Source organism: Ipomoea nil, unplaced genomic scaffold (genome assembly GCF_001879475.1).
Source record: "Ipomoea nil cultivar Tokyo-kokei standard unplaced genomic scaffold, Asagao_1.1 scaffold3069, whole genome shotgun sequence".
In the NCBI taxonomy this organism is placed as follows: domain Eukaryota; kingdom Viridiplantae; phylum Streptophyta; class Magnoliopsida; order Solanales; family Convolvulaceae; genus Ipomoea; species Ipomoea nil.
The window spans coordinates 7,024,227-7,161,685 of NW_017619497.1; the positions used below are offsets into that span (position 1 = coordinate 7,024,227).

At 37.1% G+C, this 137,459-nt stretch overlaps 21 protein-coding genes, 4 long non-coding RNA genes, 1 other non-coding gene and 1 pseudogene across 37 annotated transcripts in view; 11 read left to right on the forward strand and 16 right to left on the reverse strand.

Annotated features, from left to right (window-relative positions):
• Positions 1-1,642: 1,642 nt before the first annotated feature.
• LOC109164567 (GDSL esterase/lipase At1g28590-like) lies at positions 1,643-6,482 on the reverse strand. The gene is made up of 5 exons (XM_019313071.1): positions 6,165-6,482; positions 5,821-6,048; positions 4,424-4,572; positions 4,067-4,340; positions 1,643-2,465 (listed from the first exon to the last, which is right to left on the reverse strand). Exons 1-5 carry the CDS (start codon positions 6,406-6,408, stop codon positions 2,203-2,205), a joined length of 1,158 nt encoding a protein of 385 aa, XP_019168616.1. The 5' UTR covers positions 6,409-6,482; the 3' UTR covers positions 1,643-2,202.
• Positions 6,483-14,601: 8,119 nt separating this feature from the next.
• LOC109164665 lies at positions 14,602-15,281 on the reverse strand. Its single transcript, XR_002051436.1, has 2 exons — positions 15,066-15,281; positions 14,602-14,903 (listed from the first exon to the last, which is right to left on the reverse strand). It is a non-coding gene; the product is annotated as an uncharacterized LOC109164665 (long non-coding RNA).
• A 302-nt stretch (positions 15,282-15,583) lies between these two features.
• On the forward strand, positions 15,584-16,045 carry LOC109164803 (putative expansin-B14). The gene has a single exon (XM_019313350.1). It carries the CDS (start codon positions 15,584-15,586, stop codon positions 16,043-16,045), a length of 462 nt encoding a protein of 153 aa, XP_019168895.1.
• An 843-nt stretch (positions 16,046-16,888) lies between these two features.
• On the forward strand, positions 16,889-20,742 carry LOC109165626 (GDSL esterase/lipase At5g45920). Of its 2 annotated transcripts, XR_002051571.1 has the most exons (7): positions 16,889-17,067; positions 17,152-17,373; positions 19,352-19,419; positions 19,594-19,758; positions 19,868-20,075; positions 20,485-20,508; positions 20,548-20,742. XR_002051571.1 is itself a non-coding variant. In XM_019314474.1 (5 exons), exons 1-5 carry the CDS (start codon positions 16,963-16,965, stop codon positions 20,034-20,036), a joined length of 729 nt encoding a protein of 242 aa, XP_019170019.1. In that variant the 5' UTR covers positions 16,889-16,962; the 3' UTR covers positions 20,037-20,223. The 2 variants fall into 2 exon arrangements, 1 of the variants encoding a protein (XP_019170019.1); XM_019314474.1 differs by lacking the exons at positions 20,485-20,508; positions 20,548-20,742 and having other exon boundaries at positions 19,868-20,223.
• Positions 20,743-22,877: 2,135 nt separating this feature from the next.
• On the reverse strand, positions 22,878-23,691 carry LOC109165627. Its single transcript, XR_002051572.1, has 2 exons — positions 23,649-23,691; positions 22,878-23,241 (listed from the first exon to the last, which is right to left on the reverse strand). It is a non-coding gene; the product is annotated as an uncharacterized LOC109165627 (long non-coding RNA).
• Positions 23,692-24,180: 489 nt separating this feature from the next.
• On the reverse strand, positions 24,181-26,112 carry LOC109165625 (nudix hydrolase 15, mitochondrial-like). 2 transcript variants are annotated; one of them, XM_019314473.1, is made up of 5 exons: positions 25,918-26,051; positions 25,734-25,866; positions 25,508-25,650; positions 24,689-24,808; positions 24,181-24,608 (listed from the first exon to the last, which is right to left on the reverse strand). In XM_019314473.1, exons 1-5 carry the CDS (start codon positions 26,026-26,028, stop codon positions 24,405-24,407), a joined length of 711 nt encoding a protein of 236 aa, XP_019170018.1. In that variant the 5' UTR covers positions 26,029-26,051; the 3' UTR covers positions 24,181-24,404. The 2 variants fall into 2 exon arrangements, with proteins under 2 accessions (XP_019170018.1, XP_019170017.1); XM_019314472.1 differs by having other exon boundaries at positions 25,734-26,112.
• Positions 26,113-26,742: 630 nt separating this feature from the next.
• LOC109165623 (4-hydroxybenzoate polyprenyltransferase, mitochondrial) lies at positions 26,743-32,204 on the reverse strand. Of its 2 annotated transcripts, XM_019314469.1 has the most exons (15): positions 31,973-32,204; positions 31,628-31,671; positions 31,438-31,524; positions 30,726-30,839; positions 30,557-30,642; positions 30,274-30,437; positions 30,053-30,188; positions 29,548-29,669; positions 28,859-28,928; positions 28,566-28,715; positions 27,790-27,925; positions 27,547-27,643; positions 27,282-27,353; positions 27,122-27,130; positions 26,743-27,056 (listed from the first exon to the last, which is right to left on the reverse strand). In XM_019314469.1, exons 1-13 carry the CDS (start codon positions 32,077-32,079, stop codon positions 27,284-27,286), a joined length of 1,383 nt encoding a protein of 460 aa, XP_019170014.1. In that variant the 5' UTR covers positions 32,080-32,204; the 3' UTR covers positions 26,743-27,056; positions 27,122-27,130; positions 27,282-27,283. The 2 variants fall into 2 exon arrangements, with proteins under 2 accessions (XP_019170014.1, XP_019170012.1); XM_019314467.1 differs by having other exon boundaries at positions 26,743-27,130.
• A 327-nt stretch (positions 32,205-32,531) lies between these two features.
• On the reverse strand, positions 32,532-36,749 carry LOC109165624 (protein IQ-DOMAIN 1-like). Of its 2 annotated transcripts, XM_019314471.1 has the most exons (7): positions 36,272-36,749; positions 34,571-34,673; positions 34,192-34,350; positions 33,458-33,685; positions 33,246-33,359; positions 32,959-33,161; positions 32,532-32,925 (listed from the first exon to the last, which is right to left on the reverse strand). In XM_019314471.1, exons 2-7 carry the CDS (start codon positions 34,643-34,645, stop codon positions 32,850-32,852), a joined length of 855 nt encoding a protein of 284 aa, XP_019170016.1. In that variant the 5' UTR covers positions 34,646-34,673; positions 36,272-36,749; the 3' UTR covers positions 32,532-32,849. The 2 variants fall into 2 exon arrangements, with proteins under 2 accessions (XP_019170016.1, XP_019170015.1); XM_019314470.1 differs by having other exon boundaries at positions 32,532-33,161.
• A 2,986-nt stretch (positions 36,750-39,735) lies between these two features.
• LOC109164804 lies at positions 39,736-44,424 on the reverse strand. The gene is made up of 3 exons (XM_019313351.1): positions 44,354-44,424; positions 42,082-44,245; positions 39,736-41,826 (listed from the first exon to the last, which is right to left on the reverse strand). The coding sequence occupies exons 1-3, from the start codon at positions 44,422-44,424 to the stop codon at positions 39,736-39,738; spliced, it is 4,326 nt and encodes a 1,441-aa protein (XP_019168896.1).
• A 2,555-nt stretch (positions 44,425-46,979) lies between these two features.
• Positions 46,980-47,053, reverse strand: TRNAI-UAU. The gene has a single exon. It is a non-coding gene; the product is annotated as a tRNA-Ile (tRNA).
• A 1,111-nt stretch (positions 47,054-48,164) lies between these two features.
• On the forward strand, positions 48,165-51,876 carry LOC109164615 (glutamate receptor 2.7-like). Its single transcript, XM_019313135.1, has 5 exons — positions 48,165-48,484; positions 48,773-50,055; positions 50,447-50,759; positions 50,843-51,231; positions 51,307-51,876. Exons 1-5 carry the CDS (start codon positions 48,202-48,204, stop codon positions 51,754-51,756), a joined length of 2,718 nt encoding a protein of 905 aa, XP_019168680.1. The 5' UTR covers positions 48,165-48,201; the 3' UTR covers positions 51,757-51,876.
• A 94-nt stretch (positions 51,877-51,970) lies between these two features.
• On the forward strand, positions 51,971-52,237 carry LOC109164616. The gene is made up of 2 exons (XR_002051430.1): positions 51,971-52,116; positions 52,192-52,237. It is a non-coding gene; the product is annotated as an uncharacterized LOC109164616 (long non-coding RNA).
• Positions 52,238-52,911: 674 nt separating this feature from the next.
• Positions 52,912-56,577, forward strand: LOC109164675 (peroxidase 19). The gene is made up of 3 exons (XM_019313207.1): positions 52,912-53,310; positions 53,444-53,644; positions 55,804-56,577. The coding sequence occupies exons 1-3, from the start codon at positions 53,065-53,067 to the stop codon at positions 56,386-56,388; spliced, it is 1,032 nt and encodes a 343-aa protein (XP_019168752.1). The 5' UTR covers positions 52,912-53,064; the 3' UTR covers positions 56,389-56,577.
• LOC109164674 (GDSL esterase/lipase At5g45960-like) lies at positions 56,547-58,713 on the reverse strand. Of its 2 annotated transcripts, none has more exons than XM_019313205.1 (5): positions 58,403-58,713; positions 58,189-58,319; positions 57,845-58,078; positions 57,493-57,763; positions 56,547-56,856 (listed from the first exon to the last, which is right to left on the reverse strand). In XM_019313205.1, exons 1-5 carry the CDS (start codon positions 58,695-58,697, stop codon positions 56,657-56,659), a joined length of 1,131 nt encoding a protein of 376 aa, XP_019168750.1. In that variant the 5' UTR covers positions 58,698-58,713; the 3' UTR covers positions 56,547-56,656. The 2 variants fall into 2 exon arrangements, with proteins under 2 accessions (XP_019168750.1, XP_019168751.1); XM_019313206.1 differs by having other exon boundaries at positions 56,746-56,856; positions 57,498-57,763.
• Positions 58,714-59,919: 1,206 nt separating this feature from the next.
• On the reverse strand, positions 59,920-62,403 carry LOC109164947 (GDSL esterase/lipase At5g45960-like). 2 transcript variants are annotated; one of them, XM_019313512.1, is made up of 6 exons: positions 62,119-62,403; positions 61,767-61,897; positions 60,937-61,170; positions 60,483-60,744; positions 60,114-60,340; positions 59,920-60,076 (listed from the first exon to the last, which is right to left on the reverse strand). In XM_019313512.1, exons 1-5 carry the CDS (start codon positions 62,393-62,395, stop codon positions 60,144-60,146), a joined length of 1,101 nt encoding a protein of 366 aa, XP_019169057.1. In that variant the 5' UTR covers positions 62,396-62,403; the 3' UTR covers positions 59,920-60,076; positions 60,114-60,143. The 2 variants fall into 2 exon arrangements, with proteins under 2 accessions (XP_019169057.1, XP_019169056.1); XM_019313511.1 differs by having other exon boundaries at positions 59,920-60,340.
• Positions 62,404-66,498: 4,095 nt separating this feature from the next.
• Positions 66,499-67,239, forward strand: LOC109164805 (ethylene-responsive transcription factor ERF091-like). The gene has a single exon (XM_019313352.1). The coding sequence runs from the start codon at positions 66,499-66,501 to the stop codon at positions 67,165-67,167; it is 669 nt and encodes a 222-aa protein (XP_019168897.1). The 3' UTR covers positions 67,168-67,239.
• Positions 67,240-70,914: 3,675 nt separating this feature from the next.
• LOC109164806 (LOB domain-containing protein 30-like) lies at positions 70,915-71,787 on the reverse strand. Its single transcript, XM_019313354.1, has one exon. The coding sequence runs from the start codon at positions 71,785-71,787 to the stop codon at positions 70,915-70,917; it is 873 nt and encodes a 290-aa protein (XP_019168899.1).
• A 3,922-nt stretch (positions 71,788-75,709) lies between these two features.
• On the forward strand, positions 75,710-77,092 carry LOC109164981 (WUSCHEL-related homeobox 9-like). Its single transcript, XM_019313554.1, has 4 exons — positions 75,710-75,844; positions 75,929-76,513; positions 76,594-76,842; positions 76,930-77,092. The coding sequence occupies exons 1-3, from the start codon at positions 75,718-75,720 to the stop codon at positions 76,803-76,805; spliced, it is 924 nt and encodes a 307-aa protein (XP_019169099.1). The 5' UTR covers positions 75,710-75,717; the 3' UTR covers positions 76,806-76,842; positions 76,930-77,092.
• Positions 77,093-79,686: 2,594 nt separating this feature from the next.
• Positions 79,687-83,584, reverse strand: LOC109164807 (annotated as a pseudogene).
• Positions 83,585-85,326: 1,742 nt separating this feature from the next.
• Positions 85,327-86,545, forward strand: LOC109164586 (ras-related protein RABA1f-like). The gene is made up of 2 exons (XM_019313097.1): positions 85,327-85,699; positions 85,808-86,545. The coding sequence occupies exons 1-2, from the start codon at positions 85,482-85,484 to the stop codon at positions 86,226-86,228; spliced, it is 639 nt and encodes a 212-aa protein (XP_019168642.1). The 5' UTR covers positions 85,327-85,481; the 3' UTR covers positions 86,229-86,545.
• LOC109164587 lies at positions 86,487-88,220 on the reverse strand. Its single transcript, XR_002051426.1, has 2 exons — positions 87,758-88,220; positions 86,487-86,788 (listed from the first exon to the last, which is right to left on the reverse strand). It is a non-coding gene; the product is annotated as an uncharacterized LOC109164587 (long non-coding RNA).
• A 501-nt stretch (positions 88,221-88,721) lies between these two features.
• On the reverse strand, positions 88,722-91,414 carry LOC109164568 (28 kDa heat- and acid-stable phosphoprotein-like). Its single transcript, XM_019313072.1, has 8 exons — positions 91,224-91,414; positions 90,112-90,152; positions 89,764-89,841; positions 89,570-89,653; positions 89,459-89,493; positions 89,278-89,363; positions 89,118-89,183; positions 88,722-89,014 (listed from the first exon to the last, which is right to left on the reverse strand). The coding sequence occupies exons 1-8, from the start codon at positions 91,288-91,290 to the stop codon at positions 88,980-88,982; spliced, it is 492 nt and encodes a 163-aa protein (XP_019168617.1). The 5' UTR covers positions 91,291-91,414; the 3' UTR covers positions 88,722-88,979.
• A 7,687-nt stretch (positions 91,415-99,101) lies between these two features.
• On the reverse strand, positions 99,102-101,336 carry LOC109164808. The gene is made up of 3 exons (XM_019313355.1): positions 100,877-101,336; positions 99,729-100,141; positions 99,102-99,653 (listed from the first exon to the last, which is right to left on the reverse strand). The coding sequence occupies exons 1-3, from the start codon at positions 101,334-101,336 to the stop codon at positions 99,102-99,104; spliced, it is 1,425 nt and encodes a 474-aa protein (XP_019168900.1).
• Positions 101,337-104,372: 3,036 nt separating this feature from the next.
• Positions 104,373-106,600, forward strand: LOC109164645 (transcription elongation factor 1 homolog). Of its 4 annotated transcripts, none has more exons than XM_019313168.1 (5): positions 104,373-104,478; positions 105,549-105,672; positions 105,863-105,933; positions 106,162-106,183; positions 106,267-106,600. In XM_019313168.1, the coding sequence occupies exons 2-5, from the start codon at positions 105,560-105,562 to the stop codon at positions 106,322-106,324; spliced, it is 264 nt and encodes an 87-aa protein (XP_019168713.1). In that variant the 5' UTR covers positions 104,373-104,478; positions 105,549-105,559; the 3' UTR covers positions 106,325-106,600. The 4 variants fall into 4 exon arrangements, with proteins under 4 accessions (XP_019168713.1, XP_019168715.1, XP_019168714.1 ...); XM_019313170.1 differs by having other exon boundaries at positions 104,430-104,485; XM_019313169.1 differs by having other exon boundaries at positions 104,430-104,482.
• A 943-nt stretch (positions 106,601-107,543) lies between these two features.
• LOC109165753 (transcription factor VOZ1-like) lies at positions 107,544-110,737 on the reverse strand. The gene is made up of 5 exons (XM_019314669.1): positions 110,555-110,737; positions 109,938-110,199; positions 109,622-109,765; positions 108,514-109,042; positions 107,544-108,397 (listed from the first exon to the last, which is right to left on the reverse strand). The coding sequence occupies exons 1-5, from the start codon at positions 110,686-110,688 to the stop codon at positions 107,841-107,843; spliced, it is 1,626 nt and encodes a 541-aa protein (XP_019170214.1). The 5' UTR covers positions 110,689-110,737; the 3' UTR covers positions 107,544-107,840.
• A 10,848-nt stretch (positions 110,738-121,585) lies between these two features.
• Positions 121,586-122,236, forward strand: LOC109164583 (histone H3.2). The gene has a single exon (XM_019313089.1). The coding sequence runs from the start codon at positions 121,648-121,650 to the stop codon at positions 122,056-122,058; it is 411 nt and encodes a 136-aa protein (XP_019168634.1). The 5' UTR covers positions 121,586-121,647; the 3' UTR covers positions 122,059-122,236.
• Positions 122,237-133,252: 11,016 nt separating this feature from the next.
• The window catches only part of LOC109165772 (trans-resveratrol di-O-methyltransferase-like), a 5,718-nt gene continuing 1,511 nt past the window's right edge, over positions 133,253-137,459 (forward strand). Inside the window, exons 1-2 of one of the 3 annotated variants that reach the window (XM_019314698.1) lie at positions 133,253-134,128; positions 134,220-134,724. In XM_019314698.1, the coding sequence (XP_019170243.1) occupies positions 133,343-134,128; positions 134,220-134,540 (1,107 nt within the window). In that variant the 5' untranslated portion in view covers positions 133,253-133,342 and the 3' untranslated portion in view covers positions 134,541-134,724. Of the gene's footprint in view, positions 134,129-134,219; positions 134,725-137,459 lie in introns of those variants that run through there. The other 2 variants (XM_019314697.1, XM_019314696.1) reach the window with 2 other exon arrangements.

The following is a 137,459-nucleotide window of genomic DNA, read 5'->3' on the forward strand; positions in this document are numbered from 1 at the left end:
GATATTTATTAACAAGTTGATAGGTCCATGCCACTTAATGTCGCTCAAATTGGTGGGAAACAAAGTTTAATTAAATGCGCAAAAGCATATATACATATAGAACCAGAGCACATGCACTATTAGATATTAACTATGAATTTTTCCCTAAATCAAAATAAAAAAATCTGATACGCAAAGGACACTTGAATTTCACCACCGTAAAAGTGAAAAACAATGGTAATATATATTAGCAACTATGATCGACTATAACATTATAATTATTATTCTCATTACGGATATCACTCTCTCAACCTTCTAAGTTTACATTGCATGCATTAAGATATTGATTTTGTAATCAATTATTAAAAAGGGTTTCACCTAGAGATGTAAATAGGTCGGGCCTCGTTGGACTTTAAAAAGTTAGGCTTGAACTTCCTATAGAAATTTAATGTAAATTATTCTGTGAATCCGATCTAAATGTTCACAATTTACCTTTTAAAAACTCACAATTTATATACTATGAACACACAATGTTAATATTTATGTAACTGATTACTTTGTTTTGTATTCACAAATTCCTTTCAAATACTGCAGTCACACAATATTAACAGATTAAGATTTGATGACCATGTATTGTATTCACAAATTTCCTTCTACAGTTGTTATGTGTTTTGACATAGAAACACAATTTATATTCTATAAGTTCACAATTCCAATACTAAAAACACACAATTTATACGTCGTTTAGAACTAGGGTCCACTATTTATATTTAACACTTCTCATGATTATTTATAAATGCACATTATATTGTTAAATGTGCACTCTATAGTATTCAAAATTACACTTTAATTTGCACAATGTGAAAGTGCAATGCACTTTAGAGTTTGGATTTTAGAGTTTATGACTTAACTTTTTGGTTTAAGGATTTATTTTTTACTGTGTAGGGTTTAGTATTTACGATTTAGATTTAAAATTTATTTTTTTTCATTGATATTTTTAAAAGTTATCTAAAAATACACATTTTTTATTGTTAAAAAGTACATTGTATAGTGTTAAAAGTTGCACGGATTGACAATAATTACAATAATGTCACATTATTTTTTTTAAAATTCTTAATTTTCTCCAAAAGACATTATCACATGAAGCTAGTCCTATATATATAATTTTTTAAAGAAATGATTAGTTGTAATTTGAAAACTTGTATTGATTTCTATTTTGAGATGTCTAAAGAGAATTGGGTTAGGTCACGCTAATGGTATAAAAATGTTAGTTGGGCTGAACCGATGCGGCCTGCTACAGTGCTGAGCCCATGTAGGTTAAACGTGGGCCGTCCCACTTCACTGGAAGGTGTCAAAAGTCAAAAGTGTTCTTCAACTAAAGTTTATAAACGATGATCAATTGGGAATGTAAGTTGCAAATTTTCAAGATTGAATTAGTAAATTATTTTGGTTTGACCTAAAGTTCCCTAACCAGAGTATACTAGAACTCTGTGCACCAAGATTAATCTTATTTTTGTTGGGTTATTGTTAATTAAATTGGAAGAGACCCACGTCATCTTATCAACCTCCATGCACTAGTAAAATGAAATTACATAAAAAAAAAAAAAAAAAAACATGCTCTCTTAGCTTTCTTTAGATAAACAAACAAAAACAAGAGAAAGTCTCATTTAACTTCAAATCTAAATTTTAATTTGTAGAGGATACATAGTACAAAGTACAAACCCAATCCAATGTACACAACATTTCAAAAGCCCAAGCCCAAACCCACTTTCTAAAAATTAAAATAAAAAAGACATGCACTTCCTTGCACAAATACTACCTTGTAATAAAATTAATAATACTTAAAAAAAAATTTGTACCATACTTATCAAAATGCGGACAGGACTTCCCGTGTGACCCGTGCAGATTGCACCATTAAGTATGCATAAATGCACTACAATGTTCGGAAATGCACCAGATTGAAATGCAAAAATGCACCACACCTAACGGTGCATTTCTTAACACTTTGTAGTACATTTTGGCGTACCTAATGATGAGTGACCGGTCGCATAAGAATCCCTGTACCTTACCCTATATTACATCCTTTTGCCACGTCATAGAGCAATTAAGGAGGAAGCTGATAGTAACGTATACAAACACGAATTTCATCTATGCATCTCATCTAACAATGAATCGTTAATCTGGTTTGTAAAAAATGGGTTTATTTTATGAATGTGGTATGAATTAAATCTGGGCAAGTGGGGATGTTTGCAGACGAGAATCGAAGGGAGACAAATTGTTCATACGAGGATAGGTGTACGGACCCTCTAACAAAGCGGTGGTAATGAATTGATAGGCAGCCTCCGTTAAGTGATAGCCGTCCCAGTTAACGTAGAAGGAAGGGTTGTCACAGCTTCTTGCTCCCTCGTTACCGCACTGTGCGGAGGGGTTGAAGTTGTACGGACCTCCGCCGCCGCAGCACGCTCTCAGAGCTCCGCCTGAAAACCCTGCATGCATGCAAACCCAATCCATGCATAAAATGCAATCACCCAATGTTTTTGTATCTATATATTCATATTCTATATACTTATTGACACTGACCATTCTAATGGACATGCATTTAGGCCCTCTTTGGTAAATGGTTGTTAGCTGATTGTGTTAATTAGAGGGTATAATTAGTTGATAACATTAGCTGTGGTAGAAAAGTGTTTCGTAAATTAACTGTTAGCTAATAGCTGTCTGGTATAATTTCTTTTTAAAAAAAGTTAATTGAAAAAGTTGTTTGGAGTAACTTTTTGAATTTGAACATTTTGAAGTTGCAAAAAGCTAATTAACTAGACACTTATATTGATATTTTAACTAAATCAAACAATTAATAGTGATCAAAAAAGCCAAAATTGGCCTATAAGTCAGGCCTTAATCATATTTGTCCAAATACCCTTTGTTTCAACTTATCATGTATGTAGTACCAAAAATATCAGAATTTAAAGAAAAAAAAAAAAACTCCTTAAAAAATAGTGATCTGATCCAAATAACTTGTTTTAATGATAAATATTAAATATAACTATCAACATCTCAAGAATAATAAATATATGCCACTGCCCACTGCTCACGAGTCACGATCTTATCAAGATTGGGTATAATAAATAATAATAGATGATAGACACCCAGGAGATCTGACCAACCCATTTTTGTCCCACTAAATACCATCCAAATTTTATGCCGCGCAAGATTAACAACATCACAAAATTTAATATTTACACTGTTTATACTTATTTAAAATAAAAATCATATATTTTAGAGTATTAATTTTAAATATTGCACTTATACTTTTAGAATGACCTCATTTATTTATAAAAATGAGAAAAAAAAAAAAAAAAGAAAAAAAAAGACCCTGCTAAGTGCTAACTACTATTGGACTGTCCACCCAATTAAATTCACAACGGAATACCTGTAACCTTGCCCTCATGTGCATAAATGCTCGTGCCATGAATGCGACCCAAATGTTTGGTTTCCATTAACGTCTTGTGACGAATGATTATTGTTACTTAAATTCTTTAGGAATAAGAGTCAAATAGGCATCAAACTCCACACAGTAGAGTAATTAGGCTACCGAACTTTAAAAAAAAAAAAAAAAACAATTCGATTCCTACTATTTCATGCAATTAAGTCAATTTACAGGTTTTGTAAGTTAATAATAAGTCACTCAAAATTTAAAATATTTTTTTAAATATATTATTTAAAAATAATAATTTAAAATAATAAAAAGAAAAGGATTCCCCGAGTTTCTTCGTCTCTGGCTGAGACGGGAAACAATTTTTTTTAATTATTATTTTTAAATAATAATTAAAATATATATATATTTTTTAAATTTTGGGTGACCTGTTATTAACCTACAAAACCTGTAAATTAGATTAATTGAATAAAATTGATTAGTTTAGAGATCTAATTGTTATTTTTTTTAGATTTAGTGGTGTAATTGTATTATTTCAATGGCCTATGCCCTTATTCCAATTCTTTATATAATTATATCATATCCACACGAGAAATAATTCTAAGAGGAACAAAAATATATTATTTTTTGCTTAGAGGGAGGATAGAAATATACCGAAAGTACCAGGACCCTGGTAAAGCTCCATAGCAGCATTGTAAATATCGGCAAAGACGATATTGGCATAGGGATGAAGTTCTCTTACGTGGGCGAGTTGTTGCTGGAGGAGTTGGTTATGGTAAGAAGCCATTTGGTTAACCCAAATGAGACAACCTAATTCATCGTAATCATCTGGGTTAGGACTTGGGTAATATGTCAAGTACGAGGCTGCACATCCAAGTGGTAACACGCTAGGGATCATTATTGTCCTCGCACCTAGCTCCACTAGTTCCTGAACGAAGAAAATTTACAGTCACTATCGAAGAATATAATAAATTAGAACAAATAAATTTATGGCATTTGATTGATACTCACATGGACAGCCTGAGCAATTGCGCGGGTGACGATTGGAATGAACGGTCGGATGACATTAATACCTTTTCCGGATAGAAGCGAGTGCGTGTAATCGTTGCCTCCAAATTCTCCCAGTACAAATAATGACCCATCCAATAGCTCCTTGCAATCTGTATATATATACATATATTTTTTAAAGTATTAATAAATAAATAAATAAATAAGACATCGTTGGTTACTTGGTTTAAACTATAAAGCATTATTTAGAAAAATAAAAAAAAATATTAAATAAGAGAAGAAAATTGTGATGAAGCACCACGTAGCATCATCATCCAGAAAGTGGAGTCTTTGATTGGGTGAAGACAAGCTTTAAGATGGAGGGTGTTGACACGTAACTACGAGTTTAGGTATGCAACCATCCAATAAAATACAATATAATAACTCAAGGACAATTTGTTTCCAAAAAAAAAAAAAAAAACTCAAGGACAATTTACTTTCTGATAGCGACCGTGATAAAAAGACAAGTATTTTGACAGTAAAATATTTTTTAGCAATGTGAGAAATCCGTAATTTACGGGCTAGTATTTGAAACATTGAAATTTAAAGTTGCCCTGAATTAGAGGTGGCCAAATTCCGGGTCTGAGCCAATGTTAGCACAGGATCGGATCATGATGGCAAGTTATGCTGTGCATTCGTATGCACTATGCATGGTGTATACAAATGCAAAAACAACGTCGTTTTAGTAAAAACGTACGTTCCACTTTAAAAAAAAATCAGTTTTGATTCCCAGCAATAACATTATTTTTTTGTTTAATAATACTAATCGAAATATCATCACACTACATGATATTTTCTCTATCTCATTTTATATGTCCTACTTACTATTCATTGGTCAAAACTGTCAACCCAACTCTTACTTCTTTGTTTATTTTTTTTAGTATTTTTATTTATTTTTAAATTTGAATTTTTTTGTTTGATAATACTTTTTAGTGTAATGCCTAAATACATGGATTTAATATTATAAAAATTTAGATTAAAAATAAATTCAATCAAGTCCCATTAATCGAATCAAGAGACATAAAGTGAAACGAATCAGAGACATAATATGGAATAGAGAGAGTAATTGGTAATTAATTAGTTATTTAGTCACATATATTGATGATATTGCAATTTGACCATTAGTCATTTATATAACATTCATTCTTTTATTAAATATTGCTTACTAAATCATTAAACTAAATAGTTGCGGGCATTTATATAATCTTTCTTCTCCCAAATTTATATAATCTTTCTTAAAAAGGCTGAATCTCCAATCCTGAGGTCCCCCATATTACGACCCGACAGAGTATGTGGGAGGATGTAAATCACGGTGACTATAATCTTCTTAAAAGTAGGGATGGAGGAGCGAAATGACGTACCGTGAGGTGATGAGCACAGAGATGGGAGCATTTCCTTGAACCAATTCAATTGATCTGTCATGGAAACGTTGGTGACAGTGTCGAAAATGTCTCTCTGCTCATAGAATTGCGCGTCGAGCGCACGTGATCCGACCACCCCGAAGTTGACTCCGGCACGGAGCCTGTTTTTGTCGCCTTCCAAACTGGCGGGGATCGAAGGCGGCGGAAGCGGAAGCCCGTAATGCTGAGCTGTAATTTCAAAATACTATACGAGATTAGAAGGGTAATCATGACGACTGAGAATTAGAGACCGTTAATTACACGGGGAAAACAAAAGGTGGCAATGGCAAAACAACAGTACGAACCGATTAAATCGACGATGAGGCGGCCGTCGGAGCAGCGTCCGGTGGGTCGGTCGAAGTAGGTTTCGCCGTACGGCGGGAAGTACATGTGGGGGACGGTGCCGTCAGGCTCAAGGCGGATTAGGTTTCCGGCATCCGTGAGGGAATCGCCGAAGCCGAAAACGGCCGAATAGCAAGCGGCGGCGTAGCCAATGGAAGCTATGAGTATCAGGACACCAAGAAACGAGGAAGAAGGGGCAACGGCCATCGGAGAAGCGGCGCAGTGTTAATAATGAAAGAGCATAAGAAAGAGAAAATCTCTACCAAAAAAAACTAAGAAAGAGAAAACGCAGGCTGGCTAGCTTATTGGCTTATTACCGGTTTGAACAAAAGACCATTTTATAGTAATGGCAAATTATTATGTGGACCCGGTCCACCTTGCAAAGTCACCTTAGTTTAAAAATACACAATTTATATATTGATTTTTCACAATTTACGTACCGAATGTTCACAATTTAATGATTTACCTATTAAATGTTCACAATTTTATATACTAAATGTTCACAAATTACATATTGAATGAAATTGTGAATATTCAATATATAAATGATGTATTTTGAACTAGGGTCCACATTATAAGGTTGACCCGAATCCATGACATAACGGTTATTATGTGAATCTGAGTTCACTTTGCAAGGTAGACCTGAGTCCAAAAATACATAATTTAAATACTGAACTTTCACAATTTACCTATTGAATGTCTAAATATTCACAATTTACATATTGAATATTCACAATTCAAATTGTGAACATTCAGTATATAAATTGTGTATTTTGAATCTGAGTCCACCTTGCAAAAGTGGACTCGGGTACATGGCATAACTGTTGAGTACACAACACGTGGGCTTAGTGGTCTATAGTATATATGTAACATGCTAGCCAACCTATTGTCACATGTCTTACATGGATTCACCCAATATTTTGTTGGTGTTTTGTTGAATATTATTGCACATTTGCACTCTACTGGTCAACGGTCTCTTTAATTTTCTCATTTAACGACCCAAATTTGCCTTCCGAGTTCCGACACGGTACGTGTAACTATGCAACAACCTTAAAAAAAAAAAAAAAAAAAAAAAAAAAAAAAAAAAACTTGGTAGCCCCTCTCAAAAATCCCCTCACATCCTCAAAGCCTACTATAATACTAATTGTTAATAACAAACGCTTAAAGAAAACTTAATTTTATTTATTTATATTTATGTAGCAGTGTCACGTTTTGATGATAACATGATGGACCCAACTCTTCGAGCCGCTACCCAATAGTAACTATTGGTGGTTGGTTGAATTTTAGATATAAGGATATTAGTTTAGGATGTTGGAATACAAAATTATAGCATTAGATTAGTGGTTGATGAAATAACAAATATAACAAGAAAATTTATTTGTGTTGCTAGCTAAGAGTAAATCGAGAATTGTAATTTATGGAAGCCATGTCATAATTTGTTTCCTTCTTCGTCCACAAAATTAATGTTTGAAGCAAAGATTATCATGGAATTGAAGCCATGAAGATTAGTCAACAAAATTATATTTTTATTCTATCTAAACCAACTCTTGAAACATTATTTTTTTCTAAGCAAGCCAGGGAAGAAATGGTGCATTTGTATTGAGAAAGCTTTGACTAGCTACCCACCACCTATATTATATCATCAATCTTTTCTCAAATTTAACCTTTCTTTGTTTCAATTTTAAAACAAAGCGATCTTTTATAATAAAAACTCACCATCAACAAATTAAGCTGCTTCAACTTTCAATAATTTTTATTTATAATAATATATAGTTTATTTATACTAAAGCATATATGTATGTGTGTGTGTGTATGTATGTGTGTGTGTGTGTATATATATATATATATAATGGGGTAGGTGAGGGGGCAACTGCTCCATTGTCCCTTGGTGGAAGTATGCTCTTGATAGAGTCCGAGAGAGCGATGAAAAGACGTGACATTGCATGACATTAAAAGAATTTAAAATTCTCTTATTAAATGATGAGAAAATTTATTTATATACGTTATTTTATCTTATTAGAGTATCATGACATTCAATAAAAATATAATAAGTTGTCTCATCATAATCATGACATTCATTATTAGCCTAGCTTGCTGTGTGGACAGATTGAATTTTAATTTATACAATTTCATTATTAGCCTAGCTTGCTTGTGTGGACAAATTAAACTACTTTTGTAGTGTTTATAAGCATTATTCTTATTGATTATAATTGTGTAGCCCATGTGCGAGCACACAACTTTTGACATGATCTTATCTGTATATTATTGAACAATATTTTCATATTCCACACGCGCGATTTCTTATTCACACGTGCTGCTGATCAAATTGGAGTTTAATTTAGATGTAAATTTTGGGCAGTATTCATCTTAATCATTTATTTTTACTTTTTCAAGTTTTTCATTCTATATTTTTAAATTTTATTTTCTAAATGTACAAGGAGACATATTACCTTTTTCTAAAAAAAAATTATTATTTTTTAAATAGATAATTTTACTGATTAATAAACATATTCATAGAGTTGACAACAATAGTCAACTGACAAAGACTTTTAGAATATGATGGATTGAAATGGTGTTCCATAAATGCTAATGTCCGTACATTATATTACTCCAATTGTCACATTCTACTTGTTATATTTACTATTCATTGATCAAAATAAATTTTTATTTTCATTTATTTTTTTGTATTTGTTTAAAATAATTTTTAAATTTATTTTTTAATATTTAATAATACTTTTAATGTATTTTCTAAATATATAAATTTTATATACTACGGAGTAATATAATACTAAATTAACTATTACGAAAAGTTGAATTATAAATAACGACTCAATTCTCGATAATCAAACTAGACATATAAAATAAGGTGAATGAACTACATGATATATGAATCAAATAATCTACCTAATATATTTCATATAATACTAAAAATATGTTCCATATAAATCTTTTTTTTTTCTTTTTCTTTATATCTTTATGTGGTTATATATATATATATAAACAAATTCCCCATATGTTCGTGATTGTTTTGAATTGTCCAAGTCCAGTTGAGAATTATTTATTTATTTATTTATTTATTTATTATTTGTAACTCCAATCCACTTGCGATCCAATGAGAATGGTGGCTAATAATTAAAAAATAAAAATGGGGTCGGCATTATTATTGGCAATTTAGGTTTTAGAAATCGATCTCCACCTAACACTCTACATACGCTATTCACCAACTTACCTACTTAAATTGGTTGCTAAAATATTGGCAGAGGTAGAAATTTTGCTGATGGAATCCCTTCTATTGCGTATATCTCATATTTTACTAAACTAGTATGATACCTGTGCGATGCGCAGGATGAATATTGTTCATCTTATTGTGTAACTGTGTGAAAAATTTAAGAGATGATGTAATATATAAAAAGTTGGATCAGGAATATAAAATGGAAAATAGAAATAATAAAGAAATTACTTTAACATACAATATAGAAAAATAAGAGTGACAAAATTATAAATTATTGAAAACTTCGTGGTATATCACGTTGGTTGTTGATGTAATAGAGGAATTTGAGTTCTTGGCAATTAATATTTTAAGACCACCTGGGTTGTTTACTCGAGAATACATAATAGTAACTTACTCTTGTACATTTTTGCACGACAAAACTGAATGAGTAGAACAACTGGATTAGGGTTGTCATAGTTGACATGCTGTAATAGTTGATCAACATATTGCTCCCAAAATGTGCAAGGTAAACGTCTCTATCTAAGAAGAGAAAAAAAAAAAAAGATTGTTATAAGGCGTACACACATTATAAAACACATATGATCCATGATTAAGTGTAAAGTTGATTAATATAACATGACTTACTCATGATCTTGAAGAATAAAGTGGATGAACTTGGTGTCCCGTCCATTAATTATGGTTGTACGTGGAGATTCAATCGAGACAATAGAACCAACCAAATCTATAGAGATTTATCATCATAACAATAACAACTACATTTTATATATATATATATATATATATATATATATATATATATATATATATATATATAAAATACTTGAAATGGTAAACGAAATGAGGACCGTAAATAAGTATTACCAAATAGTTCGGAAACATTAATTTGGGTAGGACCAAGTTGATCGAAAGCTTTCAACATGTATGTCATGTTTGGAAAGTCGTTATTGTTATACTCAAAGACTTTTGTAGAATGAATGAACATGATCTTGTATTTGTGGTGCGTAGTTTTGTATCGCATGTCATTTGTTGCAACGATAAAGTTTTTAATGGAGTACAAATGACCCTCAAAAAAGATTTTTTTAAATTCATCAACTTAAGCCTTTTTTATTGTTGCATGTATACGCGCACCCTAAATTAGGAAAATGTAAAAATTTGATGAAAATGGACATTATAATAGAATATGAAATACATAAATATGTGTTATATAACAAACATATTAGCATGTGAATTATAAAAGTAAAATTAAGAATATATATATATATATATATATATATATATATATATATATACACACTAAAAGTGACGAATATACCTCAGAATCATGAAACACACACTCCAAAGTATGAGAATTGTAGGTGTTATTGTTGAATGTTGACTCGTACATTCGGATTAGACGAACTTGTATCGATTTATTGAACTAGACATAGAATCTAATGATAATTCCCCAACACAAATAAAAGACAAACAAGATTCATTGCACCTGTCTGTAGTAAGAGAATCCAATATCAATGGTTGTTAGGGATTTGAAGTTTCAACCTTTGACATACAAAACTAAATTAAAATTAGGGCTGCGTTGATTTTCTCGAGGGAATTTTTTGTCCACGTACAGATACACTGCATGTATGATATATGCATCTTGAACGGATGTGTAAGGCTATGTGGCATAAAAATGCTAGTTTTTACTCTTCTTTTTTTTTTTTTTTTTTTTAAAGTATTTTTTTGAAAATAATTGTTAGCACAAAAATTTAAAATATTAATTAGTTTCATAAAATTAACTTTTAAAACCAATACTGTACAATATATGATTTTTATTTCAAATAAGTAAAAACGGTGTAACACCATCTGAAACACAAAAAATCACAATTTTTATTATAAAATATATGATTTTTATTATTTCAAATAAGTATGAACAGTGTAAATATTAGGTCCTCTAAAGTTGAAGCCCTATGCTGTTGTCCATCTTGCACGCCCCCAAAATCTGGCCATGATGGTGTAGCGGCTATGTCGTACAAGATGATTAGAAACGGAATTAATTTTGATATAGTTTCGCACCTGCTCTAATTTATAAGTATTTGTAAAGTAATATTTGAAGTTGTAAGTGAGAGCCGTCCATTCAATTGTTTAGACTGGCAACTTATTTGCCTATTACTTTAATTAATTGTCCAAAGAAGAAAGTGGTTACGATGACCAATTGGTGGCTATGTTGTATGAGATGATTAGAAATAAGATTAATTTTGATACGATTTTATATCGACTCTAATCTATTATGGAGCAAATAATTATAAAGGATACTCAAAGTTAAAAGTGAGAGTCATCCACTCCACTGTTTAGGCCGGAAATAACACTGAAGGAGGAAGAGGAAGGTGATGCTTAGGGATGATAATTTGTCCCATTTCTAACAAGGATTCTTAATCTCCGTTCCGAAAAAGACAGGGATGGAGAAAATTGTTGAAGACCAGGAACGAAAAATGTATGTAATTCCCTGTTGGGGACGAGGATACCCCTTCTTGCCCTGTCCCCGAATAATTATTATTATAATTATAATAATAATAAAAAAATGTGTGTGTGTGTAATATATATATATATATATATATATATATATATATATATATATATATATATATATAAAATCCTAATCATATGAAAATCACTCCCTAAGTGAGAACTTGTAGACAAATCCAAACAATTGATCTGCAAGATCTGATGGATAAGAAATCAAGTAAAAATGAACGAAGACGTTCTCATAAATATTACAAAGTTTTGTTTATTTTCAACCGTTAAATCTACTAAATTAATAATTTAGATTTGTCTATATATATTCGCCTAATTCTCCCCAAAGATGAGGATGGTAACTATTTTCAATTCCTGTCAAAAATGGGGATGGGGTCGAGGTTTCAACGACGAAGACAGGGAGCATACTCCCTGCCCCTGGCCCGACCCTGTTGCCATCCCCATATGCTTGTGATGATGGAAGAAAGAAGGGTTGGAGATTGCTTTTGAAATGATTCCAACAAGAGAGATCATTGCATTCATTTATCTACAATCTACAAATTAAGTCCTTCCAAAAACTAAAAAATGTTAGTATAATTATTTGTTATAATGAATGATTCATATTATTTTAATTTTAATATTTTTTTATTTTTATTATTTTACCCTCTATTATATCATTTACTTTTCTTAAATACACATGCATTCCATCCATGTAAATTTTAGTAAAGAAATATTCCATTAACTATTTATTGTTCTTAACTTACTCATTAATCTACACAAGATCGAACCACATCCCAATTAAAATTGACATAATTATTAAACATATACTATGAATATGTTAAGTGTGTTAAAAAATTACAATATAACATGCAATGTGATTGCTCACTCTCTAGCCAGAGTTTCTTGCTCATATATTGGTCGAGAGGTGTGGGACGCAGATATCCCTCATTATATTCGTGATATGATTTCGCAATATCCCTCATTATATTCGTGATATGATTTCGCAATAATAGTTCGCTTTGATGATTGTTTTCAAAAAAAATAAAATAAAATTTAAACTTTGGTCAATTAAATAAAATCATGCATTTGGCAATATATAACATTCAACACAAATGAGAAACTATGCCTATTATTATTGTCTTTTTGGGAAATGAGGACTAGGTTCTGCTTTTAAATGTGTACTGCGCCAAGGCATTAAAATTGCAGTGAAGTGCACCAAGAGATTAGATCAAATCAAGAATTCATTTCTGGCGAAAGTGACAACAAGATGAAGCATGAATCAAGCCAATTAATAAGATTTTGTGTTGCAAAAACTAGGCTTACAGTACTATCCAGTGATGGTGCTTTCCTCTAAAACTATTATTGCACCAGTTAATCCAACATTTTTGCCACAGGTCATAGTTATGCATTCTTGAAATGTACTATCAGGTATTAAGACATGTCCATCGTTCCAAACACATCATGATCACCTTCCTTAGGCTTTTAATATTTATAGATATTGTTGAAATTGTTTGATCCATATTCTTGTAATATATACCTTTATATTATTGCTTCTCACTCCCCCCTCCCTCGTATTGGGAAAAAAAAAAAAAAAAAAAAAAAAAAAAAAAAAAAAAAAAACTCTAGCATTATTTCCAAATATCAAGCAAATAAAGAGAGAAAAAAATAACACCAAACAAGGGCAATGAAGTCCTAAATTCATAATAATCCACTAAATAACAACGTTAGGTAGGAAGATAACACATCAATCATACTATGTTAGAGACTTAGAGTTATTACATATTTACATATGCTTTATTGAATTTGGCCTAATAAGGTCTTAGATATCAAGTCACTTTCACATGGCCTAAGCATTTTCCATTCGCGAGTCATTTAGCGTGTACAAATCATTTGGCTCATCACATGATGGATCACCTTTAGTCACTCGACAATGCTAACTAAAGTCATATGGATCCAAGCACATGGTTGAATCACTATAAAAGATAGACTTAAGCGATTATTACCAACCTAGTGCAATATGTTATAACTTCTCTTAGCTTCTGCTTCATGGCCACAACCATCCGCGTTTTTAGATTATATTGACTTGATCATAACTATTAGATTCTCCTTCTATACATAAATACTTCCTCAGAGAGTGGATTCTTAATTCATCAATCCACAAAGTACCAAGACGGGATCTTTATTCAAATTTCAAACACGTCCCAATTTTCTTCGTAAGCTATAATTCACACCCAAAATCATTTAATAATTTATGTTAAGATAACCAGACATATAAACACTAGCCTAACAAAATAGTCTAGTTCTCACTTTTACTCAAATAAACAACTCAACACCAAACACTCAAACCACAGACATCTTAACTTAAAGAAAGCAGTACAATTCAACCCGGAACTAGCCTAGATGAATTCACAAGTCTTATACAATCCATATATCTTGTTGTGGTAAGTACTCTACAATAACCATTTCATGATCAATTATATGTTGTTTATATCAAATCACAGCTTAATCAGCTTAGTTTACAATAGCATTAGCTAATTTATAAGTAAACACCAAATATGAACTATCAAATGTTTCAATATCATATTCATCACAAAAATAAATAAATAAATAAAATATGAAAAACATTTTGATCAGCTAACTCAAATTCTTTAATTTATTTTGATACGATGGCGCAAACAAATCAAAAATAAACTAAATATTAATCATCATCCATAATAAACCTGTAAGAATGATTATTTAAGCCGTGATGTTAACGATCCACAAAAAGATCAAAGTGAGGAAGAAGACTGTGGTGTAAATTATTATACAGGGCAGCAGTAAGGAAAAAAAAAAAGGATGATACAGAGTGCACCTTGATTAACAAGGGATTTGTTCAGTGAACCATTTGATCACCGAAAATGGAGCCTTGATCAGCGACACGGCCAACTCTACGATCCACGTTATACAAAAGCAGCACGGGCACACGCAACTCACCAAACTCCTGCAATCACCCGATCAAATTCATTTCCCAATTAAAAAATAATTCAAAACCATAAAACCTGTCTCTTTCCCTGGCCAGAATTAATTAATTCTATAATTGAAAAAAAAAAATAGAATAACGCGATTTTTATGGTTGCAGTGATATGTGGAGAGAACGGAGTACCCGACGATCCAGATGGCGGCGCCGACGACGGAGAGGATGAGGGCGACGAAGGCGAAAGGGAGGCCTAACAGAAACCCCAACGGCCGGCATTCACCGTCTTCTCCACAACACATCGTTGACTGACTTCGCGATTCCCCTTTTTCTTCTCCGCTCTGCCCACGCAATCTCTAGGGTTGTGACTTGTATGAGACCCGACAGAATGGAAGATTGGAAGCCCAATTAGATTTAGACATTGAGTTATGGATTTTCACTTTGACCTCTTATGTTTTACAAAGTTTCATTTTAACCCTCAGGTTTATAAACACACACCAAGTACCCATATTGTGTATGCCGAAAAAAGAAATAATTGCATGTGTTTAGTTTTTAACGTCTCTACAAAGCATTAATTAAAAGAAATAAATAAAAGCTTTAAAGAAAATACGTTACAAATTCAAGGTAAATAAATTCCAATACATTATAAATTGAAAGAAGATAAAAGATTCTCCAATGCAATTGAAGTAAAACTACAGTAACTAGCTATGGCTTCTTCACACTGTATAATGTTTATTGTGTTCTTATTTCTTATTAATTGTTGCCATTGTAGAAATCAATTAAATGGGACTTTTGCTAGGTTTGCACCTGCTATTGCAACATGGTACGGTCCACCAAATGGACATGGAACTGATACTGGAGCATGTGGATTTGGAAATGTAGGCAGACATCCTTACAATTCCTTTATATCTGCAGGAAATCAAGCTCTATTTAAGAGAGGCAAAGGGTGTGGACAATGTTACCTAGTAAAATGCATTTCAAATCCATCATGTTCAAGAAAGCCTATAAAAGTCCATATAACAGATGAATGTCCTGGTGCTTGTAACGATCTGCCGGTTTGGTTTGACTTGGGTGGAATCGCTTTCGGTGCCATGGCAAAACCGGGTCAAGCTAACGCCATGCGCAATGCAGGAAGGGTTCAAATCTTATACCGACATGTGAGATGCTAGGATAGATACAAATCAACAACAATCACTTATGATATAATTTCAAATGGCAATGATTTGTCACATAGATCAATGTAGTTATCAAATTTAAGCCCTCAAATTCTATATTTTGTTGGTTTGAGATTTTATATGAAAAAGATGTAGATTTGATCTTTGAAATAAAATGCGTTATAAAGCAAACATAATTTTTTTGTTTGAGGGTAAATCAAACATAATTTAATTTATACATAAAACGTATGACAAATTCAAGTAATACTAAAGTTTTTGTTATAAGATTTTATATGAAAAGATGTAGATTTGATCTTTGAATAAAATACGTTACAAATCAAACAATATTTAATATATACATAAAACATTAAAACGTATGACAAATCAAGTAATACTATAATTTTTGTTGTAAAATTGATAATTGATAATAATGTTAAATAACTGATAACTCACCGTAGTCAATTAATACGCGGACTACTTTATTATAAAATAGAATATGAATATTTTTGCCCGTACTATCAATGTTCGAACCTCAACAACACAATGTGAAAATTATGTCTAAAGTTGCACATCTCTCGTACGCACCGATAATTTACTATGTTTGCTGAACTATTGAGTCACTGTAATTTACATCTTTTAAATATTCTGTGGGGTCATCGGAGTTGAGGATTTTGGGAGAAGAATAATATGGAGTAATATTTTTCTAAAAATTAAAATGTTATTCGTACGTAATTCCGAAATGATTATGTGGGCAACCAAAAGCAAGACCAATGGTCTTCAACGTTGGCATATGCTAAAGAGTCAAAAGTCAAAAGCACGTTTTTGATGAGGGTGACACTTAGTACATAAACACAGTGCTATGAACTCTGCTTTTGTTGGTGGATCAGATTAGTGTAAGAGAAAATAGTGGGAGTGATCATCCATAGACCATAATGAGGCCAAAGATTTATCTTTTTGGGGACTCCATCACCGAGATGTCCTTCGAGGTCGAGGATGGTGGCTGGGGCGTTTCCCTCGCCGATCACTTCCGTCGAACGGTCATCAAATCATCTCTCTGCTCTTCAATTCTTTCTTCTTCTTTTGTGTGTGTGTGTGTAATTTTGTGTGTGCATTTGGTTCAGGCCGATGTGGTGTTGAGAGGGTTCAGCGGTTACAACACCAGGTGGGCTTTGAGGATAATAGACAAGGCGTTCCCGGCGGAGCAGGGCGGAGGTGCGCCGCTGGCGGTTACGGTGTTCTTCGGAGCAAACGATGCCTGTGTTCCCGATAGATGTTCTTCCTTCCAGCACGTGCCTGTCGATGAGTATAAGCAGAATCTGTGTTCTATTGTCTCCTTCTTCAAGGTATTCCACACTCCAAAGCCCCAGCCATTGGGATTTGGAGTTTGTTGAGAACTCTCCAAAACCTCATTTTTGGACATATTATACTTCCTGTGTTTATTTTTCCTAGAAACATGTTAACGTTGTCCGGTGTTATGACTCAGTCTGCAGCTGTGTCTTGTTGTGTTCCACACTTCCACGTAGGGAGTAGAAAAATATTTTGAGATCTAATATGTAAAATGCCACCAATTTTCCCACTAAAAAAATCTTTAACTTTCAAGTCACAAGTTTGAATCTTTATGTTGTTATGTATTTGTGAGCATTTCTTATCAATGATAGTTAAAACTGTTTTTAAGTATCTTTAAAAATAATCTTTAACATAAAATGGACATTTCTGTATTAAGTGACCAACGAAATTAGTTGATTTCTTAACTATGTATGTAATAATGTTGGAAATGGCATGAATAGGTTGGCATGTAGGTTCTAAGTACTCGGTGTTAATGATGCAAATCTTTGTACAAGGTGAAGCATAATGTATTAACCAAGATAGCATGTTTCTTGCCCACAAAAGGCGAAATCCCTCACCCCTGGCCCCCACACCTCGGGCCGACAGGATTTGTGGAGGTGGTAAATCACGGTGACTCAGCGGCCCATTAGATGGGAAGCTAGTATATTTCTTGTAACTACTAGGTATTAGTACTACCCACTTTGCCTTTAGTGTGAATGGAGATGATGCAAGAAATTACTTCAGTTTCGGTATGATTGAATGTGTAATGAAAATTACTCTTAGTAAGGGTGGAAGGAACATGGTATACTTTCCTTTATTCAGCTGGGGAGAAGAGTATAAGTGCAGGTACCTTGAGATGAAGAACATAAATAACCTTGATGGGGGTTAAGTCAGAGGTTGAGGCCTTCAGGGTGGGCATAAAAAGTTTGGGTCGAGTTTACAATATGAGTTTACTAAAAGAGAAAAGTTATGGAATATTGATTTGGTGAACTTTTTTGAAGTGCTCAAGTGAAGAATCAATCGAAAGTATCTGCCTTTTGGGTCTTCCTTCTGTCTTTGATTGTTTGTTTGACTGTACACATCATTCTGAGAAGTCTATATCAATTATATTAACTTTAGTCCAGCAAAAAACATATTAAAGCTATCACAGTGGTCCATCTATGGACAATCTCCAAATCCCGTTTTGCTTCTTGAAGTCTTTGAATTGGTGGGCCGGGAAGGGCCACTTGAAAGTAAATTAGCAAAAAGTATATACCCAGGAGGCCCAGTAGTTGCTATTAGTGTTTGCCACTTGACCATTTTTACTAGGCTTTTGCTTCTAAATTATTTAATACATTGCATGGAGTGCCCTGTCATTTTCACTCACCCCTATAACTTTGTTTATTCACAAAGGTTATAAGGCAGTACAATGCTCGCATAGCTTTACAAAGAATGTACCCTCTTTTTCTTATAAAATATCGGCTACTGGGGTGATTTGGTTGGTTGTTCATCGTTTTATTCTACCCAGAAAGATCTGTTCACCAATTTAAGTGTACATTTGATGATTTGAATATTGCATGACTTTGAATAGGGAGTGGTCCTCATGCAACTGATAAAGAAACTTTAAGTAAAGCAAGAACTATTGCCCTCAAGATAAACAATCTTCATATCTTCATGCTTGTTTTTTACGTGAGTTTGTGAACCAGGATTCATTCTTTTTTTTTTTTTGGGGTATGGCTCTATAGTTAATTGTCTTGTTAATACAAGGCCAAAAAAGAAAAAAGGTTTAAACTCCCTGTGTTACATTCTACATTGTTAAGCTGATGGTTTTATATCAAAGGTTTATTATGTGGTATTAGACATAAAGTAATTAGTTATTTCAGCATGAAGAGAAAAACAATCTTAATGTAAGTTGTTTTCCCCCATAGTTTCTGCAGGTGTAAATTCTTGCTTTTATTTTAATGTTGATGTTGGTTATTAAAAACTATGCTAAAATGCAAGTTTTTTATTTTTCAGAAACAATGGCCAACAGTGCATGTCATCCTCATTACACCGCCTCCAATTTATGAACCAGCACGCCTTCTGTAAAGTTCTTCTCCACACATTCATTTCACGTGTATATGCAGAGTGTAGTATTTTTTTATTTTTTTATTTTTTGTTATTTTTTTTTTAATGGACATCTCTACTGTTACTTACAATTCGTGTGGATGACTGTTATGAGAAACTATGATATGATGTTACTTAAAAACCATGTGCAGATATCCATTTACTGAAAACAAATCGGGCCTTCCAGAAAGGACATATGAAGCTGCTGGAACCTATGCCAAAGCGTGTCTTGCTGTTGCAGCAGAACTTGGAATTCCATCTGTGGATCTATGGATAAAAGTTCAGGAAGTTCCAGACTGGCAAACTGCTTGTCTGAGGTAATCTTAACTATATGGACACCAGACAGTCTAACTTCATATGAAAACGAATACATGTTTGATTCTATGTCATATAATCTGCTCGATTCATCCTAGTCTTGAAATGCAGTGATGGTTTGCACCTCAGTCGTGCTGGGAATGCTATCGTGTTTAAAGAGGTGGTTGATGTGCTGAAGAAACTAGGCTCCAGTGTGGAAACTCTAATGGTTGATTTCCCACTCATAGATGACATTGATCCAAATGATCCCCTCAAATCCTTTGAAAACTTGAAGAACTAAATCGGCATATGCTGTTCTTGATTCTGATCCTTAAATCGGGTCTGTCTACAAACAATATCTCGATATCAACTTGTTCAATTTCCATGCCAACTTTTTGTACTTTTTAATACATAAACATTGTACTATGTAGCACTTTTGTTGGTCCTGTTCTTCTGTTATAAATTACAAACCAGATGATGTGGTTTATCTGATGCCCCTCTTTTGCAACCTTGTAATCAATTTGCTGTGAAAAGTTCGGACTGTTAGTATAGAAGTATAAATGTTCGTGCCAAAATTTTAACAGTTGAAGAAATGAGATGACTAAGAACAACTTCTAGAGACATTTTATTGATAAGGTAATGATAGATTCATACAAAGTCTTGCATACAAACTTTATACTCTCTGACATGACTTCATTTGATTAACTTTGTCAGTTGAAACATGTAAAAGACTATATATTTGTGTGCAGATCGATGATGTTTTCTTTAGTGATATATAAAATATAATCATGCAAGCAGTTCCTTCGGGGGATGGCATTCTGGGCAAGCTAGCTGAAGATTGCTAATGATGTTCGGGATCAGGTCCCTCAGGTGCCAATCTGTCTTTACCCCCTCCCACCTTGTTATTGTTTCTGATTGTTTTCGGCAAATTGGAGCCTAAATCTCGTAAAACTTGCCTGCTATTCACCCTTTTCTGCATATTCACTAATCCACGATATCTTGTTGCATTTGAACTGCTGACATTCAAGGAAAGAATCAAGAAAATGAACACTAGACTTAGCATGCATCTTAAACTTGCCATTTCTCGGTGCAAAAGTGCAGTAATGCAGAGCTTCCCAGTAGAGATTATATTTGATAGCAATAATGTAGTGATGCATCAAATAACGTTACGTGAATATATATATATATAAGAACCGTAAGTATAGTATCCAAGACTATGTGCATTCCGAGAGGATTTTTGGCCTTCACTCTAATGGAATTGCTTTCACTGGATGACTACTCATCTTGCCACTTTAATGATATGTGCATTCTTGGATAGATTTGAAACATATCATTTTTGAGAATAAACATATCATTTGTCTCATACTCTCATGCAATCATTCGAATAAAAAACACTAATAAGACAAAGGTTACTTTAGAACATAAGACAACAGAGTCGCATCAGCCTAAAAGGTTTCCCTGTCATTCTCCTAACTGTGTGATGAAGCCACTGCCTTTATATTCAAATCGCCGCGTGGGAATTCAACATTATATTGGTCAAGATTCAAGAATATAGTGCTGCTGATTCTTTTATGTTGTCTGTTTATGAAAAAGGAGTTGCACTTTTAGGTCCTAAAAGGACAAGTTGCATATCAGATCAGATAATCATTTTCTTGAGAATGTGGTTATCCAACTTCAACTTTTTTGGTTCTGCCTGAAGAGAGGAGAATTAAAAACATTGAGTGGAGATGGTGGCCAAATGATCATATTTCCCTTATTGAATTTCCTGGTTTTTTAATCTTTCGCAAGTCAACATTGGAACCATAAAACCTAAAGTATCTCCTAATATGGATGGAGAAAGGGGCAATTAGTGCAGAGTTTGTGTTTATGTAAAGTGTCTTTGCTTTTTTTTTTTTTTTTCCTAATACTTGGTCAGGACTAAAAGACAACAGCACTTTGGTGTAGGGGTAGGCAATTCGATTCGATTTTTTCAAACCGAACTAGTTCGGTTCGATAATATACCGAACAATTAAATGGTAATGGATCCTTGTATACCGAACGGTTTGGTAAAAAATCGAACCGAACTGAATTGACCATCGTTTGTTTGTTTTTTTTTTTTTAAAAATAATAATAATGATAAAAAAGGAAGTAAATCCAAGTTTCTTGTTGCTTACTTCGCCGTTCAGCTCATAATCTCAATGGTATCTCTCTTAAATGTTTTATTTGATTTTTTTAATGGCTTGTTCTCTACTTTGTAGTCACAATTGTTCTTTCTCTAACTTGAGTTATTCTTACAATATTCAATATTTTTTTTTAGTTTCTGTTTCTATGAAATTAATTAATAATGTGCTTCAACATCATTATAATTTTGATTTCTAGTGCTTGGAAATATTTTTCCCGTGCTTGGAACCACTGTAAATATTTCTAGTGCATTGGAATATTATTTTCCAGTACTAGAATATATTTCTAGTGCACAGGAAAATAATATTCTAGTGCACCAAAAAAATAATATTTCAGTGCAGTATTTGATACTTGTTCTCCAAATATTAACTATACAGATGGATGATTCTTCATCTTGTCAACAAAACATTCCAAGTAAGCCAATTGAAGAGTCGGTTGGGCAAAAAGGTCAACTGATGTTTGGTAATAAGTACTTAGTAGTGTGTTTGAACTTTAGATTGTTATTTTGTTATATAATGTTTAGACTTTGGATTTGGACTATGTGAATATGTATTGTCTAGAAAATTAGAAAATGTTAAAAATTGAAGTTCTTAAATTAAACTAATTCCGAACCGAAATCGAATTTTTCAAACCGAACTGAATTATAATGTTAAAATGAATGATATCATTTTTTTAATACCAAAATACTAATACCAAAACTGAAATAAAAAAAAAATTGAACCAAATTCCGAAACGCCCACCCCTACTCTGGTGGCTAACAAATCAAGATTTCCTTGTTTGTATTCCATTAGTGCACAAAGTAATCCTTGTCTGTTTATACATGATGGGATTATAGGGTAGCCTAATAACCCAAATAGTGGAATATTGGAATTCGCTATGAATACCGATTTTGCTTTGCTATCTAAACATTTTGAAGATTTCGGTTGAGATTTGAAGGCATAAAAACATCATAAAAGTACCATTTATAATAAGAGGCAACAGGTGAATAATAAGGCATTTTATTCTTCAACAGTTACATTTATTGAACAATCAAAATGAAAACTCACAAACAATCATTTTTGGACCATTTCCAACTCTCCTTCATCAGATAGTGCAGACAGAGCTAACATAGACAATGGAAAATTACAAATAGCACAGCAAGCTTTAGCACACACAAAATGTTTTCTCTGTGAGTTCCATTGATCATAATAAGCATTGAGAGACTAGAAATGTTCAAAAGTGATGATGAGGATCAGGTCCCCCAGGGCTGACGCGTTCAGGTCTGCCCGGACTCATACTCTCAAATTCTGCCTCGAATGCTTCCTTCGACATCTTAATAATATGCCTGAGAGCCCGGGCTTCGGTTACTGGTGGTGAAAGCAAAAGCAAGAGCAATAATATAAGGCTCATTGAAAACTTCAACCAACTCATCATTCCAGTAATCCTCTAGAGATTGACAGGTATGAACTTTGAAGTAGTAGGTGTAAGAGTATGTAAATCAAAGTAGAGGGATCTATATATATATATATATACACATTTGTTCTTGAACAAGAATTTATCTTTTTCTTTAATCTATGAGGACAATGATGCAAGAAGCACAAATAGTTTGGCAGTTGTGGTGGATGCCCTGATTCGCAGATGTATCGAGAAAATATTGAGTGTCCAGTTATGTTCAAGAATGAGGTGTGTGCAGTCCACTATATAAATGGCCATGTGTGGAGAAGAACACAGTGGAGAGGCATGAAGAAGATGGAGATTATGGAAGATGACTTACCCAAAAGTGAATTTACAGCAAGGATGATAGAGTTATTGCATAGATGCTGACACAGATTTGGAACTCAGAGGCTAATTCCTTAGTAGTCCATAAATGGGTGCTCACAAGGGACAATAAGTCAACTTTATTGTTTTGTCACTTTCTATGATCCTCTCGGTAACACCAGCCAAGTTGGTCAGACTATTGACTTGGTAACCATAAGGTTACAAGTTTGACTGTTATGGGCAAATTAGGCTGGTTTACCTCCTTGTGGTTCTTTGCCAGCAAGGGCCACAAGGTAGGGTTTACCCAGTCTACACCCTTGGATAGTGGCTACGAGTTTCCCTTGTCAGTCAAAAAGTCGAAACTTTGGACTTCTTAATTATTCATTTGAAACAGGCCCAGGCATAACTTTATTTGAAGCTCAAAGCTTAAGTCCTTAGAAGTTTATCACCCTATTTATATTGATTCACATTATAAACATTACAAACTCATCACTGCTTTTTCCATACTATCATCACCACAATCTCAGTAGCTTCTGAGCCTGTTAATGTATTGTAAATAACATGGTATATATCAGTGTAGTAATATAAATTTGGTTGTCCTATAGTTTTGCGAATTCTCAGAACGAACAGATGGAAGTAAAAGCTCATATCTTCCAAAGAATGGAAATAATAGAAATACAAATGGCTTCATATTAGAGTTTCTTTCAGACAAATTTGACACTGCAAAGACTATATATTTTTCTGTTTAAAACTTTCTTAGACAATACAATCTTCATTGGCGGCTTCTGCTCCAAAATTTAGGCCGTAGTTCTTGAAAGTCAGGTGGTCTCTGATATATGATGGAGGCAGCATTGATTAAAATCCCAGCAGTTAGAGCCCAAATAATATAAACTTCATTCTCTGCCTGATGATCGAAGAAATGGAGCAGATACTTATTTCCCATCCATTCGCGCTCCTGTTGTCTTCTATTTTCGTCCTGAATTCATCGAGTATATAGTTACTCGCTACAGATATGAGGTATAATCATAAGAATTTCAAGAATCTGGACTCGAATACCTTCAGAAACATCTCTAAAGGAGCATCAAATATGGCGTCTACTTCATCAGCATTTGCAATGAGATTCATCAAATTCTTGTCCCAAACTATGCCAACCACTGGAACTACTGTCATACCACGCTGCATGACAGACAGAACAATTGGCAAACTGGTTGAGGTTGGTGAAATACTTGCTCAAAGTTCTTATGTCATTATAAGGAAACTAGAATTGGGGCATTTTAAGGAATATAGCTGACTTTTGAGTGACGAGAGAAACCTGCAGACACTATCCGAGACCGGGAGTGTGTACTGGGTAAAACTCGCCTTGTAACCCTAGCCGGCCCAAAGGACCACAAGGAGGTAAGCCAGTCTAGGTTGTCCATAGCTGATCGGCTTAAACCAAAAAGGCCAATAGGCCACTCCCATTGAGTGTTGAACTTGTAACTTCGTGATTACCAAGTCAATAGTCTGACCAACTTGACTGGGGTTGACCCGAATATACCAGACTTTTCACATGAATGTAGTGTCACTGAGGAGTAATTTATTAATCCGGGAGAATGGCTCTTAACAAAACAGTTTGGAACATAAACAATTACAATTTGTCCAGTTATTAATGAATATTTGATAATCTTCATGCCAAAGGCTAAAGAGAACATGTTCTTCTAGGAAGTTAATAATGTCATTTGTAGTCCTCATAACTAGTGAAAAAGCACCATAGATTTAGGCCTGAATTTAAAGCTGCAAGCAAGCTTCACCTTACTTGTAAAGGATTCAAGAACAGTGAGAACTAGTTAAAAAGCACCATAAAATTGAGGCCTCCATTAAAGCTACAAACTTTACCTTATTTGTGAAAGATTCAAGAACAGTGACAACATCCACAAGTGAAGGGTCTAATCCTATCTCCTCCTTAGCCTCCCTCAAAGCTGTTTCAATATCATTGGCATCTCCTTCTTCTACTTTCCCTCCAGGCAATGCAACTTCACCTACCAAAACAAAACACTCCAAATTTGTTAACAACCCAATAGAATTCATATCTGGTTTCAGATTCCCAAACTTGAATACACACCAGAATGGGTAGAAAGTTTCGAAGATCTTTTGGTGAGAATAACACGGAGTTCAGCGTTTTCGCCTTGGAACAAACAGATCAAAACCGCAGCCCTTTTAGATCTCAGTTCTTGGGGGTGAATGGTGGTTGGGTTCGCCTGTTTGGGAGGTTTCTCCTCTGCAGAGACTCCTTGAATCCTCAGGTTTTCAGATGAACTGCTGGTGGGTTGAGTCGGAGTGTGATCGGGTTTATATAAACGAAGCCTTTGAGCCAAGCTGATGAGCATTTCTGATCTACCAACACCGGTAGAATCCATTGAAGAAGCAAGAAAAAGAAAGGGACAATGGTTGTAGTATAGGTGGGCGGAGTTCCAACTTCTAAAGCAGAGTAAAATGGTAGTTATTTTGGTGGCAACTCCGTTTCCAGCAGGTATTTTTTGACTCAATTTTTGGCATTCTTTGTTTCACAACTATTATGCTCGTCCCAAGACACGGACGGATTTAGTGGATAAGTAGTTACACTTCAAATTCTCTTTCAATCGTTACATTACCTCTAAAAGTAGGGTTTTTTCTAAGTTTTTGTAGGCCAACAAGGTCGGTTAATTGTTAAGAATTTTAATTAACAATTAATTCAATTCGAAAGTGTCAGTTAACCAAATTAACTAAAATCAGTTACAGACTATTTTGTAGTGCAAAATTATGAATTTACAACTAATTCTAAAATTTTTAAAATTGAGCTAAAATATTTAGTTTCACAATTCATTTAATTTCAGAAATAGAAATTTTAGTTCGATTAACAACAATGAAGAAAGGTGACATAACAAACTTAAAATCCCCTCATTTCTCGTTGTCTTATCACTCACACACTGCATATATATTTTCCAGCATGAAAGGCCATTTTGGCTCTTTCTAAGGGATTGTTGGCCATATTGCAAAGGACTTTGGCTAACTTTTATTCTTCACCTCAATAACATGATAACAATAAATAATTTCATTCACAACAAATAACTTCAAATAAACTCCAAACATATGTATAATACACCAACTGTAATTTCAGTAGAATATGAATTTTTGTGGGTTCTTTTTGGATGTAAAAGGGAATGAGTATCATACAGACGAGACCGAAGAACTTCAAGAACATACACAAGTGTTTCTTGGCAGTAGTCACAGCAAAGGTATTCAAAATGAGATGCAAGTTTGGTGCCAAGCTATATAGAAGAAGGCCAAGTGTCCCGTGAAGCAAAAAGGGCGAGTGCAAGGAGGATTCGATCAAGAATCATCATGAACTGAATTCACTGAGTGTCCAAAATCCTGTTGGAGAAGGCTACTGCAACACTGCAATGAGTTCACCAAGCTGTCCAATAATTTGCTATCTTTTGAAAAATCGGGGTTCCCACAGGCAAAGGAGAGATCACGGTCCTGCAAGAAATTGTGTTTGTTAATATGATCATCAGTGAACCCAAACACAAAATTTACATTTGATTGCTTGTTGGAGTGATTATGTCAAGATTCCGTATGCAAAACTCTGTCCATTTATTTAGGAGTAAATTGGGCTATGAATGTTACATACCATTATGAGAGAATTCTTCCAAATAATATCCCGCTGAAAATGAGAGCACCAAACCATTTGTTGGATACAAATCTACAAGTACAATGACAAAAAGGGTATCAGGTAATAGTTTACAAATCATTCAAGGAAAAAAGTAGTGTAGAACTTAATCAACTTGTGAAGCATCAAACAAGTGTTTCATATCAAGTTAGCAAGTGCAGTTCACAAAATGCCATCCAAACTCTGAAATGTTAAACATCAGGCAGAACTCTTTAAAAATACTTGCTTTTTGTTGCAATCTGCACGAGATGATAGGTCTACTGTCCAAATCTGCCATGCTAATTGGGCACTTGCAGCTGACAAAAAGGCATAATATGGCCATCCTGATCCAAATATCCAACCAAGAAAAAGAATTAAGGAGCAATTTTATTTTTTTTTTGTAAAGAAGGTTATTAAGCATTAATTTTTTTTCCTTAAAAAGTTTCATGACCTAATTGGGCTGAATAAAGGTGCAAAAAGGGATAAATACCAATATCAGCATTGTATCCACATAGAGCTAGACTACTAGTGCAAGCTATTCCAAATCCAGCAATCCACTCCTTTGTTGAATCCCCAAATCTTAAGGCTGTGGATTTAACACCCACTTTAAGGTCATCATCTTTGTCCTGGATCAACATGTACCAAAGTATTTTAGTGCCAATTAAAACAAATGTCTTGTATGCATTATATTTTCCTAACACTAACATCAGTTTAAGAACATTGGAACATATTTCTAGAAGATGGCAAAATAAGCTTGAAAAAAAGAGCATGTGAACCAGAGATGCAGATATGATGAAAAAAAAAGCTCACACATTTGCATGAATTGTGAACCACAATCATTAGATTGAGTGGTTGACTACATGTATGGCCAAGAATAACATGAAGCAAAGATCATGCAAATGTACTAGTTTTTAGATTAATATTGCATTAAGACGTGTTTCTTTTCATAACATGATTTCGTAAGGAAGGATTTAGCTTTAAAAAACACACACAAATCTTACACAAAACTTCCTCCAATCCAATACCCTCTCCCCGAATATAGAAGGGTAACCCATGCAGTGTGCTAGAATACTTTCACAGTAAGAGAGTATAATGAATCTTTTATTATTTCAGCAGAATATTTCCTAGTGCATGGGTATTAGCTAAATGTAATAAGAAACAAGTCTGCAGGCATAAGAAACGTTACAAACTTAAGTAAATTTATGTTTCCAATATTTATATAAATATTTCATATGCAAAACCCGATTCCCAATGATTATTCTTTACCTGATGAGCATATATAGTGTCATAAACAAGTGTCCAAGACACACCAGATAGATAAAGAGGCAGCACAACAGCAGGGTCAAGATTGCCTTTAATAGCAGCCCAACCTAATAATGCTCCCCAATTAAAAGTTAGACCTAGAAAAGCTTGAGGCTGCACCAAAAGTTATAGAGATCAGAGAAGAATCACCAAACTGTTCATAACAAACAGGGAGACAGAGAAAGCAGGAGAAAGGATTCCTGCTGTGCAGGTACAGGGAGGTTCAGGAATAAGGAGAGTTAGTTTAGATCTCTTACCCAAAATGTCAGCCTCTTCATGAGGGGATAGGAGAAAACCAGTAGCAAAGAAGAAGCTCCTAAAACACGGCTGTATAAAAACAGTTTCACTCCATTAAATGAGTAAGATGATTGCCATCCAAACTAATGGGATTTTTTAGACTCTAGAACAGTGACAAGATAACATCAACACTGGTAACTCAAACAATCTGACAAGTCATAAATATAACCCACTTTACCTTTACAAAAACATGAGAACATTGGAAGACTACAACTAACTTTAGAATGGTTTGAGTCTTAGAAGAGAGTCATCAAATAAGAATATTTATCTTAGAAGGTGAATATTTTATAATAAACGGCTAAACCCGACTCATGAAGGAAAAGGGCCTGATATCAATTATCATCAGATTAAAGGGCTTCTATCACTTACAAAAGAAATCCAATCATATGGCTTGTGTTGAACACGAAAAACACTCATTTTAATTGGAGTTCAAAGGTGACATCCCAAGAATGAAAAAACTCCAATAATTATTTAAATTTCTGGTATAAATATCCTTGATGTTACTCATTAAAATGCTTGAGATAGCAAATAAATTTCAAGGAGCGTCTCTAAAGAAATGGAAGTCACAGCTGAATAAATCCAATGCATCATAATCTGTTTAGATTTTATCTACATGTTCGGTATGAAGGTAACATAATTAACCACTAACCTAAAATTGTTTAATTGCAAAAGGATCCCAAGACCCAAAAGCAATTGAAACCCAAGAAAACAAATCCCTTGAAATGGTGTCAGAATCCCACTGGCAATTGGTCTCAACCGTGTTCTCTCTACCTGCACAGTAAAGCTATCAGATATGCCAAAAAAGCATTCAAAATAGTATCACCTAAGGAATAGAACTATCCAGATAACAGTAATCGCTGGAGTTTAGAGGTAAAACAATTATCAAACTACATGTACAAAAAAGGAGTTTTGCCCATTATTAGTGTGAGAAAGCATTGTAAAATACTAACAATCTAAATTGTAAATTGGTTAACAATTCTTCTATCATATTACTACATTTTTGTAGCAGTTAATGAATGCATGTATTGGAGAGAAGCAAATGAAAAGATATCAACCAAAAAGTATATTAAAAAGTCAATTGGCAAGACGAGTATGAATATTTTTTGAAGTAAAAGGCGCTTTGCTATTAGTATATATATGGAAACCTTGATTACCTTTGTGTCAATATCACGATCTAGCAGATCATTAATGGTACATCCGGCACCTCGCAGAAGCAAAGCCCCGCAACCAAACAGAGCCATCATCTTCACATCAGGTATACTCCCTGGTGCTGCTGCCAAAGAAATTGACCTAAATAAAAGCTGAAAAAATAATTAAGTACATAACAGAAACACAATTTTTATTTTGTAAAGACACAGAATGAGTATTGACTTACCACATGCAAGGCCAAGCAAGTAACCAGGTCCCAATGGGTTTATCGAGTCGAGCCAGATGCGCATAGGGCCTGATTTTTTGGGGCAAATACAAATCAATCCAAGAAGACTTTTGCTCATTCTTATGTTCTTCTGAGTTGGCTAACGTAGAGAAATGAAAAGATTGCTGGAGGCCCAAAGGTCAAATTTAAGTCACAATTGGTAAGAAAAACGCAGTGCAGATAATTGCAAGGTTTCTTCATTTGAGTTTTAATATGTGGGTATTGGGTGAACTGAAAGTACAACCTGAGTATAGTTCAGAGGATTCTTCTGCAGGTCAGTCATAATCAACTGAGCATTTGCCTTCACATATTTGTTTTCCTTCCCAGGACCTAGTAATCATACAATAAATACTGATTAACTTAATTTCCATTGGGAGTAAGCATACTTATGAAAGAGAAACTTTGCAGTTTACCAGAACTCAACTTGTGACTATTCCAGGTTGTCTTGAAAGCTGTAGAATTGATTCCATCACAAAGACCTTTGTCTGAATAAATAGTATTGATGGCGTTCTTCTTCACATCAATAACTATTGTAACAAGAATTTAGAAGGTCAACAACAGAGGCAATCAGAAGATGATCAAGCATTTAATAAATAGGCACTTGGTAAAGATTCTGGAAACATGTAAACATCTTCAAAATGAAGGAAACATACAAGTAAACATTTCACTGAATAAGTACATACCATAACACTGCAAAAGGGGGGGGGGGGGGGGGGGGGGGGTACAGTTTGCATTTGTATTGAAATCCATTAATCAATAGCCTATCAAGGTATTTGATTATATTAAGATTTGAAAAAAAAAAAAATTTAAAAAAAAAATGAACAGGTGCATGGTTGCATCAGTTTCACAGAGGTCATTTAGTATTTTAGTCTACTTTGAAGCTATCAAGCTAAACTAGTAACATAAATCTCTTGCCACAAATACATTATTTGGTGTCTGTCCCAAGATATCATAATTAAATTACATATTAAATAGTGCCAAGGTTCTATATTCTAAAGGAATCAGATAGGAATAGAATACAGAAGTGACCTCAACAAAAATAAAGCCCCCTTCCAAAATCCACCTCCTTCAGAAAATAGATTCATAAAATAAGCAAAATGCTGAAAATTAAATCCACACACTTACTTGGAGTGTCACCAAGGAGAGCAATGAAAGGCTGCCAGAGGCCACGTGAATTTTCAGCTCTAGTCTGAATAGCTCGAAGCTTAGAAGCTGCAACATAAATGCTTCTTCCATGAAAAGGGCACTTCAATGAAGGCAGACCAAGCATAGAGAACCAGAAAATGGACCAATAGAAAATAAAGATCAATCTTACCAACTTGAGTAGAAATGGAGTGGAATCCAGACAAGCCTATCTCCCTGCATATAGCAGACAACTTCATTGAAAAGGGCATAACACAATTTAGCAAATTACAAATCCAACTAATTTTTTTTTGGTCAAATGGGATAAAAGAGCATTGCATTGGAACACAAAATCATAATTATCTGCAATTTCATTTCTGATTTTTAAACATTACAACTCGGCAACAGAAACGCTAAAGATCACAACTTTCCATGCTCCTTAAAAACGACAATCAAACCATAAGTTCTCAACAAATTAATCAATTCAAATTGTTAAAAGGAGAAAGACAAAATAGAAGAATTGGGGGACGAATCGTACTCGGAAGGAGAGACAAGAGAGGAGCGGAGCGCAATGGGAGGGTTGGGAGAAGTGAACGGTGCGGCAGCCAAACGCCTCCCTTCGCGTCTCAAAGCAGCCATCGCCATTTTAATATGATCGCTCCTTCTTCTTCTCGTGGATCAGTAAGAAACTCCCTACTAGGGTTTTGCATTAACGGCTTGGTAGAAGCTGTATACCAGACTTACCAGTGTGTTTGCTGACTTGCTCGTCATTTAGCGCGGAAACTTATAAAGGACCTTTTTTTTTTTTAATATAAAGAAACCCGCAATCATCATTACTTAAAAATACGTAGTATTTACATTATAATTTCAAATGTAACGATAACAGATCTGTCATCACACAATACAGTAATTGACTCCGTAGTTCATAAATAGGTAAGTGTACTTTTGATCCAACATTTAAGCTTTCTAAATATTTCCAGAGCTACAATTTTTAATCGAGGATGTGCACTGATTACCAAACTAACCATCCAACCAACTTCACTGATGGCTACAATTGTAATCTTAAAATTTAAGAAGGAAAATAATCTAAAAACAACTTCAAGAAATACATATATTCATTAAACAAGATGGAGAGTGTTGAATGCTCAAAAAAGTATATAAATATTCTCAAAAGAAAATATTTTAGATATTTATTTACATTATAATTTAGTACTCCATAGTAGCTTAGGAGCACTCCAATATACACATCAATTTGAAAAAAAAAAAAATGGCAAACTTACATAAATCACAACACTGAACACTCCACATGCACCAACTCACAAGATGAACCAGGGATCAATGGAAACATTCATCACTTCTTTGCTGATAATTCATGACAGCAGAGGGGCTTGTTCAGAACAACAAAACACAACTTCTCATGTCTGCTCTTCTTCAGATGCTGCCTGCTGTTTCTTAGTGCTTGCCTCCTTGGTTTTCTCATTCCCTTTTACACCTGATTCATAAGATAGTCTGCGGGGTTTTGTAGGTACTTTCTCTTTAGCAGGAACCGTGATTTTGCTTGTTTTGCTAGCTTGCTTATTCTGCGATTTCTTTGGACTTGGTTTAGCCGGGGTTCGGCTTTCCCAAGGCCTGGCAGCGATCCAGCGCTCTGTCCAGCTCCAGCCCCAGTTTGCTTTTCCCAGTTCGAGGTTACTTGATCCATATATCGGGTTGGAGTTGGCCCTCCACTGTAACAAAAATGCTCGTTAAAACGTTCTTTTAACCTTTTTGAAATGATGAAAGAGGAACCTGTTAAATCTTAGTAAACATACTTGATGAGAAAATGCATAGGCCATAGTTCGCTCTCGCTTCTCTGCCGCTTCTTCTCTTTGATGTATCCTTGCAAGAGCTTCCTCCATTGTCTCAGGGCCACCGCTCCACTCTACCTGCCAAAGACTTGTTTTTATTGGTCTTTAGTAAAAGCACAAATGCAGCGATAGACACGTATAAAGATACAGACACGGATGAGAGTTATAATGCAGACCTCTAAATTCTGAAGCTTGGCTTCGAGCTTTGACTGATTATCTAGCTTCCTTTGCCGGAGATGACCTTTTGCTACCATCTGGGCACGTCGTGCTCTAATCTCTGCTTGTATCCGAGTCCAAGAATGGAGATAGCTCAAAGTCGTTGGAGTTTGTCTTTTGACTGAATTGCCTTCCGTCAGGATTTGTAGTTTAGCAATTCCTTTTAAATGGCGTAAAGTTTTCCTCGCCTGCAAGAGGGCAAAAGGACATTTGACTTCAAGTTGCATGTTGTTGGGCGTCAGCCGAATTGGCTGAGTTCAGTCCCTACTCGATTCGAGACGTGGCGTTGTGGCTTACCATGAAGGAATGTGGTTAAATGGTTAATGTCCACCTACTAATCACCAATTAGTTTTAAATAGGATATGTCAACCAGATAGCCAAAGAACTCTATGGTTAAGCGTGCTTAACTTACAACAGTCACAGGATCAGTGACCCACTGGAAGTAAGCATAGTACGGGTTATGGTAGACCTGTCCAATGTTCAGTTTGAACTGGAACCAAAGCCACACTTGAAAGGTTTGGTTATTGTTCCAAATATTAAAAGAATCGAAACAAAACAAACAGCTTAGTCGTAAAAAATGGCAACAAGTAGGATTGTAGGAACAGGTTAACGTTTAACAAACACTTGCACAAACAAGGCAACTCAACAATATTGTCAAAATGAGAACAGCGGTGATGGTTTTAACGTGTCATACCATGTATGCTCGGAATGCTTTCTGAATCTGTATTGCTGCTATCTGCTCTATAGGCATACTAAGAACCGTGTGGTTTCCATCTGAAACGCCATTTCCTATTATAGGAGGCTCCTTCAGAGAAAGGTTGTTCCCTTGGCTATTAATCGTCTCTTTATATCCCTATCTCGTGGCAAAAAGTAAGAATTAGTATTCTTCTCCCCCTCCCCAGGCAAGCCATGGTGAGAAAAAGACGATAAGCAATACAATAAACTATCCGATAAGCGTATGCTCATCTAAACAAGCTCGGAGAAACGAAGTGTCATATATGTCACGATCAAATCTTTACTATTAGAGAATAAATTTATAAATTACATGCAATAAGAAACTAATTGTAGTGTACCTTTAACTTCTTAGATCTCCCATCTTTTGATTTTTTCAAACTGATTATATTCTTAAACCAGTCTCCGGAAACCATTGCTGATATAACTGTTATGTATATTGCTCTGCATAAAAATTTATTAAGAAGAGAAAACAGAATTAGCAATGTAGATATCCAGCTACAATTGATGCAAACTTGGCACACCTATAATTTCATCCTCTAAACTCACGATGGCTTTTCCGAAATCCTTACTTTCAGAGAGATTATAAAAACACAGTTGAGACAAAGCAAACCCACAAAGAACGCCGACTTATATATGGCTATCATCACAACATTATTTAATTTCACATTTGCAATTAGTTTTAATGAAGCCGGCCTCATCCTAGAGGCTAAAACCGTTAGCTTCGCTATCATGTTAGAGAACTATTACTGTCAAGGAAGATTAACTTCTAGAAACGTTGTAGACTCAATTATAATACATGCCCTATTTGCAATACATCAAAACACCGAAATCTGGCCAAATTGCTGTACCCTTCTCCTTAATGCAATCCATAGTTAAACACTTAAACACCATAGTCCTAGTCAAACAGTGAATTTTCTTGAAATCATTAATCTCTAACATGCTAATAAGCCTCAGAGTCATTTACAATTGTAGTGGGAATATGAAGCATGTATCAACTAAAAGGAGGTTATCTAGTGTCTACTTCAAACTCATTATTCTTGCCCACAAAAGGCGAAATCCCTCGCCCCAAGGCCAAATCATGGTGACTCAGCAGCCCATTAGGTGGGAGGACCAGTGTTGCCAGGTGCTCGCAAGGTACCACCCCAGAAGAGGGTGAAACTCCTATGCTGTGACTGTCGGGGCTCAACCCTATGTCCTAGCCTACAATCCGTGCCAGGAACCAACTGAACTACTCGTACGGGCTTCAAACTTATTATTAACTTAGAGTTAATACCATCTGAAGTCCTCCGAGTATAGTGGTTTTGCCACGTTTAGTCCTAAACTTTCAAATTGACCATTTGTAGTCCTCCGACTTTCAAATTTAACCGTTCGTGGTCCAAGTTAACCACCCATGGTCCTTCTAGTTTTGAAATTTAACCAGTCGTGGTCCTCTTGAAAGGACCATGGTTGGTTAAAATTTAATAGTTGAAGGACCATAGGTGGTAAACTTAGACCACGGATGGTTAAATTTGAAAGTCGAAGGACCACAGATGGCTAATTTGAAAGTTTAGGACTAAACTTGGCAAAACCACTATACTCGGAGGACCTCGGATGCTAATAACTCTATTAACTTATTATTCTTATTCCATTAAAGGTCAACACATGAAGCAATACTATATTTATATATTACTATTCCCTGCAGATATGAAGTGCTGAATTCCAGTGATATACCATTCAAACATCAATCAGAAAAACAAAGAAGACAAACAGTTAAAGAAACAAACAGAATATTTTATTGACCTGAATTCAACCAAAACATTTAGAACTTAAAAGGAAAGTCTCAAAGTTTGGATTTACACTCCATATCACAAACCATCTTTCCCTCCATTCCGGACAATGTCAAAAGTCAAAACAACAAAGCATTCAAACTAGCCACAATGTTAAATTCTCTCCCACATCAACACACAGATCTTCAGTTCTTCCAAATTTAGGCAACAGGAAACTAAGAACAACACATAAAGATGCAATCTTTAAACAGAAAACAGCAGGAATTGACATACCAGAGAAGATAGGTGCAGTGTGCTCCCCCTTCTGGAGAATGGGTATCACCAAACTGTGAAGAAAACTATGGAATGAAAGAAGATAAGCAAAGTGAAGGGGGAATAATGACAGAGGAATAGTATGAGTGAAAGAGAAGAAACACTTGAAGAAGAAGAATATGAGAGAGAGAGAGAGAGAGAGAGAGAGAGAGAGAGAGAGAGAAGGATGAATATTAAAGGGTTGGTGTGGCCTGTCGGTCTGTGTGCTTGGCAGCTTGGGTATAATTTGCCATGGCCCATGGTTGAATCACTATACTAACATGTTTTCTCAGAGGAGTTGAACTACAAAACATCATGGGAATATAAAAATCAGTTTCCCTCTCTAGAATTTTTGATTAAAATAAGATTTTGATTTTCTCCTCAATCAAAGCACTACCCACTGACAATCAAGATTCAAGATGTGCTTTTTTGTGCTCAGGGAGAAAAAGAAAAAAAAAGATTGTTTACATTCACAGCAAAACCAACATTGACAATTTGACATTCTTTTGCTTGGGGAAATGGTGGCGTGGGGCCCCTGGTGGGGTCCATTTTATCTCCTGATGAAATTATTGCTATAGTCACCTACCCGATCTACACGGACTACGGTGTTTTCGAGTCCGTATCAAATTAATTGCTTTAAAACCAAATTTCAACCAATGTGTCTACCCGTTGAACGAGTCAAATGTTATAAATATTTTATTTATTATGTACATTATTATTAGTTTTGTAATGTTTGTATCGTTTGTAGTGGTTATATCATTAATTCACTATTTAATTATGTTGTATATATATTTTGTATTGAAATAAAAAGAGTAGGTGACTTACATGACTTATTTTATTCCTTATATTTCTTCTACCACTCTTTATCCATATTTCTTTTTGATCTATATATTTAAGCTAACGGATTAACCACAACATCAACAACTATTTTTAATATGATATATTGATATATAATTTATATATCACACTTGTGTAAGAGTGTGAGATTGTCACGGATCCTAATTTACGAAAAAAAATTGTTACTTATGATATAAATCATAATACTTATTACATAAAATTGAATACTCAAGTTGAATTTTTTTTAATGTTATTTATTATAATATTTATATATGAAATTGTGATATTATTTAGAGTAAAATGATTATTACTAATAATGCATATTATAATACTTATATCTGAAATTGTGATACTTACAAAGTGTAATTCTAATGTGAATATTGTAATATTTATATGTAAAGTGTTACTTATGAAAAAAATTGTAATACTTATTGTAAAAAGTTTAATACCAATTTTAATTAAATATAAGTCATTACTTATGATAGATATTATAATACTTATATGTGAAATTGTGACACTGTGTTGGATAAAAATTTATTTTTATTAATGATAAATATTGTAATACTTATAACTGAAATTGTGATACTTACACACCTAGTTGTTTACAACTCGACATGTGACAAGGATCTGTGAGGTAGTCTCACACAAGTTTTTGCCATAATTTATTTGATTTACAGGGAAGTTTGCAATCGTTATTTGTTGGCGCATTGTCTGCTTGTAACTTAGTCAATAAAGGATCAAAGGATGTAAACCAGTTTTGTTTACTCATAGCCGATTAGCTTAAATAAAAAATGCTAATTAATTGGTTCAACCGCCACCACCGCCACCATCATCGCCGCGTCGCAACCAGAACCACCACCCAGTAGCACCACCACCACCACCACCACCATCACATATTTTTATAAGGGTATTTATGTCTTTTAAAATATATTTCATTTCTATTCCTTAAAATCAACCAAACACTGTAATATAATTCCTAAAGCCTATTCCTTCCGCGAACCAAACAATAGAATACAATTCCTATTCTATTCATTGTCTATTCCATTCCTTATGGAATAGCATTCCTATTACCTCAAAATTCATTCCGTGAACCAAACGTGTTGTAATAAGTCAAACTCATTGACGGTAATAACGTTACCGGTAAATAATAATAACGATAATCTAATAGCGATGTGTCAGAGAGACAATAGTGGTATTGCTCTAGTTCTTAGTATAGAAAGTCCCCCCTTTTTGCTAGCTGAGGAGATCCCTATTTATACTTAGAGTCCCAACGGTAACAACACGGACATAAATGAGGAGCCTGGTCTTTAAGTCTCTCTCATCAATGGGGGCTTCAATGCTGTCTTCAATGTCAGTAAAGGTGGCACCTGTTGGAATTCCTGACCGTTGGAGTTTCTATCCGTTGGGTTCCCATGTGACGCTGAGTCAAGAGTCCATGCCCATTTGTGATCCGGGTCGGGTGCCAGCCTATTATCCTGTCACCAGTCCCCCCTACTCCTGAGTCAACGGATGTGTTTGGGTTGACTTGGGAGTAAAGTTGATTTTATTCGATCCTGCATAGAATTCTGCTTGATTTAGAATATGTGATTTTATTTTCCAAATCCCTAATTTGCATTCCAAATCACTGATTTAAGCTTTCCAAATCCTTTCCTGCTTCACTTTACTTTTTTATCTCCACCACCTCTTCAATATAAAGCCCTGCCTGCGAGTAGTTTGAGAGCACTTTCGCAACAACTTCTTGCCACAGCTCTGTAAGTCTTTGCTGTCGTTATTATCTCGTATTTTATTTAATATATATAAATATATATATATTTATTTATTTATTTATTATTATTTATTATTATTATTTTTTTTTTTTTTATTTTTTTTTTGCCTAGGCGCAGGGCCTTGGGTTGTGGCCGAGGCGTGGCCTCGGCCTGTGGCCGGGGCGCGGCCTCGGCCTGTGGCCGAGGCGCGGCCTCGACCAGGCGGCCGAGGCATGCTCCTCGGCCTCGACCAGGCGGCCGAGGCGTGCCTCGGCCTTAGCAATTTTTTTTTTTTTTTTTTTTTTTTTAAGGCGCAAAGGCGTCGCCTCGGCCACGTTTCACGTTTTTTTTTTTTTTTTTTTTTTTTTTTTTTTTGAGGCGCAGGGCCTTGGGCCGTGGTCGAGGCGTTGCCTCAGCATGTGGCTGAGGCATGGCCTCAGCCATCTGGCCGAGGCGAGTGCCTCGGCTACTTGGCCGAGGCGCGACCTCGACCACCATCTGGCCGAGGCGAGTGCCTCGGCTACTTGGCCGAGGCGTGGCCTCGGCCTGTGGCCGAGGCGCGGCCTCGACCAGGCGGCCGAGTCGCGTTCCTCGGCTGAGGCTGAGGTGCGGCCTCAGCCAAAATTTATTTTATTTTATTTTTTTATTTTATTTTTTTATTTTATTATTTTTTTTTAACATGGGCGGACCGTGAGCACGAAATATCGTTTCGGAAAATTTTGTAAAAGATGGTACAAAACCTGTTTTATTAAGCAACATGGACGGACCATGAAAGTAAGGTACCATTTTCTATACTCTTAGTATGTAGAGCGGACGGACCGCGATCGCCAAGCACTAACTCTAACGATTGCTGTTACAAGGTTTTTAAGGAAAGTACTTGATCAAATGTTCCGAGTTCCATACCCGGTCAATCATTCTTCCCCCCGTAGTTTTTAACTTGTATGTCCCTGGGCGAACGACCTCCTCCACGACGTAAGGCCCCTCCCACTTTTTTGCGAATTTTCCCCCTTCAAGGGGTTGGCTGGCTTCCCTTCTTCGCAGCACAAGGTCGCCGACTTGGAAGTAACGGGGTCGGACTTTCGCGTCGTGGTAGGACTTTAGCTGGCGACCGTAGTTCTCCATTTTGCAGAATGCCGCCTCTCTCTTTTCATCCAAAAAGTTTAGATCCACCCTTTGGTGGAGTTCATTTTGCTCTGACTCGAATTCCTCCACCCTTATACTAGGTATGATCACTTCCACCGGGGCCCGAGCTTCAAATCCGTAGGCGAGTGCGAACGGGGTTTCTCCGGTGGCCCTTCTTGGTGTCGTGCGATAGGCCCAGAGGATGCCATCGAGTTCCTCCACCCAGGCTCCGCCGGCTACTTCTAGCTTCTTCTTGAGGCCGTCGAGGATGGTTCTATTCGCATTCTCTACTTGCCCATTCGCCTGAGGATAAGATACCGCCACCCGGCTATGCTTAACGCCCCATCCTGCTAGGAATTCTAAAAATTCTCGTGCCTCGAACTGACGACCATTGTCTGTGATTACCTGGAAGGGGATGCCGAAACGATATAGGATATTTTTCTCGACAAACCTTTTGCACCTTGCTGCAGTGATGCTCGCTAGGGGCTCGGCCTCCACCCATTTCGTGAAATAGTCAATGGCCACGATGATGTACTTTCTGCTTCCAGTCCCCGTGGGAAGTGCCCCTACCAGGTCAATTCCCCATCTTGAAAAAGGAATCGCGGTGCTTACCGGGGTGTAGTTCGTCGCAGGTCGACCCGGCAGTGCTTGGAATTCTTGGCACTTGGGACATCGCTTTGTATATTCGGCGCAATCCCTCAACATTTTGGGCCAAAAATACCCTTGTAGCATGATGCGGCGCGCAATGGTGTACGCCCCTTGATGCGCGGAGCATACTCCCTCGTGGACTTCTTTTATCACCAACTTCGCTTCATCTGGATATAGACACCTTAGTAACGTGCCGTTGTAGGAGCGTTTGTACAACTTATCGCCCGAGACAACGTAGCTAGGTGCCCGTAACTTCGTTACCTTGGCGTCTGCCTCGTCTTGTGGTAGGGTGCCATCTGCCTTGTATCGCTTGATATGATCAATCCAACATGGCTCCCTAGTCTGCACAGGGAAGACCCACGAGACGTCAATACTTGAAGTCTCGAGGTCTTCTAGTCGAGCGATCTTCCTAATGTGGCTAGGGACTCCGGTACTTAGCTTTGAGAGCATGTCGGCGTCGACGTTCTGCTCTCTCGGTACCTGGTGTATCTCATATCCCTCGAACTCGCGCAAGGTTCTCAACACCGCGTCTCTGTATTTCTGCATGCTTCCTTCGTTGGCTTCATACTCCCCGGACACCTGGCTGACTACCAGCTTGGAATCGCATCGAATTCGGACCTTTTCAGCTCGTAGTCCCGCCGCCAATCGCAGTCCATTGAGGAGGGCCTCGTACTCCGCCTCATTGTTAGACAACTTGAAGTGGAATCGGATGGCATAGTAGGCGCGGAATCCCTCCGGAGTGACGAGCACCACGCCGCCGCCGCAGCCCTTGCTGTTGGAAGAGCCGTCTGTGGACAAAGTCCACCACCCTCCATCTTCAGTTTCCACTTGGTCCGTCACTTCCCGAGCGGTGCATTCCACTATAAAGTCTGCAAGAGCTTGGCCTTTGATGGCGGGCCTCGGTTTAAAATCTATGTCAAACTGACTGAGGTGCATGGCCCACCGTGCCATCCTGGCGGAACTGTTGGTATTCCGTAGGAAGCTTCCCAACGGCTGATGTGAAAGTACATGGATGGGGTGAGCTTGGAAGTAGTGAGCCAACCTTTTTGATGAGGTGACTATGGCAAATACTGTTTTCTCCAACACACTGTACCGGAGCTCCGCGTCGTGTAGGGCTTTGCTTACGTAGTAGATGGGACGCTGAGTCCCTCCTTCTTCTTTGACCAGCACGGAGCTGATCGCACCCTGTGACACGCCCAAGTACAGAATTAGGGTTTCACCTGCCTCTGGCTTTGCAAGCAGGGGCGGGGACAACAAGTATTTTTTCAACTAAGAACTAGAGCAATACCACTATTGTCTCTCTGACACATCGCTATTAGATTATCGTTATTATTATTTAAAATCTATGTCAAACTGACTGAGGTGCATGGCCCACCGTGCCATCCTGGCGGAACTGTTGGTATTCCGTAGGAAGCTTCCCAACGGCTGATGTGAAAGTACATGGATGGGGTGAGCTTGGAAGTAGTGAGCCAACCTTTTTGATGAGGTGACTATGGCAAATACTGTTTTCTCCAACACACTGTACCGGAGCTCCGTGTCGTGTAGGGCTTTGCTTACGTAGTAGATGGGACGCTGAGTCCCTCCTTCTTCTTTGACCAGCATGGAGCTGATCGCACCCTGTGACACGCCCAAGTACAGAATTAGGGTTTCACCTGCCTCTGGCTTTGCAAGCAGGGGCGGGGACAACAAGTATTTTTTCAACTCTTCGAAGGCCTTTTGACAGTCTGACGTCCACTCGAACCCTTTGCTCTTTTTCAAGATTTGGAAGAAGGGGAGGGATCGTTCAGCCGATTTCGACAGAAAACGGCCTAAGGCCGCCAGACGCCCGTTGAGTCTCTGGACCTCCTTTATGGACCGCGGAGGCTCCATGTCAAGGATAGTCCTTACTTTTTCTGGATTCGGCTCAATGCCGTTCCTGGTGACCATGAAGCCCAAAAATTTGCCCCCATCAACGGCGAAGGTGCATTTTTTTGGGTTCAAGCGCAAATTAAATTTTTTCATAATGGAAAATACCTCGCTGAGATCCTCGGCATGGGAAGTGGCCTTGCGACTTTTGACGATCATGTCGTCCACGTATGCTTCCATGTTTCGTCCCAGTACTGACTTGAACAGCTTTGCCACCATGCGAGTGTATGTGGCCCCGGCATTCTTCAATCCGAACGGCATGACCAAGTAGCAGAATATCCCTTCGGGAGTGGTGAAGGCGGTCTTCTCTGCGTCCTCCTCATGCATGGATATCTGATGGTACCCACGGAAGGCGTCCATGAAGCTCATGAGTTCACATCCTGCCGTCTCATCCACCAATTGATCTATATTGGGTAGTGGAAAACGGTCCATAGGGCATGCCCTATTGAGGTCCGTGTAGTCCACGCACATCCTCCATGTCGATCCTTTGGGAGCTAAGACTACGTTGCTCAGCCACTGTGGGTAGTAAATTTCCTTGATGTGCCCTACGTTGAGTAATGCGGTCACCTCCTTTTTCACGAACTCTCTTCGTTCTGCCGACATATACCTTTTTCGCTGATGCACTGGTTTTCTGCTGGGGTCGACCGCGAGCTTGTGGGTTATGATCCTTCGATCTATGCCCGGCATGTCCTCTGGCCCCCACGCGAACACCGTGTGAGAACGGCGAATTACATCCACTATTTGGGCCCTTAGCTCTGGGCTTAAGCCTGTGCCGATCTTCACCACTCGGTCTGGTCTGGAGGGATCGAGAACTATGTCTTCTGTCTCTGACACGGGCTCGGCGCGGGGCCATGCCTCTTCTTCTTTGAAAATTTTCTCCGCGATCGTGTGGACCTGTAAGTCCTTGCTGCCGATCTTCTTGCACGCCTTCACGTAGCAACTCCGGGCTGCCCGTCGGTCACCTCTGACGACTCCTATTCCATTCGGAGTGGGGAACTTCATACACAGGTGTTCCACAGATATTATGGCCTTGAGGTCCTCTAGTGATGGCCTTCCCAGTATGATGTTGTGGGCACAAGTGAGCCTTACCACGATGAACTCCATGTCCAGCTTGCGAGCGTTGGGGCTCGTGCCTATCTCCATGGGCAGGGTCACCGACCCTTCTGTTTCCACCGAATCCCCAGTAAACCCAGAGAGTGGAGTTCGTACCTCTTTGAGCTGGCCTCTAGGTAACCCTAACTTAGTGAAGGCGCCGTAGTACATCACGTTAACCGAGCTTCCCGTGTCGACCAAGATGCGATGTACGATCGTATCATTGATGTCCATCTTAATCACCAGTGCGTCGCGATGGGGTAAGGGGCCCTCGGGGAGGTCCTCGTCAGAGAAAGTGATGGCCTCCCGCCTCTGCTTCTTCCCTTTGGGAAGACTCACCACTTCTCCTACGTACAGCTGCCTGCTCCACTTCTTCCTCTCTGTGGGTGTGTCGCCGCCAGCTGGTCCACCGTAGATGAAATGTATGGTGTGTTTCTTTTGTCGTCTGGGCGCCATCTCGGTTTCCTTCTCGCTGTCATCCTCCTCCGATATCTGGTCGTGCTCCCTTTTCTTGGCGTTCGAGGTGGATGGCTCGGCCCCATCCCCCTTCCTCCATACATTCTTTGGTGGATTTTTTGATGGATCGTGCTGCGGCTGTTGCTGCTGCCTGGATCGCTTGACAAAATGCCGGAAGTAGCCCTGCTGGATGAGTTCTTCTATCTGTCTCTTTAGCACATTACATTCGTCCGTGTCATGCCCGGGTTGCCTATGGAACCTGCAGTACTTTGCTTGGTCCCCTTTCGGGGAGACCTTCATGCATTCCGGTGGGAACTCGACTATTCCCATCTCCTCAGCCTGTTTTAGGATGACACTGACGGGATGGGTAAGCGGAGTTAGGTTACGCAAGGGAACCAGGCGAGGCCGTTCATGGTCCCGGCCTTTCCCTGCAGCCGGGTGGTTCGAACGTGGCGCTTGGCTGGGCGGACCAGCTTTCCCAGGTTTTCCATTCTTCCTGCCGTCCTCCTCATCTTTCTTTTTCCTATCGACGTCCTCTGCCTCGGCATAGCGGCTAGCCGTCCTCATCAAATCTTCGTAAGAACGGGGGTGGTGGGCGTTTAGCTGCTTGTGAAAATACCCCGATCTCAAGGCATGGATGAATATCGGGATCGCCGCCTTGGAGTCGAAATCGTAGACATTGTTGACTTCCTTTTTCCACTTGATTAGGAAGTCTTTGAGGCTCTCGCCTCTATCTTGCTTTACTACACAGAGGTGAGAGAATGGTTTCTTACGCTGTATGCTACCGGAGAAGTATGTTAGGAAGCTTTTTGACAACTCCCCAAAATTTTGGATCGACCCGTCCGGGATGGTGTTGAACCAATCTTGGGCCGTTCCATCCAGGGTGGACAAGAACGCTCGGCACATGATGGCGTCCCCCGCCCCGATCATTACCATGGCAGCCTTGTACCTAGTCATGTGGACCCGTGGGTCAGTGGCTCCGGTGTACGCCTTGATGGCAGGTAACCTGAAGTCCCTCGGCAGGGGTACGTCCATGATGCTTGGGGAGAACGGTGCTGCCATCCGTACCTCAGGTTCCGGCGACTGTTCCCGTGCCTCCACCCTTCTTGCTAACTCCTCGATCCTTCTCTGCAGCCTTTCGACCAGGGCCGGCTCGTCAAGGTGTCGGCGCGGAGCCGGCTGCCGCTCCTCCCTGTGTCGTGGGGCTGGTTCCTCGACGTTTCGTCCATCCAAGTATCGGTGTGGAACCTGCTCATTAACGCGTCGTTCGCCTGTTGAGTGCCGACGCGGAGCCGGCTCATCGCGTCGCTCCGCCGAGTGCCGACGCGGAGCCGGCTCATCGCGTCGCTCCGCCGAGTGCCGACGCGGGGCCGGTTCGTCGAAGCGTCGCTCATCCGAGTGTCGACGCAGAGCCGACTCGTCATCGTGCCGGCGCGGGGCCTCCATCCTTTCTACGGGCGATCTCTCAGCTTCCCTTTCCTCGTGTCGGCGAGGGCCTCTAGCGGAGGACCCCCCGGCACGCGACTCCGGCCTTTGCCGAGCGGGAGCCCCGTGTCCCAACCGTTCCAAGGCAGAGCGGGAGGGCCTAGGTTGCCGTCCGGCCGGTCCGCTCCTAGTGCGACGCCCTGCGTCCCTCGCGGCACGTGCTGCGTCCTGGGCGTCCACCCTCCGCGAGGATTCCACCTCTATTTCCTGAGGCGGGGGCGCTTGGCCTTGCAGTCCCATCGCCACTTGGTTCAGTGCCGCCGCCACTGCCTGCTGAATGGTCGCTTGGAGGTTCACGACTTGGTTCGCCCCTCCATTGTTGGGCTGATCTCGGAGGTCACCTCCATTGTTGAGTTGGTCTCGGAGGTCACCTCCGTTGTTGAGTTGGTCTCGAAGGTCCCCGGGCCTCCCGTTGTTGAGATGTTCTCGGAGGTCCCCTCCACGATTGTTGGTGAGTAGGTCACGGAGGTCACCTGAGGCGTTTCCATTGTTCACGTTGCGAGAACCGTGGGAGCTGCGGGACGCCATTCTTTCAAGCTTGTTGTTGAAAGAGAAAGGGAGTTGTGTTGTAGCCTGCTTGAGTATTGGATTCAGGCTCTCAATGAAAGCACCAATGACGGTAATAACGTTACCGGTAAATAATAATAACGATAATCTAATAGCGATGTGTCAGAGAGACAATTGTGGTATTGCTCTAGTTTTTAGTATAGAAAGTCCCCCCTTTTTGCTAGCTGAGGAGATCCCTATTTATACTTAGAGTCCCAACGGTAACAACACGGACATAAATGAGGAGCCTGGGCTTTAAGTCTCTCTCATCAATGGGGGCTTCAATGCTGTCTTCAATGTCAGTAAAGGTGGCACCTGTTGGAATTCCTGACCGTTGGAGTTTCTATCCGTTGGGTTCCCATGTGACGCTGAGTCAAGAGTCCATGCCCATTTGTGATCCGGGTCGGGTGCCAGCCTATTATCCTGTCACTCATAACCCTCTTTGCATATATAATTTCATTTGAACTTAAGTTTTAGTTAGACAAGTTTTTCATACTCAACAATGTTAAATGTTACATTAAATAATATTTTTATCAGACACGATTTTAATCTAATTAAATCATAATAGAATAAATTAACTTATGATGATGATTTTAAGTAATATGTTGTAATTTGTAATTTGTAATTTGTAATTTGTAATTTGATAAATAAAAAGTGAAGAGTAGTAATAAAATAAAATAAAATTGTAGTAGGGCAAAATGTGAACGGTAGTTAATGATTTGGGAATTAATTAATAATATTATTATTCTGCAATTATAGCTTTGGTGGATTGGACAGACGTTCGGACCCATTAATTAAATTCGTGGAAGATTCGTGACATGCATTGAATAGGGCGTATCTGGCAGTTAAAAAATTGGTCCCGGCGGGGCTCGAACCCGCGACCTTCGGCTCATAAGACCAACGCTCTAACCAACTGAGCTACGGGACCTTATTGTTTAATTTTGGTTAATAACCATTGAATTTAAAAACGTCTTAACTGTTAATCGAGTCAAATTTCCTACTTCCAGATTAACTAAAACAATTTTTTTTTTTCGATTATTCAATTAATAAAAAAATTTAAAATTTCTTAAAATGTATAAATAAAAAATTTCAATCAATAGTGCCAATCACAAAGTAGTCATTATATCAATATGTAAATGATAAAAATTTTAAAAAAACTAATCGAATAGTATGACTTATGAATTTTAAAAATTAAACATATATACACTAACAATTCGGTTAACAAGCACTTCGAAACCAAATTAATTGATAATCGAAAATTTAAAAAAATCATTATTCATTAATTAAATTAAAATATTTTTAATTTGAAATTTATCAATTTGACCGATCCATTAACTATTTTTTCACCAAGTTGCGCTGCGTGTGCACACCGGACTACCCTAATTCTTTGACTTTTAAATATCTTTCTTAAAAAAAAAAAAAAAAAAAAAAAAAAATCTTCTCCGCCCTATACATTTTGTACAAAGTCAGCGTTAAAGGGATTACATAAAAAGAGAACAACAAAATAAAAACAAACACATAGAAGTAATTGCATCTTTAAATTGCCAATTACTCCTAAAAATTGTAATATAACTTACCACTTAATTTAGTTTCACTACTTTAAAAAAAATAAAATTAGTTTCACTTTTAGGACATCGCTATTATACATTTCTTATATTTTTGTCTCTAAAATTATCAATATTTTTCACATTTTGTATCTGACTATCAAATTTTGTCACATTTGATGATCTTTCAATCAAATTTCTAACCCAGTGTAACATGAATCTCCCACATAATTGACAGTAATACGTATTATTTATTCCTCCAGTAATTTTTTTTTTTTTTTAAATGAAGTTCATAAGTTCCTTGGTGTACAAGTCTAGCTTTGCTTCTAGGCTATGGAAATATCAAATATATATGACTTTTATACAGTGCCGAGGAATGAACACACGTTTACTATTCAACCAGATTGACTCGATCAACTTCAACTATTATATTATTCAAACCCGGCCATTCTTATACATTAATAACGAGTTAGGAGCTTGTGGATATATATACGTAAATCTGGTTAAAGAATTGAAGCAATTAACAGGCCGGATGCATAGTTTAACAAGAAAGATGATGGGCTTTAAGCCATCTTCTTTGTTGATTCTTTTACTGGTTTTTCCCTTTTCTGTTTGGATGGTATCCGTCTCAGGAACTGGCAATGAAACCATTATTGATATTGGTGCAATCATCGACTTAAACTCACGTGCCGGGAAGGAACAGAAAGTTGCTCTACAAATAGCTGTCCAAAAGTTTAATGATCATTCAAGGACTCACCACATCTCTGTTCATTTCAGAAATGCTAGCATGGATCCTGTTCAAGCTGTTTTTGCAGGTTAGAATCAAATCCAATTCACTAATGTTGAGCATATAACCATTAATGTGCAATCCAACTATCAGCTTAGGCTTTTAGTTGAGATGAAGCACATGCTTCAATTTGGTAAGCGACTACGGTCCACGTGTTGCACGTGAGGTGGCGTGTTGAGCATATAACCATGCAATCCAACTATCAGCTTAGGCTTTTAGTTGAGATGGAGCACATGCTTCAATTCCCCTCATATATTTAGTTTAGGATATGCAGTTAAGATGTGTTTCGTTTCAACTAAAAGTCATTATGGTGCAGCTGATGAGCTGGTGAGAGGAAAGCAGGTGAAAGCTATAATTGGGATGCATACATGGGAAGAAGCAAGTTTAGTTGCAGAGGTTGTGGCAAAGCGAGCTGAGATGGTGCCGGTTCTCTCTCTTGCAGCTTCTTCTGGGATGCCAGAAAGGGTGCAGCTTCAATGGCCTTTCTTGGTACAAATGGCTGCGAATAGCTCTGAGCAAGTGAACTGCATAGCTGCTGTTATTCATTCCTGGAGTTGGAGGAAGGTGGTAGTAATATATGAAGATGGTGATGCTGGGATGCTGGGAGCTTTATCTGATTCTCTTGAAGATATTGGGGTTGATATTGAGTACCATTTAATCCTCCCGGAGTTCTCTTCTTTGTCTGAGGATTCAGAACGGATTGTTCGAGGGGAAGTCTTGAAGTTGCTGGAGAAACAGTCGAGGGTGTTCATCGTTCTTCATTCATCAGAATTGATGGCTGGTTTGCTGTTCAAAGAAGCAAAGGAAATAGGATTAATGGGGAGAGAATCTGTGTGGCTTCTTGCAGATTCTGTGTCTGATCTTCTTGATTCTGCTGGGACATCCTTTGCCTTGTCTGTTCAAGGTGCTTTAGGAATCAAGAATCACTATGTTGAAACCACCAAGCCTTTTCTAGATTTTCAAACTAAATTTCAAAAGCTTTTCAGGTCAGAGTTCCCAGATGAAGATCACTCAAAGCCCGGGATTCATGCTTTACAAGCATATGACAGCATGAATACTATTGCTCAAGCAATCATGAATTTAAGCAAAAACAACGTTGTTGATTCGAAGTCACTGCTGACAAGAATTCTGTCAAGTAATTTTACGGGTTTGAGTGGAGATGTTCATTTCCAACACGGAGCAAGGTCACAACAAGTTTCGATATTCAGAATCGTAAATGTTGTTGGATTGAAGTATAAAGAACTTGGTTTCTGGTCATCGGATCACGGGTTCTCAGACAGCCTTGAAGCTGGAAGCAGCTCTGGGGGAATACAAAAGCTATCCAGTTTGGTGAATTGGCCGGGCGAATTAGACCGAGTTCCAAAGGGGTGGGCAATGCCTACTAATGCAAAACCATTAATCATTGGTGTTCCTGGAAGAACTGTATTTGATAAATTTGTAAAGGTGGACTGGGCTGAAATTCCACACAAGTATTCTGGTTTCTGCATTTGTGTATTTGAAAAAGTTCTTGACATCTTGGAGAAAAACTACATTGTAAACTATGACTTCAAGCCTTACAATGGCACCTACCCTGATCTGGTTCATTTTGTGGCTAACAAGGTAAAAATTACTTCTTTTTTGCAACTTTTCAAGTCATCTTCTTTATCTCTTTCATTTCCAGTTATCTGTGTTTGTTCTTGTTGAGCATATAACCATTAATGTGCAATCCAACTATCAGCTTAAGCTTTTAGTTGAGATGGAGCACATGCTTCAATTTGGTATCAGAGCCATGCCAAAGGTAATGTGTTCAGAGACTGTGGTCCACGTGTTGTGTTGAACATATAACCATTGATGTGCAATCCAACTATCAGCTTAAGCTTTTAATTGAAATGGAGCACATGCTTCAATTGTTCTGCAGACCAATGTTATATTTGGCGTATTGATAAGCGTTTGATCCTAACAGTAACACTATTTGTTGAATCTGACCTGATGTTTCTCTGTTGTATGCTAGACTTATGATGCGATTGTTGGCGACATAACAATATTAGCGGAGCGATCAAAAGACATGGAGTTCACACAACCATATGTAGAGTCAGGCTTGACAATGATAGTTCCTGTGAAGATTGAAAAATCCAAGAGAGCATGGATGTTTCTGAAGCCATTTACTAGGAACATGTGGGTAGTAACCTCAGCCATCATGTTCTACACAATGTTCATCATCTGGTTCTTGGAGCATCAGTCCAACGAAAAATTCAGAGGCGCCCGGAGAGATCAGATTGGCACCGCGTTATGGTTCACATTCTCATCCCTCTTTTTCGCTCACAGTAAGTGCATCATATTAGGTTAAACTTTTAGTTGAGACAGAACGCATGAAACTAACCCAGTACTTTTAATTTCTGTTAAACAGAGGAGGATCTTAAGAGCAATTACACCAAACTGGTGGTTATAGTGTGGCTTTTCGTTGTGTTCGTGCTAACCTCGAGCTACCAAGCCAGTCTCACTTCAATGCTAACCGTATCCCGGCTTGAACCAAGCGTGACAAACATCGATTGGATAAGGAAAACGAATGCACCAGTAGGATGTGATGGCGATTCGTTCGTCAAAGATTACCTGAGAAATGTGCTAGACCTCAAGAACATCATCATTGTTGGAAACCAGTATGATTACCCGGAGCTTCTGAAGAATGGGACCATAAAAGCAGCATTCCTCGAGCTTCCTTACGCGAAGCTCTTCCTCAAGGACAACAATGACTTCACATCTGCTGGTATTACATACAGATTTGGAGGGCTAGGATTTGTAAGTACACTTAAATCTAGTATTGTATTTATTTATTTATTTAACAGTTGATCAAAGGTTCTGCTAATTTTGCAGGCATTTCAAAAAGGCTCTCCTTTGGCACGCGATTTTTCCGAGGCAATCTTGACTCTATTGGAGGATGGCACAATGCAACAACTAGAAGAAGAATGGCTGGGCTCCTCTATGACTTTAGTGAACAATGATGCCTCAGTGAAGACAGAAAGTTTGAGCCTTAGTAGCTTCTGGGGCTTATACCTGCTGTCTGGTGCCACTTCCACAATATGCTTTCTGGTTTTCGTGTGTCGTCTCTTTCTTAGAAAGTCGCGACAAAATAGTCAGGTGCACGGTGAGAATGAGCCTAAAACCGAACAAGGTGCCAGGCCCGCTTCTCTAATGAAGACTGCAACTTTTGCTCATATAAACAGTCTCAGATCTTCAGAATGGGAGCTGGTGAGCCCTTCAGACACTTCAGAAATGTCTGATGCCTCCCATCCAGCCGAAATTCAAATTACAACCATGAATTAGTTACACTATAATAACTCATTAGGGAAGAACAACTGTGTATAAGATTCTTTTTAGCATTAATCTTGTATATTCTTGTTCATATATAGCTTTATAGTGACAATAAAATTATATTCTTCTTGTACTCTCCAAGTTTTCATGTGCAATTAGGAAAACCCGCAGCCACTACCCAATACCCAAGGATGTATACTGGGTAAACGACACCTTGTGACCTTAGCTGGCAAAGGAGGTAAACTAGCCTAAGTAGCCTATAACTGATTGACTCAAACCAACGAAACAATTAGGCCGCTCTCACTGTTAGTCGAACTTGTAACATTGTGGTTATCAAGCTAACAGCCTACGAGTCTGCAACATGTTCCATTAGTTGCAGACTTGCAGGTGAAAACTGTGAGCAATCAACTTGAAACAAAGTAGCAGAAATGCATGATCTACCCATAGAAGCTAGGTTCAAGAAAACCATATATCAAGCACAAATTGATGTAAAGAATGTTGTTAAAGCAGTCATGTCTGCATTTCTAGTTAGTTGCAACCTCAACAATGTTGTTTTACAAACAAATAACAACAAATTAAAAGAAGTCAGCACAATACAAGAGATAGTGGGCACCTGTTGCAGAACCAAAAATGTAAGAATACAAAGTGTTGAGGCCTTTTGAATTATTCTCTTTTTCAGGGCCACAAGTGTTGTAGTCTGGGTATAAAAGCTGAGGGTGATGGATGGTCCACACCTTTAGTCTGCTCACTCCACTTCAGCTAACAGAAACAGCAAAAAAGGCAAATTTATTTACTGAGGAACTGATATCTATACCCAGTAATGGCAATAAAGTATGGTGACACTTAAATATAATATGGTATAGAAAGGGTATGAAACAAGTAAACAACTGGTGACTTGTCCCTTGTTGCATTTGCACATGCTCCCCACTATAATAATCTTGTGACTCAATTTTTTTCTGGGTAGACTGGATTTAGGATAGCTCTCCTAAAAATGTTAGTACTTACTGTCGGAAGGTATACACGGATAAATCTTAATTTGTGACTCAAGTCAGCAAAAATCACAATAAGATAAATCAGTCTAGATTGTCCATACCTGATCGGTTCAAATCAAGACTAATAGGTGGCTCTCACTAAGAGTCGAAATCTAGGAATGAGCACTAAATCTTTATATATAAATGTAGGGCGTCACGGGCGTTGATTCTCTTTTCCAACATGGCTATTTCTGGTCCATCTTCTGCTCTTTTCTACTCTCTCTGTGGTTCTACCATTTCTTCTTTGTCCTAAACCTTCTTAACTCCTCACTATATCCAACCACCCATCATGACAATGTCTTCCACATTTCTGCTTCTCTTCCTCCTCCTCCTCCTCCCCTGCCCGCCGTCTCTGGCCAACCTCCGGCCTAATTCCGGCGAGCGGCTGCCGCGGCAGCTCTCCGTTAACTACTACGCCAAAACCTGCCCGCAGGTTGATCGCCTCGTCGCCTCCGTCACCTCCCAGCAGTTCCAAGACTCCCCAGCTGTCGGCCCCGCCACCATTCGTCTCTTCTTCCATGATTGCTTTGTCGGAGTAAATCCCATTCCCATAATTCATCTATCTCTTTCCTTTTCCTCAAGTTTTCAATTCATGGCATGCATGCAGTTCAACTAAGCATAGAATTCTTAGAAATTTCATAGATTCTGAAAGATGAATTTTATTGAAGGGTTGTGATGCATCAATACTGATATCAACAAGGGCGGGAAGCAAGCAATTAGCAGAGAAAGATGCAGAGGATAACAAGGACCTAACAATGGCGGCTTTTGATGGCATAAAGAAGGCTAAAACAGTGGTGGAGAGCAAGTGTCCGGGTGTTGTTTCATGTGCTGACATTCTTGCAATTGCAGCCAGAGATTTTGTTCACCTTGTAAGTTGTCCTGTTTCAATTTCCATCACTACCCTTTAATTTTCCACTTTTTAAATATATATATATATATATATATATATATATATATATATATATATATATATATATATATATATATATATATATTTGTTTTTTTTTTTTGAAAGGAAAAAATATATTTGTTTTTACTCTTGGAATATTTTACATTGTTGTTAATTGAGCCAAAAGTCAATTAGCTGTAACCTATAATCATGTTTCTTCTCCTTTACTGCACTTAATTACTTTTTCTTTTCTTTAATACGAGGGGAATGGGACCAAACAAAAGGTAAAGATGTTTTAATCCCATTTATTAGAGGTGATATGATTGCCAATGAAAATAACATTTTTATAAGTTTGAACCCACCAATCTTTAGTCCTTACTCACTCTTCCCAAAAGTCGAATCCCCAACCCCAGGGGCCTGAGCATCTCCACACTACTGCTGGTGAGACTCAATCCTGGTCATTCTTCTCAAACTTCACTCCTGTGACCAACTGAGTTGTCCATGCATGCATCTTTAATTTAATCTTTACTATAAAGACAACAGGTGGAGAGATTTTTTTTTTTTTTTTTTTTTTTTTTGAAAACACGGGTGGAGAGATAAATAGCAAGTTGTTAACTTATTTTGAGTTTGGTTGATCAATTAAACTGTGTCCCGAGAACTAAAAATAACATTTTTCATCCTTCTATTATGCAACTAATTGAGTTGTGCACCAAGGGGTGAAAGTAACATTTTTCGTCCCTCAACTATATATGTGTTGTCACTTTTCATCTATCTATCAATTGTTTGCAAAATAACTTTTTATTTTTTACAAAGGGGCTTTTTTAAAAACCAAATTCATTAAAAAAAATCATTTTACAACAATTGAATATAATGATGAGAAAAATTTTACTTTATAGACAATTAAAGGATGAAAAGGGAAGATGGTATAATCGGAGGACGTATATTACAGGGCGTTTGGTTGGGAGTAAGGAATTAGGGTGGAAATGAATTGCAATTCGGTAGGAAAAGAATAAGGTGGGAATAAAGTAGGAATTCAAATTACATTGTTTGGTAGGAATGAATAGAATTATTGGGTAGGGAATGAAAGAAGTGATATAAAGACTAAAATGTCCTTGTGTAATAATAATAGTAGTAATAATTAAGGGTACTTTTGTCATTTCATCCCTTTTTTCCTTTTCCCACAACCACCAAATTGCAATTCATAGGGGGGTGCCCATGAATTGCAATTCAGCAAAAGGAGGGAATTGCAATTCTGTGGAATTGCAATTCCCTCCAACCAAACGGCGTAATTGTGGCTTCCACTGAATTACAATTCAACTACAGCCAAATTACGTCCAACCAAACAGGCCATTAGAAATTGTTTTTTTAGTAGTATCAAATGCATGATTCTATCAGGTACCATACATATATGTACTCATCGGTATTGTAGACGTTTCTTAATAATTGTTATAGATCACATGTCTCATCATTAATTGGTCACGAGATTCAAATTATTATTACATTATTATAGACTATCTACTGGTCATGTGAACTATATATAAACCTTGGTGAGGGGCTAAGGAATCCTAAATTTTCTCAATCCGAAACAAAGATCTAATTAATATTCACTGACTGAAAAAAGTGCATTGGTACTAATCAATCAGTACTTAACAGAAAAATCCAAAATGAATCTTGGGTAATATCAGGCAACAGTCCAAACTATACGTAGCTGTACAAGTTTTTGACATTTCACATGCAGAACCAGACAAACATCATGTTTCAGGTTTCTCTCTAGTCAATTAAGTGGTTTTTCTGTTTCAAAATTTTGATGTTCCTGTCGGACGACGTACCAATAAACTTTCTGAGGTTGTTTGTCCAGACATTATGTTTGTTGAATCCATTTCAGGAGCTTTAATTTGGTTCGGTTCTCGTTATTATCTTAGTGAGACTGCACCTTTATTATTTTATATATGTTATGCTCGATCCACTATTGGAAATTATGAAATTTCCGACCACCTGAAAGTGATCAAGTTGAAAGAAAAAGTGGTCGGAAATAGCAACAAAGGTTTTTCCGGATATCAAAAGTGGTCGGAAAAGGCATTCAGGTGGTCAAAAATTCTATAATTTCCCGTAGTGATCGAGGCTGTGTTTGGTGTGCAGACAGGAGGGCCGTTTTACCAAGTGAAGAAAGGGAGGTGGGACGGGAAGATATCGATGGCGTCAAAGGTGCACTCCAATCTACCTAGAGCCAATTCAACAGTGGATGAGCTTCTGAAGCTCTTCACCTCCAAGGGGCTAACAATGGAGGATCTTGTTGTGCTGTCGGGGGCGCATTCAATTGGCTTTGCACACTGCAAGCAGTTTGTGAGCAGGCTGTACAACCACAAGGGCACCAACCAGCCAGACCCCTCCATTGATCCCAGGCTTCTGAAAGCTCTGAAGATGACGTGCCCGAGATTTGGTGGGAATGCTGATGTTGTGACCCCGTTTGATGTCACAACGCCTTTCTCGTTCGACAATGCTTACTACTCAAACTTGGAGGCTAAAATGGGGTTGCTGGCATCTGATCAGGCCTTGTTTTTAGACCCCAGAACCAGGCCTTTGGTTCAGATGTTGGCCAAGGATAAGCAGAAGTTCTTCCAGAAGTTTGGTTTGGCTATGGAGAAAATGGGATCTGTTGGTGTGAAGAGGGGGAGAAAACATGGGGAGAGAAGAAAAGACTGCAGCATACTTATGTCTGTTTGATATGCTTAATTTCTGCAGATTCTGATAATCTTCATTCCCAGCTAGCTTGTCTATAGCAATTAGACTAATTTAATTCTTTGAGACTTCTGATTAACCTCTTTCTTGATTTTTGTTTTTGCAAAGCCTTGTGGTGAAGATTGTGGAGTGTATTGTTGGTGTGGAAATGAAATAAAAAGTTTCCATTAGCTATTTGTTACACAGAATTGAGTACATATATGTGGTAGTCGTTTGAAAACATGACATGATCAATGATCAAATGATGAACATTTTAATTAGTTGGAGATGATAGAATATCAATGGTTGGGCGAAGTGCTTGGGATAAGATGTAAGCTGTCTTCTCCGTTGGATGAATGGAGTCCCAGAAGACATATTTAGAAGGGTCTCTGCAGACGTAAGACTTGGGATTGCACATAAATGAAGCCTCCAGCATGCCTGTTCCGCAACAGCCACTACTAACCTCTTCAAAACCTGCCATTATTACAAAGATTATGGAGATTCAGGTATACACCGGACTAAACCTTGTAACCCTAACTTTAATCGATAAAGGACCATAATGAGATAAATCAACCTATCAACCTATAGCTAACAAACTCAAACTAAGAAAGATCAATATATTGTTCTCACTAAGGGTGGGAGTAGGTGAAACTTAGAACTTTCACTACTGGAAATCATAGAATTTCCGACCACCTGAAAGTGATCTTAAATCAAGTTGAAACCAAAAAGCAGTTGGAAATAGCAACAAAGGTTTTTCTGGATACCAAAAGTGATCGGAACAAGGCTTTCGACTTGATTTAAGATCACTTTCACGTGGTCGGGAATTTCATAATTTCCAGTAATGTTTGTGGTTACCAAATTAAGTCAAAAGCTTGACCAACAATTTGACTAAACCCTAACTGGTAACTGGAAAAAGATCACAAGTAAACCAGATTAAAGTGTCTATATTTGACTAGCTTAAACCAAAAAGACTAATAGACCGTTTTCACCAAGAGTGTAATTAGAACTTGAACATCATAGTTACCAAGATGACTGGAATTGTCAAATCAACTTGGCTGAAATTGCTCCAATACCTATTACAAAGTAGGGCAATGGAATCATTTCACTCACCATACTTGTTGGCTTGAGTCATCATGTCCATGAGCGGCCCATATATATCTTGGTAAGCAATTCTCGCACCTTGGGCGCCCAGTTTAAGCTGCATGGCCCCGAGCAGGGTTTGCAGTTGTGAGTTGTAGTCGCGAGCGGTGGCGGAAAACAGATCGATGCAACCCCGTTCCGTAAACGCGTTGTTGGAGTGAAGGGTGATGACCACCGGCAGACAACCCATCGGCGGTAGCCCAACCACTCCGATTCTTCTCCCACCCTCATCCCACAACCCCTACAACACAGATATATATATAGATGAGGCTTAGTCAATTGGTAAAGACCGAGTACGAGGAATTGTGTTAATATTATAAACCTGAAGGAATTCTTGGAGATGTTGGTGGACGAAGTGGATGTATTCTGGGAGAGTGTAGGTTCTACGTCGGATCGGCAACGTGTTATAGTTAACCACGAAGTCATTTGTTCCGGCGCTGACGAGGAACAATGCATTCTTTACTATACCTTCTGTCTCTCCCTTCCCTATCTTTTCCACCATTTTTGCTTTGTACTCTTTGAAATTCTCCAGCTGGTTTTGCAGTGAGATTACATTCTAAATCCCCAACACACACAAAAAGGAAATTCCATTAAGGAACTATAGATATATATATAATGCAAGAAAAATCTGTATCATATCATGGATAATAAATACATATCGCTTACACTAATTTTTGGAGTGAGGGGATCAAAGCCGGTGCCGGCAGACGCAAAGCTAACCCCAGTCTTGAGCTCTTCAGTGCTCAGAGTTGAATCCAGATATGGCGGCACAGCGTCTTTAACCCCGACATACTTAGCTGCAGTGATGTTGAAACAACCTTAATACATCATCGCATGTTAATTCTAAACATTGAATGGAGATTTGGATGGAAGAATTTACCGATGAAGTCGGTAGTGAGCAAGCCATTAGAAAACCGGCCGGTAGGAATATGGGTAAGGAAATCTTTACCATACGGCAAGAAGTTGCTCTTAAAAGGAGTGGTTATGTAGTTATTGTTTCCTGGATCAACGGTGGAGTCTCCGAATATAAAGATGGCGGAAACCGGCGTCTTCCCGGCGGCTTCATCCGCCGTGCATTTCACCGGAGCTTGGAATACAAAGATCCCAAGCAGACACAGATACCATGGATAGTATTCAAACAAATGTTTCTGAGAAAAGTTCATTCTTCTGGGCATTGAATTGAAAGACAGTTTTCAGTTCCAATTCAATATGGGATGGCTTTTTATGGTCACTTAATAATTATATAGTCTTTTGTTGTCTTATTGTTTGATAAGTTTTTCATGTTATGTCGTGGTTTGATAAACCAATCGGCGCTCAAGTTCATTCAAGTTTTCTCAACCACCATGTTGGCAATGGCTTACTCTAATACCGGAGGCAAGAAATTGGACTGACTTTTCTAATCTCCAGACGATTCCAAGTAAAATTAAATGAAGTTGGTGTTCATAATGGAAACTAAGTTTCATATTTGGTTGGTTTAGTATACCTAATTAAACTATAATCTAGATGCAAAACTTTTGGTTTATGTTTGAAATTTTACTTGGTTATAGCGCCCATGTCCTTTTAACATATTAAACTCATGATGAAGTGATGATCAATTTTGTACCATGATAGAAATTTGTAATTTAGATCATTAAAAGTGATTAAATATCAAGATTATATTTTTTTAGTTGAAAACCTGTTTCAATTACTTTTCTTTTTACCACTTGAAATTTAAAAAGTTATCCTTTAGTATGTATTACCAAACACCACAACTAAAGTGGCTAAAATACTAATCACTTTTTTTTTTTTAATAGTTGCGAATTTTGTCAATTAAATTATTAGGCGTGTTAACTTAAGCAAATTTTTTTTTAAAGGGCTAGACAACCTGTCTTTTTCTTCCAATCCTCTCCTCTTTTCTCAAGAGCAAATATTTCAAAATTTTAAATCAACAATAAATTTCTTTTAATGATCTCATCTAAAAAAAGAGTGATTGGAATTTCTGACAATCCAACAAGTAGATGAAAATTAAGTATTTTACTATGATTATTTATTTATTTTCCAACCACTAGTCAAAGAGGATCATAATTTTCAACCTTAAAAAACTTAAACTTTCTATAACTTAAAAGTCATAAGAACTTTGCAATTTTTGGACAACCACTACGGAAAATTATAGAATTTTCGACCATCTGAAAGTAATCTTAAATCAAGTTGAAAGCAAAACGTAGTCGGAAATAGCAACAAAAGGTTTTTCCGGATACCAAAATTGGTCGGAACAAGACTTTTGACTTGATTTAAGATCACTTTCAGGTGGTTAGAAATTCCATAATTTTCAACCGTGAACAATGATGTTATGACATGTAATATAAACCACATTACAAAACAATACAAATTTTAATGTGTTGCACACAATATTTTTCTAAAGGCCAAGCAAAAATTTATCAATAATTTTATTAAAATTAATTATAACGATACATAAAATTTTTGACTTTAACATAAGACAACACACATCAAATGACAAATCAAGTAAAAATACATGGAAGAACTATAGGACGGCCAAAATTAGCCAACTTATTAGCCTTAGATTTAGCTAGGCCAGGTTTAGGATATAATCGAGTAATATATTAATTTAATTACTTAAGTAATTAAGATTTCTTCATAGTAAGATCAATGATGGGGCGTAGTGTCTGGAACAAATTGTAGTACGTGGCCTGTGTTGGGTGTACAGAATCGAAGAATATGTATTTGGAGGCATTGGCGCAAACGCTGGATTTCCGATTGCACAAGTACGACACTTCGATATACCCACTCCCACAACATCCTGTGTCTACTTCCTCGAAACCTGCGACAGATCAAACATATATTCTTCATTAATAATCCAATCTACTGTTTAGGTCAATCGAACTTATAACTTTATGATTATTAAATGAACAGTCTGACTAATTTGGTTGGAATTGAAGTCAGATTCTTTTTATAAGACTGACCATATTTTGTGGGGTTTTGAATCATGTCCTCCAAAGGTTTGTAAATATCAGCGTAGATTATTTGTGTGGATGGGGTTTCCAAAGCTTTCAACTTTTGTTGAAGCAGATGATTGTAGTCTCTTGCAGCGGCGGAGTAGGAGTCCAGACATTGACGGCTGGAAAGAAGATCGGTGCCGGAAAACAATGTAATGACAGCCGGTAAGCACCCGATTGGTGGCATCCCTACAACGCCGATCACCTTAGCTCCCTCCTCAATTAAATCCTGCAATATAATTTTCATTTTTATTTTTGGGAAATACGTAATAATCCGATCCACTGATGATTTGGCAGGGACAGTTCAACTAATCTAAGACTAAAGCATATAATCAGTCTATATATATATATATATATATATATATATATATCCACTGATGTATACTGTAATTAATTATATTGAAAACGAAGGGTTACGTACCAGTATGAACTGCTGAGTGAGCTGCAACAGGTATTGGTGGTACTCGGCGACGGTGTAACTCCGGCGCCGGAACGGGGTGGCGTAATAGTTGATGACCATATCATTTGTGCCGGCGCTGATTAGAAATGCCGCATTGCTAACAATTGATTTTGTTTTCTCCTCTCCTATTTCGCTTTCAAGTTTCTTTTTGTACTCTCTAAAATATTCCAGCTGCGTTTCTAGTGATATTGATCTCTGCAATAGTCAAACGCATCAAATTAATTACAATCAAGGAATTCAACCTCATACTTTCTTTCTTCTTTTTTTCTTTTTAGTGATTTTTTAGTGGAGGGAAACAACAACAGTGTTGAGCATATAATATATATAAATATAAATGTGCAATTCAACTATCAGTTTTTAGTTGAAATGAAGCACATGTTTCAATTTTGTGCAAGAGATCATGGGTGGGGTATAGTACACATGTTACTTGGAATCCGTCAAAAGTAATGATATTAACAATTCAAAGTTGTGGTTATCAAGTCAACTGAACAACTTAATTACCTATCACTAACAAACAAAACATGTCAAATATGAAATTAGTACTGTAGAATCTAAGTTCACGTCTTTCTAAACTCATGTGATAGTCTCTCATTACATTGGACTGCGTGAGATTAGGATGGATTTTTACTGATGAGATTAATTGGTTTGGAGTGTAGTTGCAGTAGTTTTTATAATGAAAATTGTGAGACAGTTTGTTTAATTTGTCACGTAAACGAGCAAAATGCAACCTAACTGACCCACATGCACAGACACATATATACATATGGAGAGTGAAAGAGAGAGAGAGAGACGCTTATTTGATGAGTGAGGGGATCATATCCAGAGCCGCCGGAGGCAAAAGTGACGCCGGTCATCAGCTCAGCGGTGGTGAGAGTCGAGTCCAGGTAGGGTGGCACGTACTCTTTCACTCCCATATACGAAGCTGTTCCAAACAAACCAATCATATTATTAGGATCAAACGTTTTACCACTTGCCCAAAAAAACTATAGCTAGTAGCAATGACATAATTTTATCGCCACACATTTTCGAGACATTGTCCGCTAGATTTGGTCTTTACCGGCCTCTGCCCAACACATATTATGCATGCAATAGTTTAGATTGAGACTCGACTAAATTAATCTCTCTTATTTAAGAGTAATATACCCATATAATCGGTGACGATACGGCCATTAGAAAACCTTCCGGTAGGGGTGTGGTTCTCATCAAAATCAACTCCGTAAGGTGGGAAGTTGCACTTAGTGACGCTTGTTATGTAGTTGTTGTTGCCGGAGTCGACGGTGGAGTCTCCGAAGATCAAAACCGCCGAAATGGTATTGTTGAATGGCCTATGCAGATGGGTTAAAGCTGAGGCATTTTGAAGGAGAACAAGTACTGTAATAAGAAGCCAGAAAAGGCAGCTGCAAGGGAAAGATGTATTCATGTTTTAATTTCTTGATGATGATGATGATGATGAGGACATTACTGTCTCCCCTACCGGCCTATTTATATAGCTAATATATCGACTGTCATTATATATTTCGTTTTCTTTGATCTCCATTTGATTAGAACATTATTGAATATTCAATTACCTAGTCGACCGCCGTTATATCATCAATTTTAACTACTATAAAAATATATAAAAATAATAAAGTCACCACTTGCTCGGGAAATTTAATATCATGCATTTTTTAAATTTGAAAAGAAAATTAATGGTAGCAACTAAATAAAAATTAAAGATGTAATAAAATAAAATTAAAAGAGTAGAACTAAACGTGATAGATAAACTAAATAAAAATATTCATAACCCAATAATTTTGCACAATTAGTAGGCGAGCTACTAATGTAAATGTGACCTATAATAAACTCAGATTAATCTTACAATAATGGATAGTCGTATGAAAAAATAAATAAATAAAATATTCATATGATACGTACACCCCACAAAGAGATTGTTATATGTATAAATTTCAACCTAGCTAGCTAGCTAGCTAGTTTGAAAATTTATAGGCCAGTTGATGTACATCATGCGATTTATCTTCTTTACCCGTCTCCAGGGTAGAGGCAGTGATGATGGCCGGCCTTTTTTTTTTTTGAGCTTAAAACTTATAAATTTCAACTACTTATTAATAGTATTATATAAATATGGTGTGATCTTACTTCATCTTATAATAATTATATATCTAACCACAGTATGTAAGTGGACTTTTTACTATTTAATTTTTACAATTTCAACCACAATGGTAAAACTTAATTAATTACTCCCTACTTGCAATTTTGTATTGACTTTGTTGTAAAAATTAAATATATATTTAATTTTTTTAATTTTATTTTACAACAAAGTCAATACAAAATTGCAAGTAGGGAGTAATTAATTAAGTTTTACCATACTTTCAAATACATTTAACAATATATATATATATATATATATATATATATATATATATATATATATATATATATATATATATATATATATATATATAATTAATCTAATCGCCGCAATGGCATGCGGCATAAGATCATGTATTGCATCGGCAATAAGCCGTTAAGTTTGCGGTTTTTGTCAACACCCAACTGTTCATTAATCATTAGGCCTCCATATCAACTCATTGCATAAATCAACATAGCGCAGCCCACATTGAAGACTATTTCCTCAACTTCTTTACGTAAGAATGATATTATAATTGTTATTATAATTATAATAATAATTATTATTTTATTAATTAATATATACGAGGGGATGAGAAGCCAAAGATCTTGTGGTCAAGTTGTATAATCGTGACTCCTAAATGGGAGGTCATAAGTTTGAAATCACTAAAAAAAAAAAAAAAAAAAACGAGTGAAATAAAAAGTTCAAGAAGCTGGAGCAGGGTTGAGTCTAGCATTCTACCATTGAAACGTAACGTCACATTCACTACATACTCGTTATAACTTTAGGTGGTGTGGCAAACGTTTGATCTATACATGATACAGAAGTGATATATTATAATTTTTGATTTATTATTATAATTTTACTTTTAGATTTAAGATATCAGGTGTTATTCAATTGGATGTTTCTTTTATGCTTAGTTTAATTACGACAAGAAATTAAAGGTGCCCATATTTAATAGAAGTGCAATTTGAAAGGGGGGGGGGGGGGGGGGGGACTTCACTATTCTTTTTTTTTTTGGTAGGGTTCACTATTCTAAATAATCAAATGGGAAATTCTATTTGCACCATCCTATTTGTTATTTGCACAATTCGTTTAATAAGTGTAATAACTTTATAGGTGGTGTAAATATCATTTTTCTATTTGCACCACCTTCATTAAATGTAATCAAACATTAATATTTATTATTTATTTTTTTCTTTGAGAGCTACTGACTCTATTAGATTGTAGTATCTGTTCATCTATACTTTCTCAACCTGTTGAAGCACGAAGAGTCAACACCACCACCTCCACTGAGGCTCGATCTCATGACTAGTCACTACATGTCATTTGAGCACAAGGTGCTAGCATTATTTTTATTTAATAATCAAACTATTAATTAAAAAAAAAAAAAAAAAAAAAAAAAAAAAACTAAAACCCCTCACCTTCTCCGGAGGAGGCGACGTTTTTTTTTAATGTTTTAATTAATTAAATTTGAATTCAAAAATTATTAATTACACATCGTAAATGACGTTTGACCAAAGTGGTGCAAATAGCAATATGAACACCCATTTGGTTATTTACACCACCTATGTAATTATTGAATATTTTTACATTTTTACAATTCCAATGTACTTTATACCCACTTTTGACTAAAGGGTGAAACATGTTGAGTATATAACCATTAATGTGCAATCCAACTATCAGCTTAGACTTTTAGTTGAGATGGAGCACAAATTAAGCAAATAACAACACCCAATCAAATCCCTTTTGTCTCTCTCTTTCTCACACACACACAAAGAATAATCTTCTTACTTAAAGGCGGCAACTTCAAAGGTTAAATGTGAAGAAACTTTAATTGGTGATCAAGTGAGTGAAACATTATTTTGGTATTAAATTATCACAAGATAAATTATTGTCAACACTCTCTCGATCAAATTCATTGTACATGGTATTTCTAGTACGATTTATCTCTTATATGTGATTTATTAACTATTTAGCAAAAACGAAATTTACCCTACACAGTGACACACCATCAAGCATTAGGTACTAGTTATGGATTCTCCCGTCAGTCAAAAAAAAAAATGTGTCACAACTTTGATTGATGGTTAGTACAATCTTTTGAATTCATAAAGTGGTTGTAATTTTTTATTATTATTCTTTTTTTTTTTTTTGCACAAACTGTGAATTTTTTATTTTTTAGGGTAAGAAATTCTTAGTTTTCTAGTAGTGATTAATGGTGGTGTTAAATTTGGCATTTTGGACATGGTTGACTAAAGGTATTGTACTGTTGGTCTTGAAGCTAGTATATGAACGATGAATCAATCTCATGCTTTCAATCCAAACTGTAATTTTTAAAAATAAGGAAAATGACACTTTTCGTTTTCAATTAGTGTCGCTATACAATTCAACTATCTCTAAAAAGATATTGTATATATAGGAGTGCAAATTCATGTTTTTTCTCAATCTAGGATAAAGGCCACTTACAAGCCCTTCTACATACCTTCACTTTCCAACTCAACCGATCTAGCTACTTTGAGAATCAATTTCTCATTCATTCATTATTCGTTTTTAAACGTACAATAATATATCAATCTCTTTGTCTCATTACAAAGAACTAACCCGAATCCAATTTGTACTAATTTAAATCGGAAGTGGACCACTTATATTTATACCACAAATAGCCTTTAAAGCTTCATTTATTATATGTTATTTTTTCCAATATTTTTTAACCCAACTCTAACAAAATTCGGAAACAAAAGAGTCACTATGCAATGAAATAACCACTTTGCAACGATTAATTATGGGGAAAAAAAAATATTATTTTCCTCAGGAATAACGATTGCCATTTCCCCCCAAAAAAAATTAATTAAGAAGTGTTGCTCTCAACATACCCTGAAGATTTTGTATTTCTTCATTATAACATAATCGATCTTGAGAATTTACTCAATTTAGGTTAAGAGAATTCGGATAGATATACAATGAATTTTTACTTAATAGTAGAGTCACCCCACAGATTGTGTCAGATACATAGAACTAGTGCCAAACCAACTCTTTTTTGTGTTATCTTCCTTATTCATCGTCAAGTACAGACAGGATTTCCAATATAAGATGCCTTCAAATTAAATATTTCTTCTTAAGCACACAATGTACATAATTGATTACTATATTCATGAAAATGGCAGGCCTAATTAAGCACCTTTCTCAATTTGTCAAAATCCGAGTATATTATCCTTTAATTTAGCTTAGTCATAGTTTGCATTACAAGTTTCTTGTTGGCCTCCATTCATAGCTTAGGATTATATTAATTAAAGTGCATGTATCTTAGCTGGTAATTAAGACCAAATCATAAAATAAGGTTATATATATGACATTGCATTATCTTCTGGTTATTATAGATCAGAAGTTTTGGGGAAATGGATGGGGAGAGAGAGCAGCAACAAGTAGCATCTGAAGCAATATTAGAGAATGTTTGGGCAAACTTTATAGCCAAAGGTGAGGCGGAAGGAAATGGAAAAGAAAATTGGGAACAACTTCCAAACCTTGATGGTGGAGATGTTTCATCAATGGAGAAAGTTCTGCTGCAGAGGTTGCCAAGTCTTGGAAGGTGGATATCAATGGGGGCCGAGGCATGGGAACAACTCCTTGATGGAATAGTTGTTCCCTGTAACGATAATAAGCTTGTTTCTAATATGGTATCAGAGCATGATTTTAAGCATCATGAAGAATTGTCGTCTTGTTCCTCATCAACATGCAATGGTGAATTGGAAAAGAGAGTTGAGAAGAAGGTGGTGGAGAAACATTACAGAGGGGTGAGGAGAAGGCCGTGGGGGAAATACGGGGCGGAGATAAGAGACTCATCAAGAAAAGGAGCTAGGGTTTGGCTTGGGACATTTGACACGGCCAAGGATGCAGCCATGGCTTATGACAAAGCTGCTTTGAGAATACGAGGCCCCAAGGCACATTTGAACTTCCCATTTAAAACGGTGACTAAAGCCTTAGAGATTTCTTGTCTTCCTGAAATAAATAATGATTCACAAGGTTCTTATCATGAACATGGTGAGATAACTTGCAATCCAAAGTAAAGGGCTTGCAGGAAATGGGAGGGATTTGAAAATTTATGCATGAAGACTCGAACTCCCCAAAAAAGATTAGTAGAAACTAACTTTTCAGCACGCAAAATGATATTATAGATGTAATGGATCGGAGTTTTTGGATCTCGACAACAATTATCTTGACAATCTTTTATCCACCTTATAATGTTAATATAAGCTTTTATAGACCACCATAACTTGTGTAAGACGAATTTCAAATATGTAATACGATGTTTTTTTTTTTTTTTGAAAAAAAAAAATGTAACACTTTGAAAAACAGTACTTATCTCACCATATATATAGAATATACATACTATTAGCTAGAGACTTTGAAGAGTCGAATCCAACATTAGTTGATCTAATTAGTATTAGAGCTACTACTATCCAAGAGAATTATCCTTCATATATCACGGTCTTCTTGTTTGATTAACTTTCATAACCTACAAAGAATTTAGTTTTCGTTATTTATTTTTTATTCTTTGTTTTCAGTTTAGAATATTTGTTTTATAAATACTCAATTTTTTAAAATTTATTTGTTTAGACAAATGTTATAAAATTAACAGAAGTTCAATTTTGAGTGATTTTTTGTGGACCTTATATTTAAAATATTTTTTTTGGGGGACATATTTGGACATATCTAAAATATTTTTAGATATATTTGGTTTAAATAGAATAAATATAATTTTTACTTTTAAGTTTTATGTCTAATAAATGTAAGATTTTGTCAATCATAAAAAATGTAAGATTTTGTCATTCAAAACAAAAAATGTAAGATTTTACAATTTATATTAAGATATAACATAAGCAAAAGTATATTGGATCCAATAACCTATTAAATTAACATAAAATTAGTTTAGCTAATATTAATATTTTTTAAACTAATAATTAAAATAGAGTTTATTACTGAAATGATCCCTCAACTATTGCGAAATTACCAATTTGGTCCTCGACAATTTTTCTTACCTAATTAAGTCCTTGACTTTGAAAATGTTAACTATTTTGGTCCTCCGATATATTAGGGGTTAGAAGTCCGTTAAATGAGAATATTAGAGGGCGTTTGGTTCAGGTTATATAACATAACCAAGGGAATGTGACATTCCAAAGCTCACATGCATTCCGGTGTTTGGTTCATATTATCTTAGGGAATCTAACATTCCCATGGCCAAGGAATGTCACATTCCTTCCACATAGGATTTTGAAGGGAATGTGATTCCCTTCAAAATCTTAGGTAATGTAAGATAATCTTGGTTATGTTAGTTTATTATATATATATATATATATATATATATATATATATATATATATATATATATATATAATTATATATTTTTTATTTTTATTATGTTATATTAGCATATAAAATAATTTTGTTTCTCAAGTTCAAGATTTTAGTTAATATTTTAAAATCATGTAATTATATATGATACCATTATCTTATTTATTTATTTTAATTTTTAAATTTATTAAAATATATGAAAATATGTTAAGGATATTATAGTGTGTATAAAAGATAACCCTAAACCAAACATGATTATATTACATACCCCAATTTTAACCAAACACGGGAATTTAACATTCCCAGTAATCTAAACATTCCCAGCAATATTCCCTAAGGTAATCTGACATTCCATGAACCAAACGACCCCTTAATGTAATTCCCGTGTCATAGGATGACGTCTAATCATGCAACCTAGTATATTACTGTTAGAATTAATTTCACTTTTGGTCCCACGACTTTTGAGTTCTTATCACTTTTGGTGCACAACTTTAAATTTTTTCAATTTTGGTGCCTAACTTTGTTATTTATATCAGTTTAGGTCCTTCTAGCCAAATTGACGGTAAAATATTTCCAGATTTTATATTTTAGGGGCAAAATCGTCATCCCATGAAAAGATCTTCAATATTTAAACAAAAGAAAAATCATATTAAGAGGAAAAGAAGAGTTTGTCAATGGTCGAAACTATAAATCCCATAGATCTGTCTGGTTTCTGCCCATAATCAAACACCTATAGATATGATTTTACGGTGATTTTGTTTAGATATTGAAGATGTTTCCTTGGGATGACGATTTTACCCCTAACAATATAAAATCCAGCAACATTTCGCTGTCAATTTGGCGGAAAGGACCAAAATTGATAAAAATAACAAAGTTAGACACCAAAATTAAAAAATTTTAAAGTTGTGCACCAAAAGTGATAGAACATCAAAAGTCGTGGGGCCAAAAGTAAAATTAATTCATTACTGTTATGCTGATCTTAATATTTTCACAAGGCAATGCTTTGGAATATTAGGAAATTAAATGCACTGAAACAGAGGACGCGTTAATCTCTTAGGTATGGATGCATACAAAATCGTGACTGGTGGCCAGAAAGATCTTCGTTTAAATATTTGGGAGAATGATGCTGTTTAATCAATCAAAATATTAAATTTGATTTAGAGAGACTTTTTAGCCTATATTTTTAGGTAATATAAGATTTGTTTGCTTTAAAAAAATATCTAAATTAGAGTACATAGTTCTAGGTATTAATATAAGTTATTATGTTACATAAAATGTTAAAATCTAAATTAAGTTACCAAATAACAAAAACATAGTTAGGTTGTGATATAAATTATTAGGACGTGATACAAATCATGATTTAATTTTAGAAAAAAAAAGATTTTATTTTTGAATTATATGTTGAAACGACTTCGATTGTTATAGAATGAGCCCTATGAGGTTATTTATACTTACTCCACCTCCTCAAGGGAGGGTGAAGATCTACCCGATTGTATAACTATGATTATATCTCTAAAATCCTTCCTAAAATTCTATGCAATCCTATATTTTAAAAGATTCTATAAATTTCTACACTTATAATGTGTGTGTGTGTGTGTGTGTGTATATATATATATATATATATATATATATATATATATATATATATATATATATATATATATATATATATATATATATATATTCAAATGAGAACATGCCGGGCTTCCCGTGCGGATGTCACCATTAAGTATGCATAAATGCACCACACAGTGTTCAAAAATGCACCAGAATAAAATCCCACAAAATACATCACACCAAAAATGCACCACACATAATGGTGTCTTTTCAGACACTTTATGGTGCATTTATGCCAACCTAATGGTGCATGACCGCACGTCCGCACGGTTCACATAGGAACCTGACTCTCTCTTTCTCTTTATATATATATATATATATATATATATATATATATATATATATATATATATATGCTTCAATCGTACACATTCTTCACACATTATTACTCTCCCATGGAATTACAATTAATTTTCCCACTAATTCCCCCTTGCAACCAAATGTCTCGTGTAAGCAAATAATTTATGTTTATATAAGTAAATGTAAGTAAAAAAAAATGTGGGAGATAATGATAAGTAAAAGAAGATGTAATAAATATAGTCATAATAATTGATAAATATGTAAGTAAATAACAGTAAAAATGTGATTATAATGATATATAATCAAATAGAGATAGATATTTTATCTTCCATTTAGAAAATAGAAAAAAAAATCTCTAATTTTTTAGAAAATTGAAGAATATTCCCAGAAAAACTGTGTTAGTAAATATAATTTTTTTTTTCATATATTCTCCAATTTTCAAACAGCTCCATACGATCTCATGTAGTGGGATACAGATTCTTAATTTAGTATACGGGGCTTCCAACTCCAACTAAAAGTGACAAATTAGGTAGCACTATGTTAATTTACGTACCTTGGACATAATTTTGGTTAGTGCTGTTCAAAAGTTGATGATCATAATAAAGAGCAGCAACAAGTTCTCTAGCTTCATTGTCCCCAGTTTCATCTTCATCACCCTGTTTTACAGTAACAATGGACCGGCTGGATGGCACCGCAGGACCGGCCGGCAAACGGCTTGGTCTAACAACATTACCGACATGGATGACACTCCGACGATCTTGTCCACTAATCCCAACGTTATTAGCGTAAGGAACAAGTGCGTTTTCCTTATTATGTCCGAAACTATTATGGTACGGCGGCGGTAGATGTTGCTGAAGCGGTCTAGGGTTCATCACATTTCTGGCATTTTGTGTCTGCATGTTGTTATTTTGGTGGTTAAACCCGGTCCGACCAAAATTCGGTTGAATTATTTGTTGAAATTCATGGCCATGGCCATTACTCATCCTATGTTGTCCGGTGTAATTAGGATGGAAACTAAAATTTCCAACGCCGCCGTGTGATGGGTAGGTCTCCGGCCAGGGTAGCGGTGGCGCAGTGATCAACGGCCGCGATTGAAGCATGTTTATTTGATTCTTTAAGAAGAAAAGCTCTCGCTCTAACCTTTTGAACCGGCCAAGTGGGCCTTGAGCCGGGTCTTCCTTCCACACTTTGGCTTCCCACAACAACGACTTGACGGCTATGTCCTGTTGAACCGGGTCCAAGCCTTTGATGATCTTTGATATATTGGCTATGCCGAAAACTCCGTGAACCGCCTGAAATTCTTTCATCATGGATGCCGGAAAGTGACGCCACAGAACACAGGCTTCCCCTCTGCACTTTTTCCGTTGGTGCTTGCATGCGGCGCAGGCAGGGCGGTTGCCTTCCTCTCCCACCGTCATTCTGTACCTTCTTTACTGCACCAAGAAAGGAAAGAAACAAATTCATAAACGCTCTAAAATTTAGTGAACAGTACAAAATTTAGTTTACCAACGACTCCTCTGCATGATTCAGACCGAATTCGAATTAGTCGGACCGTGACATATGAACAAACCAAAAAAAGAATTTAGGGCTAAGTTTATTATTACATGGATATATACAAGAGCTCCAAAAACCGGAGGAGATGGCGGAGGCATGGACTAAGAATTAGGGTTTTGGAATGGTATTATTGTGATGGAAGAGGTATAAAGGAGCACGGCAAATATAATAGTGTTATTATGGTGGAAGACCACTACTACTTTCCCAAATTAAATCAACAACTAAAAGGAAAATATGGTACCTAAAAGGACTTCTCCATATATAATTATTGGTTAATTATTAAACTATGTTTTTGTTATTTGGTAACTGTACTTAATTTAGATTTTACCATTTGTATGTACCATAGTAACTTATCTTAATTATCTAGGAGTTGTTAGAATAATTATACAATATTATAATTGTAATGATCTAACCTCGTAGCGGAAGCATAAGAATTGAGCAAAACTCCAGCCATAGTTGATAGCTTTGTGTATTGCGTTGTGAATAATCGTAGTAGCAATTCCTGCATAGTAACGTTGTCTCCCACTTTTTCTCCGGACAGTATAGATAGTGTGTTTCAGGTGTTCCGGAGCAGTGGTAGGACCTAAACTTATATAGCCTTATATGCCATCAATATAGGCTTTGTAACGGAAAACGTTATTTCCGTTACAATATTAATGCTATCACTTAATAGTCATAAAGTGCTCAATTAAACTTGCACCACATTAAAGTGACTTAATGAAAATATTGTTTACAGGAGTATCAACTTTAGATTTTTTTTTTAAGCAAGCAAATCTTATATTACCTAAAAATGGAGGCTAAAAAGTTTTTGGAGGAACATCATTCCAAATCGTACACCCAGTCTTGAATTGCCCCATATGCCTAGGCTAAAGTATGGGCTGAACAGTTAGTATCTCTACGAACATATAATGTACCACATACACAAAGAATGAGGTGTTTACAATCCAAAAATAAAACCAAACCAATATAGGAATGGTCAACTACATCCCTAAAGGACATTGTGAAGATTTAATTAGGCAATCTGTTAGCACTTGTGGGCGATAGTCAAACATGTAATCTTGTAGTTATCAAGCTAACTATTCGACCAACTTATTTAGAGTTGTTCCCTTCTTGTTTTTTTATTCTCTTTTCCTTTTGCTTTTGTTTTTTTGTTTTTCGTTCATTTCTCATATTTTTTTTACTATATAGAATAAATAATTTTTGTAATAACAATTAAACTCGTAACGTTCAATTGTTTAATACAAGAGTTATATTTCACTTAGTTAAATACCCTTTCGGAAAACTCATACCTCATTTTTGGATGTTTGGCATGCTAAAAAAGTTTATGAACTTAATTCCCCTGTCGGGATCAGATCAGACAGACCAAAACCATTAATAATCTCCAAATTTAATGCTGTGTTCCTGGCCAAACACATACAGATGGACGTGGAAATCTAGGGATGCATCAGAAATCCAAAAGTCTCTCCTTAATCGATGGATCTCCCCGTTCCAATTCCCTTCATTTAATTCATTTACTACCCTCTTCACCATATCTCAGTGCCTAAAATTAAAAATCAAAACCTTTCATCAAATAATTTTTGTATAATTATATATTCCAACTTCCTTGATACACAAAATTTATTGCAACCACTCTTACAAATAAAAATTGTAATAACGTTTTTGAAACTATTTATTATTTATACAAATTTGATTGTCATTTCTTGACGTTTGGTTCAAATAATAAAAATAAAAAGAATAGAATATAATTTCAATAAGAATGAAATAATAAATGAATAGAATATGAATATTATTCTATTGTTGGTTCATAAGTAAATAAACATGACATTATATAAAGATCATATTTTTGTCTTTGGTTGGACTATTAAATAGAAAAAGAATATATATCATTTAAACAATCAAAATGCTTCTATTCAAAACAAACACATTCAAATAAATGGACTGCATTGTGGAAATTGAAAGTAACAACAAGTGTAAGACTTTCCTTTGGAGAGCTATAAATGGTATTCTCCCTACTACCACAAATCTCCTATTAAGGAGGGTAGAAGTGAGCCCTTCATGCCCCGTGTCTTGTTTTTCATGAAGATATTATGCATTCTCTTGTTGATTGTGAATATGCTAGACTTGTTTGGAATGTTTCCCACCTTTCGATTTCTTGTGTGGTTGGAGGATCTTTTACAGAATGCTATGTGCGTGTTAACATCGGATATTCTTGTTAAAGTAGTTGCAGTGCTTTATCATATTTGGAGCACTGCTTGGGAAGCGTCTAATCTGCCTGCGCTTTCTCTGTCACTGCAGCAGCCTTCACCGCCGTAGCATCCCGCCAGAATCCGACGCTGCTATTTCGACGCCCAGTGGCGGACTCAGAATTTTTTTTTTCAGTGGGGATAAAATATTAAACCAAAAATGATAATTAGAAAAAAATGAAAAACTTAAAAAGTATAGTCATAAATATTGTTGGATATAGGCAAATTATAAAACACATCAAAACATTATAAAATTATTCATAACAAAATATGAACATAATTAATTTGATAAAATAATTTGAATAAAAAAATCCACTATAAATTACACATCTCATCTCATTATTAATGTAAATGAATATTATATATATAAAACTCTGGCCTACAATAACTTCAAACATGCACTCAGCCAACTAAGCTAACCCAACTTCTTGTAACATTTATCTATTTCTTAATACTTATACTAAAAATTGTACTAATATACATATATACATACAAGGGTTATATAAGGGGTGGGGGTGGGGAGAGTGGGGGCAGCTGACCAATGGAGGCATTGGGAAGGGTTGTTCCCAGATAAAGAGAAAGAATGATATTCCACTGAGTGAAAATCAAACCAAACAACAAAATAGACATATACCACGGAATGACATTTCATTCTTAATGTATGTATTTTACGAACCAAATGTCATGTTGATACTGTTAATTGCTACGTAAACAGTAATAAAGTAAATACGAGACCAATTAAAGCAAATAAATGTCTTTTATTGATCACGGTGAAGGCCCTAAGTATAATCTACTTGGTTGCTCTGAGTACCGACTGACTGCGGTCGGGAATCTCTAACAACAACCTATCGATCGTCCAAAAGTCCCTCACACTGTAGCTATCGCGGGTATTTATAGCCGCGGCGCCGGAGACACAAATCCAGCCGTTCGGCATGCCTCCCACGTAGCAGCCACGTGTCATCCTCCCGGGTGCCCTGCCTGTCGTCGCGTGGAGCCGCCACGTGTCCTTCATCAGCTCTCTCGCCTGAGGGCTACCGCTCGGTGGTCAACACAGCCGCTCGGGTAATTCCCGGTCGCGTTCCGACCGGGTCTCCCATAAAAACCCGACCTGCTACCTGCAAAGACAAGAAGAAAAAGACAAAGGCACACCGGCCGGGGTAAAGATATATCGGTCGGGATATTCCCTACCACATGTAATAGTTGACACGGTATCAAAAAGTGAAGAAAAACAAGATTTGTAATTTTTTTTTTTTTGTAGATGATGAAGGATACCCCGAGAGTCTAAATTGAGTAAACTTGACCTCTTTAGTTGGCAACAAAACATAAAATCATCTTATATTAGTGCTCATAGCTAATTAAAAAAAAAAATTAAATTAAAAGGCTAATAGGGCAATGAATTTGGTGTGGTTGCATTATATATATATATATAGGAGGAAGGAGAAGCTTGGACTTATGAATTGTCAAAAACAAGAGAGGGAGAGAGCAGCAAAATAAAAGGAGGGGTTTTGGGGGTTCCATTTGAATCCTATCCATTCATCATTCATCAATATAATGTCTTCATCCAAGAGACACTGGCCTAGCATGTTCAAGTCCAAGCCCTGCAACACTCTCCACCCATGGCACCGCCACCGTGACATTCTCAACTCTTCCCTCAAACCACCGTCAACACCTCCTTCAGGTCATACCAAATTTATATTTTATATTTACATCACAGATAGTACGTCTTAGTCTTTTAATTTCAAGACATTAGCTTGTTTAACAGGTGGTGGGAGTGAAGAGAGGAGCGCTCCAGAGCCAAAGGCGAGATGGAATCCCAAGCCGGAACAAATACGCATTCTTGAAGCTATCTTCAATTCTGGAATGGTTAATCCTCCCAGAGAGGAGATTAGAAACATCAGAGCTAAACTCCAAGAGTACGGTCAAGTTGGCGACGCCAACGTCTTCTATTGGTTTCAGAACAGAAAATCAAGAACCAAGCACAAACTCCGCCACCTCCAAACCTCCACAAAATCGCCGCCGCCGCCGCAACAAAACCCCACTCCTCCTCTCATACCCGGCCCCTCACCGTCTTCGTCATCGTCTTCTTCCGATAAATCATCTCCTAATGATTCTGCGAATCACCGGCACAGCTTTTTTCATGCACGCAATGAGTTGTTGACTCAACCGCCTTCCATCCATCAAACCTCAACTGGTTTTGCTTCTTCCGATGGCGGCGCGTTCACACAAACGCTCTGCTTCCCTGCCGTTTCTACTGTTTCTGATCAGACCACGGTGGTTGAGAATTCTCCAAACCTTTTGATCACCGAACTCATGGGCTTCGCCGCCGCCGTTCCGCCTCCAAGTACTTGTATATATTCCTACTTTTACAAAATAACAAATGACGTCTATATGGGAAGGATTGATTGATTTTATTGTGTGGTGGTGCAGGTGGCGGAGTGACGGGTCCTGCAAAATCGACGGTGTTCATAAACGACTTGGCATTCGAGGTCGCGGCGGCGCACTTGAACGTGAAGGCGGCGTTTGGTGATGACGCGGTGCTCATTCATTATTCCTCCGGCCAGCCCCTCCTTACCAATGAATGGGGACTAACCCTTGATCCACTTCAGGACGGCGCTTATTATTACTTAGTTCGCACATAATAATCTCCTACAACTGATCATGCTGGCGCCGCCACCGGTTGGTATTTAAATCTGTGTAGAACATATATATATAGATTATTCTTTTGTAAACTATCTAGTTATTTTGTTTTCTGGTTAATTGCAGATTTAGAAGATATGAAGAAGCTGCATGTGAATGATTCATGGAAACTTAATTGAAGGATCAATGGAATGTTGTTAGGCTCTTAGCTATTTACGTAGTATCTGTAATTTCGTCGTCTCCAATTCCTAATTAAATTCTGCTTTTGGAAACTGATTGGAACAAAAAAATCAGTAATTAATTTGGTTTTTTATTTCTTGGAACATCCTAATTGTGGGTTACCTATGCACCTCTCTTATGTAATGTGTTCATGCCCAGTACTAAATAATAAACTAGTTTATTTTCCCTAAATAATACACACATATATATAACATATAGTTGTCTCTGGATACACTCATACACTTAGGTGGTTAACAATAATAACATATATATGAAAGCTTGTTGAACAGTTGAGACAAATTTCACGATTTACTTCCTCTACTAATTTTAAGGCAGGAATGATCAATGACTCTTAAATTGAAGATTGAAATTTATATATAACATATAGTTGTCATTACTCATTATTATACCTCTATGAGTTCTATCATTACGTGTCCCATGAAGTGAGAATGTGACATATGACTATGCCTAAGAATAATTATCAATATAGAAATTTATTTTTAGTGTTCTAGACTTGTGGTGCATTATGTTAATTTATTTTAGTTAAACATGGAAGGAAAATATAGAGGAAATGCGGTACACATTAGTAGTACAATTTTACAATGTATACTTGGTCGTTTTTTTAAGTGTATTATGTGCTTTGAAAATGTGTATTCTCTTTGTATATATATATATATATATATATATATATATATATATATATACACACACACACACACACGAAGTTCAAAATATAACTTTGTAGAACATAGGATATTGTAAGATTGTCAACATGTATAATTAGAAAAATAAATGTGTAGAAGTTAATAGTTGTGCTTCATTGGTTGTTACAAGATAAAGGCGTAATTCCTACTTTGGGGTCGGGATTGATAGGATTATAAAGTAACTATAGATTTGATTGTTTTGATTCATTATTGGTTGTCACACCAATAACGGCCACTTGCCATGACCGACCTAAGCACCCAGTTAAGAAACGTCACACTGATTTTATTGGAGAATTTTCAACATGTTACTCTTTGTCTCGATGGCTAATATAAATATAAGAATTCACTAGCTTGAGACACCACGTCGACTCCATTAAGAGATCTTCAACATGTTTTTTCTTGCCTCACAAGCTAATATAAATAGAAGACTTCACTAACTTGTTAGAGATTTCAATTTCACTATTTGTATATGATAAACAATACAACCACCTTAGAATTTTATGAACATATGTAATAGAACTTAATAAATTAATATTGAGCTCAACTAATAATAACTAGAGTTAATACCCAAAATGGTCCCTCGACTATGTCATAATTACCAATTTGATCCTCAACTATCATTCTTACCCAATTAAGTCCTCAACTATGTAACTTTTACTCAATTAAGTCCTCAACTATACAATTCTTACCCAATTTAGTCCACAACTATACAATTCTTACCCAATTTAGTCCTCTGTATTAATTTGACTGTTTGTTGACTGTCAAAAGTCGGGATAAAATTATAATTTTACAAGATTTCTCCTTCCTCTCCATTTAGCAGCGCCGAACCATGCAGCAATACACTCCGATCAGATTTCAATCGTCAAAAAATCGTTGGAAATCAAATTCATGGGCTATCCGATGCATAACCACTACTTCGATACTGACAGGTTTAGAACCTAACCGGAGCTTATTGCTACATGGTTTGGCGCTGCTAAATGAGGAGGAAGGAGAAAACTTGTAAAATTACAACTTTATTTCCACTTTTGACAGTCAACAAACAGTTAAATTGACAAAGGACTAAATTGGGTAAAAATTGTATAGTTAAGGACTTAATTGGGTAAGAATGATAGTCGAGGACCAAATTGGTAATTATTACGACATAGTCGAGGGACTATTTTGGGTATTAACTCTAATAAGTATATAAAGAATACTTTCACTACTGCATGTCATACTATTCAATCATTAAAATTCAACGATGTATTATATTTTAACCCGCTTAATCAAACTGTATCATGATTCATGCTTTAAAAAAAAAAAAAAACAAATGACCATATCGTGTATTTACACTTCAAAAAACTTGTTGATATCATAATAGGACTAGAGAGTGGGGGTAGTAATTGGAATGCAATTTTTTTTTTCAAGAAAATAAATGCAAGCTATGCTGGCGTTGAAAGATGTGGTGTAGATGACATTGAGATTTAGAGGTAGACAATAGGAAATTAGCTTTTAGACACAGTAGCTGCACATGATCTTGTTTCATCTATTTTAAGGCTACCTGCCTATGATGATAACAGTATTATGGTTGAGACTAGGTAGCTAGCTAGCTAGGTATATAGGATTACTACCAGCTAGTGTGTTGTCAATTCACAAGTAAGAATAATATTTTGGCATTTTGCTGTAACATATAACCCTTTCTTTAATGTCACCACTCCCCTATTCTCCCCATTACCAAATAAGAACAATCCTGCACATGCATCATATATATCCCCTCTCCCCTTCATCATTCACCTAACTATTATTTGGCCTGTGATCAAAAACAAAATTTTGAAATAATACATTTGATCAGAGAATCAGCCCATTTTTTACAGGAATCAAGATGTTATTACTGTGGAATGATGACACTTATCACATCAATCAAATTTGTAACCTTGAAACTAGTTTGATTGGCGAGAGTGATTGTGCACTCTCAGCTCGTCCTTTAAGAGAGGTCGAAAGTTCGAACACCCCCTCGTATAGAAAAATTAATCTGGTCAGCACTTTGCCCTTTAATTGGGTCAGCCTGGTGCAAATAGAAATTAGTCTGAGTAGGATATAGGCTTAAAGGTGTCTCCTACAGTTAGGGACTGCTTAAGACATCTATAACAACAAAAAAATGTGACCTTGAAAACTAGAATGGTGGTATTTAATTTACAGCTAGCTAGGATGAAAAAGACTTAACCCAAGCTAACTGTGTTCATTAGTTGATTAAGTTGGCCATAAGTCTACACATAAAAACGAACAAGGTCTATAGAGTACAGTGCACACTCTCAATTACTTGTGTGCCTCATCAATTACTCAATTTCCTTTTGATTGACGAGGGAAATCTGCAGCCACTACCTTAAGATATGCACGGGTAAATCAGATCTTGTAACCTTAACCGACAAATGACCCCAAAGGAAGTAAAGCAGTTTAGATTTCCTATAACTGGCCCTAGCTGGCCTTGATTGCTTTGTATAGTTATATGTTGTATCAATGTAAGCATGCATCTTCTTTGGTGAGATTTTGTGGTAGCTAGAAAGGAATCATTTTGACATTGACTGTTCAGTCCATGGGTGCAGCATTTTTGAATTGCTTGCACTCATATATAAACCCCGACTTGTCTGCTAAGACTTTCATCTGCAAACTACTGTAAGCTGTAATGGGAAGTTTAATTTGGTAAGTTTTGTTGTGCTGGCGGTTGGGTGGTGCAGAATAAAATGAGGTTTCGTAAAAAATGTAAAGAACAGTGAGATCAGACAACCTATACCTATCACCATATGGCCGGGTAGCTAGCTAGCTAGGTTTGATTGATGGAAGATATGATAATGAGTAATTTAGAAATGTCATATCAGTGTGATAATGTGCAAGAAATTCCTTTGCTGCTGTCTCATCTCTACGTCACTGTGAGCAGTTCATTTTGCACGAAGGGTCACATTGGATAATCATCATAAATCATCACTTTTCCTGACACGGCCAGCTGCATGTATTTTCCTCTCGATTACATTTCAATTTCATGACTTCTAACAGTTTCTGTTCTAGATTTTTGATAAATATATATATATGACTATATGAGATATATCATAAAGATTTTTTTTTTTTTTTTGAAGGAAAAAACAAAGCTTTTATTAAATTAATTGCTCAATACACGTAGGAATAGAAGAAAACCAAGTATAAGGACCAGGTTGCGAAAAAGCCGCTCTAGCTAAGGCATGAGCACACTTATTCACTGATCTAGATATATAATTGAAAGACACTACTTCAAAGTGTCTACGAAACTCCTTGCAGGCATTGATCGCGCAACCAGCGTACGAATGATTAGATCCGGACCCATTAAGGAGAGTACAAACCACTTGACAATCGGATAGGATAGCAACCTTGGTGTAGCCTAAATCTTTGACCCAGGATAAAGCCTCTTTCACAGCCAAAGCCTCTGCGAAGTGTACATCGTTTAAGCAACGTAGCGGTCCATTCTTTGCCCCCACGAAAGTCCCCTCACTGTCAAAAACCACACAACCATAGCAAGTTCCGGCATCACCATTTAACACAGAAGCATCAACATAAACTCTAATGGCATCACCCAAGTTTGATAAATAATTACCACTTGTAGCCGTGTGAACTCTATCATGCAGATTTGTTGTGTCTGCTATATTCCATGCATGAAGCAAAAAAAGGACTTCCATTTTAATATTACTGTAATGCCAATCCTTTGCATTCCAAACCAACGCATTTCTACCCTTCCAAACACACCAGCAAACTGCAGCAACCAAGATTTTCTTATCTGTATCATTTGCTGTCAATATACCAGCCAGCCACACACCAAAATCATCAACTTGAGGGAGGGGATAATTAAGGAGTTCATTCCACAGAGGACTCACCTTCACACAGTTACACATTAAATGGCTCAATGTTTCCGGCTGTTGTTGGCATAATGGACAAACAGTGTCAACCTCTACCCTTCGACCTTGAAGAGCCACCAAAGTAGGGATGACATTCTGCAAACAGCGCCATAAAAAGTTTTGGACCTTAGGAGGAGTCTTCAGCTTCCAAAATATCTTACACAATAATAATAATAATAATAATAATTACCCATAATAATAAGGGTAATTAAGAAAATTCGATGAGACTAAAATTGTCTTATCAAGTAAGCATTAAAAAAATCATGAAAAACAAAATACAAATGTTGAAATTGAAAAACTTTTTTTTTCAAATGTGATAAATTATATTTTCATTGAAAAATAAATTTCATGAACCAAGTAAGGAAAAATAATATTTTCTCAAATCGCACTTTTAGTCCCTCAATTAGTGCTCATTCTGCAATGTCATCCTTAGTTCCCAATTTGAACACATTTGGTCCCTCAATTATTCGACCATTAAGCAGATTTGGTCCTTCTATCTGTATGACCGTTTAACACCGTTTAAAGCATGGGTAAAAGTGGAATTTCACATAGCATTGTTTATAATAAGTAGGGGAAATCGCATTTTTGGTCCCTCAATTAATGCCCAATCTGCAATGTCATCCTTAGTTCCCAATTTGAACACAATTGGTCCCTCAATTATTTGACCATTAAGCAGATTTGGTCCTTCTGTGAGACCATGCATCAGTTTAACTCCGTTTAAATCAGGGGTATAATTGAAATTTCACATGAGTAAGAATTGAAAGTAGTCTAGCCATCAACATAGCTGTGATTTTCGGTGATGATGGTCTGGTTAATGTCGTCGCCGATCATCATCAAGTATTTTTTGTTCTTGGCAATGGAGACGTATTCTTCGTACACGCCTGCAGTCACATATACGAGGAAGTAGCCGCCGTAGGACAAAGTGTTGTTGGGAGCAGCGGCGACGTCGTCATTAATGGTGGTAAAATTTCCACTCCCATCTTGACTCACAACCACAATGTCAGTCACCAAAACCTGGTCATCTTCCTGAGTTTGCAGGAGCTTTCTCCGGCTAACTCGCTTGAAAATCGCATTTGTCCGTTCCGACATCTTCAGAGGCAAACGCCCGTTTCGGAACCCAAGCTGTTTCTTGGTCGGACGCCAAGCTCTGGCGCCGGCGGCCTTCTTCTTCCTCGGCACCCACCCTTTAGTGAACAGAGCCAAAGAAACACTAAACAGCCGCGTGTCGTTCGCCAGCGGCACCACGATCCCATTCCTAACGCTCTAAGCCGAAGAGTCGCTTGCAGGCTGTCTATACACGTTTGCGTGTTGGTGAGAATGTCGCTAAGCAATGTTTGCACGTCATTGGCTTCCAACACCAGGAGATACCGGGAAGTCCCGTTGACAGTCTTGAAAGAACTGGAGAGATAATCCTAGTTTAAACCGGCGAGGAACTCGCAATCCTTGAGAGCTCAAACGGCGGTGGTGGTTAACAACTTGGAATTGCGGCGAAGGTACTTCTGGATCAATGACAGAAACTTGCGCGCAGCGGATAAGGATTTGCAGACGGAGAATCGGCCATAGTCTTAGACATTGGAAGAAGAGTTGTTGTTGGGGAGAACAGTTTGGCAGTAAGATGGGTAGGGAGTGGACTTGCAAATGGTGGATGCCGAGACATTTCTCGACGGTGGCGGAGCATCTGCGGAGGCGGAAATAACAACTGGGCAGAGAAAGGGGAAAAAATTAGCTTATTATATTCAAGGCTATGTGAAATTTCAATTATACCCCTAATTTAAACGGAGTTAAACTGATGGTCTCACAGAAGGACCAAATCTGCTTAATGGTCAAATAATTGAGGGACCAATTGTGTTCAAATTGAGAACTAAGGATGACATTGCAGATTGGACACTAATTGAGGGACCAAAAGTGTGATTTACCCTACTTATTATAAACAATGCTGTGTGAAATTCCACTTTTACCCATGCTTTAAACGGTGTTAAACGGCCATACAGACTGAAGGACCAAATCTGCTTAATGGTCGAATAATTGAGGGACCAAATGTGTTCAAATTAGGAACTAAGGATGACATTGCAGAATGGACACTAATTGAGGGATCAAAAGTGCGATTACCCCTTTTAAGAAATTGACTTCCTTGAAAAGCTTTTTCCATCAAACCAAACACGTTGTCGGTTGTTCATCTATACTTCTGTTCCTCTCTCATTGTTTGGGATAGGGGCATGGACACATTTTAATTGAAAAAAAAAAAAAAAAAAACAAACAGCTTATGTTTGATAAAACTAAATGCAAGCTCTTCTTTTTAATACTCCCTCCGTTCCGAATTGGTTGTCTCATTTGCTTTTACACGCTAAAGTAAATGCTATGTACTTTTTCAATTATGCCCCTCACTTTTTCACTTTTGGAAACAAAAATAATAAAGAAAGCAAAAGTCATAAGGGTAATTTGAAAAAAGAGTTAATACCCAAAATCGTCATCGACTATAGTGGTTTTTCTCAATTTCGTCCTAAACGACTTTGGTGACCTAATATCGTCCCAGACTTTTGTGTTTCGCTCAATTTAGTCCCAGACTTTTGTGTTTTTCTCAATTTAATCCCTCATTTGTTATTCTGTCCATTTGGTGTTAAATAAATAGACAATTCAGTAATTTTAATATTGGCATCTCTTTACTTATAGACATGTGAACTGCAAAATCCTTTTTTTTTTTTACGAATTACCCCCAGAATTACTCCTAAAACTGTGAATATAAAATTTGATTTGCAGGTCCGGGAGTAATTCTGGGTGTAATTCGTACAAGAAAGAGGAATTTCGCACTTCACAAGTTGAAAGTAAAGAGAGATCAATATTGACATTACTGAATTGTCCCTTTATTTAACACCAATTTGACGGAATAACAAATGGAGGACTAAATTGAGCGAAACACAAAAATCTGGGACGATATTAGGTCACCAAAGTCGTTTAGGACGAAATTGAGAAAACCACTATAGTCGAGGACATTTTGGGTATTAACTCTTTGAAAAAAGTAGAATGATGGCGATGTTTAATTTTGGGAAGAGGACAACATTTTGGGACAAACTAAAAAGGAAAGTAAGACAGATAAAATGAGACAGATGGAGTAAATTGTAATACTTTCAAACTTAAATTTTCAATTTTTTTTTTTGAAAAAAAAATCAAATTTTAAAATATGAAATGTATCATGTTTATGTAATTTATTTTTTATTTTTTTATTTAAAATTAAAATACCAAATACAAAAATGTTCAGTTCAGGGACAATCGTGAACTGTATAATAAAGGTTTGGGTTACAATTTTTTGTCAATGATAAATCATGAACTTTAAATCGCAATCATTATTGTGTGGACCTAAACCATATTTTGTATACTGTAAAATAATGTATATTCAGTACAAAAATGATGTACATTAAGTATATTAAAAATATACTTTTTATTATGGTCCACATAACACTGTATGGACTATGATCCACCTAATAATTTGCCCTCAAATCGAACCGTGGCCATTTCTACTAGTTAATCCGCCTTTCTTTTTGTTGATATATATGAATCACCTGAATATCTCATTGCTTATCCATTTCTCCATCAAATTGATTATGAGCCATCAAATTGAATCTTAGTAGTTTACCACCGAACTTGACTCGTTTTCGACCATAACAAACCTATAATATAATCCTTAAGAGCTTAGATGATTGCCCACACTCATTTCCCTCCTTATCATTCGGAGGGATCGGAGATCTCTTTCTATTGTTTTCACAGACGTAGTAACTATCCCTCCTTCCCTTACGCACCAACATAACCATTTTAGGCCTATTAGTTAGAGCACCAAATAAGCTAGCTAAAGATAATTACTCTAATGGCTTATAGGGCGGATGAAGATTACGACTATCTGTTTAAGGTGGTGCTGATAGGTGATTCCGGCGTCGGGAAATCCAACTTGCTTTCGCGGTTCACCCGCAATGAGTTTAGCTCCGAGTCCAAATCCACCATCGGTGTCGAGTTTGCCACCCGCACTATTGAGGTCGATGATAAGCTCGCCAAGGCTCAGATTTGGGACACCGCTGGCCAAGAAAGGTAAACATGCAATAATATTCATTTGCACCGAGGCAAATCCCGCGATTTACCTCCTCTTACAGGTCTTTGGGCGTGATTCAGGCCTGACTCTTTTTGCTGATGTTGTAGGTACCGGGCAATTACGAGTGCTTATTATCGAGGAGCGGTGGGGGCATTGCTTGTTTATGACATAACTCGGCATATAACGTTCGATAACGTGGAGAGATGGCTGAGGGAGCTGCGGGATCACACAGATCAGAACATCGTGGTCATGCTTGTAGGGAACAAGGCGGATCTCCGCCACCTGCGAGCTGTAAACACCCAGACTGCACAAGCATTTGCAGAGAGGGAGAATACCTTCTTCATTGAAACCTCTGCAATGGAGGCACTTAACGTCGAGATGGCCTTCACCGAGGTGCTGACTCAGATCTACCGGATCACCAGCCGGAAGGCCCTTGACATTGGTGATGATCCGATGGCTCTGCCCCGGGGAAAGGCAATCAACATTGCAGAGAATTCTAAAGGCAGTGGTGGGTGTTGTTCTACATAATCAAGGAAGAAATCCAATCATGAGAGAAGAAGATCAGAGGCAGGAAGAGAAAGTATGCATAAAATCAAGGGAGGACTTAACATTAGACAATGTATAGTAGAGCCTACTATATTAGCCAACCAAAAATTAAGGATCCTCTATACAAATGTCAAGAAAGAAGAATTTGCAGCTAAGAACTCATCTTTTGTAGTTTTGTGTGAATTCCATTTGACCTGAAAGTAATAAATTTTCTAACACTTTTGCAATTGCCATGCTGAATATGCATGTAAAAAGGGAAACTTTCATTATCTCATTCTTTTCATCTTTGTTTAACACAACCACAGGAGTGCAAGAAGTTTCAAGCCAAAGCTTGCACATGGTATATATCTTATTCTATTCACACAGAAAATTTTGGATAATTACAGAAATTTCAAGTCATTGCCATTCTTTATTGTGATCTACTGCACCCTGCTGGAGAATATTTATCCTGAACCAAGCTCATATCTTCCCCGTTCTAGTTTTCACCCACCAGCCTTTCATCTACCGAGATGCCAACGAACCAGTCTTGAGCTTTTGAAACTCTGCAGAGTTAACAGGACAGCTTTGGTGTGTTAGCGAATCAAGCATCGAAACTTCTACAATAGTCATTCAATTATATATACCTAGTTCGACACCCCCTCTCATTTTTTTATGAATCCCTTACTAGATGTATAAAGAAAATCATTACATATGCATATTCAAAGAAACATCATTACTTGATTGATCTGAGTTTATCTAATTTCTTTTAGAAGTATAGGCAATAGGCAAGTATATGTAGGGAATGCAAATTAAGCCTTAGAAAGTAAAATTTCCCTCGTGTTTTGCTACATTAGAAAAGGTATTCACCCTGCCTCTCGTGTGAAATTCATCATCGAATAAGAATACAGTGCAATTGTGGCTACATTTGCAGTACCTCTCAGCATTAACCATAGCCTATGAAAGGTCGATGAGTGAAGCCTATCTTTTGGAACATTGTCTGTAGCCTAATAATCAAAGATTTACATTTATCTAAAAGTTAAATGTTTTGCCATAGAAGAGCCTAGTTGACTGGATAAGTTATAAGTCCCCAACCCCAGCCAAGTTGGTAAGGCGTGACTTGGCAACCTAAGTTGGTGTATAAGTTCGACTCCCAACGAGAGTGACTTATCGGTCTTCTTGTCCGTTATGGGTAACTTAAGCTGGTTTACCTCGAAGTATACATGTAACAATTTGGTGGAATTTATTAATGTCTTTCATCAATATCCAATCCTGATACTTGCTCTGGTTATTTATATGCCATAGCCAGTTAGATTCATGCAGTTCCAAATATATGTGTAATGAAATTGGAAAACAGTAGGGATTATAAACAAGCTGGCCAACCAAGAACTGAACTTCAGAAACAGCAAAACCCCAGAGCTCAAGCAAAACAACTCAAAAATTGGCAATTATTCAAGCAATCAAAGATTCCCATAAACAATACTGCGAAGATATATAAGCGAAAGAAAGGGAAATATAAAGACTTAAATACTGACCCAAAATAAAGTTCATATTATTATTATTTTTTTCACTTTTTGACCTCGACAGCAGCATTTGGATCTTCAGATAGAGCGTTCTTGCGACCCGACTCGAGAGAGGGCAAGGGGTTGCCGCCTTTAATGATCCATCCAAGAGCAAAAAAGGATGCACCCGCGAGTATCGCAGTGCCCCATGCGTGCGAATACCACTTGCTATACTGCCTAATTGCGAATTTCCATTGCTCCCTGAGAGTGGCCGGGTCCGGGTTCACCCGGTCGGGTGGGTTAGGGAACGATTGACCGCCAGAAAACCCACCTCCATTGGAGCTCTGAATCGGTACTCTGGCCTGCCGTGAGTCACTTGAAGGTGGAGGAGGGAAGTTGTGCGCAGGCTTAGGTTTTTGAGACTCAATTTCGGACATGGCGGTGCCAAACGCAGAAGTGAAGATTCACCAACAAAGAAGCTGAAATCACAAGAGCTTTTGTTTTATATTTATATTTATTATTCACCTCCACCTATCTCTCTCGAAAGTTTGAATCCCAGTTCCAATGACCCCACATCCCGGTCTAGCTCCAATGGCCCCACATCCCGGTCTAACATTCGACTGGCGCAATAGGAAAGACAATTGTCGTTGTTGAAGTTCGAACATTAATCTCAATTCTTAACGTCTCTTTTCTTAAAAACTACCTACTGAACCAGTCAACCAGTGTAGGTAAATACCGCCTACTGAATCAGTGAACTAAGCATGTGCAAATCACCTCTTATTTGTACATAATTTGATCTTTAATTATCATCTAAAATTATTCAAAAAGATAAACTCCATTCATGTGTAAAACACCCTTTCATTCTGAGATAAAAGGAGAAATTCTAAACTACAAACAATAATTAAGAAAATCGTATCACTTTAACCTGGAGCACACAAAGAAATGTACTTATATTTGTTTATTGAAGTTAACAAATTCTATTTGGTGAGGTATTAAATCAGTAAATGATACTCCGTAACTGACAATCAAATGCACATATGTCAACAAAATATAGTATCCAAGTTTTTAGGAAACAAGCAACAATAGAGAAAAAGTACAAACGTAGGAAAGTTGAAAACTTGGAAACCCATCTATTTGGAGAAGCATGAAAATAAACTTGCACATAACACCCCTATTACTAGTCTTCATATGTTATAGCTACATATAAATAGTAAGGAAGATCCGTTTGAATTCATTCCTAAGCATTCACGAAATCTCACTTTCGCGCTTCCAGTTTCTTCTGTTCTTTGGCTGTGCAGGGGAAATAATCAAACAAATGAAATTAGATGAATAAGCCCAACAAAATTAAAGGACAAAATACAAAAGAGGTTCTGGGTTATCTCAGAAATAATACCAGCTTTCTCCTCTTCGCGCTTCTTAGCAGCTTCTGCTCTCTGTTGCCTTATCATGGCCAAGCGTTCTGCAAGTTTAACAATACACTTGAGTGGTTCATGCAAGAGAGGAGTATGCAGAACACTAGTATCGGGCAATTATGACGAGAAAATACTATGTACCTAAGTCTTTCTTTGCTTGCTCAGTTTTCCCTTGTTCCTGGAGCCTCATGTAACGTTCATGAGCTTTCTGCTTCTCTATCTCTTCCCTAATGGCATTCAAAGATTTCCATAAGAAATGCGGAGTGGAAAAGGGCATCTCAATAATATTACTCTAGTACAAGAAACAGATAGTTTTACAGACCTTTCACGTCTTGAAAGTTCAGTTGTTTTCTCCATCTGCAAAATGAAAGAACCATAAGAAACTATAGCACGATAGTCATTGGAGAGTAGACAACTAATCTTTCGATCTTACATCCACGTCTTTGGCTTTCAGATTCTTAGCCTTCACTAAGTTAGGATTCTCAATCTCGATGATGCCCTGTAAACCCTTTTGCCTCTGTTCAGAAGTTACAGTTGGTGAAAATTGAAATGCTAGCAGTCTAATGGTAAGCATAAACTTATGGGACAAACTCCAGAAAGATGCTATACGAGCAAGAATTTACATACCTGGTCTTTATCAGACCCTTCAGATTCCTCTCCAGACTCATTCTCAGATATCTCCTCTTCCTCAACTTCGGCTTCTTCCTAACAAAGCAACAAGATAAAATCAGCTCAAATGAAGCTATACGTATGAAAGTAGATGCAATTTAAAGATAAGATGATGCCCTATAACTCGGCTCTCCCAATAAAAGTTTGGATATCTTAATATTGGAATTCAGAACTTTGAGTTCCACACTAAACCTCTGTTTTGCAGAAAGCCATGTTCCAAACAACTAATGCTTCCAGATGTGTGTCGAAATGAAATCACGCATAGACGCACAAACACACACATTATAATATAATATGATGACATACCTTTCTAAATGTGCGAGGACGAGCCGCTGAGGTACCAGCCTCTAGAAGTGGACAAAAATACAAGATAGCAAAGTCAATATTAACATATTAGGAATCACATATTCTGTATAGACAAAAATACAAGATAGCACCTAAAAAGCTAATTCTAGTATAATCACAAAAATATATCCCCACCCCCCCACCCCCCCTAAAAAAAAAAAAAAAAAACCAAAGTGTATAGACACCTAATGCTATTTCAGAATTCATAAGGTGGTATATTACAAAGAAAACAAGGTTGAGTCTTAATTTTAGCTTCTCACAAGAAGAGACAGACAAATGCAAGTAAAGAATGTTATGACACCATTGTAATCATTTTCCTTTTACTTCGTTTATTTCAGAAACCACCATCAGATGTGCCATTAAAATCAGCATCAGACAAGCATATCTAATAATCTCAAATACAAACTAGTAAAATGGATAGATCATGAATAGCCATGGCAGTACTGCAAATAAAAGATCTGATCACGACTATTCATGTTCCTTAGTAATCCTTACCGAATTTCAATACCGGTTATTTTTAAGTACCTCTCCCTTCCAATATTACCACACCATCTCATAAGTATACTCTATTTACAGAAAACAAAAGTCACCAATAAATTCATCAATATGGTACCAGCAAAACTTTGTAATTAGGTAGAACTAACTGTCCCCCTTTTAATATTATAGGCATCATCCTTCTATAATAAAAAATTAAAGTAAGATACCCTCTATCTATTTCAGTCACTTAGAGTCTCCGCAATCAATTATGAACAAAATCATCATCCAAGAAACACCCAAATCAAGCTTAACTCCAGCTAAGAATCCAATCTCATTCCATAACCCAACCCAAAAAATACTCCAAACCCATCCCAAAATTCAGCAACTTTCAACCCTAGACCAACCAAATATTGAACGATCCAATCAAATCTCTAAACCCATAAACACCATATTGAAAAAACAAGAGATCTAAAATCAACCAAGCCATCCACAGCAAGCGGCGAATGCCCACAAGCACATTGATATTCGTGCATAATAATATATATGTGAATGTGTGTATCTATATACAGAGAGAGAGAGAAGAAAGGAAGACGTACTCATCTCCTCAGGAGTGGAGAACTGGCGGCGACCAGTGGGCTTTCCCTTGAACTTTCCTCTCCCCATAGCGCTTTTTCAGAGGTTTTCTACAGAAGAGAAGAGGAGGGAGAGAGCCAAATTCAGAAGACGATGAGTGTTTTGGCTCGTACTCGGGCTTTGTCGTATAAAAAGAGGTTTTTTTATTTGGGGGTTCGAACACCGTCCTCCTTAAACTGCCTATAAAGTATATAAACGCAAGTGTAAATTCCTGAACCGCAATCTTTATCTTCAAATAAGAGTTCGAGTAGGGTTAAACTCGGTAAACATAATTCGAATTAGATTTGAATTAATTCTTATAGAATCCCAAATACTATACGTGAATTATTGGCGTCACACATGAAGCATAGATATTCCTTCTTGAAGACTTCCACCACTCAAAAAAAGTGATAAAGTTGTAGTAGACATGAATTCATAAAAATATCACAAACAATCTTTGATCTAATTAGCATAGTAATTCATTATCTGATTTAATGTCACGATCAAACGTATCAGTGTAAAAGTTCAAATCCAATAATCCCATTAAAAACATTAATAGGAAAAAGACTTACGTAAATCGTAATTTACTTTAAACTCTAAAAACAAGTTCTTGTGGGGTAAGATTTAGTCCAACAAATCGAAATCATTTAAGTATTTTTTTTTAAAAAAAAAAAATCTTGAACAAGGTTTTGGTTTCATAGTCGAATTGGTTTCCTTATATTTTTTTTAAGAAAAATTGCATTTTTCGTCCCTAAGTTATAGGGTTGGTAGGGAATATCCCGACCGACATAGCTTCACCACGACTGAGAAGCCTTTGTCTTTTTCTCTTTGTCTTTGCAGGTAACAGGTCGGGCTCCTTGAGAAGAACCCGGTCGGGGGCCGACCGGGAGTTGCCCGAGCGACGGTGTCGACCGCCGAGCGGTAGCTCTTTGGCGAGAGAGCTGACGAAAGACACGTGGCGATTCTCTACGACGACAGACAGGGCACCCGGGAGGACGACACGTGGTGGCTACGTGGAGGACATGCCGAACGGCTGGAATCCTGTCCCCGGCATAGCGGCTATAAATACCCACAGTAGCTACAGTGTAGGGGACTTTTGGACGATCGATAGGTTGTTGTTAGAGAATCCCGACCGCAGTCAGTCGGTACTCAGAGCAACCAAGTAGATTGTACTTAGGGCCTTTACCGTGATCAATAAAGACATTTACTTGCTTTATTCGGTCTCGGCTTATTTCATATTGCTTACGTATAATTAGCAGTATCATTTTGGCGCCGTCTGTGGGGACCCGTGCAAGAAACCAACGTCTCGACGAGCACCCGGTCTCTATATCAACATGTATCCGTGGGCACACAACAACTTTGCCGACGACCAGGCGGATGCGACGAGCTCCTCCGACCACTATGCTACCCAACAGCAGGGTCAGACGATGGACCTCAACCTCAACCTCTCACCACCGCATCCATCAAATGCATACCCGGCCGCCCAGCAGCCGGTGAATTACATACAACCGGGATACCCAACACCCGGTCTGCCATACCAGCAGCAGCCGATGATGTATCCCGCACAGTATCCATACCCGGTCCCACCTCCCCCATATGGGTATTGGCCAGGCCAACCAATGTGCTACACTCCCCCGGTTGGTTATCCACCATATACGCCGGCTTATACAGCTCCAGCCGCCGCCCCTCCAGTACAACCGACCGCACAGGTAGAGCCGCAGCGTCAGTCCGCATCCCGGGCTCGACGCTCGGCTCATTCGCGGTTGGGGTCGGGGGGTGCTGATGCGATGGAGGCACCAGCTCAGGCCGTCCAAGCGGAGGACCCTGAAGAAGTTGCCCGGGCGGTAGCTTTTGATCGTCTACGACCGGAGATGCGCCAGCGTTTGGGACCCCAAGACCCAAACCGCGGGCAAGAAGACATACAGATGCAGGAGGCTAGCCAGGAGGCTTCATCTGGGTATAGCGGGTCGAGATCTCACCGACGGCGACGCGCTCGGGATACAGCCCAAGCCGCTCAAGCCGCCGAGCTCAACGAAACCCGAGGATTGCTCTATAACCTCCAGGCGGAAGTTGCGCAGCTCAGGAATGCGTACCCTGCAACACCCCCGGTCAACCAATCGACCTTGCACCAGACGCCTTTCACAGCAGCGGTAATGGCCCAGCCTTACCCGCTTGACTTAAAGGTCTCTGGAGAGAAGAGTTACGACGGACGGGCAGATCCTGAGGCCCACGTGAATGATTTTTTCAGCAACATGATGCTGAAGGGCGTTTCAGACGCCGTGATGTGCAGGGCCTTCTACTCGACCCTCACCGGTCGGGCGGCAGAGTGGTTCCGTACCCTGCAACCGGGGTCGATCGATAAATTTGAGACCCTGGCGATCAAATTTGTGAGGAAGTTCATTACTTCCAAAGTGGTGAGGAAGTCCTACATGTATCTCGAGAAGGCCAAGCAGCTAGAAGGGGAAAGCTTGACCGATTTCCTCATCAAATGGAAAGCAGCGGTCGGAGAGGTCGAGCCTATGGACGATGCGACCGCCACCCACATGCTCCACATATCTCTCCGGGCGGGGCATTTGTATCAGGACTTCATCCTACACCCCCCGACCAGTTACGAGGAGGCCCTTCGGAGGGTCACAGATTACGCCAACGCCGGCGAGGCGAACGCCGTAAAGCGCTTGCAGGAGGTCGGCTCTTCGTCCCGTAAGCCGGCCGGCCGGGCGGAGCATCGGTCGGGAGATGACAATCCCCGATCCCGCACCAGGCCTGGCGAGTTTACGGCCTTGAACCGATCCGCAGCGGAGGCCATGCAATACGCCCAGTCCTGCAATCTCATCAAACTCCCCCATCCCGATCGAGACGGCCCTGACAAGAGTAAGCATTATGCTTACCATCGATGCGCCGGGCATGATACCGAGGAGTGTACCCACTTGCGCCAATTGTTGGAAGATCTGCTCAACCTGGGAAAATTGGACAAGTGTGTGGGGAAGAGAGAGGACAGCAAGAAGAATGCCGATCGGAGAGATCATAGGCGTTCTCATCACCGCTCCGATCGGTCAGGTCAGGACCGAAGAGACGACCGAAGGGACGATCGTCATGATGACCGACGGGACCCTGACCCTCCGTCCGGTAGCCGCCCGTCCGGAAAGCCTACCATCCACGTCATTTTTGGTGGGCTGGAAGATGCTTCCCGACCGCGGACTAATTGCCCGGTCGCAATAGTGGATTCCCGGGAGACCGGGAAGAGGCAGAAGATGGAGCCCATAACCTTCACCCTCGAGGACCAACCTACCAGCAGCGACCACGGCATGGAGGCGCTCGTGGTCACGATTGACGTTAAGGGGACGGACATCCAAAGGGTTATGGTTGACACGGGCAGCAGTGTGAACGTCCTATACTCGGACGTGTTTGAGAAGCTTGGCCTCGACAGGAAGGAGCTGACTCCGGTTGGTGTACCACTGTCAGGATTTACCGGGGCTCTCATTTACCCCAAGGGAAAGATAACGCTCCCGGTCGAGATCGGCGCGCCTCCAAAGTCGGTCAAGACGGAGCTGGAATTTGTTGTGGTCAACCTCCATTGCGTCCACAACATTATCTTGGGCCGACCCGCCATTATGAAGATCGGTGGGATAATTTCTATGCCCCACCTGTGCATGAAATTCCCCACCCCTAATGGGGTCGGCGTGGTCCGTGGCGATGTCCAATCCGCCCGGAAATGTTACACCCGAGCGGTCAATAGACGTGACTCTGGTCCATCTTCCCGGGTGAACACCATAGCCAAAGAGGAGGCTAAGGAACGGAAGGAGCAGCCTGAGCCTTCCGAAGAAATAGAAGAAGTTCCTTTATCCGAGGACCGCCCGGATAGGAAGATCAAGATTGGCCGAGCCCTTACCCCCGCGCTTCGAGCGGAAGTTTTGGCCATACTCCGGGAGTATGCTGATATCTTTGCGTGGGGGCCTGAAGACATGCCCGGGATCGATCGATCGGTCATCTGCCACAAATTGGCCGTCGATCCCGCAGCTAAGCCGGTCGTGCAGAAAACACGACACCTTTCCTCCGATCGCCGCGAATTCGTCAGGGAGGAAGTCAAAAAGATGGCGGCGATCGAGCACATCCGTCCGGTGATCTATCCCGAGTGGGTGGCAAATATCGTTCTTGTTCCTAAGCCCCCAGCATGGAGGATGTGCATCGATTTCACGGACCTCAACAAGGCCTGTCCGCTCGACCCGTATCCTCTACCGAGCATTCACCAGATGGTCGACGAGATGGCCGGGGCCGAATTAATGAGCTTCATGGATGCTTTTAAGGGGTACCATCAGATCATGATGCACCATGAAGACGAGAGCAAGACAGCCTTCGTGACCCCGGATGGGCTGTATTGTTACCGAGTGATGCCGTTCGGTCTCCGGAACGCAGGAGCGACCTACCAGAGGATGGTCAACATGCTCTTTGCCGATCTACTGGGCCGAACGATGGAGGCTTACATCGATGACATGCTGGTCAAGAGTCGGGACCGATCCGACCACACTCGGGACCTTCGGGAGTGCTTCCAGATCATGAGGAAGTACCAATTGCGGCTGAACCCGACTAAGTGCACATTCGCGGTGCAGACCGGCAAGTTCCTCGGCTATATGATGACCAAAAGAGGAATCGAGCCCAACCCGGCCAAAGTAAAAGCGATTCTGGACATGCAGCCGCCTTCCACCGTTCGAGAAGTCCAGCAATTGACCGGTCGGTTGGCAGCCCTCAGCCGATTCCTCTCCAAGCTAGCCGAGCGCGCTTTACCTTTCTTCAAGGTATTGCGAAAAGTTAATGGATTCGTCTGGGACGAAGAATGCCGAGCGGCTTTTGACGAGCTGAAGGAGTATCTCATGTCACCAATCGTGCTCTCAAAGCCCGAGCTCGGAGAAGAGCTAGACGTGTACCTCGCCGTCTCCGATCGTGCAGTAAGCGCAGTACTGTGCCGAACCGATCCGGAAGGGGTCCAGCGACCGGTGTATTATGTAAGACACGCGCTACATGGTCCCGAGCTCCGGTACTCCCGGTTAGAGAAGGTCGTCTATGCCTTGTACATTGCCGCGAAGAAGTTGGCTCCCTACTTCCAAGGTCGAGCAATTCGCGTGTTGACCGATCAGCCGATCGGGCCAGTCCTCCGAACTGCTTCATCATCAGGTCGCCTAGTCAAGTGGGCGTTAATGCTGACCCAGTACGCGATCGAATACCGACCGAGGCCAGCAATCAAAGGTCAGGCTCTTGCTGATTTCTTGGTCGAGTGCACCGCCCGGGATACCCGACCTCCTGAGGTTGCGGATCCCGAGGCTGAGTGGTGGTCGCTGGCTACAGATGGGTCAAGTAGCAAGAAAGGGGCAGGAGGAGGAGTGGTGGTCACGAGCCCGGAAGGATTCAAGGTCTACTTTGCTCTCATGTACCAGTTCCACCCGACCAACAACGAAGCCGAGTACGAAGCGTTCGTTAACGGCTTACAGTGCGCTCGGGACTTGGGGGCTGAGTACATCCGAGCTCAGACAGATTCCGCGCTCGTGGTCGGGCAAGTTCTCGGGGATTATGAAATCAATGGAGAGCGTCTGCAGCTTTACCGAGATCTTGCCATGGAGAAGTTTGCTCAGTTCCGGGGGTATACCGTCCGACACATACCCCGATTGGATAATGCCGACGCAGATATTTTATCTAAATTGGCTCAAGATGCCCCGGAACACATGTCGAAGATAGCTCGGATCTTGGTGATCCCGAGGCACAGTATTCACCGGTTACCGGTCAATCCCATCCAACCAGTAGATGACAGTTGGATCACCGATCTGAAGGAGTACCTCGAGCACGGCCGCCTCCCAGACGACCCACAGCGTGCTCGGAAGGCCAAGCTGAGAGCCCCAAGGTTCCAAGTCTTGGACGGTCGTCTATATCGGCGATCGTATGGAGGCCCCCTCATGCGCTGCTTGACCGCCTTTGAGGCCGATATAGTTATGAAGGAACTGCACTCGGGAATTTGCTCTTCACATCAAGGAGGCCGATCCTTGGCCCGTCGTATCATGCTGATCGGGTACTATTGGCCGTCCCTCCAGCTAGACTGTGAAAAGTTAGCTCGGGAATGTGAGACATGCCAACTGTACGCCCGGATGCCTGGACGACCGGCAACCTTTTATCAGCCGGTCACGACCGCAATTCCTTTCGCTAGGTGGGGGGTAGACATCTTGGGCCCTTTCCCTCAGCTCTCTGGTCGGAGAAAGTTCGTGATCGTCGCCATTGATTACTTCTCCAAGTGGATAGAAGCCGAGCCCTTAGCCACGATTACCTCTCAGCAATGTGCTCGCTTCCTTTGGCGCAATGTGGTTTCCCGCTTTGGTGTGCCCGTGCATCTCATCAGCGACAACGGCCGCCAATTCGTAAGCCAATATTTCCAGAACTTCTTGGCCACGATCGGGACGACTCACGTCCGGTCGTCGGTGGCTTACCCTCAGGGAAACGGTCAAGTGGAGAACGCGAACCGGACGATTTTGGAAGGTCTGAAAAAGAAGTTACACTCGGCTGGTCGTAGTTGGGCCGATGAGTTGCCATATGTCTTATGGACTTATCGGACGACCCCGAGGGAAGCTACTTTGGAGACCCCTTTCGCCCTGGTTTATGGGGCTGAAGCCCGACTCCCGATCGAGGCTTGGATCCCGACCGATTGAGAGAGAACCTACAATGCGGAGGAAAACGAACATGCGATGGCCGTGGATCTCGATGCGGTCGAAGAAAAAAGAGAGCTAGCCGCTCGGCGTATGGCCGAGTACCAGAAGCGTGTTAAGAGTTCGAAAGACGTTCGAGTCAACCCTCGTTATTTTCAGGTCGGAGACTACGTTCTACGACGAAGGGAGGCCAGTCAACCTCTAGAAGGCGGAAAATTGGCTCAAAACTGGGAAGGGCCGTACATCATCAGTGCGATCATACGGCCGGGAACATACCGACTGGAGACGACAACCGGTCGGGTAATCGAGGGGACTTGGAATTCCGAGCACCTCGTTATGTTTAGGCATTGAGCCTGTCTTTTGTAATCTCTGGACGAGGTGGGGGCTTGACCTGCGAGTAAATCACGGTCGTCGTTTGTAATTAAATTTCTGTTTGTAAATATAACCGCCTGCGAGCGGGAAGAATTAATGTATATACGATCGTTGATTGCTCGATCGCTTGCATGCGTCGGCCCGATCGGTTAATTTTCATACCTCCAGTGCATGCAGGTCAATTCATCTTCAAGCTACACCGACCGGGCGAATTTATCGACCGGTCAGATGCGCTCCACATCAGCGGACATTTGAGTCACGCCACCGATCGGGGAAGCCAGGAGCTCTCGGCATCATTCCCCGGTCCGTCCAACTTCTTTCCACGACTGCACCCACTCGTGCCTCGAGCGCACAATCGTGTGGGGGCTGGGATAAAGGGGGTAGGCCCGTCGCTCTGTTACATTCCGACCGTAGAGGCTTGCTTGTTTTCAAGGTAGGCCCGTCGCTCGGTTACATTCCGACCGTAGAGGCTTGCTTGTTTTCAAAAATTTTCGACAAGGCCCGGAGATCGGGTAAACCCGATCGGATGGCCAGTTTGACGTCGAAGTCTCGAAGGCGCGATCGGGCCGTAAGGCCGTAGGGTCGGGTGTCGAGTGGGTCGAAGCAGTGCAAGACCGGGCCATAAGGCCGCGAGGTCGAGCGTTAAGGATCAGCATTTACACGACTAAAGATAAAAATGCGAAAAGAAAGAACGAACAACACGAGTTAAACAAAAGAGAAATTTTATTCATCATCAAAAGGTGCCCGGTACAAATTCGGGACCGGGCTCCCGATTGAAGTCACTTACAAAAAGGAAGTAAAGCTACCCTACTTCTTCGAGCTCTCGGCATCGGCCTTCTTCGGTAAGTCTTCTCCGCCCGGAGCGGCGTCGGCTCCGCTCACCTTAGTCCGCTCCTTCGGATCAAAAGGCGCTGGACCGGGGTCGGGTACTTCGTCGGGGAGCGTGGTCAGGACCAGTTGGAGGTCATCCCCTTCAAGGGCCTGCTCCATAATTTTCCTGGTCTGGTCCCTCATTTTACGTTGACCGGCCTTGTACGCCCACCGGCCGAACGTCCATATCAGCTTCTCCCCGACCTCTGTGCCCCGAACGGACTGGAGAAAGCGATCGCCCGACTTGGCATCTTGGAAAAGATATTGGGCGAGCTTATCCGGATCGTTTTGTCGAGCCTTGAGCTCGGCCGCCTCCCCGATCGCCTGTTGGGCGACCTGCTCGGAGAGGTCTCGCTCGGCCTTGGCCTTCTTCAGCTGAGCCTCCAGCTCCCGGATCTCCTGCAGCCGCTGGTTGGCGACCTTCTTCAAGCCCTCAGCTTCGTTGGCCTGAAGGGCCCGTTGCTGAAGAAACTGGGTCGCTCGGGAGATCTGCACATATGAAACAACCATGTTAGCCGAACGGCAATACTTCGAGAAAATTCGGAAAAAGGAAAATACGCTTACCTCAGCCAGGTCGTAGCCGATCTTCTCGGCTACCTGGCTCGGGGTCAGCTTGGAAAAGTCTTCCTTGGCCGACCCGACGTTCCCGATCCGAGCAAGGATCGACGATCCGCCTCTGCTGCCCCCGCCCGATGGGGTCGGGCTGTGTTGTTCCCGGCGCCGCTTCAAGGCCCCGGTCTCTGCAGTGGTCTTCTCTGCCACCTTCTCCTTCCCCTTCCCGACCGCCACTCGGGAAACTAAGACCTCTGAGGCGTCCACCACGAAGCCTTCGGTCGTGGTGATGGTCGACGCCCCAATGGGTCGGACAACTGGGATCTCCTTCTCCCCGGCCGGCTTGGCTTGGCCCTTCTTCTTGCCAAGCGAAATCTTGGCCACCGGGCGCATGGGGACATCCTCATCTCCGAAACCGGCCATTGCTGCAAGTAAAACGAAGTTGGTTAGATCAAGAATAGAAGTAATCGGGTGTGAAGGGTCCGGGGTCGGGATGGCCATAGGGCCTCTACCTTTCCTCTTGCCCCGGGCGGGCATCCGCTCAATCGTCACACCCGCCGGCTCGGGTTTATACTACTCGGGCTGGTCATAGACCGGATCGGGCAGCCGGGCCGCTTCGTAGCTCTCGGGCGACTTGAAGATATGGTATTCGTAGATCTCGCCCGAGATCTTGGCCACGGCGTCGATGAGGGTCGGCGTCTCGACTGGGATGACTTGCTTCCGAAAGCGCTGGCTCCAAACCCTCTCGACCGGGAGGATCCACGGATCATACTTCACAGAGAAGATCCGGTCCTTCCACCCCCGGTTGTTCCCGGGCAGTCCCTCGATCGAGCACCTATCGGCTCGGGACTATGTCATCAAGAAACCCCCTCCGTACGCGGCCGCTAGCACCTTCACTTGATAGACAAAGTTGAAGAGCTCCATGGTGCAGGCCACGTCGTGTCGTCGGCAGATCTGGAGGAAGCACGCGATCATTCGATGCGCGTTCGGGCAAATCTGCCCGGGCATAACCTGGTAGTACCCTAGGAACGCGGTGAGAAGGCTCGAAAAGGGGAATGTGATCGGGGCCATTAGCGAGTCGTAATGCAGCCCGATCCATTTCCCCTGGTGCCGCTCGATGATATTCCCGAGCTGCCTGCTGGTGTCGAACTCGACCCGACCAGCGAGAACCGCCGCAATCCTGCTTGCCTCCCCGTTGGTCAGCAAGCTCTTATGGCCTTCCACGCTTTCGCTGTTGAGGAACTCGTACCCGTCCCCGCGTGGCGCGGCCGGCTCGGCCGGACTTCCTTCAACGGCCTCTGCTTCGTTAGCCTGATGTTCTTCTTCAGGCTCGACCTGAGGGTAATCCCCTATTACCCTCAGCGGCGTTCCTCGGACGTCCTCGGCCGGGGAATTCCGTCCGCTCGTAGACGTTTCTTCGTTCCCCGACCTGCTGGAGCTCGACCCCGACGTCTCCGACGAGCTGGTGGATTCTTCTGGCTCGGGGGCTCGCTCGGGCGCTGGCGGCGGTCGTTGCCCGACCTCTGGAGAATAGGACATGATGTCCACCTCCTCGCTGCTTTGCTCGAGCGTATTGTCGTAGTCCGCGACCGAAACGTTTTGACTATCCGAGTCCGACATAATTCTACCTAAAGGTCGGTCGGGAGTTAGTACAGGGTTCGGGAAGTTAGCTCGAAGTTAGTGCTATCCTACTTCTACGCTGAGTGAAGAATAAAGAAAGAGTAAAGAACTAGGAGCTTACCGAGTGAAGAAACTTGGAAGAGGATCTGAAGTTTTGCTTTGCTTGATCGGATTGCTGATCTGCTGCTCGGGACTCTCTGAGGGTACCGATTGCTTCAGAAGATTGAGGAAAGTTCAAATGAAGGCCTCAGGAACCTATTTATAGGAGAGCGTTTGGGCGGGAAAATCATCCACTTGCGTGACACGACCAGCGCTGATTCCGAGGCGACGGTTGCAGTCGCAGAGGCCGGCAGTGGCCGACACGTGGCGGAGAAGGGAATGACAGCTGGCCGGTCGGTTTAGCGGCCGGCGGTTGGGCTTCTTCATCCCGGCCCATTTTTTCCCGGACGATAAAAAAGGCCCGGGCTGGGGGGCTCTTGGTAGGGAATATCCCGACCGACATAGCTTCACCACGACCGAGAAGCCTTTGTCTTTTTCTCTTTGTCTTTGCAGGTAACAGGTCGGGCTCCTTGAGAAGAACCCGGTCGGGGGCCGACCGGGAGTTGCCCGAGCGACGGTGTCGACCGCCGAGCGGTAGCCCTTTGGCGAGAGAGCTGACGAAAGACACGTGGCGATTCTCTACGACGACAGACAGGGCACCCGGGAGGACGACACGTGGTGGCTACGTGGAGGACATGCCGAACGGCTGGAATCCTGTCCCCGGCATAGCGGCTATAAATACCCACAGTAGCTACAGTGTAGGGGACTTTTGGACGATCGATAGGTTGTTGTTAGAGAATCCCGACCGCAGTCAGTCGGTACTCAGAGCAACCAAGTAGATTGTACTTAGGGCCTTTACCGTGATCAATAAAGACATTTACTTGCTTTATTCGGTCTCGGCTTATTTCATATTGCTTACGTATAATTAGCAGTATCAAGGGTAATTCTAGAATTCGTCTCTGAGTGTTGGTCATGCTCATTTTTCGTCCCTAAGTTATTATTGGCGTTGCACTTTTCGTCCTTGAGTTATAGAGTAATTGTAGAATTCTTTCATGAGTGTTGTTCATGTTCATTTTTCGTCCCTAAGTTATCATTGGCGTTGCACTTTTCATCCCTGAGTTATATTAAAATTGTAAATTTTCTCACTAATCACTACTACATAAATGGTATACTACGTCACTTAATAGACGAAGGTTTTTTAAATAATCACCGTCCAATATATTTTGTTATACTACGTCACTTAATAGACGACGATTTTTTTTTTTAAATAACCGCCATGTATACCTTGATTTGTTACGTCATACATTTTAAATAACCACCGACGATTTTTTTTACACATACACGACGGTTTTCAAAGTGTCGCGCGTGTAAGTGACTACCGTTGTAAGTATACACTTTCTACAGCGATTTTGAAAACTGTCGTGTATGTTAACTATATATGGCGATTAAACAACCACCGTGTATGTCAGTTATATACGACAGTTATTTAAACAACCGTTGTCTATTAAGTGACGTAGTATCACATAATATATTAGACGGCGGTTATTTAAAAAATCGCCGTCTATTAAGTGACGTAGTATTCCATCTATGTAGTAGTGATTAGGGGCGAAATTTACAATTTTAGTATACCTCTGGGATGAAAAGTGCAACATCAATGATAACTTATGGACGAAAAGTGAACATGATCAACACTTAGGGACGAATCCTACAATTACCATATAACTCATGGACGAAAAGTGAAACGCCAATAATAACTTATGGACGAAAAGTGAGCATGACCAACACTTAGGGACGAGTCCTACAATTAACTTAGAAATGAAAAGTGCAATTTTTTTTAATAGTTTTAAATGAGTCCAAAATAGTTAGAAAATATCCTATCTTTAATGCAAAACACTAAATTAATGTATCAAATTTTACACAAAAAAATATTCTTAATATATTTTTACATTAATGAATATTTCTTTACAAAATAAAAAATAAAAAATTAATGAATATTTGATAGGATGGAGTTACAATTCCATTCCCATCAAATTTCATAAAATTTACAAATTCATTATTTGGTTAAAGGAAATTGCAATTTCTATGGTCTAATGACAATTTTAACATTATTATTATTGTTGTTATTATTCTTCTCCCATTATTGTTATTATTCTTATTCTTATTATACATAGACATTTTAATATTTATTTATTTATTTCATTTTAATTTTCAATAATTTTATTTTTACTTATTTTTTTTTTACTTTATTCTTACATTATTACTCCATATTTTCTACAGAATTACAATTACTTATCCTCTTTATTTTCTTTTTTCAATCGCCCATAAATTTTATTCATCTCAAACTCATTTACGTCAAATTTGTATTACTTAGACTCTGTTTGACATAGCTTATTTAGGAGCTTATAACTTATTTTAAACTACTAATAAGCTATAAGTTCTGTTTGGTAATGTTCCCAAAATAAGCTCCTACCTTAAAATAATAGCTTATTTTGGAACGCTACTTTAGGTAGCGTTTCAAAATAAGCACATAGCTTCTTAACTTTTTTTCCATCTTTATCCTTATTATTTTTTTTAAAAATGACATAATTTATCATTCCCAATTAAAACTATTTTCTTTTCTCCTTTATCCGCAATTATTATTATTATTATTATTATTATTATTATTATTATTATTATTATTATTTGCAACAATATTGCTACTTCATTTTGAGAGCTAGATCATGATTATGCTAATAGTTTTATTTTAAAATGTTAATTTTTTTAAAGATAAAATGTTAAATTTTAATATGTAAACAACTAATTTAAATTTTATGATGATGTCTTTTTTAATCTTTTTACATTTATCAGCTTATCAAAAAGTTAATTTTACCAAACATTTTCAATCGTAATAGCTAGCTTAATAGCTCTTCCAGCTCCGAACTTATAACTTTTAACTTTCAGCTCCTAGCTTATAGATTTTCAACTAGGTTTGCCAAACAGAGCCCTGATAGTTAAAAATTGATTTTCCTCACGTTAAAAATTGATGGGTGTTTTTTCATCTTTCACTTCACAGTTTCACAGAGGTCAAGGGCGACTAAGCTACTTTTTTCTGGGTATCAAGATCGTAAGTTTTATTTCTCAAGATCATATCTTCCTTACGTTTAGCTTTTTGCATTTTGTTACAGTATTATTAGGGCATATCAATTTAGCATCTTGATTGCTTTCCATCAAACTCTGGTAAATTTATCAATCTATTAATTGCCACTCCGTAACAAAGAATTCCCAATTTTTGGTCTGTGTTTCATCCTTGATTCTGGGATCTGTTGTCTTCAATTTCATGTATTTCTTTTGTTCTTGATTACCCTCCTGTTTTCCCTCTCTTGGTGGGTCTGGCGTATATTTGTTGTTTTTTCAAGATCTGTCATTTTTTTTTTAAATTTTATAAATAAATTAATGAATTTTATCTTACTGTTTTTGGAGAGATCTCACTGCTTAATTTGCTTAATGAAAAGGGAGCTTTTTGCCCTCTGAAATAAGGGCTTCATCTGCTAACCTCCTTTTCTTGTTCTCCAAAGTTCAATTTAATTTGATTCTTATTTACATTTATCTGTATCACTTGTGTTGGAATGTGTAGAGAGTTGTATTGCTTATCATTTTGTTTCTTGCTGAGGTTATTAGAGTGTTCTTGATGTCTTTACAAACTAAATAATTTGAGACCTTTTCCTCGAGTAAGAGTCAAACTTTGCGGGTGCAACCAAGGTCAAATCTTGTTGGGCGTCGGCCGGGTTGGCTGAGCTCAGCTCCTACTCGATTCGAGACGTGGCGTTATAGCGTTGTGACTTACCATCGAGGGATGTGGTTAAATGGCTAAAGTCCACCTACTTTATCATCAATTGGTTTTAACTAGGATATTACAACCAGATAACCAAAGAACTATGTGGTTCACTGTATTTGACTTACATCAGTCATACGATGGGTGACCCACTGGAAAGTAAGCATATTAAAAAAGAATGTATATGCTTTTGATTGATTATAAGTTTATGATAGCTTTGGAGCTCTCAAACATGTTACAATCATTAGGATTGAAGAGATATGGAACTAGATTTTAATAATTGCTTAGTCAAGTTGACTTGGTCATTATCTTCTTTATATTCCCTCTTATGACTTATTTTATTAAATTGATCTGGATGATAGGAGCTTGAAGCATGGGGAAGAGGAAATCCAATTCAAAGCCGCCTCCAAAGAAGCGGAATGATAAACTTGACACTGTTTTTAGCTGCCCATTTTGCAGCCATGGCACCAGTGTAGAGTGCCGCATGTAAATATGCAATACATTATTATTTATTTGACGCACGAAAGGCACAATTTTTTCTGACTATGCCCCCAATGGCTTCATCACTGCATAGTATTTAATTAAGTGTAACTGAGTGTAATAGTTGCATGATATTTCATTCGTGAGCGTATTGTATGCTTGGTTTCACTCACGTAATTGTGCTCTGTTGTTTCAGTGACATGAAAAACGCGATTGGGGAGGCAATTTGCAATATTTGCCAAGAAAGCTTTAGCACGACTGTCACATGTAAATTTGCTTACACCCTACACAGATTTTTCATGCAAACTGTAATTAGAAGGGTCTCAGAAAATTAAAGAAAACGGCACTATAGTGTGCTTGCATTGCATTTTCAGTTTCTTGTTGCGTTTACAGAAATGTCGATACTGAATGCATTCTGTTGAAACATGTACATTTTGGAATCCTATGAATGGAAGACCATGTTGACTAATCCCTTTTCCTTTTGCTTATCTGCAGCTCTAACAGAGCCTATCGATATGTAAGTGTACCCTTACCTCCTCCCCGCTCCTCGGCTCCTCCCCCGAAGCTCTATCTCACACGCCTATATACGATAATATGCAGATACAGCGAATGGATTGATGAATGCGAGCGAGTCAACAATGTTGAAGATGATGAATGATGATGCATGAGGGTTCCTAGTACCTTGCCCAATCTGTCTAATGCAGTGCAGGCTTTATACTTTGCAGCAACCATAAATGTTTTGAAAACCGCCCCGAGGCTTAAACCCCTGTCACTCAATAGTTCCATGTTTCACCATTTCAGTACTATGTAATGGGTTTCCTAGTTTCTTTACTCCAATAAATTAGCTTGTCTTACAGGCTGTATATCAAGGTACTCTAAGTTACTGTGTGTTATTAGATAATTTTATGTTGTCTTACAGGCCATTTGGGTTGAACTTTGCTATTTTCTTGTTGATAACCATATTTATGTCACGGTGGTTTAAGATTGGACAACAGAGAAGTGGCTCATACATTCACTGTAATTATGAAATGGCAAAATTGTAAAGATGTTGTGAGTTGCGATTTACGGAGCGTTATGCTGTGCACCATGAATGGTGCACACGGATGCAAAAACGACGTCGTTTTGACGTGGATTTAAAAAAAAATAAAAAATCATAACTTCATAACTATACATCCAGAATTGCATGACTACACATTCATAACTCTATAACTATACATCCAGAATTGCATAAGTATACATCCATAACTTCATAATTATAAATCCAGAATTACATGCATAACTACACATCTATAACTTTATAACTATACATCCAAAATTGCATAACTATACATTCATAACTTCATAACTATAAATCCAGAATTGCATAACTACACAATGCATAATTACACATTCATAACTTCATAACTAGAAATTATGAATTGCATAACTACACATCCATAACTTTATAACTATAAATCTAGAATTGCATAACTACACATCCATAATTTCATAACTAAACATCCAGAATGAATGAACTAAAAATCTAAAATGAATGAACAACTTAATGCTGTTGCTGGAAATCGAAACTGATTTTTTTTTTAAGTGGACGCAGGTTTTTAGTCAAAACAACGTCGTTTTTGCATCCGTGTGCACACAGATGCACAACATAATTTGCCACGATTTACCTCTTTAAACGACTCTTAAGCAAGAATTTTAAAGGTTTAGGACTAATCTAGTGTAAAGTAAGATTTAAAATAATCAAAAAAAATGGCAAAATTGTAATGATGTTGTGACTCACATTTACCTTCTCTAATGACTCTTATGCAGAATTTATGATTTTAGTCCGGTGTTAGCTGAGAAACTTAATATATCAAAACAAAAAAATGGCAAATTTGTAATGATGCTGTAACCACTGAAAACTGTATCCAGATTTCTATAAAGATACAAGCACAAGAACCATTAACAGATCCAATATTAATCAGCAAAAATCATCACTACAAGATGATTAGAGCCATTTTAGTAGGAGTATTTCTAATAGTAGCTCTGTACATTCATGGCAATAGGAGTTAGCAATTCTCAGACATTAACCCAGCTTCTTAACTGAGATGTGAGACTGGAGTGAAAAATGTGACTGACAAACCAAATAAATAAAAAATAAGAAGAGAAGAAAACAGTAGTGTTCCAAATTCATCCTACTACGTTATGTAGTAGCCACTCAGATCATTGATAACATAATCGTAAGGTGGTGGTGCAGTAGTATAACAAAGCCCTTCAGAATTTGGAACAGTAGGATTTGGAGCAGATGGAATATTTCCAGTGTTACCCTTGGCGTTCGCCTTTGCCCTACCCTTCACGGTGCGCTTGGTGTCGGGAGGGAATTCAGCGTTAAGTCTTCCCATTTGCTTCTGCAAATCAGCAACAGATGGATTGTTTACTTTTCCTTTTGGGCTCTTCTTGCCATCCACGAGCTTCAGTTCCAATCTATACAAAGCGCACGTGTCATAGTTGTTGATCTCGTATTCATAGAGATGCCACTCCAAGTTCTTCATTGGTTGTGGATCCATATAATAAGATCTCTTTAGTCCTCCAAACTCTTTCATCACCTGCTTCCTTGACTCGTGCCACCCCCGCCCATTATAATCAGGCAATGACCTCTGCTTTCTATTTCCACTCTCAAACGCTCTTCGAGGCTTGTCAAAGAAAAGCCACTCCCTAATTGTTTCACCTTCGACAACTTTAAGATCAAAAAGCTCTGCAAAATCACAACATAATTGGTTATATGATTCCATCAATAAAAAGGAAAGGATAGGATGATCATGGAAACATCATTATGAGAAATGCAAGTGTGTCAAACCGGTAGAAACTAACCAGGCGCATTCCATGGGGATTTTGCAGTTGCTGCACCCTCACACTCTGGAACACCGACATCCTTTCCCTGTGCTTTTGCACTGAGCGCTTGGAAAAGCAGATTATCCTTTAAGCCAATACCCATTGGTCTTAGAATCGGGGGATGTCCAATGTAGCCTTCATTTGGAGCAAGGGAAGCATGATAGTCACTGCAGTAGTCTTGAGACTTTTGACACCAGTCTGACCCCATTGCAGGTCTCGGGCAATCCCAAAGTGCACATTTTGGGCCCAAGAATGCAGAAGGTGGAGGATTAATATGAATTGCAGGCAAAACATCTTCGAGGCAAAGATTCACACAATCAAACCCAGGGAAATACTGCTGCTCAAAATCTTGATGAAAATCATATGACTGATAATCCCCCAACTGTGCAGGACCTACATTACTAATGCCCACATTGTTAACCCCTAAAGGAGCATTTTTGGATTGGTCAACCAACTGATTTTGCTCCTGAAGATTTTGCTCCTGCAGCACCTGAGCTACATTCAGACCCTATGGGCAAACAACAACCCAAGAATAAATATTCAACAACGAGAAACCAAACAGAAATATAGAGATTGTAAGAACCCTAAATGCCAAATCCTTAATATGCAAAGAAAAACCTTCAAAAAATAAAGGAATTGAGAGTGTCTAAAGAAGATGACAGGAACCAGAAGAAAAGGTGAAGATGATTAGGTAGCAGGCAAAGAAAAAGGAGTGAAACAACAAATGATGAAGAATCACAAAGACAACAAATAAATAAATAAATAAAATGACTGCACAGATAAGGTGGAGCCATTCCAAATATGGAGCCCTCTCCCAAAATCTATTGCAGCAAATAAAGCTCTTCATCAATAAGTCCGCCCCCACCCCACCTTTCACCCCTTCCCCCACTGCAGGAATCTAGCATTAAACTTTCCTCACAGCTTGCACATGTCATAATTCCAATAAAAAAAAATTAAAAGATGTGTACAATTAAATTCTCCACACACGATCGTAAATTCTCCACACACAAATCATATCCAGAAGTATCATTCTGAAGAATGTATCAATTCGTAGCAGAAAACAAAATTACTATCAAAAGATGTGTACCTCTTGATAACCAGCAGCACCACTAACTTTTTGCGCATCAGGTTCAGACTTTAGGGCAGCTAATGCACTGGTGGCGTCATCTTCCTCCTCACCAAGCTGCACCAATCTACAAAGGTCTGATGTGTTAAATCCCAAACTCCCTCCCTGCAATGCCATCCATAAAGGTCAAAGTCCACATCCGAAATTTTACATTTATAACAACAAAGGCACTTAAATCATAATTTGCAACCACAAACACGACCAAACAGAGGTTCAAAGAGTGGACTTGCATTCAGTGAATAAGCTTATGAGCACTGGACATAAATGGGCAAATTACCTGCAAAGAAGAAGCAGGGGAGGGCTCATTGAGCTCAGCCTTCCACTCCCGAAGCACCTGGTTAAGCTGCTCCTCAAGCACTGCCACTTCAGAAGTACGGCTCTCTTTCCTCAAGGACTGCAGATCAGTGAACATCCCTTGCAGATCATCCACCCGATTCTTAGCCCTGTCCTTGAAGACCTGGTAAGATGCAGACTTGCCCACGCCGCTCTTCGAACCCTTTCCCATCCTTAAACTTATAGCCTTTACCTTCAGTCTTAACCTGCAAAACAATATACTATCATACAAAAATTCACACCCTTGTGATCATATCAAAGATCACGAATTCCTCGCAACACTCGAATTCAAACAAACACTTAATTCCCAGCAAAAAAAAAAAACCGATTTTTAGCACAAAGTTGCACCCTTTTTTTTGTAAAAGCTTTTTGAATCAAGTTACAGAACCCTAATTTCAAATCAAACTGCAACTTCACTACAAAAATCCACAAATAGTAAGAGAATATAGAACAAACAAGTTAAAGCACGCGCAAGAGACGTCAAAAAGCAGGAAATTCTCGTGAAATTACACCCGGGATTCAAGAAATAAATCGAATCCGAAAGATCGGGGGTTTTAGTACCTGGTAAGAACTGGTTGTGCTGAACAGCGAGAAAGGCAGAAGAGAGCGGCTTTGGGGGGAGTAGAGAGAGAAAGTTGAGGAGTGGAGAGTAGTTTTTTGTCGATGAGGTGCGATTGCGTACGCGGCAAAAGCATGAAGAACCACCGCGCTGAGCCGCACGCCGCAGCCTGCTGACAAGCTTTTTGCGTACTCTTCACATTCCAATTATGCCCTTTATAAGCCCTTCGTTACCATGTGTTTTTTTTTATTATTTAAATTATAAAAATAAAAATTCGTACCTTGAAATCTTATTATTAAAACTAGTTTTTTTTTTTACGCGCTTTGCGCGTGGAATAATGCCCAATGATTATTTTTAAATAAGTATTTCAAAGTATATCAATGTAATATTATATAGGAGATGTTTATGCATACGTAAATAAATGTTTATTTTATTTATTTAAATCGGTAATTTAAAGTATATAAATTCAAGACAATATATGATATATTGATTATAATTGTCACTACAATAAATGTTTGCAATTTTATAATAACGTTAGTCTAAATACTTAGCCTTGAAGCGATAGTCTAAATAAATACTACTTTTGATTTAAATTTCTCTAATTTTTCTTAATTCTCTTTTGGGTAGCATTGTCATTGTTTTCATCTTCAGTACATGTCCTCTTTTTTCTTTTTCTTTTTTTTTCTTTTTATTGGTAGTGTGACATTTGCAATTAGGTTACTGGTGGCAGCATAGAGGGATTCATCATGTAATGATGAGATTATGGTGTAGGAAGCTTTAGAGTTGTCTTGTTGTGTATATGACTGGGATTTTAGTTGTAATATGAACTCTTTAGCTTACAAACACCTATTGATATTTAGTAGTGACAGTTTTTCCCTACATGTTTCGTGTATTGTGAAATGTGTGTCGTAGGTTATCATGTGAAAGCTAAGTATTGAACAAAATATTAATATGTATTATATTTGTATAAAATACTTGGTAAATAAATATATATAACATGTTTTGTATTATAACTTTGATATTTAATTACAAGATAACGTAAAAAGAAGACAATGGACAATGTAGTGAATAATAAATTTGAAGCTAAGAAATCTTTGAATTGTATAAACCAAGATAATATAACTAATGAAATTATATTTCTTTTAATTTTTTTTTATAATGAATCATTTATTTTTAAATAAAGCATTATAGACATCTAATTCTAAATTAATTAAATGCATATGTATTATTTTTTGTTGTAGCTACTAATTTATTTAAGTTAATAAGAGTAATAAAGTGTCATACATGCTTTTCATTAACAATAATGAAATCAATGTTTTTTTTTTAATTTTCATTCCTTGTTGAGATAATTTTTTTTGAGAGTTTGTCAATGACAATTGCTACAATTGTTGCAATTGTTGTCAATAGAGGATGATAATAAATAATTCAAAATATATGATTACAATTGATATTGTTATAATGATATAGTAAAAATTAACTTACAAATTTATTTAGAAGTTTTCATGCATTGATCAAGTTCTTATGTGTAAACTTGTTCAATTGGAGCTAGTATGATGTTAACATTGTCAATTATTTGGAAAATGGTCCTACCGTTTTAGAGTCAATGTATAATTGTATTTATGATCAACAACTTTGTAGTTAGGCCGGCATGTCTGACAATGATGTAAGAACAATTTTGTGCGATAGACAAATAATGGTATAATATTTGTAAAGTAATGTACAATTGTACCATTATAAAAAATACAAAAAAGAAATACTAATACCATAATGACCTAAATAATTCAAATAATGAAAAAGCATAATTGAAATATTAAGTTTCGTTCTAAATAATGAAAAGAAGATTAAAAAAAAAAAAAAAACTCAATTAAACTAAATTTGTTTTTAAAAAAAAAATCAAGAAAATCAAATGATTTTTAAAATTTCTAATTTACGGAGTATAATCTTTGATGCTCAACATTGAATGATATGTATTTAATCGGGCTAATTATTTAACCAAAGTTTTTTTTTTTTTTTTTTTTTTGAAAATTTTATGCGATGCTTCATTAGAAAAATGCTGAAATAATGTCTGGTGGGTGAGTATCCCAGTACATAGTATCAGGTTGCTGATAAGCCGTAGTGGCTAAAGCATGAGCTAAATAATTGTCCGATCTAGAAATATAATTAAAAGAACATGAGTGAAAATAAACGGCAATTTGCCTGCAGCTATCAATGGCATAGCCAACGTAAGAGCGAAACGCAGTGGTTGATGATGTAAGGTAGCGTTGTAGTGTCAAACAATCCGTGTAGATCTCAATATTCTGTTCACCTCGATCCTTTAGCCATGATAAAACTTCCTTACACGCCAAAGCCTCAGCCATAAGTGGTGACGTACAGGCCGGTAGCGGCGCGGTTAGTGCCGAGATATAGGCTCCATCTCCATCTAATAAAACGGCCCCTACAGTTGCATTCCCTGTCTCGTGTAGATATCCTGCATCGACCCTGCATCTTCTCACTGGCGGCACAGAGGATCCGGCGGCGTCGGCAGCACCGCGGCCGGCGGTGGGACTCGCCTGGGCAGCGTGGCGGTTTTCTGTCGGCAGCGTAGCAGTGGCAGTGGCAGCCACGGCTGGGCGGGACTGAGTCCATGCGGTCTTGGCTGCCGCTGCGGCTCTGAGTAGGGACCCCGGGCGTGGTAAAAACGCCTCCCAAACTGCACCATTTCGAGCTTTCCAAATATTGTATAGAATTGATGCTGCATATAACATTCCATCAGAATCTAAAATATTTAGAAGTTCCCCAAACCAAACATGAAAAATATCCGTGACAATATTGGGGATTGTAAGGTTGGATTGATCCCAAATGTTTCTTGCAAAATCACACAAGACTAATGCATGCATTGTATTCTCATGTGATATCCCACACATAGCACAATATGGGTTCACCTCCACCCTCTTTAAAAGCAAGTTCGTAGTTGTAGGCAAAATATCACAAATAGCTCTCCAGAGGAACATTTTCCACTTTGGTGGAATTTTTAGTCTCCATAAAGCTAACCAATTAGTAAAGGGGCCTTGATTATTCTCATAATCTCCCACCAATCGTCTGTACCCGCTTTTCACAGAATATAATCCTCTCGGGTCCCCGTACCAATACCATGCATCATTATAATCCCGGGATACAGGTACTCTCATAATTCTCTCGACATCCGTAGGTTGAAATAAATCTGATAAAATTTCATTATCCCATGTACCAGTTTGTTGATCTATTAGCCCCACTACTCTGGCCTCTCGTAACTGATTTAACCAAAGTTTATTATTGAGAATAATAATTAATATAAAGACTCACCTATCCATACACAATAAAGATGTAATAAAGATGTAAAAGAGTAACATATAGGAATTTGTTTTCAAAAAAAAAAAAAAAAAAAAAAAAAAAGAAAGAAAGAAAGAAAGAAAAACATATAGGAATTTATATTGTTAATTTTCCTCCCCAAATGCGTGAAAAAAAAACATTAAATATTCACAACCAAACAATGAAATCAAGACTCATGTAGTGATCTCTCTAATGTGGGAGGTCATGAGATCGAGTCTCAGTGGAGGCGTTGTTGACTCTGTGTGCTTAATTAAGTTGAGAAAGTATGTATGAACAGATACTACAATGTAATAGAGTCAGTAGCATTAAAAAAAAAACAATAAAATCAAGACTTGATACACTATAGTTTCATTAAAACACAACTGCATGATCATTTCAATATAATTACAGCTTCATTGTACAATACACTCAAATATGTGAGATGTTATTCAGTTTCATTTTACATATATTGTAGTTTCATTTCACCACAATTATATTATCATTTTGATATAACTACAATTTCATTTGATAATATAAAAATAATACGTGAGACAGTGTTAGTTTAGACACACTATAGTGTTACTCCATTATACTATAGAAACAACGCCGATTATGCACCGCGGTGCGGAAAATATGGTAGGCGTACCACTTGCGTATTTGTTAATGGGTAGGATTAATCTCGCTTAACAAGTCGGAAAGGACCTTCATTCTTGATGTTCCTTTTGCACATTCCTTTTACATAGTCATATCAATCACCGAATACCACCAAAAAAAAAAAGTCTGTCCACCCAAAAAAAAGTAACAAGAAATAAAGGGTTTTACATAGCATCCCATGTTGTGTTCCATATCCCATCATGTCACAAACGAATAAAAAGGCTCAATAATAATAATAAAATAATAATAAATAAAATAATAATAATAATAATAATGTTATGATGATTATTATTATTACATAAAAAAATTAAAACAATATTATTCTATATCAACTATAGTATTGTAAAAAAAAATCATAATATGTAATAAGTTACTACCAAATAAAATATTCATATAACTAACATACATTTTTTAAAGAACATTTAATAATATTCAATAAAACAATAACATAAGTTTTTTGTTTTAACAAAATACTCATAAGTAATACAAATCTATCTATATATATCTATATACATATAAAAGTCACTAATTTTCAGCCAATCAAATGATTCCATTTTCTCGCCCTTAAAAAACGGCAGCGTTTAGTTTTTTTTTTTTTTTTTTTTTGCGTGAGTGGATGGCCATATTGTAGGTTAGTGACCTATTGACTATTTGCGTATCCACATGACCTGCTACTTGATAGGAAGCGTGTGATTTCAACCAAGCTGTGTATGGGAGTGCTGTATTGTTGGCAGAGTTGGTATTTCTTTTTTTTTTTTTTAGGGCAGCATGTAGGGCTCTATCGATGTTACAGTTTCTCTACCTGAGTTCCATGCTTATATATAGAAGATGCATGTTTTGAGACTTCCGCCTCTATTCAAATAGAAACTTAAAAAACAAATTACATATTTTTACGATCAAAGAAGGAGATGTCTGGGCAGTTTATTGTGGGTGCGCAGCTTCATCCTCAGCAGACCCAAAGAATTTGAGAATAAGGTGTAATTTGGGAAAATTTCAAAATAAACAAAATTTATGACCCAAAGAATTTGAGAAAAAACTATAAGGGGTAATTTAGTCAAAAGTATAAAAAAAATTTATTCTGATTTTCATTTTAGTATATGAAATTATTTTAAACATTTTGGATGGTTCTCTAATATTTATAAAATTATTTTCCAAAATGTCTTAGATGGTCTAATTAGTATATGAAATTATTTTCTTTATTTAGAAAGGTCTCTAGAGTTTATAAAATTATTTTTCAAACTTTTTAAGATGGTCAATTTAGTATATGAAATTAATTTTCACATTTAAAAATGTTTTCTAGAGTTTGTAAAATAATTTTTAAAAATATTTCAGAATGTCAATATAGTATATTAAAGTATTTTCCATATTTAGAGAGGTTGTAAGAGTTTGTAAAATTAATTTTAAAATTAATTTTAAAATTCTTTTTAGAGTGTCAATTTAATATATGAAATTATTTTCCATATTTCGAAGGGTTGTCTATAGTTTATAAAATTATGTTTAAAACATTTTAAGTGTTTCAATTTAGTATATGAAATTATTTTCTATATTTAGAAAGGTTTTGTAGACTTTATACAATTATTTTTTACAATTTTTAAGATGGTCAATTTTGTATATAAAATTATTTTTCTATATTTAGAAAGGTTGTGTAAAGTTTATAATTTTTTATAAAAAATTTTTAGAGTGTCAATTTAGCATATACAAAATTATTTTCCATATTTAGAAAGGTTGCCTATAGTTTATAAAATTATTTAAAAATAATTCAGATGTTCATTTTAGTATATGAAATTATTTTTTACATATTGAATGGTTCTCTATTATTTATAAAATTATTTTTCAAAATTTTTTAGATTTTCTATTTTGTATATGAAATTATTTTCCTTATTTAGAAATATTCTATAGAGTTTATAAAATAATTTTTAAAAATATTTTGGAGGGTCAGATTTGTATATGAAATTATTTTCTATATATAAAAAGGTTGTCTAGAGTTTATAAAATTATTTTTACAAACTTTTCAGGGGGTCATTTTAGTATATGAAAGTATTTTTCATATTTAAAAATGTTGTCTTGAGTTTGTAAAATTATTTTTAAAGTTTTTTCAGAGTGTGAATTTAGTATATGAAATTATTTTCCATATTTAAAAGGGTTGTCTATAGTTTATAAAATTATTTTTAAAATTTTTTAAGTGGATCAATTTAGTATATGAAGTTATTTTCTATATTTAGAAAGGTTGTGTAGTCATTATAAAATTATTTTTTAAAATTTTAAAAATGGTCAATTTTATATATAAAATTATTTTCTATATTTAGAAAGGTTGTGTAGAGTTTATAAATTTGTTTTTTAAAAATTTTCAGAGGGTCAATTATGTATATGAAATTATTGTTCATATTTAGAAAGGTTGTCTAGAGTTTATAAAATTAGTTTCTCAGATGGGTCAATTTAGTATATGAAATTATTTTTAGAGGGTAAATTTAGTATATGTAATTATTTTCTATATTTAGAAATGTTGTGTAAATTTTTTAGAATTATTTTAAATAAATTTTCAGAGGGTCAGTTTAGTATATGAAAGTATTTTCCATCTTTTGATAGGTTGTCTAGAGTTTATAAAATAATTTTTAAAAATATTTCAAAAGGTAAATTTAGTATATGAAAGTATTTACATATTTAGAAAGGTTGTCTAGAGTTTGTAAAATTGTTTTTAAAAAATTTTAGTGTCAATTTAGTATATTAAATTATTCTCCATAATTAAAAAGGTTGTCTAGAGTTTATAAAATTATTTTAAAAAATTTTTTAGAGGGTCAATTTAGTATATGATAGTATTTTCTATATTTAGAAAGGTTGTGCAGAGTTTATAAAATTGTTTTAAACATTTTTTGGAGGGTCAATTTAGTATATAAAATTATTTTCCATATTTAGAATGGTTGTATAGAGTATATAAAATTAATTTTAAAATTTTTTAAGTGTGTCAATCTACAATAAGTGGAACGCATTAGCTGTCCGCTCTCAGGTTGGGCAGTAAGGGTCGGAGAAGGGCAATCACTCATTCTTAAAACCAGCGTTCTTAAGACCAAAGAGTCGGGCGGAAGGGGGGGAAAGCTCTCCGTTCCTGGTTCTCCTGTAGTTGGATCCTCCGGAACCACAAGAATCCTTAGTTAGAGTGGGATTTCAACTCAGCACCTTTTGAGTGAGATTTTGAGAAGAGTTGCTCTTTGGAGAGCACAGTACGATGAAAGTTGTAAGCTGTGTTCGGGGGGGAATTATTGTCTATCGTTGGCCTCTATGGTAGAATCAGTCGGGGGACCTGAGAGGCGGTGGTTTACCCTGCGGCGGATGTCAGCGGTTCGAGTCCGCTTATCTCCAACTCCTGAACTTAGCCGATCCAAAGCTTTATGATAGGACCCAATTTTTCCGATTCGGCGGTTCGATCTATGATTTCTCATTCATGGACGTTGATAAGATCCATCCATTTAGCAGCACCTTAGGATGGCATAGCCTTAAAAGTGAAGGGCGAGGTTCAAACGAGGAAAGGCTTACGGTGGATACCTAGGCACCCAGAGACGAGGAAGGGCGTAGTAATCGACGAAAGGTTGTGTAGAATTTATAAAATTGTTTTTAAAATTTTTTCGGATAGTTAATTTAGTATATGAAATTATATTCAATATTTAGAAAGGTTGTCTAGAGTTTATAAAATTAGTTTAAAATTTTTTTCTTTCAGATGGTCATTTTAGTATATGAAATTATTTTACACATTTTGAATGGTTCTCTAGTGTTTATAAAATTATTTTTAAAATTTTTTTAGATGGTATATGAAATTATTTTCCTTATTTAGAAATATTATCGAGAGTTTATAGAATTATTTTTTAAATTTTTTCAGAGTGTCAATTTATTATATGGAATTATTTTTTATATTTAGAAAGGTTGTTATTGGTTTTCACAGCCTCGATGGCCGCTCGGCACGCCAATACCACCGAAAATATGTGCTTGCGAGATAATGAAAACGAGAGATAAAGTATTAGAGAGAGAGAGAGAGAGAGAGAGAGAGAGAGAGAGAGAGAGAGAGAGAGAATAATGTTATATTATTTATCTAGGGTTTTGCCCTCAAAAGTGTCGATCTGATACACGGTGATCCAGTTGGGATATTTATACATGAGTATGAGGTTCGTACAAGGTAAGTAGGGTTGACGTAAAACCAAGTCTAAAGGTGGGATAGGGCTGACGCAATTGCCTACTTACTACCATAAACCCTCTAGACTAATTAAGGAAGTTACTTAAATAAAGATAGCCTCCGCAGAATCCGCTGATATCCATCTCTAGATACGCACCCGGTCGGGAATGCCCCGCATCCGGGCAAGAACACTCCGCCTGCAAAGTCTGATCGCCCGGTCGGGTTCTGGAGCAGCGCACGGTCGGGGACACACCGCCCGCGTAGCCTGGTCGTCCGTCTGAATCTCGCAGGGTATTCAGCCGGAGACACACCGACCACCGAGGCTAGTCGCTCAACATAGTCTCGCCCGGGAGCCCACCCGAGGACGCACCGACTGCTGAGACTAGTCACCGGAGGATGAACAATTGCCGTCGTAAGACGCCTTACCTGGGTGGGAGGGGCCCTGGAGATCCTCCACTTGCTAAGTATCTAGCCACGCCGTGACCCGGCTGCCTTGTCAAGCCTTCCCGTCCGGGCGACTATTTTGGGGTATCTATCAGTTGTGTAGACTTTATAAAATTATTTTTAAAAAATTTCCAGAGGGACAATTTAGTATATGAAAAGTATTTTTCATATTTTGAAAGGTTGTCTAGAGTTTATAAAATAATTTTTAAAAATATTTCAGAGGGACAATTTTGTATATGAAATTATTTTCCACATTTAAAAGGGTTGTCTATAGTTTATAAAATTATTTTAAAAAATTTGTAAGTTGGTGAATTTAGTGTATGAAAATATTTTCTATATTTAGAAAGATTGTGTAGACTTTATAAAATTATTTTTAAAATTTTTAAAGATGGTCAATTTTGTATATAAAATTATTTTCTATATTTAGAAAAACACGACTATTATTAACAGTATAAGGGGTAATATTTTAAAAATTTAAGAAAAAAATATTTTTTAACCCAAAGAATTTGGGAAAAAAAGTATGAGGGTAATTTGGTCAAAAGTAGAACAAATATTTTGACATCTGAATAAGTTTTCAAAAAATTTGTAATGAACTTTATTGACGACTATTATCAGTATAAGGGGTAATTTTGAAAAAATTTAAGAAAAAAATATTTTGTAACCCAAAGAATTTGAGAAAAAAAAATATATATGGGGTAATTTGGCCAAAAGTAGAAAAAGAATATTTTGACCTCTGAAATTTTTTAATAAAATTTGTAATGAATTTTATTCACGAGTATTATTAGTATAAGGGGTAATTTTAGAAAAAAATTCAGGAAAAAATGTATAACCCAAAGAAGTTGAGGAAAAAAAATATAAGGGGTAATTTTGTCAAAAATAGAAAAAATATTTTGACCACGGAATAAGTTTTTAAAAAAATTGTAATGAACTTTATTCATGACTATTATTAGTATAAGATGTAATTATGAAAAAATTTAAGAAACAAATATCTTTTAACCCAAAGCATTTGGGGAAAAAAAAATATAAGGGGTAATTTGGTCAAAATAGAAAAAAAATATTTTGACCTCTGAATAAGCTTTTAAAAAATTATTCACGACTATTATCAGTATAATGGGTAATTTAGAAAAAATTACAGAAAAAACATTCATAACCCATAGAATTTGAGAAAAAAAAAATATAAGGACTAATTTTGTCAAAAGTAGAAAAAAAATATTTTGACTACTAATTAAATTTAAAAAAAAAATTGTGATGAACTTTATTCAGGACTATTATTAATATAAGGGGTAATTTGAAAAAAATTCTAAAAAAAAAATTTATAACCCATCGAATTTGAGAAAAAAAAAACAATCATATCATAATACTATTTCAAAAAAAAAAAAGGAATTCATAACACAAAAGAATTTGAGAAAAAATGTATAAGGGCTAATTTTGTTAAAAGTAGGAAAAAATATTTTAACTACTGATTAAATTTTTAAAAATTTGTGATGAACTTTATTTAGGACTATTATATCAGTATAAGGGGTAATTTGAAAAAATTTCAAAAAAAATTTTATAACTCAAGAGAATTTGAGAAAAAAAAATTATAATCGTATCATAATACTTTTTGTTTGTTTGTTTGTTTTTGTTTTTGTTTTTTTTTTTTTTTTTGTTTTGGTTTTGTTTTTTTTTTGTTTTTTTGTTTTTTTTTTTTGTTTTTTTTGTTTTTTTTTTTGTTTTTGGTTTTGCTTTTGTTCTCCGTAAATATTTTTGGACGATAACAATATTTCTAGAATCTAGAGTATACTATTTTTTTTTCCCGAGTATACTATTATAACCTGTTTGGTTCACTGGAAAATATTTGATGGGAAATGGAATTCAAATTCCATGAAAAACAAATTACCAGGAAAATAAATTTCATTGTTTGGTTGGTGGAAAAGAAATTACTGGGAATATGAATTCTATTGTTTGGAATGTTAATGAATTATGAATATAAAGACCAATCTGTCTTTAACAATAATATATACATGTGTAATTATTAAACTTTGATGAGGGTAAAATAATCCAATATTGTTATACTTTCTTTCCAAATCCTTTGGAAAACAAAATATCAATGTATTGTTAGGATTTTATTTTCCTTCAACTTCAGGAACTTAAATTTCAATGGAAAAATTTTTTCATCCAACCAAACAACATAAAATAACATTTTCCTACACTTTTAGAAAAACATTTTCCATGAAATTTGACTTTCATCCAACCAAATCCTTTGGAAAACAAAATATCAATGTATAGTTTTCCTATTTGGAAGGATAATCGTACCTCTGTCGCTTCTCCACGTCATCGATCCGCTACAGATTAGATCTAGTTCGTTCTTTACTTTTCTGCCAATCAACGGTTTAGATCTCTCCGTCTTCCCGCTTAAAATTTCCGAACGCCTATTTAAATCACCTCCAGTTCTCCAAAACTCCACACTGCTAAGGCATCCAAATTCCCAATTAATCAAACTCGTCTCCATCTCCAATCAAAACCCTAATGGCTCGTACCAAGCAGACAGCTCGCAAGTCCACCGGCGGGAAGGCTCCGAGGAAGCAACTAGCTACCAAGGCGGCCAGGAAGTCGGCTCCGGCCACCGGCGGAGTAAAGAAGCCTCACCGCTTCAGGCCTGGGACGGTGGCTCTCCGTGAGATCCGAAAGTACCAGAAGTCCACTGAGCTACTCATCCGCAAGCTCCCATTCCAGCGCCTGGTTCGTGAGATCGCCCAGGACTTCAAGACCGATCTCCGCTTCCAGAGCTCCGCCGTGGCTGCGCTTCAGGAGGCTGCCGAGGCTTACCTTGTCGGGCTGTTTGAGGACACCAATCTGTGTGCTATTCACGCGAAGAGGGTGACTATCATGCCCAAGGACATTCAGCTTGCTAGGAGAATTAGGGGCGAGAGGGCTTAGGTGAGGCTAGCCTCTAGTTTGTATATGTGGCTATTGCTAGGGTTTTGAATTGGTTTATATTCTGCAATGCAATTGCCCTCAAATATTAACATGTATTAGTGTAATGAAATGAAATATGGCTACTGCTTTTGTTACCCACCAATATATTAGCATGCTAATGGAATCTATTGATCCACTACATTTTTTTTTTTTTTTAATATTGTGGAATTACTAAATTATCTGCAATTTATGTTGTGAATTCTCTGTTGATTAAGGTTACGAGATGAGATTTATTTAGTGTATTCTTTTAGATTATGGTTGTGAATTTTTCTTTGTCACTCAAAACGTTAACATAGTCCACACTAAAAATAATTGGATAATTATTGTCTTGGCAACCTTATATTATATGTTTGTGGACTTAAAATACCTGTAAATTATAATTGTTTTTAAATTTTTATTTTAATTGTGGTGTTGCAGAACCACTAATTCCTGTGATTTTCCCATGTTCTTCTCTGGTTGTTTTGATTGCTTATGAATAACAATAGCTTCCCTTTTCCAGTTTTCGTGTGGCTAATCTCCCACCACTCTGGGGAAAATCTTATCTGATATAAATAGCTATCTTTATCCAGCTATCTTTCTAAAAATATAGCTTTAATTCTTCCTATCCTTGAGTAAATACTCCACCCCCATCATCCATATCCGACAATATTATATCATATTTGCTGTTTTACAGGAGAATATAATCAATCATATGGCTGGTGTTGTATATTTGAAGACCAATCATTTTGATGTTAAGCTTGAAGGCATTACCTTCAAGGCTAATGATTTTGAGCGTTTGTGCATAGAGGATTTCTTGTTTCCAGAAGGCAAAGTTTGGGTTCGGCCTCCCATTGTTGGCATTGACATCATGCGCCATCCTCGTGATCCCGCCATTATTTTGGTGATCTTGTGTTTTGGATTGGGATGTGTGATCCTCCGGTTTCATTCAGGGGCAGCAATTCCTGAGCCAATCCAGAGGTTTTTAACTGATAAAAGAATTCAGTTTGTTGGTTTTGGCATTCCTGAGAAATCTGATTTGTTGCCGTTTGATGAATTGGGGTTGGTGAAGGAGAAAACTGATATTGGTTACCTGGCAGCCAAGATTCTTGACAACCCAAACTACATAAAAGCAGATCTGGGGATGCTGGCTTACAAAATCCTTGGGATCAAGATGATGTTTGGCCTTACCGAGGTTTCGTATTTCGAGAGGCATGAGGAGATCAAATCTGCAGTCTGCCAAGTGTTCATTACCAGTGTGATTGCCATGGCATTGTTCAGCACAGGAGGAGAGAATGTTAATGCAGATGAATGCTCATGTTCATGCTCATCCCCTTCCAAGAAAAGTTCATTTCTGAAGAACCTTTCATCACTGCCTTCCTTAACTGAAGGATGGTTCAAAATGCCAAAGGCATCAAGAAAAGAAGAGAAGTATTCACCGGAGAGAGGTAACAACAATCTCAGGTTCCACACAACTCAAACTGATCATATGTTCCTCCTTGACAGCCATTATTTCATGAGCAAGAACAAGAAAGGCAGTTTTGTTCATAATAATGACCTAACTCGTGTTAGATGTAAGGTATCCAGTGATGATTCTTCTCATTCTGATGGAAGCAATGATGCCTGGAACAGAGTTAAAGAGGCAATATGCAGAAAACCATTGAAAGGGATCTTAAAATGTCCATCATCTCCAAATTCTGAAGCTGGCAGTTCATCTCCTTCAACACCCAAGGTTCAAACCAGTGGTCGAGGTCTATATAGAAGAGCCAATTCCAAGGGGCATAATGTAAAATTTAAATTCAAATGATTACATGTACCCAATGATCCTATGCTATGAATATATTTATATATGTGCTAGAAAGCACACACTTCAGGAAATCATATTCTGATTGCTCTGTGTATGCAAGGAAGCCTTGAAATTGAAAGCCTTATACATTAAGGCTGTTCATTGAGTCTGGGTTCAGTCGCTACAATATTTGGCTTGACATCCCTCATTGAGGTGTTCCCTTAGTTCCTACTTTTGATGATTAATTCCCATCATTAAAATTTTCTGCTCTGCATCATCAATATAAAAATAAAAATAATTTTCTGCTCTGCATCATCAATATAAAAATAAAAATAAAAATTACAGAACCAGTTGTGCCTAACTGCTGAAAACAATAATTTTGAAAATGATCTTATTATTGATCAATTCATTATATTTAAAATACTGAAAGATATGTATTTATAAGAATAGAGTCCAAAAATAGGAATGATAAATGATGTATTTTTAATAATACGAGAAAAGATAAGAAATTCTAGTGTGTCTAAAATACAGAGTACGAATATAGCTTTCTGCTAGATGCCTTTTTCTACCCCAGTAAAATGCATGGTGTGAAATCAAATGTTTTTTAATTTCTTCCAAGTTGGAGGTGTTGCAGAAATATAGAAATATTTGTATTAATCCAGAATTTTTACCTAAAACCGAAAAGAAGAATCTACAAAAACAACTTTCTATTAGAGCATCCCATTAGAGGATCTTGGATTAGATTTTGAGGAATGTTGAGTGAGGTGGATGAGAGAGGATCCCCATTAAGGGATCTTGGACTAGATTTTGAGGAATGTTGAGTGAGGTGGATGAGAGAGGATGAAGTGAGAAAAAACGAGTTGCTTGCAGTAAAATGGAGATTTTGTCGGAAATGTGGGTCTCATCCCTTTTTTCGTTTGCGTATCTGGTGCGCAGAAACAACGCACCCAATAGGCGCGTTAAGCTTTGATTTTTTTTTTTTTTTTTTTTTTTTTTTTTTTTTTTTTTTTCATTCTCCCCCATTTTCTCTTTCCTAATCACACATGTAAGACCCTATCAAAATCTTTACACTATTGAGGATGCCCTTAGAAAGCATGCAGCATGTTGTGTAAATACTAAGGGGATTTTTGGTAAATAGTTGTTAGTTGATTGGGTTAGTGAGGTTGACTAGTTGTTAACATTAGTTATTGTAGAAAAATATTTTGGTAAATGAGCTGTTAGCTAATAACTGATTACATGTAAAATGACTTACAAAAAAATAAGATATTCTCAGTAGATTCTTACACCAAATTTTATTCCCAACTAAATAATTTGTAAACACATAAATTAAAACTTCATTCTAATACTTCATATTTTAATTAATTCCGGATGTACTCATTTTAATTTTGTTGAAATTATATTTTATGAAATTTAATTTTTAATTAATCTATATTCAATATTAGTCTTGTTTTAATCTTGATGAGATCTTTTAAACGATATAATTTATTTTTAATAATATAAAATATATGTTTAAGAATTTAGCAATATATATATATATATATATATATATATATATATATATATATATATATATATATATATATATATATATATATATAAGGATACAAAAGAAATTAACAAAGAAAGTAGTTATGAACAAATATTGTAACAGAGACAATAATATTCAATAGAAAAAAAAATTAACAAAGAAAAGCAGGTGCAAAATAAGGAAAAAAATTAACGCAAAAAATGGTGTTGATGAGCACTGCGCTGTTCATCAACGCAAAATTTTTTGGTGTATTTTCTGTCTTTGTTATAGGAAGAAAACAACGTATCTTGCACCTAAATGGCGCTTTGCCGCCTTCGGTGGAGGTGGCCTAAGTACATCCCTAGGAGTGTTTTTATTTAAATACTTTTTTTTATTAAAAAAAAATATTCATATTGGGTTCTTGACTATTGAGGGTTGGATTTTTGGAGAAAACTTTCTCCTGCAATACTGAATTTTTAGGAGGAATTTAAAAACTTGCACTTGATTGCACACCTGCACCCAACAACGTAACTTAGCAAGTGCGTTTTGATCTTGCGCTAGGGCTAGCTAGACCCTTGAACTTGCAAGATTAACTATTGCTAGGGTGACAAGTAGCTAGTCCATCTTGTCTATTGTTCAAATCGGAACAAAGATGATGAATCGTGACACATGAAAATTTATACTGATGATAAGTAAGTGGACATATTTGATCAAAGTATGAAAACCACTCATTTTGTAGGGAGACACCATTGAAAAGGGTGTCTTTACCCCTCTTCTAACATCAATCAACATCCTTATCCAGACTCGAAGGCTAGTGATCTCTACTCCATGTGTTTGAAATCTACAGATTTATTGTCCTTTGGATTATTGGAAGTCAAGTAGGGGGGGGGGGGGGGGGGGGGGGTATGTAAATGCTAGTTTTTGGGTCTTTGATTGTGCTTTGTTTATTTATTTCTTAGCCAAGTTTTGAATACAATGGGGACTAGCGTCCCGGCCTTAATTAAAATATTATTATTATTTTTACCCTACAAGTTATATTTCTCCTCGATTTATTATGACTGCAATCCTATAAAATCATCAGTTTAATTTAATCATCATCATATATAAATAATACGAGTAATAATTTTAAGGAAAAATACTATTTTCTCTTCCAAATTTTTTCCAAATATTTCCCCATGACTTATAATTATTTGGTGTCATGAATTGGCCGACCGATGACTGCACATACTTTTACTTAAACAGTAAAGTATCTAATTAAGTAATGCTATGTCAGAAGGGAGAATAAGGAGGAAAATTTTAAGAAAGGTGTGTATCATTATTCCAAATTAATTACAACTACAATTTAAAAATGATAATAAATAAAAAAATAATTAAAATATAATTTTTGTAGATTAATGAGGCCACAAAAAAAATGAAAAATATCAAACTATTTTGAAAAAAAATGATTATATTTTTTAGATTGAATGAGATAGTGGCTATTAATGTGAAATATTGTCACTTACACCTATTGGGATGCACGTTTTTTTTTTTTTTTTTTTTTTTTTTTTTAAATAAGAGCAAATACCAATTTTAGTCCCACGAGTATTAGCAAAATGACAGTTAGTCAATAATGGTGCAAGATGAAGAGTGTCCCGATAGTCGACATCTCATATCAATTCTCTCTCCTTTCACATCATTTTTTTGTTTTTCTCTACTTAGGTAGTCAGGTGGAGAAAACTTATGGACGAGATAAGAGATAAGAGCATCCATAATAGTGGAGATATTTTGTAATTTTTGAGAAGTTTTTGTAAGTATGATTAGAAAAGAGAATATGGGAGAAAAGAGAAAAACAAAATAAAAAAAATAAAAAAGCAAAACTGATTTTTTAAAAAAAAAAAAATATAAAAATATACTGTCACCCGCACAGCTTTCCTTATTTAACAGAAATTAGCACTGTTCCAAAATCTCTACTTTGCAAAGAGGTTATTTTTCTTCTCCCTCTTGCTTTCTCTCTCTCCATGATATCAACTACTTTTCCAATATTTCTAAAATAACTTCTGATAAGGATGCTCTAACTAAGTAAGAGGTTATATGGAATGAGAATTGGCTTATGGACGATGAGGAAAATTGTGTAAAAATGTATACTCATTCCAAATTGAACTCCAGTACAACTTATGACCAAAACTAAACCAATTTTTTGGTTTTTGATTTTAGCTTGAATTAGTTTAGCGAGTCAACTTTGATTCCCATTTCAATTGTAATTCAAATTCCATATAGATTTTTGTTTCACGTCAAACATCATGAGAAGGGCATATTTTTTTTTTTCCTTTAATTAATGACCACATACTTTTCTCCTTCTAGCACTTGAGAAATTAAAAACACAATTAAAATTTGTTTTCCCTAAATAATACTCCGTAATATGGTTGACACATCACATCCTTGTAGAAATTGTCGTGATCGACGGATGACTTTTCATGTAATATGCACCAGATAACATTGCTTCAAATTTAGATTTTTTTATTTAAAAAAAAAGTTAGTAGGTGTTGTAGGCATATTTTAGAGCTTATAGCTCATTTTAAGTTACAAATAAGTTTTAGTAAAACATTGGAGCTTAAAATAATAATTTATTTTAAAATGTTCATTCAAGTAAGATTTCAAAATAAGATAAATGTTTTTAACATTTTTTTATCCTTATTAATTTACAAAAACGACATCATTTATCCTTCTTTAATCAAAACTCACCGTCTATTATTCTTGAGCTAGTATACTTAACCACATCTTCTAAGATATTTATCCCATCAATATCATAATTTTTTTTTTCTTCCAACTCAGTTTCATTTTATATACACTGTAGTTTCATTTCAACACAACTACAATTTCATTTCAATTCAATTACAATTTTATTTGATAACATAAAAATAATATATATGTGAGACAATTTTATTTTAAATATACTGTAATTTTATTTTGTAACTAATACACCAAAAATACGACTCCGTGAATATGTAATCACACCTGTTTCTTTACTTGACCCAACAGTTCACATCAACAGTGAAGCAACCTTCACTCTCACTAGTGAAGTGTGTGAACTGTGAAGAACGATATAATAATGCACTTATTGGAAAAGAACAGAAAAACAAGGACACATCTTCTGAATTTCATCAAAATATGTCAAAAAACCAGCCAGCTAAGCAAAAATGTCGGCCTAGTATAGGGTAATTGTACTAGGTCCTGAATCTGCACTCTGAAACTTCTACGATTATTGGGGAGATGGGGAACTGTCTGGGTCCTGGGATTTTCTCTGCCTCATATTGCCTAGTTTTTTTTAGATTCCTTTGCATTTTTTATTTTTATTTACTCTTTATGCCCTTTTAACAAAATGTTAAGGGGGCGTTTGGTTCAGGTTATATAACATAACCAAGAGAATTTGACATTCCAAAGCTCACATTCCGGTGTTTGGCTCATATTATCTTAAGGAATCTAACATTCCCAAGGAATGTCACATTCCCTCCACATAGGATTTTGAAGGGAATGTGATTCCCTTCAAAATCTTAGGTAATGTAAGATAACCTTGGTTATGTTAGTTTATTTTATATATATATATATATATATATATATATATATATATATATATATATATATATATATAATTATTTTTGTAATTATATATATATTTTTATTTTTATTATGTTATGTTAGCATATAAAACAATTTTGTTTCTCAAGTTCAAGATTTTAGTTAATATTTTAAAATCATGTAATTATATATGATACCGTTATCTTATTTATTTTAATTTTTAAATTTATTAAAATATATGAAAATATGTTAAGGATATTATAGTGTGTATAAAAGATAACCCTAAACCAAACATCATTATATTACATACCCCAATTTTACCCCAACTTTCCCAGCAATCTAACATTCCCTAAGGTAATCTGACATTCCGTGAACCAAACGACCCCTAAAATGTTTAATCTTTAAGCAATATATGCCCTAACATATTTTAAAATATAAAAATAATTAAATACAATTAAACTACTAAAAATATTTCTTTAATTGTATAAATTTACAAAGCAACAAATAAATTACTGTGTGTCGATGTAACCTATGTGTATATTTACCAAACTCATTAAAAAAAATTACAATTAACCCAAACTCAAAAAAAAAAAAAAAAAAAAAAAAAAAACTCACACACACACACACATGCATACAAACACCATAAATAAAATAATCTTTTAATATTCTTGGAGGGAATATGATACACTTCCCTTCCTTAAGAATTTTGATTTAATATTTTAAAACCAAATGTTAGCTTATTGCATGTGTTAGTTAATTATTCTTAAATTATTTATTTATAAATTTTACCAATATCTTATTTATTTATTTTAAATTTAGAATTTGCTGAAATATATGAAAATATGTTAAGGGTATTTAACATTACCAATGATGTGGATAATTACCCGAAGTGTATACCGTATGTATAAAGTTATGAGAATCATATGAAGATAAGATCAAAGAACTCTTTTATTCAATGTTGTTCTTGAATGTTCATAGAGAATAGAGATGATTCTATGTTCTAGAGAGAAAGAGAGTGGATAGGAAAAAGCCCATTCACAATGAGAGCTAATGCTCTTTATATAGGACTTAACCCGTCAACTTGGACCATGATCCAAACCGTTTGACCCCGACTCAAACCGGAGTACGAAGCGTACGGGGAGGCTGAACCCGGAGTATATTTCCTATCAACCAACAATACTATAATCTAACATTCCCTAAGTAATATAACATTTCGTGAACTAATTGTCTTACAGTTTGGAGTGGTGCACTCAAAAAGCTAAGTTTGTAATATTTATTAAATTGTCAGCGTATTTCTTCCTTATGTTATAGTTGTTGATTATCTCGTTTCGAAGATTTGTATTAGTCTATATTTTTCATAAGACTTTGCTCTCACAAAATGTTTCAAAAAAAAAAAAAAATTAAATTAAAAGCAATCATGCCTAACTTTTTGTTAGCTACCACTTTTTAAGGTTTGTATGCTGCGAAACCACATGTTTTAAGAGTAATATTATACATTCTTTAAAAAAAAAAATTCTCTATTCTTTTACCCTACACTGTGAGCATATAGCCATTAACGTGCAATTCAATTATCAGCTTAGGCTTTTAGTTGAGATGGAGCACATGCTTTAATTTTACATGACATATTATGATTCATCCAGAAAAATAGTGGCTCAAATTTTGTTACTCTTTTTTTTTTTTTTTTTCTTTCTATGAATAAAATTATAACACGTGAAATAAACTTTTCTCCAGAATTAATTTCACTTTTGGTCCCATGACTTTTGAGTTCTTATCATTTTTGGTGCACAACTTTAAATTTTTTCAATTTTGGTGTCTAACTTTGTTATTTTTATCGGTTTAGGTCCTTCTAGCCAAATTGACGGTAAAATATTTCCAGATTTTATATTTTAGGGGCAAAATCGTCATCCCATGGAAAGATCTTCAATATTTAAACAAAAGAAAAATCATATTAAGAGGAAAAGAAGAGTTTGCCAATGGTCGAAACTATAAATCCCATAGATCTGTCAGGTTTCTGCCCATCTTCCCCATTATTCTCATCATCAAACACCTATAGATATGATTTTACGGTGATTTTGTTTAGATATTGAAGATGTTTCCTTGGGATGACGATTTTACCCCTAACAATATAAAATCCAACAACATTTCGCTGTCAATTTGGCCGAAAGGACCAAAATTGATAAAAATAACAAAGTTAGGCACCAAAATTAAAAAATTTTAAAGTTGTGCACCAAAAGTGATAGAACATCAAAAGTCGTGAGACCAAAAGTGAAATTAATTCCTTTTCTCCATGTACTTTCATATATTATTTTTCTATTTTAAATAAAAAGTATTGGATGATTGATGAAGGGTGTCCCCAATACCTCACATAAACTCTCCCTCTCCTGTCAAATCACCCTTTTTTTTTTTTTTTTTTTTTATAAAAAAAAAAAATTTCTACCTCACATAAACTCTCCCTCTCCTGTCAAATCACCTTTTTTTGTTTTTTTTTTTAAATTTTAAAATTCCTACTCAAGTGGAGGAACTATATCCTCTTATTTAACATGTGGCCTGGGATACTGGGATGTATCCACACTTGTAACATGTGAGTCTTATCCACAGTTATATGTGAATTGCAGAATTGGTTTACGGACAGCAAAAATATATACTAATAATCATTATATTCCAAATTGAATTCCAGTAGAAACATTCACACTCTTCAACTTATGACCAAAACTAAACTAATTTTTTGGATTTTGATTCAAGTTTAGCGAGTAAATTTTGATTCCCATTTCAATTAAACATTTTTAAATTGGAATTCAAATTTTGTAGATCTTTTTGTTTCACGTCAAACACTCAAACATCATGAGAAGGGCAATTTTTATTTTCCTTTAATTAATGATCACATACTTTTCCTTTCTAGCACATGCGAAATTAAATGGTGCTTTCTGGCACATCACATTCTTGCAGATATTGTTGTGATGTGTCTCCTTTCATGTAATATGGCCACATAAGGTTAATTGGTTCTAATTTAGATTTTTTTTTTCTTTTCACCTAGCTAGTTGGAGTTGTATCCTAATAATTCTATGGTATAAATATCTTTTACATATGTAAATGGGAAATTAAAACATCACTTTTTACTTTTAAATAAATTGTTTCGTTTTCAAAAATTTGGTCACTATCAATTAATTTAAAGAAATTTAGCCTATTAATTATTCATAATGTTACACCTTAGTCCCTAGTGTTATATAATTTCAAATTTCATTAATATATGAGATCAGTTTTATCATTTAGAATCAATATTCACTGTTAAAAATAAAATTCATATGGAGAGAGTGAAACTTTAACCATGCATATTGATTTTAAATGACAAAAATAATCTCAAAAAACATAGTTTGCTAACGGAGTTTGAAATCCAAGCTTCTAAAATGTTTAGGAACCTAAATATAAGCCTAACAACCTAAAACAATCATTATTGCATGGACCATGGTCTACACAATTGTGTGGACCATAAATAAAAAAGTACATTTTTAATATATTAAGGGTACATTATTTATGTACATTTTTTGAAAGTACATTTTTAATATATTAAGGGTACATTATTTTATATAATATACATTCAGTACAAAAAATAATGTAATTTTAATATATTAAAAATGTAACTGATATTTATGGTCCACAGAATAATTTACCAACCTAAAAATAAGAAAGGAAATCTAATCTCATTAATGTGCATTTTTTTGTAAAAATTTAAGGTACGTCAGTTGAAAGCTTTAGGTGCGTCATTTCATAGCTTAAAGTGCGTCAATTCTTCAGTTGAGAACTTAAGATGCATTTTTTTTTTGTTGAAACTTAAGGTGCGTCAGTCTAAAACTTTAGGTGCGTATTTCCATAGCTTAAGGTGCATCTTTGTAACACTTAATGTGCACCATGCTTAAGGGGCATGCGTTTTGTGCTTAATGTGCGTGAGATTTGTGTTCTTAATGTGAGTAGTTGTTGAAACTTACGGTGCATGAGTTTTGTGCTTAAGGTGCGTGAGTCTTATGCTTTAAGGTGCGTGGGGTTTGTGCTTAGGGTACATGAGTTTGTGTTTTGATAGTGTTTTGTTTGTGTAATGTGCGTGTATTGTGTACTTTAAATGCGTCAATTTTAATGCTTAATATGCGTCCATCCGCACAACCGCACGAGAAGCCCTCCCCGCACCTGATCCCTTCCCTGTATATATATGTAATGTGACTTATTATAAGACAACTCGTATTAATGTGTGCTGACAGGATATGACCTATAGTGGTCTCAGCTCAAGTGTAAATGCTCACGATATCACCACTTTGCATCAATCAAACCCGCCCGGAGCTTGTTCTAAAGAATTCTATAAATCAACCGACACAAGAGCATTATTCTTGAACACCGATTGAACCAGAGAAATAATATTTGTGAATTGCTTGATGGAAGCCAATGGTAAATCAGAAGGCGCCATTGAAATGTTTCGAGCTCAGGCTCATATCTATAAGCACGCATGCAACTACGTAAACTCCATGGTCCTTGCCACTGCAATTCAGCTAAATATCCCAGACATAATCCACACCCATGGAAAACCAATCACCATTCCCAAGCTTGTTTCTGCACTCAAACTCCCTCCTCACAAATCTAACGCCGTTTATCGCCTCATGCGCTTGTTAACTCACAACGGCTTCTTTGATTCAACAAAGCTCAACAAAGCAGAAGAAGAAAAAGAAGATGGGTATGTTCTCACAGCTTCTTCAAGGCTACTCCTCAAAACTCAGATTCCAAATCTGTCCCCTTTCGCCCTATTCGCGGTGCATCCTGTCATGTTAGCGCCATGGAAGGTTTTGGGGGACTGGTTTTCAAGAAATGAGGAGTCCACTGCGTTTGAGACCGCGCACGGGGCTCCTTTGTGGGAGTTTTGTGACTCGAATCCTAAGTTCAACAACGTTTTCAATGAGGGCATGGCTAGCGATTCCCAGATGATGAGGTTAATTGTGAAAGATTGTGGGAGAGTGTTTGAAGGAGTGGGTACGCTGGTAGATGTGGGTGGCGGCACCGGAATGATTGCTAAGCTCATCTTGGGGGCATTTCCGAGCTTGAAATGCACAGTTCTTGATCTCCCACACGTTGTTGCAGACAAACCCGGCGGCGGGTCCGAAAACCTTCGATTCCTGGGAGGGGACATGTTTCACTCAATTCCTTCTGCTGATGCCATCATGTTCAAGGTACCAAATTTAATTTCTTTAATTAGTAACACATTCCTTTAACTTTTGCACTGAAATTTGGTATATATATGCAATTTGATTGAAATGAAAGCATATTATGCATGACTGGAGTGATGAGGAGTGTGTGAAGATACTGAAGAAAGGCAGAGAAGCTATCATCGCAGACAAGAATGATGGAGTGAAGAAGAAGGGGAAGGTGATCATCATTGGCACGGTTTTGGGCGCAGAGGAAGACAATGAAACAGACATAACTGAAATGAAGCTAATATTTGATCTTCTGATGATGGTTCATAATACTGGGAGGGAACGAACAGAGATGGAATATGAAAAGCTGTTCACTGAGTCTGGGTTCACTCACTACAAGATAACTCCAATATTTGGCCTTATGTCTCTCATTGAGGTGTTTCCTTAGTACCCTACTTTTTGATGAAGCTAGCAGCACAGTAACAAATAACAATACTCTATTTGAATTGGTAAGTTATGGGCCGTCATTGTTCTATGCTAGAGTTCTAGACACTTGTATTTATTATACTACAATTCTCATACTAGAGGCTATGCACGCCTTCGTTGTTGTGCTATTTATGACCACGCCTTATAATGATTTAATGCTGTTACATCCTTATCAAATAGCCTGCTTTCATATGTTTCCAAATTTCAACTATTGTTTGGACTGTTTGAACTAGTTTTCTTCTCCTCCCAAAAATTTCAATCTCTAATTTCAAAGCCCTCCACACTCCGGTCTAACAAAACATTTGAGAGAATGTAAATCTAAGGTAACTCAGTGCTCAATAAATAGAGTCAAATGTCGATAAACACAAAGAATCTGTCTACTTTGAACACAATTCTTACAATATTTTTCTCATTCAACTATAAGTTAGGTCTATTGGGTTGGTTCGATAGGGACTTATATTTCATATACTATTTACGATACAAACAAAAAAATATAGGAATAAGGGTCGAATAACTCAAAAAAAATAAATTCAATTAAACCCTTAAATTGATTAAAATTGTGTAATTAACATATTTAACATATTACCAACAAGTAACTAGTAAATTTTGATTGCTTGACATCCTATGTGGCATTTCATTCAAAAATAAAAATAAGCTAAAAATTAAAAAAAATTAAAAAAATATTTTGCTGACTAAAAAGCAATGGGTTCTCCATCCAAATCTAGACGGAGAAGCCATGGCTGCTCCGTTCAAATCAAATAAAGAAGCCATCCGTCCAGATTGGATGGAGAAACCGACAACCTATTTTGTCCATGTCAAACTGGACGTCCAGTTCGACATGGACGAAGTAGCTGCTCCATTACAGTACTACATTCTTTGTTATTTATTTATTAAAAATTTTATATATACAATTATTTTAATTTATTATATTAATAATGTTTTAAAATATTAATTTATTTGACATCCATGTGGCATGTGACCCGAAGGTAATATGTTATTATAGGTCAAATTAGTTAATTGTACATTTTTAACAAGTATAAAGGTTCAATTGAATATATTTTTTTAGTTCGAAAGATCTAATTGTATTTTGGTATATAATTGGATGGACTATTTAAACCTCATCCCAAAAATATATAAACAGTTTGTGATTCAAATGAAACGAGCTCGAACCTCTTTTAAGGTATTGGGCTTAGGCAAAAGACTAAAGAGTGTATGGTTTTGACAGCAATCGTTATGCTATGGACCCGTGTTCAGCATGCATTGTGAACACGGTAACGGTGCCGTTAGTGGTACCGTTATCTTCCACCATTTTTTTTTTTTTTTAAATTTCAGACTGCTTCGTTATAGGAGCATATATTCATAATTTTATCACTATATGTTCATAATTGTAAGTTTATAATGTTAGAGTTTTGTGTTCATAATTCTATAACTATACATTCATACTTCCGTAATTATACATTCATAATTCCGTAACTGTACATTCATAATTCAATAACTATACATTCATAATTCAATAACTGTAAATTCATAATTTTCGAAACTCTATGTTCACAATTTTAGAGCTCTATGTTCATAATTTTATCACTATATGTTCATAATTGTAAGTTCATAATGTCAGAGCTCTGTGTTCATAATTCCATAACTGTACATTCATACTTCCATAACTGTACATTCATAATTCTGTAACTGTACATTCATAATTTTCGAAACTCTATGTTCATAACTCATAAATTTATCACTATATGTTCATAATTGTACGTTCATAATGTCAGAGCTCTATGTTCATAATTCCATAACCCCATAATTTCATAACTTTACATTCATAATTCCACAAACGAATAACGTTGTTAACGGCGAGACAAAATTAATTTTTTTTTACCTGAAATGTTGTTATTTTTCCTAAAATTGACGTTATTTTAGACTCGTGTCCATAATGCACTGTGGACATGAGTCCACAGCATAATTTGCGTTTTGATAGTTGGAGGGTCACAGCAACAGATTTTCCCAAGATTAAAGCAAATTTCTTCCAAGCTAGTTGTTGGTCCAGCCCAGATTCAAGGAGCTTTAGAGAAAGTCCACATGTTGGTTCATATTTCATATTGATGTTCGGGACAAATTATGGTGTGGAACCGTGACCACCTTGTAAGGTGGTCACGGTTTCAAAACTGCTCATAAATATGAATATATTGTTCAAAAATTATGAACATAGAATTGTGAATATAATTATAAATATATAGTTCACTGTAATTATGAATATAGAGATTCAATAATTGTGAATAACGTGGGAATAAAGTAGGAAATCAAATTACAGTGTTTAGTACACATGAATAGAATTATATGGAATTAAAAGGGAATAAATGATATAATGATTGAAATGCACTTATTTAATAATAAATGAGGGAGTGGATGAGAATAACAACATGGGTAAAATTGTCTTCACAGTAATATATTTTTCTCATCCCACCACCAAATTAGATTCTTAAGGGAGACCCGCACGGGCTTAGCTCAATGGTTTAGTGGGTAGTATTTGGGATAAGAGACCAAGGTTCAAACCTCGGCGACGGCAGTGTGAAAATTATGTCCAAAGTGGGCAGATTCCCATTTGGCCCTGTCTACTAACCCATTGAGTCACGGCCATCCCACATGCTCGTCGAGTCGGAGTGTAGGGTAAGAATTCTTAAGGGAGTGTCTTGAATTATAATTCCACCAAATTATAACCGTGATTTACATGCTCTCCCGAGTGGAGGTGTCTTGAATATTACAATTCGATGAATGCGTGGGATTGCAATTCCTTCTAACCAAATAACATAATTGGGAAGTGTCAACAAATTGTAATACAACTACAATAAAATTAAATCCAACCAAACAGGTTGTTAATGCA

Excerpts from the sequence above, each read along its gene's own strand:
- LOC109164567 (XM_019313071.1), bottom strand. The coding sequence starts at position 6,408 with ATGGCCGTTGCCCCTTCTTCCTCGTTTCTTGGTGTCCTGATACTCATA. Across the intron at positions 4,341-4,423 it reads CAATTGCTCAGGCTGTCCAT|GAACTAGTGGAGCTAGGTGC; the intron begins GTGAGTATCAAT and ends TTCTTCGTTCAG. Across the intron at positions 2,466-4,066 it reads CCAGGGTCCTGGTACTTTCG|GGTTTTCAGGCGGAGCTCTG; the intron begins GTATATTTCTAT and ends GCATGCATGCAG.
- LOC109164803 (XM_019313350.1), top strand. The coding sequence starts at position 15,584 with ATGGCTTCTTCACACTGTATAATGTTTATTGTGTTCTTATTTCTTATT.
- LOC109165626 (XM_019314474.1), top strand. The coding sequence starts at position 16,963 with ATGAGGCCAAAGATTTATCTTTTTGGGGACTCCATCACCGAGATGTCC. Across the intron at positions 17,068-17,151 it reads CCGATCACTTCCGTCGAACG|GCCGATGTGGTGTTGAGAGG; the intron begins GTCATCAAATCA and ends CATTTGGTTCAG. Across the intron at positions 19,420-19,593 it reads TATGAACCAGCACGCCTTCT|ATATCCATTTACTGAAAACA; the intron begins GTAAAGTTCTTC and ends AACCATGTGCAG.
- LOC109165625 (XM_019314472.1), bottom strand. The coding sequence starts at position 26,028 with ATGGATTCTACCGGTGTTGGTAGATCAGAAATGCTCATCAGCTTGGCT. Across the intron at positions 24,809-25,507 it reads TTGAATCTTTCACAAATAAG|CGTGGTATGACAGTAGTTCC; the intron begins GTAAAGTTTGTA and ends TCTGTCATGCAG. Across the intron at positions 24,609-24,688 it reads CTTTAGAGATGTTTCTGAAG|GACGAAAATAGAAGACAACA; the intron begins GTATTCGAGTCC and ends CGATGAATTCAG.
- LOC109165623 (XM_019314469.1), bottom strand. The coding sequence starts at position 32,079 with ATGGCGATGGCTGCTTTGAGACGCGAAGGGAGGCGTTTGGCTGCCGCA. Across the intron at positions 27,644-27,789 it reads TGGATACAATGCTGATATTG|GATGGCCATATTATGCCTTT; the intron begins GTATTTATCCCT and ends TATTTGGATCAG. Across the intron at positions 27,354-27,546 it reads CGTGCAGATTGCAACAAAAA|ATTTGTATCCAACAAATGGT; the intron begins GCAAGTATTTTT and ends TTGTACTTGTAG.
- LOC109165624 (XM_019314470.1), bottom strand. The coding sequence starts at position 34,645 with ATGGTTTCCGGAGACTGGTTTAAGAATATAATCAGTTTGAAAAAATCA. Across the intron at positions 33,686-34,191 it reads AAGCATTCCGAGCATACATG|GCGAGGAAAACTTTACGCCA; the intron begins GTATGACACGTT and ends GCCCTCTTGCAG. Across the intron at positions 33,162-33,245 it reads CCTATGCATTTTCTCATCAA|TGGAGGGCCAACTCCAACCC; the intron begins GTATGTTTACTA and ends TTTTTGTTACAG.
- LOC109164804 (XM_019313351.1), bottom strand. The coding sequence starts at position 44,424 with ATGGGAATAGTCGAGTTCCCACCGGAATGCATGAAGGTCTCCCCGAAA. Across the intron at positions 44,246-44,353 it reads GACCAAGCAAAGTACTGCAG|GCAGCAGCAACAGCCGCAGC; the intron begins GTTCCATAGGCA and ends CAAGCGATCCAG. Across the intron at positions 41,827-42,081 it reads TCCAAGCTCACCCCATCCAT|GGTGCGATCAGCTCCGTGCT; the intron begins GTACTTTCACAT and ends GGCGTGTCACAG.
- LOC109164615 (XM_019313135.1), top strand. The coding sequence starts at position 48,202 with ATGCATAGTTTAACAAGAAAGATGATGGGCTTTAAGCCATCTTCTTTG. Across the intron at positions 48,485-48,772 it reads TGTTCAAGCTGTTTTTGCAG|CTGATGAGCTGGTGAGAGGA; the intron begins GTTAGAATCAAA and ends ATTATGGTGCAG. Across the intron at positions 51,232-51,306 it reads GATTTGGAGGGCTAGGATTT|GCATTTCAAAAAGGCTCTCC; the intron begins GTAAGTACACTT and ends CTAATTTTGCAG.
- LOC109164675 (XM_019313207.1), top strand. The coding sequence starts at position 53,065 with ATGACAATGTCTTCCACATTTCTGCTTCTCTTCCTCCTCCTCCTCCTC. Across the intron at positions 53,311-53,443 it reads TCCATGATTGCTTTGTCGGA|GGTTGTGATGCATCAATACT; the intron begins GTAAATCCCATT and ends ATTTTATTGAAG. Across the intron at positions 53,645-55,803 it reads CCAGAGATTTTGTTCACCTT|ACAGGAGGGCCGTTTTACCA; the intron begins GTAAGTTGTCCT and ends TTTGGTGTGCAG.
- LOC109164674 (XM_019313205.1), bottom strand. The coding sequence starts at position 58,697 with ATGCCCAGAAGAATGAACTTTTCTCAGAAACATTTGTTTGAATACTAT. Across the intron at positions 58,320-58,402 it reads GCTCACTACCGACTTCATCG|CTAAGTATGTCGGGGTTAAA; the intron begins GTAAATTCTTCC and ends ACATCACTGCAG. Across the intron at positions 58,079-58,188 it reads CCCTCACTCCAAAAATTAGT|AATGTAATCTCACTGCAAAA; the intron begins GTAAGCGATATG and ends TTGGGGATTTAG.
- LOC109164947 (XM_019313512.1), bottom strand. The coding sequence starts at position 62,395 with ATGAATACATCTTTCCCTTGCAGCTGCCTTTTCTGGCTTCTTATTACA. Across the intron at positions 61,898-62,118 it reads TATCGTCACCGATTATATGG|CTTCGTATATGGGAGTGAAA; the intron begins GTATATTACTCT and ends TGTTTGGAACAG. Across the intron at positions 60,341-60,482 it reads TCAAAACCCCACAAAATATG|GTTTCGAGGAAGTAGACACA; the intron begins GTCAGTCTTATA and ends GATCTGTCGCAG.
- LOC109164805 (XM_019313352.1), top strand. The coding sequence starts at position 66,499 with ATGGATGGGGAGAGAGAGCAGCAACAAGTAGCATCTGAAGCAATATTA.
- LOC109164806 (XM_019313354.1), bottom strand. The coding sequence starts at position 71,787 with ATGACGGTGGGAGAGGAAGGCAACCGCCCTGCCTGCGCCGCATGCAAG.
- LOC109164981 (XM_019313554.1), top strand. The coding sequence starts at position 75,718 with ATGTCTTCATCCAAGAGACACTGGCCTAGCATGTTCAAGTCCAAGCCC. Across the intron at positions 75,845-75,928 it reads ACCGTCAACACCTCCTTCAG|GTGGTGGGAGTGAAGAGAGG; the intron begins GTCATACCAAAT and ends CTTGTTTAACAG. Across the intron at positions 76,514-76,593 it reads CGTTCCGCCTCCAAGTACTT|GTGGCGGAGTGACGGGTCCT; the intron begins GTATATATTCCT and ends GTGGTGGTGCAG.
- LOC109164586 (XM_019313097.1), top strand. The coding sequence starts at position 85,482 with ATGGCTTATAGGGCGGATGAAGATTACGACTATCTGTTTAAGGTGGTG. Across the intron at positions 85,700-85,807 it reads GACACCGCTGGCCAAGAAAG|GTACCGGGCAATTACGAGTG; the intron begins GTAAACATGCAA and ends CTGATGTTGTAG.
- LOC109164568 (XM_019313072.1), bottom strand. The coding sequence starts at position 91,290 with ATGGGGAGAGGAAAGTTCAAGGGAAAGCCCACTGGTCGCCGCCAGTTC. Across the intron at positions 89,654-89,763 it reads AAGGGTCTGATAAAGACCAG|AGGCAAAAGGGTTTACAGGG; the intron begins GTATGTAAATTC and ends ACTTCTGAACAG. Across the intron at positions 89,364-89,458 it reads GAACTTTCAAGACGTGAAAG|GGAAGAGATAGAGAAGCAGA; the intron begins GTCTGTAAAACT and ends GAATGCCATTAG.
- LOC109164808 (XM_019313355.1), bottom strand. The coding sequence starts at position 101,336 with ATGTCGGACTCGGATAGTCAAAACGTTTCGGTCGCGGACTACGACAAT. Across the intron at positions 100,142-100,876 it reads GATTGCGGCGGTTCTCGCTG|CAATGGCCGGTTTCGGAGAT; the intron begins GTCGGGTCGAGT and ends TTTTACTTGCAG. Across the intron at positions 99,654-99,728 it reads TCGGCTACGACCTGGCTGAG|ATCTCCCGAGCGACCCAGTT; the intron begins GTAAGCGTATTT and ends TCATATGTGCAG.
- LOC109164645 (XM_019313168.1), top strand. The coding sequence starts at position 105,560 with ATGGGGAAGAGGAAATCCAATTCAAAGCCGCCTCCAAAGAAGCGGAAT. Across the intron at positions 105,934-106,161 it reads CTTTAGCACGACTGTCACAT|CTCTAACAGAGCCTATCGAT; the intron begins GTAAATTTGCTT and ends GCTTATCTGCAG. Across the intron at positions 106,184-106,266 it reads CTAACAGAGCCTATCGATAT|ATACAGCGAATGGATTGATG; the intron begins GTAAGTGTACCC and ends GATAATATGCAG.
- LOC109165753 (XM_019314669.1), bottom strand. The coding sequence starts at position 110,688 with ATGCTTTTGCCGCGTACGCAATCGCACCTCATCGACAAAAAACTACTC. Across the intron at positions 110,200-110,554 it reads GCACAACCAGTTCTTACCAG|GTTAAGACTGAAGGTAAAGG; the intron begins GTACTAAAACCC and ends ATTGTTTTGCAG. Across the intron at positions 108,398-108,513 it reads ATCCCCATGGAATGCGCCTG|AGCTTTTTGATCTTAAAGTT; the intron begins GTTAGTTTCTAC and ends GTGATTTTGCAG.
- LOC109164583 (XM_019313089.1), top strand. The coding sequence starts at position 121,648 with ATGGCTCGTACCAAGCAGACAGCTCGCAAGTCCACCGGCGGGAAGGCT.